At 47.7% G+C, this 136,831-nt stretch overlaps 5 protein-coding genes across 17 annotated transcripts; 2 read left to right on the top strand and 3 right to left on the bottom strand.

Moving 5' to 3' along the window:
• Positions 1–3,073: 3,073 nt before the first annotated feature.
• On the top strand, positions 3,074–12,127 carry AP3M2 (adaptor related protein complex 3 subunit mu 2). The gene is made up of 8 exons (XM_074808273.1): positions 3,074–3,627; positions 5,835–6,006; positions 6,537–6,674; positions 7,198–7,283; positions 7,807–7,940; positions 8,840–9,047; positions 9,876–10,020; positions 10,447–12,127. Exons 1-8 carry the CDS (start codon positions 3,115–3,117, stop codon positions 10,545–10,547), a joined length of 1,497 nt encoding a protein of 498 aa, XP_074664374.1. The 5' UTR covers positions 3,074–3,114; the 3' UTR covers positions 10,548–12,127.
• A 1,614-nt stretch (positions 12,128–13,741) lies between these two features.
• Positions 13,742–30,008, bottom strand: PLAT (plasminogen activator, tissue type). Of its 2 annotated transcripts, XM_074808271.1 has the most exons (14): positions 28,315–30,008; positions 23,473–23,574; positions 22,428–22,467; positions 21,896–22,027; positions 21,379–21,492; positions 20,839–21,013; positions 20,224–20,315; positions 19,790–19,964; positions 19,367–19,452; positions 18,776–18,971; positions 18,149–18,285; positions 17,920–18,060; positions 16,308–16,456; positions 13,742–15,462 (listed from the first exon to the last, which is right to left on the bottom strand). In XM_074808271.1, exons 2-14 carry the CDS (start codon positions 23,551–23,553, stop codon positions 15,304–15,306), a joined length of 1,677 nt encoding a protein of 558 aa, XP_074664372.1. In that variant the 5' UTR covers positions 23,554–23,574; positions 28,315–30,008; the 3' UTR covers positions 13,742–15,303. The 2 variants fall into 2 exon arrangements, with proteins under 2 accessions (XP_074664372.1, XP_074664373.1); XM_074808272.1 differs by lacking the exon at positions 22,428–22,467.
• Positions 30,009–30,096: 88 nt separating this feature from the next.
• On the top strand, positions 30,097–52,468 carry IKBKB (inhibitor of nuclear factor kappa B kinase subunit beta). Of its 3 annotated transcripts, none has more exons than XR_012621069.1 (22): positions 30,097–30,347; positions 30,426–30,520; positions 31,235–31,352; positions 32,089–32,158; positions 34,891–34,979; positions 35,436–35,525; positions 35,923–36,047; positions 36,385–36,492; positions 36,714–36,843; positions 37,304–37,498; positions 37,734–37,848; positions 38,176–38,299; positions 38,559–38,710; positions 38,826–38,887; positions 39,850–39,959; positions 40,221–40,270; positions 40,822–40,921; positions 41,122–41,269; positions 41,473–41,600; positions 42,342–42,432; positions 43,018–43,261; positions 52,264–52,468. XR_012621069.1 is itself a non-coding variant. In XM_074808270.1 (21 exons), exons 1-21 carry the CDS (start codon positions 30,243–30,245, stop codon positions 43,084–43,086), a joined length of 2,274 nt encoding a protein of 757 aa, XP_074664371.1. In that variant the 5' UTR covers positions 30,097–30,242; the 3' UTR covers positions 43,087–43,629. The 3 variants fall into 3 exon arrangements, 1 of the variants encoding a protein (XP_074664371.1); XR_012621068.1 differs by lacking the exon at positions 52,264–52,468 and adding an exon at positions 48,449–48,651; XM_074808270.1 differs by lacking the exon at positions 52,264–52,468 and having other exon boundaries at positions 43,018–43,629.
• Positions 43,836–57,427, bottom strand: VDAC3 (voltage dependent anion channel 3). 3 transcript variants are annotated; one of them, XM_074808281.1, is made up of 9 exons: positions 57,293–57,427; positions 54,771–54,842; positions 53,594–53,643; positions 49,502–49,654; positions 48,325–48,377; positions 46,732–46,959; positions 45,673–45,823; positions 44,538–44,595; positions 43,836–44,334 (listed from the first exon to the last, which is right to left on the bottom strand). In XM_074808281.1, the coding sequence occupies exons 1-9, from the start codon at positions 57,357–57,359 to the stop codon at positions 44,243–44,245; spliced, it is 924 nt and encodes a 307-aa protein (XP_074664382.1). In that variant the 5' UTR covers positions 57,360–57,427; the 3' UTR covers positions 43,836–44,242. The 3 variants fall into 3 exon arrangements, with proteins under 3 accessions (XP_074664382.1, XP_074664384.1, XP_074664383.1); XM_074808283.1 differs by lacking the exons at positions 53,594–53,643; positions 54,771–54,842; positions 57,293–57,427 and adding an exon at positions 50,166–50,227 and having other exon boundaries at positions 49,502–49,658; XM_074808282.1 differs by lacking the exons at positions 48,325–48,377; positions 49,502–49,654; positions 53,594–53,643; positions 54,771–54,842; positions 57,293–57,427 and adding an exon at positions 47,907–48,014.
• Positions 57,428–57,822: 395 nt separating this feature from the next.
• On the bottom strand, positions 57,823–73,810 carry POLB (DNA polymerase beta). Of its 8 annotated transcripts, none has more exons than XR_012621071.1 (16): positions 73,675–73,810; positions 73,533–73,590; positions 73,362–73,428; positions 72,786–72,860; positions 72,222–72,280; positions 70,717–70,766; positions 70,230–70,281; positions 68,674–68,728; positions 68,518–68,590; positions 67,963–68,033; positions 66,793–66,879; positions 64,672–64,736; positions 64,001–64,140; positions 63,271–63,377; positions 61,706–61,783; positions 57,823–58,181 (listed from the first exon to the last, which is right to left on the bottom strand). XR_012621071.1 is itself a non-coding variant. In XM_074808280.1 (15 exons), the coding sequence occupies exons 1-14, from the start codon at positions 73,733–73,735 to the stop codon at positions 63,283–63,285; spliced, it is 1,008 nt and encodes a 335-aa protein (XP_074664381.1). In that variant the 5' UTR covers positions 73,736–73,810; the 3' UTR covers positions 57,823–58,181; positions 63,271–63,282. The 8 variants fall into 8 exon arrangements, 6 of the variants coding, with proteins under 6 accessions (XP_074664381.1, XP_074664380.1, XP_074664379.1 ...); XR_012621070.1 differs by lacking the exon at positions 57,823–58,181 and adding an exon at positions 58,323–60,496; XM_074808280.1 differs by lacking the exon at positions 61,706–61,783.
• Positions 73,811–136,831: the final 63,021 nt, after the last annotated feature.

A 136,831-nucleotide genomic window follows, 5' to 3' on the forward strand; every position in this document is an offset into this window, starting at 1 on the left:
AATGGCTGTGTACTGCATGCAATTCTCTAACCTTTTCTAACCTCTGTCTCAGTTTACTAATTGTGTGTACACATTATAAAGTAGGCATTTTTCACCATTGCCTTATAGGAAAACTGATGTATAAAGTTTCATGTGAGTTTGCCTTTTTTTTAAAAAAAAAATCTTAAGAAACATTGTGGAGACAGAGTTGATAAATTTGTGATGTTTTCTGAATGGTTTTGTTTAGCCCTTGTCTTGAGATGAGAAATTTTTCTTTTGCGCAAGAGGAACTCTTCTGATGTTTTAACAGAGTAAGTTTTTCGGTACAAAAGTTAAATGTTCTCAATGAATTACTTATTACATTACACCAATGGAGTTTGAGATGCTGTTCTGCAAGGTACTGTACAAACAGTTCTGTTTCTGCCATGTAGACCATGGAGGTCTGGCCTTGTCTGAGTTGGATTCTCCCTACAAATTAATCTCTTCTCCCACCTGCTCCTGAGTCTTCAAAATTTGGCTGGTTCTATGCTGCGTGGCTTCCAGTGCCTTAAATTATAAGGCTATGGTGCTATATTCAGAAGAGCTAATGGAGATATAAATGTAATTTCCAGATAAGAAAGTAAAGCAAGACTAAGAGGATTCAGTACATAACAGTGAAAGCCAATTGTGTTCCTACAACACAAAGTATCAGTCTGTAGGCTCTATTCTGTTTCAAAATTGGCAGTGGGTTATTATTAGCATTCTTGCAAAATTAATTGTTTTGGTTGATTATTGTAAATTTAAAAATGGCCTATTTTCTTCTACTCTCTTTTTCATTTTCACAGCACAGGCTAACAGTTAAATCAGAATTCCTGCATATGGCAAAATACAGATGGTAAGGAATTGTTTTATCATAAATGCAGCGCACGGTTTGGCAACACCCATTTTGTAGCACTGCTCTTTGACTGTGCTTAGGTTTCTCTGGGGGTGCATGTACTGTAACTGATGTATAGTACCCTTCAGTGAGCAGTTTTCAAGCTGTCACTAAATTAACCAGCAAAATGAAGTTCTGTTCTAGCAGCATCTTCTGTCTTGGTTCCCCTTTTAGGTTCCAGTTTATATAAGCTCCCGAGCCACTGTGGAGGCTGACTTTCAGAACAAAACATGATCTTTGTGGTAACAGTTTGGAAGCAGCCAGGTAGCATTTCTGCAGCAGTAAAGAGTGGTGTAACAGCAAATTGTTCTCTGCAGGTGCCAGCAAGACACTTTAATAAACCTGTCTGATTTTAAAGCAGAAATGTATTTCCGCTTTTTCCTCGACAACCTTTTCCTTTGGTGTGCAGAAATAATTAATTACCCTGTTGTTGCTTTTGTATTGGCACTGGTGGTTTTGATGGCTAAAGAAACTGAAATAACTAGGAGAAATACGGAAGTGACAACATCATGAACTGTGTAAAGTACTAACAATTTTGATGATGGGTGCAAGCAGTCAGAGGGAAATGGCACTTTTTAAACAATGTATGATACAGTCAAAACTGAATTGCATTTCATGACACAAAAAAGAAGTGTCTGTATTGAAAAGACATATCCCATGAATGTTGATCTTCCAGGTTAAAATCAGAAAGGTTTGAGTTTCTCGGAGAACCAAATGTATAAAGGCTTTTTGTTGTTGGTCAGTTTAACTATGTGCTGCTGCTTTCTGTCTAATACCTGTATGACTCCCATTAATACAGCCTCCAAGAGCCTTGCAGACTGATACAATAATCTTTACAATACCTTTGTGTTAAAAGTAAAGTGATTATATTAAAATAATAAATAATTATTTTAAATTTAGAACTGCTGTAATTAAATGACAAATTATTACCCCATTGTTGCTCTCAAATGTGCAATTCATTATGGTAATTTGAATTAGACATTTAAAAAACATTGTTTGATGTTTAAGAATGCATTTGATACAAATCATGACCATAAAAGAAAAACTAATATATAGGTCATTTCTCCTTCCTTATTTTCTGCTATAGCAAAAAGTTAATCTAGTGCATGTTGATTTATCTAATGCTTTAAATAAGGATGTATGCATAAATAAGGATGTACTGCATACAGTAGTACTAAAAGATAATGTCAGGGTAAATAAACTGACCTCCGCCCCATTTCTTGGGAATAATATCTACAACGTACCCATAGAAAATAAGATCTAATATACATTTGAACTGGGCAGTTTTTTGCATTCTGACATAATCAGTCCATTCAGCTTACTCATCGTCCAGAGTTAGTGATACCACTGCCTAAAAGATTTGCCTGCAGTCATGAAGCGTAGTCAGGTGTGAAGACTCAGACCTGAGTCTTTCAGTGCTTGTGCAGCAACCAGTAGGCAGTCGCCTTCCTTCCCATGTAATAAAGGTCATATGCTTAGACAGCTTGTTTAATGGCATGTAAAGGACTTCTTTTCATTGTTTGTTCCCAGCAGAGTAGTAAAACTGGAAAATTATTCTGCCTGACTCAGAAGTCCAGATATCTGCTATATGAACGTGAAACACCTGTTCTGATTATGCAAAGGAGTCACTTGGCATGGAGTTTAGATACATTTTGCATGACAATTGTCATTTTCCTGCCAGCTGGATTGTGCTTTCAGCAGTGTTATTACTCTGTAGTGAGCAAACCAGCAAAATAATACATTGGAAAACATCCGACTGGCTGCTCCTCACTATAGCAACGGGGTTACTTAACACATTTTATAGACTATACCAAGAGGTCTACCCTCAAAAAGGGTACCCTTGGGGAAAAAAAAAAAAAAAAATAGAAGCAGGCATCGTTTTTAAGGCCTCAGGCTCTGTTCTCTCCAGTGTGGAGCACAGTTCTGAGCACCACGTCGGGAAAGCCTGGGCGAGCACCTTAGAGAGGGGAGAACGGGCCGTGCAGCAGCAGCCTCCACGTGCGAGGCGCCTGGACCGCGGGCTCCCGCGCGCAGCCGGCGGAGGGGAGCGGGGAAGGGGCCCCCCGCCGGGCTGCGCCCCCCGCGCGCGCTCCGCAGCCGCCCGCCCCTTCCGGGGCCCTCCGCGGGTGGGGCGTTGCCGGGCGCGTTCCCTGGTCTGGCCGGAGCCTGGGCAGGCCGCTGCGCCAGTGGAAGCTGCGCGTAGCGTGGCGTCCTGCGGCGTCATGGCCCGCACGCCTCTCCTCGGCCTATCGGCCGTGGCCGTTAGCGGGTCACCCAATCAGAGTGCCCGCTGCCAAGCCCCGCGGGGGTCAGGGGGCGTTTCTCGCGTGCCAATCCGCGCGCCTGGGGGCGTGGTTTGTGGCCGCAGGGACGCGGGCGCGAGCGGTTGGGTCCTGCGGGGCGGCGGAGGGGCTCGGACGCGGTGCCGGCCGGTGCGGTCCTGGGGCTCGCCCGCCGCAGCCATGATCCACAGCCTGTTCCTCATCAACGCCTCGGGGGACATCTTCCTGGAGAAGCACTGGAAGAGCGTCGTCAGCCGCTCCGTCTGTGACTACTTCTTCGAGGCGCAGGAGAGGGCCTCGGAGGCGGAGAACGTGCCGCCGGTGATCCCCACGCCGCACCACTACCTCCTCAGCGTCTACCGCCACAAGATTTTCTTCGTGGCCGTTATCCAGAGCGAGGTGCCGCCTCTCTTCGTCATCGAGTTCCTTCACCGCGTCGTCGATACCTTCCAGGTACAGCTCGCGCGGCGCGGGACGGCTCTGGGAGCTGCCGTGTGCCGAGGAGCTTGGAAGGAACCCGGGGCACTGCCGTGTCGTGAGGGAGAACGGGTGCGGGGGGGAGAAAAGGGAGACCTTCGAGTTAGCAGCAATTAGTTTTCTCTTTTTCCTATCTGTTAATTCTTACCCTGCACCTACGGGGATCTGGAGTAGGTCTCGAGGGCTTGCGGTGATTAGGAATGTGTTGCCTGGGATGACGATGGGTTCAAGATCGGCCTGTGCTCACAGGAAAGACCCTTCAGCAATCGAGATGCACGTTTATGTTTTGTAGCCTTGTCTGTTCAAGGAGCTGTGAACTAAGACCAAACCGTTCTCACAGGGAGTTTTTGCGATTCATAGCCGTGTGCTTTAGTCAATTAGTGACAGCCTACCTATAGGTTTACATCTAGTGAAATTCCTTGGGAGCGTGTTTGCTTCCTAAAGGAGAGTCACAGGAGATGCCCCAGTTCCCTCTATGCTATGGCTGACATGACTGCCACTCGGTTTAGGGAAATAGTGAAGGTGTCTGTCTCAGCCTGACAGCAACAGGATCGTGTAGTGTCAGGATTTGAAATGTCTTGTGACGAGCATCCTACCAGAATACAGGAAATGTGGATGCTTGGTCAAGCAAGTATCATGTGAGCTTTTGCTTCCAGGTGCCAATCAGAATGTGAGTGTAGGCTGTTATGTTTCACTGAGTTCAGGGAGGGGATTGGCTGTTCAGGCCAAAAATGTACTATGTCAGCCGCCTAGGTCTTGTTTTTTCTGAGGGGACAAGGCGTGAGTGTGTTTTAACTGGTTTGGCCACATGTTAAAATCTGGTATATCTGAAAAAGAAATAGTGCTTGTAGTGTAGGCCTAGGAATTCTCTAGCATCACAGTTCATGTATACTCATGCTTTATGCAGAATGCCTGATCTCTTTAATTGCTGTAAGTAACTAGAAGCTCAGGTTTGTGTCTGTGTGTGCTCGCTCTCCAGAAAGATGCACGAAGTTATCATAGAATAAAACTCTGTAAATTATGTGTTCAATTTTCAAAATTGCTGAATTATTGAGACTGCTTCCTATAACATATGCTGAATCTTGAAAGATCTTAGTTTTCTATACCTACGTTGTGTTACAGGTTTACAATTTGATTTGGTATATATTTACTGCAAACTTTAATATTGCTCATTATTGATTTGGAGTAGGAGCTGAAGAAACAGTAGAAGAATCAAGCTGGGGAATAAACTGGTCTGTGGATCTTTTATGATTCATGTTCTAACGTTCTGCTTTATACACCTCTTAAATATGAGGAAGGAGGATTTTGTTACATGGATAGAATTATTTTTCAGACTTCTGGGTTTTGTTACATGGATAGAATTATTTTTCAGACTTTTCAGAGTACCGAACTTCTGTTATTAGTCTAATACATCTTAGGATGTGTAAGCAGTCTGTACACCCCAAGTGGTATCAGAATGAAAAAAACCACAGGTAGTGTGTTAGACAGACTTCAGAAGTGGTCTGCTATAAAGCAAACCTGGACTTATGCAGAATATGCAGAGAGTTTGAAGCCATGCTTCCCCTATATTCCACATCAAAATAAATTCTAAAAAAACATTTACAGAACTGAAGTTAATAATTTTATTATTTTCTATATGTATGCAAGTATTATAATGAAAGTAAATTAAAAGCTTTGATGAGGAGACGTTGAATTCCTTAAACAGCAGTGCTGCACAGTTAAAATATTGAGAGTACTGTAGGTAAAGAGTAGGACAGCTGAGGAAGGATGTATAATACTGGGATCTAGCGAAAGGTATCACTGCACACAAGTCAGTAGTGGCCCCTGGTAGTAGGTTTTTTTAATTAATATTGCTGCTTAATCGGTTGCAATTGAGCCACTTCCAAGTGCTAATTAAAAAAATCTCTTGGCTATCAAAGGGAATCTTGTTATATAGAAAGGAAATAAGAGCATATGATGATGTGGTGATTTGCCAGCTTGTTGGGGCAGTGGCAGAGGTATGCTCAGAGTTGTGCATGTTTGTTGGAGTGGTCAGGCTGTTTGTTGTGCTTGTACTGAGGTTCAGTGTTGTTTCACCTCCTCCAAGAAGAGGCTTAATTTATTTCTGTGTGGGAGGACACTGAGCTGAATGATCGCTAACACTTTCTTTCACAGATTGTTGAGTAATTATTTCTTTTGCACAGGATTATTTTGGTGTCTGTTCAGAGGTGATGATCAAGGACAATGTTGTGGTGGTTTATGAGGTGCTGGAGGAGATGCTGGACAATGGCTTTCCATTGGCAACAGAGTCTAATATTCTTAAGGAACTGATAAAACCTCCCACTATCCTGCGAACAGTTGTCAACACCATCACAGGTACAGGGAAATAAAAAGTAGTTTAGCTGGGGAGGCCATGTGACAATATTCCTGCATAAGTAAATGAGGACATGGGTGAAGAAAATTTGTGTTGTCCCATACCATTCTAGACCCCAGCAGAAGTGTATTTAGGGAGTCCTGTGTTAGTTATTTGCTTTGAGATTCCTTCCAGTTCCAGTACCAGCTGCGCTTTTTTTTTTTAACCAAAACAGTCAGATTACATTTCCAGTTACAGCTGTGACATGACTTCCTGGACGAGTTAGTTTGGTGTGGGTTTTTTGTTGGGGTGGTTTTTTGTTTTGTTTTTTAGTTACACTTCCCTATGCCTTATTGTGGTATGTTTTAGAGTAGGATATGAGAGAGATGTAAATTGTAGAATACAGACAGTGAGTCTGGAAGAGTAATTGCTCTCCTACAAAGAGGAGATACACATTCTCAGGGATTAATTACCATTATGTTATATGAGGCCAAGGACTTTCTGGAGCACTGTCTAACTTTTTTGGTTGTTGTGATTGCCTTTCTTTTTCCAGGAAGCACTAATGTGGGTGACCAGCTTCCTACCGGACAGCTATCAGTGGTGCCTTGGAGACGTACTGGTGTAAAATATACCAACAATGAGGCGTATTTTGATGTGATTGAGGAGATAGATGCAATCATTGACAAATCAGGTATGGAAGTTGCTTCTGGTTAAGGTGAGGGTAACTTGTCCTGATAGTGCCTGAAGAGAGATTTAGGTTTTCAAAGAGGAGCTCCCTCATCTAAGTGTGGGAGCTCTATTCTTACTCTGGAATGTTGCCATCCTGTAAGTGCTATCGCTCAGTTTTAGAGAGGTACCAAGGTTTTCACTTGTCCTTGCTTCTGAGGTCTTGTAAGCAATTCTGTATTGGGAAGATAGAAGGTGAGTGAAAATTGTGCATAGCACTATCTCCTTAGGTTTTGTGTATCTTAGTCTTGTAAGAGTTGGGAGCTATTGTCATTGGTCATTAAAATGGACATTGCTGGTGTCAGTGGTTCTTATTTGTATGCATCTTCTCTAGAAGTTGTTGAGAATGAGAAAAATGTTGAGGGGGCAACATAGTGAGCCATGACATTTCATAAAGATAATAAATTTCCTTCCTCCCCATTGATAGTTTTTCCACACTGGGATTTTTTTGATCAGGTTCACATAACCTCCTGTGTTTATTTTTGCAGGTTCCACGATTACTGCTGAAATCCAAGGGGTGATTGATGCTTGTGTCAAGCTGACTGGGATGCCAGACCTTACCCTCTCCTTTATGGTAAAGCTCAAGGATTATCTTTACTTAAGTATCTTTACTTCAGCCCTGCAACTAGGATCTCAGTCTCACGCTGATGGATTAGAGTAGATCAGAATCTGGATATGCCAAACAAAAAGGGAAAGAATTGACAATGGAAACTCATAGTGAACTTCAGCAACTTTGAGCCTAAAGGTTTTATTTTCAGATTCTTTGTTAAAAGTACCGTTAGTGTGTGCTGTGACCAAGTTTCTGAGATACAGTGGTGCTTTAGGCAGATGTCCTAAAGGGCCGTCTTTTTTGTGAGTATCCATCAATGTAATTATTTGACACGATTAGATTTTCTAAAATAGGGTAGAGGTTATTGAGTACTGCTATCGCACAGATGTAACAACATCAAAGAGCTTAACATGTCTGAATGTAGATACCTTCAAGTGGGCAGAGTGTATCGAATGTTAAGCCCTTCATGGGTAGAAGATTGAGAAGAAGAAGAGGTTATTTTAAGTAGTACTGCCTTCACTAACCTTGTGACTTTCTTTTATTTCAGAACCCTCGGTTATTGGATGATGTCAGCTTTCATCCATGTGTGCGTTTTAAGCGCTGGGAGTCAGAAAGAATACTCTCCTTCATTCCACCTGATGGAAATTTTCGCTTGCTCTCCTACCATGTCAGTGCTCAGAAGTAGGTGATGAATGTAGTGCTGTTACAAATGTAGTGCTGAATTACAAAATTTGGACCTTCCTGGCTAGTAGGGAAGGAAAAAAAAAGGGAATTGCTTTTAAAAGATCAGGTGGCATGTTATGCCAAAAGAAGTAGAGATGCATGATGACTTGCACTCTTCCTTTTTTTTAAAACACATGTTTTCTCCTTATTTGGAGCAGTGATTCTGTCATTTCTTTTTGGTCAGCAGCATTTTTCGAAGACCAGTAGCAGATGAATAAACTAGAGAGGGAAAGAATTAGGCAGTATGGAGTAATCAAGCTGTTGATTTCCTGTATTTATAAAAAACTTCTAGAATAAAGCAACATAGCTTGATAACCTTGTTGGTTTTTTGACATTTTTCTTAATAGAACTACAAGTTCTTGTCCACTGCTTGTGCTCTTTTCTAGAATCAGGTTACCAACTACTAATTGGGGTTACAGATGTTAAAGCATTTTGTTAGACTTTGTCAGCCTTATCTCAGGTAGGTGAAAAGGAGTGGGAAATCCAACCAAAAGCACAAGCGTGAAGTTCAAGTGCCACTGCACTGCCTGGAACTATTTGCCAGCTTGGTTGTGAAATGCAAGTACATTCCTCATCCTTTGCTCAAGTCTTCTGTTATACTGGATGTAATTACCTGTCCTGTAGAGAGGTAGAAAACTAGGATACAGCAAGCTTGATTAATAAAAGAAGTGTAATTAAGACTTGAGAACAGGATTCTGACTTTGCTCTTAAATCAAACAAGTGAGTGTAGGATTTCCTTCTCTTTTAAGGAGATTGGTTTCCAGTGTTCTCAGTATAGAAGGCAAGAACCGCATCAGGAAAAGCAAAGATGAAGGCAAGAGATTGACAAGGACTTTCTGTTCATGTCTTCATTCTAGCCTTGTGGCAATTCCTGTCTACGTTAAACACAACATCAGTTTCCGTGATAGCAGCTCACTGGGACGTTTTGAGATCACAGTGGGGCCGAAGCAGACTATGGGGAAGACTGTAGAGGGAGTGATGGTCACTAGTCAGATGCCAAAAGGTGTCTTAAATATGACCCTCACACCCTCTCAGGGAACACATATCTTCGATCCAGTTACAAAGGTGAGAGGAAAGAGAGAAATCAAAAATTTTTTTTTTTTTTCCTTTCAGCAAATGAAGTTGAGCTGTTCATGCTTATGTGACCATTTCCTTGACCAGTTTTTTTCTGAAGGCAGTATCTTTTCTTGGAGTGAGAACTTTTTCTGGACTGTTGCATCCTAGTTGTCTTAATCTTCACAACAAATAGCTCAGTGTCTGAGTAGATTGTAGTTCTAGTTGCTTGGTGTGTGCAGAAAATCCAAGAACTGGTATTGTGTGATGAGGTGTTAGTCTGGTGGATGCTTTACAGACTTCTGCATATCTAGTTGTCATGCCTAGTACCGCACATTAGACTTGGTCCTTTGCATGCACTGAGGATTTGCGTTGGTTAGTGGGTTTTGGTTTTATTTGGGGGGTTCTGGTTTTGTTGTTCGATTCCTTCTCCCCCACCCCAAGTTTTTTTGTTTTTTTTTTTTTTTTAATTGTAAACTTAAATTTGATGGTTTACCCACAGTAGAGCCTCAAGCAACGCTGCTTCGGGCATTTGGAAAGGAGGCAATTCTGCATTATTTTTGTCACTGTTACACATAAGAAATGGGGCCTGCAGCACAAGTAGTGGAAATACCATTCATGGTAGGCTTTTGGGGACTTCAGGGAAAGAGAGAGGGAGAACAGAGGTCCGAGGCAGCTGCTTCTTAAGCCCGTGCTGTGTCTGTCCAATATGAGAGGCAAGATACTGAGACAAAGACCTTTTCTGTAAAGAAACATAAAAAGCTGTCATTGGAAGGGGACTCTTCTTTAGAGGGTGTTACAGCATTTCTGTTTCACTGCTGCATTTTCTGTTTCTTAAAGCTGCTGTCATGGGATGTGGGGAAAATAAACCCCCAGAAGCTGCCAAGCCTGAAGGGGAGCATGACCCTGCAAGCTGGGACATCAAAACCAGATGAAAACCCCACCATTAACCTGCAGTTTAAAATTCAGCAGCTGGCTATATCTGGTAAGTGACTATCAGGTAAAGAAGCTGAATATGCTTTGCTGTGTCAGTGCTCACTCTGCATGTAGCTGAAGTGGCTCTGCAGGCCTTCTGAATTTTACATTCTATCTGAAACATGTTCTTAAGTAAAAAAAAATTGTGTGCTTTGACTACAGATATGTGGATTTGTTCTCTCTCATGCTCTGTGAAACAGCCTATCTACATTTCCTTGCATGTTGTGCTTACAGACTTAAAGAATTTTAGGGTATAGATGTGTTTGTAAAGAATGATTCTGACAAATACCAGTTGTCAGTTTTTCTCCATTCTTACTGCTTGCTAAAACTTTCCCTATACTTTCTGCACTTCTGGGATGATCTTCTGTTTTTTTATCCTTAAGGCCCATCTGTTTGTGAGAACAGTCAGTCTTATGCTGTGTTTGTTTGCCTTTAGGACTGAAGGTGAATCGCTTGGACATGTATGGGGAGAAGTACAAGCCCTTCAAGGGGATAAAATACATGACTAAGGCTGGCAAGTTCCAAGTCCGAACCTAGAGGATCCTCATAGTGAGGAAGAGCACTTTCCTGTTTCTTCTGTCCCTGGCTGTTGGATGCAGCCTCTTACCCCATCCATCTGTTTAGGATTGCTCCCTTGCCTGTAGTAGCATGAGCAGGAGAGCCAGTGCTTAGGGTGCTGGGGAGCAGGGAAAAGTAAGGTTGACCTGAAACCATCTCATCCCTAGCTGAGTCTGAAGTATTTGGAACAATGGCAGGTGGGAGAGGAGTTCAGGTCCCTTGGGATTAGTGAGTAAGCTGTGTAAGCTTGTATCACCTTCATTTTGCTGTGTTAAAGGAAATTCTAGGGATTTATTGCCTTTTCTAACTCCTCTTCCTTATATTTCAGTTGACTTGTATCCCTTTGTAGATGATACAAAGCTGAATTTCCACAAACTTCGACTCCAGTGTGATGGTCTGGCTTCTGCCCTTCTCCATCACTGGGCGTTAGGGTGGAGAGCTGTATAGTTCTTGGCAGCAGAGAGATCATCTAGCCATTCTGCCTCCAAGGGACTGGAAGAAGTGGAAAGGTAGATTGTGCCACCCAGAAGGGGAAGTTAAGAACCCTGAGATTGGGGACAGTGCCACAGAGGGAGGAAGGGAAGAAACGGATGCCTTTCATAAGCCGTCTTGGTCATCAGGTATCTTGAGTCTCTGGAGACAGACTAGAAACCCATCCAAATCTTAGTATGGGATCCTATGAAGGGCTGACTGTAACATATGTGATCTTGTAACTGATGGGTGGTGACATCTGAATGTAATTCTGCTTCTCTTCTTATTTTGTCAGTAGTTGAAGGTAGAGAATCTCCTAGCTTCTTTGGGGAGTCGGGGAAGAGACAGAGGCAGGTTTTTTTTTGTGGAGACATAGCACTCTGATGGAAACTGAAGCTGTGGCTAAATGAAGATGATTGCTATGCTACTAACTTGTTGGAACCTCCTTTTGTCTCTGCCTGCCTATTACAAATGAAGGTGATACTGCTGTTCTCCTGCTCACTGATGTCTTTCTTTGAGATAATTGTGTGCTGGTACCTTTATAGTGTTTCTGGCTGTCCTACCTCATTCCAATTCCTGTACCAATCAGCTGCTGTGCAGATGGATTCAAGCCTACACTGAATTTTTCACTGAGACCATCTCTTCTGCAGGATCTGTTGCTGCATCTGCCCATTCCAGTCTGTGCTGCATCTCTCTGTACAGCATAAATATGAAATGAGAGGCATTTGCACTGTTCTGTATTGTCTGTAATATGCTCTTTGGCCAGTAGATGCCAATGTCTTTCTCTGTGGTAGCAGAACTTGTTCCTAAGCTGCTGTACCTGTGACTACAGCATCGGTCAGGTGGCTGCGGAGTCCAGCATGTACAGTTCATGCTTGTGAACAGAACAAGTTGACCCTAAGCGAAGGATAACATACTTTCTGGTTTGCATGTGATGGATACTTGCAGTGGATGAGTGGCATCTTGCATGTGGAATTGCAAGTTCCAGTGCGACTGATGAATGCCATAGCAGGTGGCCTTACTGCTGAGCGTGTTCAGTGCAAATATAACCTTCGGCAAGGGCATCAATAAAATTCATTTTTACATGTCGTCTGTGTCATTTCACAGTGGTTTGTGTGGGCTTTACGTGAAATACAGTTGGTATTTGAGAAGGAAGGTAAATTATGCCAGTTGGATTGTGGATGCCTTAGGGACATAAATGTCTTTATGCAATTGGGATTGTAAGCTTGGGACTAAGTCACTGTCTAAAAAGCTAATTAATTACTTTCTTGGTAATTTTTCTTAGTGTTTCCTAAAAGGAGTGCTGAGCTCTTTCTAGAACCTCAGTGAAACTCTCTAGGAATGCAACTGAACCATTTTTGTTTACTAGGTAGGGTTTTGGTAGCAGGCTAAGGGCTGTGCTGTAATTATGAAGACAATTAAATAACTTTTCACCATCCAGCTCCTCAAGTACTGATAGTGTCCTTTGGCTTTGTACCTTTGTTTTTTAAAGTATCTTTTCTTTCCTGCTAAAGTGATTCACGTTACTCGAGATCTTCAAAGGCTTCTTATATTCATAAGGGTGTCTGGCCCTTAGAACAAGCTTTCTATAGTCTGAGATGGCTGCAAGTTCCTATGGAATGAAGGATGAAGCAGGGCAGAAGGGGGAAGCAGGAAAACAACGTCCGTGAGATAACTTGGTAGATGAGGATATAAGGAGTTTTTGGGGAGAGTGTGAGGTGTAGCTGTGTACTTCAGTTACAATAAATGCTGATGTTGACTCAGGTTCTGAAAGAACTTGAATATGACAATATCAACTGCAAAGTGAGAAGAAAAGTGAGGCAGGCAGGTAGCAGTCATTATTGTCTTAGACCTTGTCTCAAGATGGTGCTGTGCTACTGTGTGCTGGGAGAGGACAAGTAGGGGAAAAAACAGGATATGAAGAGGAAAAGCAGATGTAGAGATGGAAACCATCCCGGGGATTTTTATCAGGGAGGGATGTAATGGGTAAACAAGACAGAGAAATGCAGTTAAATGCACTGAGCTAGGTGGCAGCAACTTCTGAGACATGAAACACAAGAAGTTAAAGCAAGGCTGGAGAACATAAGTTCTGGTCACTAGACTGGGATTTGATAAATCTCCCAGATTAAGCATCTATTACAAAATTAGGGATAAAGAAGCATTTAGAAAAACTTGGAAGTGATTCTGGACCCTTCTTCAAGTCAGTTTCAGAGAAGATGTCACAGAAGACAGCCCAGGATGGAAGGAAGCAACCAGCTGCAGAAATGGCAGCTAAGGCTTGTGTGGCTCTCTTGTCACCTTAGATACATCATGTAAGGGTATTTTCAAGGAGCTGGAAACGGCTGTGATGTAAAACTGTTCTCTGCAACTTACATTTTTGTAGGATGCATTTTTCTAAAAGATCAGAATCAGGTGTGGTTCAGTTACATTTTACTGGCAGCTGTTAGATCACGTCAAGTGCAAATAATGTATTTAATAGACTGAACTGTGGAACAAAAATTTCATTCCTGAGGATGCTTACCTGTGTTACTCATTGGAACAGTTTTGGGTGTTTTCTAGGCTGCAAATATTTGGCAGTCTTGTGAATGTCAGGATAGTGAGGCACAGGAGCACTTGGATATGGGTTTAGGGGAGAGGAATGGAAATTAACTTGTCTTTTTCTCAAGGTTAATACTTCATAAAATACAATTAACAACAAAAAATCACACCAAAAAATTGAACTCTCTTTTAATAAACATCTTGGGGTTTTTTCCCCTTCCATGGGTTGGAATATGGGACTCATTGCCGAAGCTAACTGGACTTAACACTACCATTTCTCTGAGGACATTAGAGATCTCCTTGAGGTCAGTTTTGAAGCTGGTAGCTAGAAAGACATGGACCGTCTGTAAAGTTGCCATTTACAAAACCCATCTGAGAAAGTAATGGGCATCCTTACCAAATCTCTCTTCTGTACTTACTTATTGTATAAACTTCTCTATTTGACTAGAGGCTGTGCTAGTAGATCATCAGAGAGCTCCTTACAACTGTGAGAGTAAACATTTTGAGTTACAATGTTTTGAATTTCCCAAATAAAACAGACTAGTTTTCTAGCTACAATGCCTGATAGATACTAAAGCTAAACTCCTTTTGTAGCCTCAATATAATTTACATTTTTTCTGTGAAACAGTAGTCACACCTGCTCTCTCTTGCTTTATAAAACAGTTGGACAAGAGAGAATCTCTCAAAGAGACTTAACTCTTAGGACGTGCATAGATACCGCTCAGTGTCACATGGCAACTGCAATGCAAGTAAGTAATGCTTGACTACTGAGATTCTAGTTCACGATGATGTGGTTATAGCTGTCCTGCCTTCTGTCAAAGGACAAATGTAGCCTTGTGACAATTGACTTGATCTTTACTTGTGCATGTAAATCTAGTAGGCACCTAAAACTGTTACCATTGCGCTTGTTCTTTCTTCTGCCCTGCTGCACTAAAGAGAGAGCTTTTGCTTTCATATCAAATGATAATGCATAGAAATTTAATAGACAAAAAGTAATGTGTTGATTCTGTGGCAGATACGGCTGGTGTTAAGATTTTCAACTATTCCATATTTATTTAAATATTTAAGTTCCTACCAGGAGGAGAAGTAAGTGGAAGAATAGAATGTCGTAACCAGCATGCCATCCTGGATTTGCTCAGAGAGTTTAAGCTCAGACTCTGTTAATGAATCAGTTCCAAACTGAAAAAGCAAGTACTATATTGATACAGAAATAAGCAGCCCATGCCTACAGCTTTGCTCTTTCTATTGGAGTCAAGGTGAACCAGCTTAAATAACCAAGGTAAAATGGTATAAGGACAGAGATTAAGCCTAATGGGAACGTCTTCTAAATTTACAGCCAAAGAAGGAGGGAGATGAAGTTTTCAGGAAATTAAATCTGTCCCTTCTGCCTTCAGTTCATGCCCATTCCTAAAACAGCACAGCTGTTCATGGGATGCATGATGTTCTCTCAGTTTATTCTTTTGGGCCAAAGTTTATTTTTAATTGTACTCAAGTGATTTGATGCAAGAAGAAGGCTTGGTGATGTGGGGGAAAAGGAGTGTTACCTTCTGATAACCTGTAATAAGGAGAGTAATTTGTGAATGTACCCTTCCCACACGTTGCAGTGTGTTTTCCTCCTGTACTGTAAGCCTCTGGACAAACAGGAAGCCCTGTCAGCATCCTTAAAGCACCCAGAAGAAAGCTGCAAAGGCATGGCCACAAATTGTGGATAGTTCATTTTTCTTTCTCAGGATGTCGTGTTGTCCTGAATCCAGTCAAGATAACGATTCACATTTGTATAAACGCCAGGGATGTCTTTGCGGCCACAGCCTACTCCCCAGCTGATGATTCCAATTAGATACATACGATCATCCTTCATGCAGACCAGGGGCCCTCCAGAGTCACCCTACAGAGAAGCAGCAGGTTAGTAACAATCTCCTTGGTTGGTTGGTTGGTTGGTTTTGTGTGTTTTTTTCCCCCCACTGGCTTTAGTGGTGCATTAGTGTCTACGGAAATATCCTATGTAGTATGCTTACAAATCAAGAACTCTTAGTAACGGTGCTTTCACATAAGCCACTTCTGTGTTCCAGAATCCCTCGATGTTCCTCTTGGAGAGGCCCAAAAAAATCTAACGCTAAAGTGTTCTAACTTTGTATGGCGCTCATTTATGAAATGTAGGTGAAATGTTGATAAGAACAAAAAGAGGAATGCTCTTATCCAAGCTCTAAAGACCCAGGGTGATTTATACTGCTGTGTGTAACAGTAAAGCAAAATTATTAGAGCTGTTCAAATGGAAAGATGTGGATTGAATGTGTGCCCTCTTCATGCTACAGATGCTTGTTCTCCACCATCTTTTGGCCTTAATTCTTTTCTCCACTTTTCAGTAGAGCGGCACCCCCTTCCTCTTACAGAACCTCCTGCGAGTGTTTTGCATGCTCACATAAGAGAAAATATTAGGAAATGCTGCAGAGGTGGGGTTTCCTGCTCAGTTTTGTGGTATTTCCTGTATTTGGGATTTTCAGTCTGTATTGTTGTAGTTTGCTTAGTTAAGTGTGGCCTGCTTTCCCAGCTATGAGGGCCAGGGGAAGAAAAAAGGAGGAGCCAGCAGTTCTGTTCAACAGAAGTCTACTAGAACTTCCACGCAGCCAAATGCAGAACTTCTTTAAAGTATTTTCTGAAGCTTTTTGTTTGGTTAGCTCAGACTATCAAGGACAGACCTAAAAGGAAAAGAGGAACAGACTTGGGGTTTACCTTGCAGGCATCATCAAGGTGCCTTGTGTCTCCTGCACATAACATATTGTTTGTAACTGTCCGGTTGTCTAGATGCTGTGTTGTGCACCGACTGGCTGGAAACAGTCTGACGTGGCCTTCCTTCAGGTGCTCTGAATAGAATGGAGAGACTGGAAGAAAAATTACTATATAAATACGTTATATGTCATATGTGTATATATGTTTTTTTAAAAAAATTGCAGTTCAGTTTCTGTAGTTTAGGGGAGAGTAAACAGAAGTAACTGGGGGTGGGGGGGGTGGCTAAACTAATATTTCCTTGCCAAAGGGTCTTTTTTTTAATTCTTGGGGCTTTTGCTTTGTTAGTGAGAAGAGCTCACGTCTAGTTGAGAGAGACTATTGCTTCTTTAACAAGCTAAATGCTAAAGAGGTTTTTGTAGGCCCCAAATTAAGGACTGCTGGGTTTCTTGGATGGATGAGTTGTCTTTGCACAGTTACATCAATCAAAATGAAGTCACAGGAAGTGCCTATGAAAATCACAAACTCTATGAAACAGGATCTTTTTTAGTATTAGACTTGACGCTAACAAAAATCAGATCCCTTGTTGTACACAATACTAAGTAACTGGATAGGAATGTACATTTGTGTTATGTTGGAATGGAAGGGATTTTTTTGTTTGTTTTGGGTGTTGGTTTTATTCTCCTGCATAGCTGCAACTGCACAAAGCTGAAAGTTGGCAGGATTTTTGTTTTTCAGTCTAGTTTTGAATTATAGTTGCAGCATACTTTCCCTCTCAGAGAGTTTATCCTGTACTCCCTGTAAGCAGTGATGAGGACTCGCTTTAAAAGCACTCTAAAAACACTTTATGCCACACTTATATGTTAAATCTTCAAGTCTGTTCCAAAACCCCCATAAGTTCAAATCATGATTAGGTCTTGTTATGATGGATGCTTCACAGTCTCTGTCTCAAAGAGTTTACAAGTTAGAGAATAAGAAGAAATTAGTAGAAAGTGTGAGTAAAATAAGAGCTGGGGTTTTTTGTTTGTTTTAAATATAGGTCAGCCTGTGTATACCTTTTGGACAGGTTTTATTCCTGTTTATTGTAGCTCACGCTAAAAACATTTAGGCAGCCTTTTAATATGTATCTGGGATTGTTATTTCTTTAGCTTTTTTTTTTTCCTAATCACTGCACAGCCAATGTGTTTTTTAGAATAATGTAACTAGCTGCAACTGTATAGTATATTAAATCTTGACAGAAATGGATTTCTGTCAGAATGATGATATCTAAATGTACTCAGTACAACAGAAATGTGGCAGCCCTGATTACAAACTTTCTGTCTTTCCTGCCTTATCCATTGTGCTATTTTTTGCATTTCTGCTGTTGGAGAGTATCAAGGAATACTCTACTAGCCCATGCAGCTGACAGAACTCAGATGAATGAAATAACTTACAGCAAAACTTGATTTTGTGTATCTCCCACTTACACATACGTTTTGTAGTGCTGATATAAGCCCATATAATAATTCATGAGGTTACACATTAAGCGATCCTAAAGGCTTGAATTCTTTGAGGGCAGGGGACCCAAACTTTGGACATAGTATCTTCTACTTACGTGTAGACACATATCTCTACTTACATTCTTCACTTTTGCCATAACCAGAGATCTCACATTCAGTCCAGTCAGGCAGCTGCAGTTCTGGTGTTGGGAGGCAGGCAGCACGGACAGTGTCTGTTTCAATAGCACAGTCTTCTGCATCTGAGTTCAACTGCAACAGAGCTGAAGAGGGAAAAAAATCCCCACTTCATTAATCACAAACTCGAGCCAACCGTGAACTTTCCAGTCACAAGGTCAGAAATGTTCTTACCAATATCATTGTTGAAATTTTCTGAGTCAAATCTTTGATGCACAGTGTAATTCTTCACTCGAAATGTTTGTTCATTTTCCTCGGGAGTTGCACGGGAAGTCCTACCCAGCACAATCTTCAGCTGATTTGTACTAAAGCTGAAGAACAAGAGTCTGTCTTACTTCCTGTGTTAACTGGATTGGATCCCTTCCCTTGAAGATGTGCTGTTAGAGCTTCTGCTTTTCTTATCTTAGCACTATTACTACTTCATTACCCAGGCAGTTTGACCTCAAGTGTCCTATTTGCCTTTGGTTTTGTGCTAATTGCTTACAGCCATCATGGCAAAGCTCCTCTGCCAGCCTCTTGCTGTTCTTAAGTTTCAGATGGCTCTGCATGTGTATTGACAACTTTGTTCTTCAGCTATTTCATATTCTGCTGTGGTACCTCAATGCCATGCTGCTAGTTCACCCAATAAAAGCCTGTCTGTGATGCTCAGCACAATTAACTCAATAATCTTTGGTGTAGTGTAGAATGACTTCTGGGATAAAGAGCTTTTTTCCAAGTCTTTTACCATTTCAGTAAGGCTATACTGGATGCTTCCATTTTTCAGATTGATTTCCCCCAGGGAGTACTGAATCCTCAACTTACCCTTCCTCAAAACAGTGAGCAGCTGACAAAACCCAGCAGGAACTGATCAGAATTCCTCCACAGAGGAAGTGCTCTCCTGGTGCTCGTCGATACTTCACAAAGATGGCAGCTTGCCATGGGTGAGCTGCAATGTCTGCATAGGAGCCACCTTTAATCCTGTACTGGCGTACTCTTTGCTGCCGTAAGCCACAGGTGGCTGTGGATGACAAACCCAGAAATAAACTTTTTGTTCAGGCACTCTTACTTTGAGTTTGGGTTAAGAGCCTGTTAGTCGTCAGTATGTGTTGAGGCAGCCTGGCATGAAATGTTTAGTACCTGACTCATTCCTGTTTCCTAGGAAACTTGTATTCTGATTTGAAAAATACAGTAAGGAAACCCTGCCTTTTCTGTGCTCCATTTCTGCAGTCTTCCCTTCTGGCCGAGAAAAGGGCATTTCTCTGAGAACGGAGCCACAGAACCTTTTTCTACTCCAAAAAGCTGCTTCCCCCCTAGTTCTTATTTTACTGTAAGAGGCTTGAGTTTAATACAAATGACATGCAGAAGAGTAATGCCTCAAAGGAAGAGAAGAATCAGGAGTGCTATGATCCTTACAGCAAGTAGGTACATTGCAGTACTCCCATGTGAGCTGATTTCCTTTCAGTACATGGCACCAGGGCTTGCTGTCATTGTCAGGATTCCTGCAACACAGGAAAGAGAAACGCTATTTGTATTATCAGTTCTGCAGGGAGTTTGGGGAGACCTAAAGGTGGCAGATTGACCTGAGTGTACTTTTCTTGATTTTTCTAGAGATACAGAGGGCCCTAGGGGAACATGGAATTTGCATTTATGGAGTCTGATGTAAGAGAAGCATAGATAGATTAGGTGGAATAAAATGACTACTGTCTGTGAGCTTCATTCCCAGCAGTAATGTATTTCCTGTGCTTTAATAATCCACGTAAAAGACTAGAGCCCTGCCTCAAGAGTACCACAAGGACGTTTGGTGGGATTTTTAAAATTCTGTAACTGACTACATACCGGCAGAAATTGTGACTACCAAGGCCCAGCTGGTAAGCATCTCTTCTCCAAGCGGTATATAACTTGTTGACAAGGATTCGAGAATTCCACCTCAAACAGGTAGCTCCAGAACTGGTAACACTGTGGCTGCCTCGGTAATCTGTGCCTCTTCCAGATTTGCAGTTCATGTTCCCAACTTCAATAAAAAAAGCTGCATGTTAACCAATGTATGTGAACCTGTCAGCTGTTCCTAACTGTGATTTCTGTCAAGGCATCTGTATATTAGCTATACTTATCTTGGTCTCTCGGTGTCATAAATATGAAAAGCTTAAACATGATTTAACATAAGTCTCAACTTTTCAGGCTGCAAAAATAGCACAAGCCAACAGACAACCTGTATATATGCAGTGAATCATGGAAGCTCTGAAGTCCATTCCCCGTCCCACTGCATGTACCTTTTGAACAGGAGGGCACGCTGCAGTGTTCCCAGATGTACTTTCCCCCTTTATAGATATAGCACCAAGGTCTGGAATCCTCATCTGGGTTTCTGAAAGAGTTATGATATTATGCATTATTATAAAGCTATTCTTATTAGTCCCATGTCTGCCATCTAGTTTGGTAACTTAATACTGCTCTGCAGTGAAGATGTGGACTGAACCATCAGAAGTCACTTGGATTCCTACATGGAGGTGAGGATGAGACAGCCAGTAGCTAGTAGGAGCGGACAGCTTGTTTGTGCAGTTTAGTTCATGTGCAGGAGCACTGTATTTTTAGAGTTGAGCAGGATCTGGAGCTGCAGGAAACTGGCTTACAAAGGGAGTTTTAGGCACTGAGAAGGGAAAGACTATGGGGTTAGAGATGTATGCATTTTGTAATCTGTCATAAGCATCCAGTCTAGATAGATCCGAAGTTCAGAAATGTCTATAGAAGTTGCAATTGCTGCTCATGGGCTGTGCTGTATTTGTACCTGTGCAGAACGTTCTCTGCTTGGTATTAGGCTTTCCTTTGCTCCAAGCTCTTAGAATGGGCTGATTCCTGTAGCTCTGACCTGTGTGCCATCAGCCCCTCACCTGCAATAGTTGTGATTGCCCAATCCCAGCTCGGCAGCATCCTCTCTTTGGCCGCTGTATGTCCGGTCCATCAAGCCATTGCTATTCCAATTTAAACATTCGGTTCCGCTCTCGGTCATGCTCCATGTACCCCTGTATGTTACTCCACTGTCTTTGTAGCACTTAATTTCAGTATCTGAACAAAAGGGAACAAAATGTTACTATAAGGACAGCATCCCAAACTCTGCTTCCCCAGTCTCTGTTCCGTTTAAACTTGGCTCCCAGATGTCTTATCTAGTAAGTTGGTGAAAATGCCTTGCCAGGCAGACTGTAAGTATACACAAAGGTCTTCAGCTCCAAAATTTAGAGTTTTATTAAGAGACACTGAGAACAGCCCAGGTGGCCTTCTTAAAAGTTCTTGGTAGTATTAGCTTTAGAATAAAAAGAGGCAACTTAACAGAGAGCCTAGTATACAGTAGCAGCTTCTGGGTACCTTGTCTTTCTGCACTGCATAGCTAAAACCAGTAGCATTGTTCACAGTAACTGACATGGTATACTTGCCTATTTCACACTGCTTCCCAGAGAAACCTTGGTGGCACTGGCAGATGAAGAGCTGTGGGGAATAATATGCCTGTGAACACTGGCCCCCATTGTAGCATTTATTTCTATTGCAAGCTGTGGAATAAGCAAAAGCCAGGAAATACCGTTAGATTTCACAGAAGTAAGAAGCTGGCAATGTATACCCATCTTTCCTCTTCTGTCAGTCTCCTTTAGCCTGTTCTGTTTTTCCCTGGCTACGTGTTATTGTCATGTGCTTACAGTCTTTTTGTGTAGTGCTTACATTCTTCCTTTGCTTCATTCTCTCCACGTATGCTATTAGGAGCCTTCCCTCAGCCCCTTGCGCACTCCTGCTTAGTCCTGCCTGAGTCGGTATATATTAGTATTTTCATTTGTATTCTAAGCCAAGTTTTCTGTGTGATAACGCCTTCCCTGACAATGGAGTTCTTCTGTAGCATGATTAGATGGACAGTCTCTCATTCCCCCACCATTTCCTTCTCTTTTTTTTCTTCATACTCACCTCTGACAGGCACAGTGTGGCAGCGACTCCGACCACTGTCGCACCTACAGTATTCTATTCTGCTCCCTGAGAGCCTTAGCCAGGTTCCCCTGTGCTGGTAAATTTCTCCAGATGAATTGTCTGTGCAAATGGCTGTAATTGGAGAAAGGAAATCCTCTTTTAGAGATTCAGGGAAAAGACCTGGCTGAGCTGAGCAAAAGAACTCCCTTTTTCCAGGAGAAAAGTATCTGTGAAAAGGCTGCCCTTTTTCCTTCTCAGATCACAATTGTCCCATCTCTCTCACTGCTGTGTTGCTGGATGTACTGTTCCACTATTGAACAGCCTCTTTTTCTTTGAAGAAGAGCAGAGGGAGGGGAAAACTTTGTTCTTTGAGTTGTGGGTGGTATTAATGGTTTGGTGTTTAGCCTTCTGAATCTCTCATCCAGATAACCATGACAAACAGCTCTCAGGCTCCATTCCCTCAGTATCATCTGCTTTCCCCTCCTGTGTTCATAAAGCTCCAGGTAACACTGTTGTAGTTTGCCTGGCTTACCTCTAGATCTGGCTCCCCGTTTGAAACGCATGCGTAAGCCCTGCAAGCAAAGAAGGTTAATACTGTGAGTAACTGCGCTCTCAAGAAAACTGAGAGGACAAGTGCCTCCAAAGACCCAGCCCTCTTCTTGAGGAAATCAGGGGAGCTTCTGAGAAACTGTCTGCCCTCCTTATCGGACAGTACAATGAAAAGTGCCTCTAGTGCCTCAGCATGGGTACTGAGAATTGTAAATCACTGAGTTGCCACAGATTACCGGGTGATTGGTTGTCATCTGAGTGACTTGAATTTGGGATGTGCTGTATTGACATTGTGCGTGAAGTGATTATGTGTGTGCTCTTGAGGCATTGCAAGTGCTAACTAAAGCTTGTCAGCTTTCTGCTATTTGAAGGAGATTCAAGCAAATAATTTCCAAAGAAGTAAATGTGAACGAGCAGTTATTTTTGCTCATTGACATGCAGTTTCCCCATAAACCTTTGTAGCTTGACTGTTTTGCGAGATGTGTCTCCTGCAGCCAATTAAATATTTTGGATAGAGTTTTAAGGAGGAAACCAATTTAGAAAGCTTCTTTGATCAGGCCACAAGACAGAAAATAACATAAAAAGAAAGAAGAAGGCTGGGATAGCAGTTTTCTGAGAAACTAAACATTTTAGAATTGTGTAGGGGTTACTCAAGCTGTGCAATGTGAGGCTTAAAGTGAGGGGCCATGGCAACCATCAACGTCCAGTTGTAGGTGAGAGTAATGATGAAGGTAATGACAATAGAAAGAAAATTAAAGGGTGGTCACAATGGAACTCTAACAGTGAAAGGTGACAGTGAACAGATAGACCAACAAGATTTGGAGAAGACTTGCTTACTGAAATGAAAACCAGCCAGGATAACACATTACTAGAAATCTCAGCTTGTAAGGTTTTTCTTCCTCTGGTTTCTAGTCATATAACCAGATTCTCTTTCTGTCTGATGCAGACAGTTGGAGTCGATGGGAAGGAAGAGCTGCTGAAAATGCGGGAGGATGGTAAGAGCATTATTTGATGCATTAGCCTTTTACCTGGCATTGAACAGTCATGACTGCTCCCACCAGCAGGAGGAGACATGGGAGTTTGCCTTCTGTTCTGAGTATTTTCCACATCACCTCCAAATCTCAAGTTATCTATAGAGGCAAAAGAAAAAATAACAAAGAACAAAGGCATTTTACAGTGTGAATGGAGTTCAAGGTTGTGAGTTTAAATAAAAGTTTTAAATTATGAAAATTCTTTTTATGTTAAAACACACTTTGTAGTTCTTAGCCATCTGGCCTAGCTGTCTTGGTGTCCCTGGACAGGGGAAACTGCCAGGCTGGATCCAGATGTGCTTTCACTTGATAAACTCAGAAAGCCAACAAGCCAAAGCACACCCATTTAGGTCTGGAAGAAACTCAGAGTGTTTCCTGGGGAATAACACTGGTAGAAGTAAATTCCAAGTCCTTTTTTCCAGGGTTGCTGGAAACCAACAGTATCACGTGTCATTATTAGAGAGATGGACTTGTCTAATGAGGGAGTGCAATGCTGAATGGAAAGCATTAATTGAGATTCAGGTCACTGAGGCCTATGTAAGAGATCTCTTGCGGGGGCAAAAAATCTGCTGAAGGGTCAGTCTGTGATAATAATGGTTAAAGAGGATTTGCAAGATATGCCACCATCTCATGCTCTGGTTTCCCCTCCCCCAGTTTGTTTCCTGACAAAGGAGGAAAAATTATTTCTTTCACCAAAGCAGAGTACCTTGTGTGAGCGCTGACTGGTTTAGGACAGCCGCTGGGCGGAGAGAAAATTCTGAGCAGCCAGGGGCGTGCTCATAACACAGCGTAGTCTTGGGCATATACAAATTTTTACTGCTGAAATTAAGTAACACGGGTTTTTTCCCTTGCTGTACTAAGCGCCATTTCTAATCTCATCCTCATAGCAGAAAAACAGACTGAATGTGACAGACAAAGGCAGTGAAGGGCTTTCTGAGGTGGTCTGTTGCCTACAAAGGCAATGCGCTTTGCTTGTGGGTTTCTGGCTCCTCTGTTAATCCCTGTAGAAAAAAATCCCCGAGAAGATGTATTTTGCCCATTCCTTTATCCTGGTGACATTGTAGTAACTGTAAAAGATCAGGCAAATGTATGTATGTAAAAGAACTCCAGTAAAGCCTGACCTTAGCAGCATGTGTGGTAGCTAGCAAAGTTCTATTTTATGTTTAGAAATGCTGCTGAACTTGAGGACTTCAAATGAGGATTTATTGGTACATCAACAGGACTCTCTGTTGGGGCGGGGGGGGGGAGGGGGCAGGGGAGGCTGTTGTTAATGGCAAAATTTAACTCAGTGGGATGGATACAAATGGTTATACAGTGTCAGAAGTTTAGAAATGTAGTGCCTATGGGACTGCTTGGAAACAGGGCATTAAATAGCAAGGTCCAAAACATCTATTAAAAACTGGGAAGGTATTACTGATTTTCATAGTTGAGTAATAGCTTTTGAGGACCAGAGTTGTCATTATTATGTGATCTGAACTCTTACAATAAGGCAAATAACTTTTCATAGGTTTTCTGACTTGAACCCATATTTTCCTTCCTAAAACTAATAGTTACTCCTGCATGCAGTAATAGTAGCTCTTCTTTACAATGAAAGGAGGCATAAGTAATCACCAGTGTGAACAGATTTAGCTTGAACCTCTGTACTAACCAGGACTGCTATAGCAGTCAGTCTAGATGGCTGAGATGATGAATCACAAGTGTGATGTAGATGGGAGCCCCCCCTGCTTGGAACAAGTCCATAACCAGAGGTCCACTTTCCCTCTTCCTTTAAAAATATAATGCCTCCTATACAAATCAAGAGCTGGGAGTGAGGTAGAGTAGCAGGCAAGAAGATACAATTTCATTCCCAATCTCTAGGACTGCTCTGCAGTTCCAAATGCTTGAAATAATATTCAGGGGCTGTCTCCCACACTATCAGCTTTTTATCATCTACATTATATGATCCCTGAGCAAGTCAAAAGCTAACCCCCAATTATTTGAGAAAACTACTACTTCCAGAAATTAGGAGCTCAGACTCTGTTTATATAAAACCAGAGAAGGCAGCTGGACAACAGCTAGTGAAATTGGGAGTATGACAGGTGAATGAGTCATAAATTGGGATTCAAGGCTAAAAAGGGGAAGAGAGTTTGTGTGGGTTTTATTGTGTTTTGTTTGGTTTTGTTTCAGTTTTTTTTTTTTAAAGATCTGTTCAAAGAAAAAGCAAAAGGTACAAATACTCCAGTCTCTCAAGCAGAACTGGGAGTACAGCAGGATAGTTTAGGCTGTGGTTTCTCATTGTTAGACCGCACAAAGAGGAAAGTTAAGTTGCAAGTCAGGCTGAAAAGATTCACAGGAACAGCTTCTGAGAACATTAGTTACTCCAGTCTTGTATTTAGGTCACATTTGATGATGAGATCCTTGTAATTCAGAGCACCTCTTGGGGATTTGTACTAGTATGCAGATTTTGTAGTATTCTTTCAAGCCCTTTCTTACCTCTTAGGAAGCATTTTGCATTGTATAGCAAGCCTTTTTAAAAGCCGTAAGAGTGATTTCTAAATAGGCATTGACTTCAATTGAATCTGAACTAAATCAGCAGTGTTCCCAAAGCTGAAGTGGATGAGCTGAACTGCTACCTGGAGTCGTTTGGTTGCCACTGTAATCCTATGCTGTTATCCTTACTCCCTGCAGCTGTAGCTCATTATTGGAGCCATGCAGGCTTGTGTTCTGAATCCCACAGCAGCAAGGTTTTAACTTGCTAATTGTTAGTATCACTGGTAATCTTTGTTGCTGTCTGCAGAGAAGGCTTGAAGGTCTTACTAATGGCTTTAAGAAATGAGATTCTGTGAGTTAAGACCTTGTTAAGGAAAGGTTCAATCAGTGAAACTACTTATCTGAGTTGAGCTGCTTTGTTAAGAATTTCTCTCTAGGAAGTACTGTAAAGAATTGTTGAGACCTCATTTCTGAGGTACCTGCTAAGATGCCCCAAAACCAGGGCAACACTGGTGAAATCTGAAACTTTTTTTTGTGGGAGAACAGAGTGGCAAAGCTGGCCTAACATCTTGGAGGAAGTCCTAGCTGCCTGAAACCAGTGGTAAACCATAGCTAGTTTTCAGGGAGCAGTGGGAAACATCTTTTAAATTAGGGGGGGGGGAGCGGGGGGGGAAGGCATTTTGGTCTTGGCGACTGACATGAAAGGACTCCCTATTTAAAGAGCATCTGCATGGTTTAATTAAGTTTATGGTTATAATCAAGTTTATTCCATATAGTCTGCTATACAAGCAGATTCTAATCTTACACAGCACATGCTTATACTGCAGAAAGTGACAGTCTCCCTAAAGTTGTCTTGCATTGGATGACACATCCTTTCTTCCACCTACTTCTCTGCCCCTGTCCAGGCTAGCTTATCTTATAATGCTGCAGCCCTTCCCCCCTCTTTTCCCTCTCTCCATGGGGGGGATGCCTGTCCATCCATTGGTGGCTACTGTCCCACTATGCATGGAAAACTGGTAACAGATGTTGCCAGATGTTTATACCGGGAAAGGTACAGCTTAGGTCAGTCAGTTGGAATGTTACAAATGATAAGCCCTATCGAACTGAAACCATATGGCTGTTTGAAAAATACCATGTTTACAAGACTCCAAGCAGAAACCTGCAAGCAACGTGCTTTCTGGTAGGGCTCTCCTAAACGGTTTGTGCCTTCTGCTCTCACCCTTTGCTGCTTCTCTGATCAGAAATACTCCAGCAATAAGCCTAGATGTGGTGTTCTGACATTTTGATTCTACACTTTCAGGTACATTAGCACATAAGATATACAATGCCCTAAATTTATCTCTCTTTGCTGAAGCATCATCATCAGGAATACTTTAAATCCCACATATTAATTTATTATTAATAACAGCTCTTCTAAGCAGTAGAAGTGTGAGTATTATCTTACCAATGTGGAATAAGACCTAAAAACTGGATTTATCTTATCAAGGTTGAACAAAAAGTCATTCACAGAAATTTAAAGTAGCCCCCCCCCCCCATGCCTCCCAATAACCTAGTATGTCCATTCCAGAATAGTTTGATTCTGACTCTATAGTACTAATAGTTTTCTTGCTGAATGGCTATCTTGCTAGTTCAAGCGAAAGACTGCAGATCTTTGCTGCCTTTTCCTGCCTTCTGTATTGCTTTTCTAAACTGAGCAGATGAATATCAGACTATTTCTCCTTAAAGTATAACAGCAGACAGACCTCTGCTTTTGGGGAAAAGAATTAAAAAAAAAAAAAAAAGTAAGATTCTGTAGTCCTCGAAGGCATTGGAGGAAATGGGTATTTCAAACTCTGGCTTCGTTTTGGGAAATCATTCTCAATATTTCCTGTGGTTTTGGCCGCATTTGAAAAGAAGCATGTTTAGGGAGAACTGAAGAAGACCCGCCCTCCTCCTCTTTGTCCCTCCATTATCCTGGTTGGGAGCCTGGGGTGAAAGGCATAGTCCGATCTCCTCCGAGGAAAACGATAAATTGTCCTTTCACAGCTAGCTCTCTGGGTCTCTCCTTACCATCAAGATAGTTGTCGAGATTGTCCTTTGTTTTAAGTTACTTTGCTAAGGTTCTTTGTGCAGGAGACTCCTCCCTGCTAACTGGTCAGAGCCTGAGGCTGTCAGCCCTTTCCCTGGAATAGCTGAGGCTTTCTTGAAACAACTAAAAGGTAGCTGTACCCAGCATTATGCATCTCTTCAAAAGCTGAAAGGCAATAGCTCGGTTAGTTAACTACCACGGTGCTTCAGTGGGATTTATTAAATAATAATATTTAATGACAATACTACTGCTGTTGAAAACGGAAAACGCACTTTTTGAAACAGGTGCAGAGTAGTACCTACCTTTTTGCTTTTTCTCGTCTGTATTCTGCTGATGATTTCCTTTCTAGACCAGTCTGGTTTTGTGCTTTCTGCGTCTCTGCTCTGATCTCTCTGAACAGCTCCTCTCCTACTTAAAACTCCACTCGAGGGGTGGAGACTCCAGAGGGCAGTAGGGCGTCCTTTCCCCCACCCCCACCCTTCCAGAGGATCTGGGGATGATCCAGGACAGGGTGGTTTGTGTCCAGAGTATTAGGGAGTGAGTCTGTGCAGGACAGGAGGAGAGCTTGCTTGCTGAAGTGAGTGGGGCATGCTAGATTTTACAGCCAGTTTGGTTTGTTCTTTCTCTCTTCCAGTCAGCAGATTCAGTCTTCAAAACAATCTTTTGCCACTGAATACCTTAAGCTCCAGTGACAGTGAGAATAGTATGTATCCCTTATGATGAACTGTCACATCATGCTTCTAGGAATGTGAGGGGGTGTATTGCACAAGTGTATTATTTCTAACATGACCAGAGGTCTGCAATCTGTAGACTTAGTCCTGCTGCTGAGAAGCGCCTAGTACTGAGAAACGCCTGGCAGAGAGACCCTGATCTGTCTGTGGAGCAAAGCATGCCATGAACAGTGCCACTGGGAAAAGAAAGGGTTGGAGCAGCTCTCAAGTTAAGTGGGGACAATGAGCAAAACTTCTAAGGATCCTTACATAGAAATAAGGAATAGCATGTTGAGGACTAAAGAGTTAAATGTTTGCTGATGCTGTCCATCCTGGAAAATGAAGATCTATTCACCAGGGTGTGTTCACAAAGTACTAGGTTATCAAAAGTGTGGCAGACAAATCTGAAAGATTGGTTTTAGAGCTGAACTTAGGTCTAGGTTATGAAAATTGTCGGTGATGCAACTGTTACAGTAATGGATGTGCCCTAACTTTTAGGAACTGATTCACTAGAAATCAGGTTCCTGATACAATTTAGTATAAGCACAGACGCAAGAAACGGTGTGTGAGGGACCTCCATCTTCAGGCTAGCTCTTCTCTCTGTGGAAATCTTTGTCGAGATTATCACGTTTTTCTCTGAGAGTCTCAGTGCTGGTGATAACATTACTGCCATAAATGTGATTGAAGGGCAGCTGCGTTGACTGTTTCCAGAAGGGACTCCCAGTTGTTGAGAAAAAGATGACTGGACACTGTTGAGCGAGCAGGGGCTAATTTACATTATTTTTAAACCTAACAGTTATTTGCTACCGGACTTCTAGTTTAAAGATGCTAACAAAGTAATGGCTGTGGGGGAAGATTTCAGAAGTTACTATTTCCTGGCTTTTCACAGCTTTCTAGCTGTCTAGATAGTGTGGTGTGGGTGCCAGCTGTAGTGCTTAACATACTTTAGGAAAGCCAGCAATAACAGTGTCTCCTCCCTCAAGCAACATCTACTGGCTTACCTCTAAGCTGATCCCGTCTCAGGACGGCGTTTTGGCAGCACTGTTTAATGTCAGCGATGAAGCGTGCCGTCATGCCCTCCTGCGGCTGGCCCGGACGCCTCCGTGCCTGGGGACCCCAGCGGGCGCCTGGCCCTCGCTGTGCTGTCCTGCGCCTCAGCCAGCCCCAGGACAGCGATGTCCAAACCCGGTGTAAGTGCTTTGGCCCGGGGGGTGAGGTGCGAACCGGGATCAAGAGTACATTTCAGTACGTCTAGCGGGCTTTAAAGACGCCGTGGGAAGGAGACGGCAGCTCTGCTGTTGCCCTGCAGCAGCCCACGAGCCCCGCTCGCCCGCTGCCCCGGGACGGGCGCTGCCCCGCGGCGGAGCAGCCCTGGCGACAGGGCCGGCAGCTCGCGCCGCTGCGGCCCGCCCGGGCAGCGCGGCCCCTTTAAGGGCGGGCGGGCGCCCGCGCCGGAGCCGGAGCCGGAAACGTCGTCAGGCGCGGCCCAGACCGTGGAGCCGGAGCGCCGCGGCCCCGCCATGAGCCGGCCGCCGGCCCTGCAGGCGCAGACCTGCGGCCCCTGGGAGATGAAGGAGCGCCTCGGCACTGGCGGCTTCGGCAACGTCATCCGCTGGCACAACAAGGTAGGCGGCGGCCGCCCCCCGGCCCGGCCCGGCCCAGCCCGGGGCCCGCGCTCAGCCCAGCCCGCGCTGTGTCCGCAGGAGACCGGCGAGCAGGTGGCCATCAAGCAGTGCCGGCAGGAGCTGAGCCCGCGCAACCGCGACCGCTGGGCGCTGGAGATACAGATCATGAAGAGGTGAGGCCGGGCCGGGCGGAGCCCGGGGCCTGCTCGCGGCGGGGGCGGCCTTCGAGCGCAGACCCAGCGGCTGCGCCGAGGTGGATGATGGCGGAGGCCGTCGCCGCTTGCCGCCTCTTCCGGGAGGGTGCCTGACCCGCCACGGGGGCGGGCGGGTGGAAGCACACGCCAAAGAAAACCTGGCGTGGTGTTTCGTCAGAGCCCCGGGTCTCGGACTTCATTTTTTCGGTGCTTCTGCTACTGCCTTCAGCGTTACCACAGTTGTGCTACAGAGCTGTTCTTTTTGCCTGGCTTAACGTCCGTGCTGGGTTGTCCTTCGGGGCGTTGGATTGATGTTGTAGGATGCAATGGGCCGATGGCAGTTTGGGTCTTTTCTGGAGGGTGGCAACAGACTGCGTCATGCTGCTTCGCAAGGGATGTGCCTGTAGCTCCTCGGCAGATCTGTTGCGCGTGTGCGTTGAAGGAATGGACTGACTGCCTGTGAAATGCAAGGAGTTGGGATGAATCTAGGTCCGTGAAGGATGGATGAGATGAGTTTACAAGATGGATGACCTTTCGAATTCACTAGTTAAGTTTTTCTAGAAGGATTAATGCCCTTGTAGGACTTTGTGTGATGACCATGAGCATGTGAAACTGCTGTTGCAGAACAGTCGTCTTTCAGGTGTTACCCTGGTTCTGCTCATCATGTGTACTTGCCTCATTTCCGCTCCTCAGACTCAACCATCCCAACGTGGTGGCTGCCCGTGACGTCCCTGAAGGGATGCAGAAGCTTGCACCAAATGACTTGCCATTGCTGGCCATGGAGTACTGCCAAGGCGGAGACCTCCGCAAGGTGAGGTCTGTGGGATAGTGACCAAGGGCTGGATCGGCTTCTCAGCTGATCTGAGGGTTTCTATTGAAGTTTACCTGTAAAATCTCTGTTTTCGCATCCTGATGCTTCCTAATTCTTGTCATGGCACCAACAGTTTTTGGTGGGTTAGTCCTTAATGTTACATTCAGCTTTTGAAGACTTAAGTGTTTTCTGAAACTTTTCGTATTTGTTTGGCTGCAAGTGACACTGGAGGAGTTTGCATGTAGAGGGTGAGGGATGTGCAACAGGATGTGAGTATGGCCAAGACCATCGTAGGGCAGGGTACATCTGTGGGCTATACCCTTCCTGAAAGTGTTGAACTCCTGTCTGTCATAGGAAAAAATAACACATGTTAATTCTAATCTTACTGTTTTTCTAACCTTTGCTATAATCTGCCCATAGATAAAATCCAGAGTTTAGAGCTGAGATTTGAGCTGATGCTGCCAGTCACAGGCTATGAAGGATGGAGCAAGTAGAAGGAAGAGAATGGGGGTGACACTGATTTCTTTCACCCACTCTTTTCTCCTCCCATGCAGTTAGACCAAGGCCTGAAGCTGTAGTTGTTGCTACCAGAGGTCATGATCCCATAGAGTTTTGTCCCTCTAGAGAATTTTGTTGCTGTTACTGGAACTTCTTGCATCCGTGAGAGTTTGTGGGATTGTGAGCCCCACTCAGGATACAGGAGGGAAAGACTATATTCTGTTTTATTTTCTTGCAGTACCTGAATCAGCTGGAGAATTGCTGTGGCTTGCGGGAAGAAGCTATTCTCATCTTGTTATCTGATATTGGTAAGCGCTATCAGTATCTTCAGTTGTCTGAACTGTGGAACCCCTTTCAGTGCTGAACCCACTTATAAGGATATACAGCAGTCATCTTAATGACTCCATCTTAGACTGACCTTTGAAGAGTGTACTTGTTTCCTGCCCTGCTCTCCCTGTGGGAGAGCCAACCTTTGATTTTTTGTTCTTGAAAATGTGGAGACGGATTTTTCTTGCCCAGCAAAAATGCCACTTAAGATTTCCCGGAAAGTTCTGGATAGCTGAACGCTTGCCAAGTGACTCTGGTTTATGTTGCCCATCAGTCTTCGCCCTCAGCTTAACAGCTTCAGAGTGTGTGTGATCAGTGGGTTTCCTTTAGCCTTTGGGCAACCACTATGTGGAATTTCAGACGGTTCTGGTGCGAAGATTGCCAAGTGCTGTCTAGAAACTTCTGGGTTAGAGTTTTTCGGTCAAGCTATGTTGTGATCTTACTGAGTTGCAGCTGAGGAAGTCCATTTGGGGCATACGTACGCTTAGAAAGTGAGCTTGTGGCAAGAGAATAAACGTGCATTTGTCATTACTGCAGGTGTATCTCCTGTCCTTTGTGTTCCCAGAGCATTTGTATTCTGCTGCCTCATCCTTATATTCCTTAGTGACCGGGAAATGATACCAAGTGCTGGCCAGAGACAATGGCAGATCATGTTTAGAGTGAGGCTTGTGTTCACATGCTTGTGCATGTCTGGGAAGAGGGACAGACCCAAATTTTCAATTGTATGATCTGAACTGTAGCTGATAAGAAATATTTTCAACTATTGATGTCACTTGTCCTCTGGATCATTTACGGTGCATGCATAGTTGGTCTTTCTAGGGTTATATTGTTGATAACTCCTGAAAGTCTGGCTGGATTGTTTTGCACTGAACAAGAGAGCTCGCTCTGGGAATGCAGCACTGTCAGAAGGGACACAAAGTCTCAGAAAGCAGAAAAGTGAATTCCTTTGGCTCAGGCCTGAATCATGGCCAAAAAGCACAAACTGGAAACTGCTGCCAAGTTTTGTTTTTCCTAGCATCATGATTTTTCTTTTTATCCACAGGAGGGGAGATATAGTAAGGTATTACATTGAGCAAGTGTGAGAAAATAGAGGGCATTTATTCTGCCTTTATGTATTCTTAAGATGAGATTTTTTGTCTTTCTAGTATAGATGGAATTCATTAGTCTGCCAGTTGTGGGGTCTTGATGGTTCTGAGCAGAGAAAGTATGTCTCTTAGAAATTTCCTATGAAGAATTTTGCAGGTGAAATGGGGAGAACAACACCTTGTGGACAAGACAGAACAAAGTGATGGGCAGAGCAGCTTTTGGATTCTAGGTTAGGAAGGTTGAAGAAACAGATAGGTAAAGAAAAGCTGAGTATAGCCACTCAATCGCCCAGCCAGGATGTTAGCACCGATGACTTATTCTGTAGGCAACTAGGAGAAGTTTCTGGATTGGTAGCTCTCATCCTTATGGGAGATTTCAACTTCCCAGACATCAGCTGGCTGTATCACACTGCTGTGACGAGCATGTCTTGGAAATTCTCGAAGTTTGTGGGAGATAACTTCCTGTTACAAGTACTCAGCCAACTAGGAAAGGTGCCCTCCTAGACGTGCTGTTTGTGAATAGAGAAGGACTTGTGGGAGATGTGATGGTAGGTGGCTGTCTTGGCCACAGTGATCACGCAATGGTTGAGTTTAAAATTTTCAGTGTAATAAGGAAAAAGGACAGCAGGGTTACCACCCTGGACTTCAAGAGAGCAAACTTCAAGCTATTCAGGGAGCTATTTAGCAGAGTACCCTGGGAATCTGCTTTTGAGAGCTTGGGAGTCAATGAGTGCTGGTCAGTTTTTAAGAACCACCTTTTAGAAGCATAGGAGCAGGCAGTTCCAGTGTGTCGTGAGTCAAGCAAGCAGGGCAGAAGACCAGATTAGCTGAACAGGGAACTCCTCATGGAGCTCAAGAGGAAAAAGCAATAGTATGATCTCTGGAAGCAAGGTCAGGCTTTGCAGGAAGATTACAGAGCTGTGGTTCATATATTCAGGGAGAAGACATGAAAGGTCAAAGCTCAATTAGAGTTGAAACTGGCCACTGTTGTGTCAGACAACAAGAAGGGCTTTTTAAAGTTCGTTCATAGCAAGAGGAGGTCTAGAGAAAGCACTGGCCATATACTTGTTGAAGGTGGTCACCTGACTAATAGGGATGAAGAAGAAGTGAAGGCATTCAATGCTTCTTTTGCCTCTGTCTTTAATAATACTTACAGACATTGGGCTGTGCCCGGTCCCCTGGGTTGGAGGACCACGAGTGCGGAAATATTGACTTTCTGTTTGTGGACACTGAAATTGTAATGGGCCAGCTGTATCAGCTGAATGTTCAGAAGTCCATGGGGCCTGATGGGATTCACCCCAGAGTACTGGAAGGAGCTGGTGGATGTTATGGCAGGACCCCTCTTGATCATCTACCAAAGGTCTTGGGAGTCTGAGGAGGTCCCTGCTGACTGGAAGCTAGGGAATGTTATTCCAATTTATGGGAAGGGTGTGAGGGAAGATCAGAGAGAAAACTCTGTTTCCAAAAGTGTTTGATGCTGACTTTTGCACTTGGTGTTTCATTTTGTGTTCGATTGTACAAGATTTGACCAAAAAGCCCTGCTTATACTAGGTGGAAATGAATCCTTGCTGAGCATATGCTAGGTACTGTTAGTTACACTCTTACAAGTGGCTTTTTCTGTGTCTCAGCTTCTGCTCTCAGGTACCTTCATGAGAACAGGATCATCCACAGAGACTTGAAACCAGAGAACATTGTGCTGCAGCAAGGAGAGCAAAGGGTAAGCCGGAACCAGGTGTGTCTGCCTGTGCAGACAACATGCATGTGCTTCATGCAGTTATAGTGGTCTCTCTGCAAGAACACTCAACCCAGGATGACAGCTAGCTCAGATCTGTGTGTCAGATGAACAGTGTTCTGCATGCAGCTGAGGTGAAAGGTCATATTAGACTTCTGGTAACACCTGACAATTTGACTTTCAACTCCTAAGGGAATAACCAGACTGTACTGGTTGATCAGTGATCTGATTAGCAGTAGTGTCTCCAGCTCTGTGTGTATCAAGCTAATGACAACTTTACATTGTGATTTTTAGGAATCTACAGGAGCCTCCCATTTCTGCTTCCATCTCTTTGTTGGCACCTTTCCTGCATACCTTTGAAGAGCTGAACCTTTTCTTTCTCTGCTGTATGGTGTGCTCTTAACAGGACTTCTCTCTAATGTTCTTTGTTGTGTGTTTCAGTTAATACACAAAATCATTGACCTTGGTTACGCTAAGGAGTTGGATCAGGGTAGCCTGTGCACATCCTTTGTTGGGACTCTACAGTACTTGGTAAGGAAGGAATTCAGCTAGAAGAGCAGCTACCCCTTTGCCGTAGGATAGAGTTAACTGTTATTAGGCTTTGGGCTGGGATGAAGTACTTTTCCCCGGTATGGGGTGTGTTTGGGGTGCTGCAGCTAGCAAAGGTGTCTTTTTTTTTTTTTCTTTTTTTTTTCTTTTTTTCCCTGACACTGGGTTTTCACAGTGTCTGCTAGCTATGTCTGCTATACGTAAGAGGCAGGAGTGCCAATAACTTCTGCTGTTCACTCTGAGGGGATCTCAAAGCTCATGAGAGGCAGAGCATGCAGCACCATCTCTAATCTGTTGTACAAATGTCAGTGAGCTCTTAAGGGATAGAGAGCGCTAAGAGATGGGTGGCTTTGTCTCACATGTGTGTAAACTGTCTCAGGCTCCAGAGCTGCTGGAACAGCAGAAGTATACGGTGACAGTGGATTACTGGAGCTTTGGCACACTGGCCTTTGAGTGCATTACAGGCTTCCGACCATTCCTGCCCAACTGGCAGCCAGTGCAATGGTGAGTGAGCTGGGGCCAGGTGATAAGAAGGGTGCACACAATGCAACTGTCCTGTTTACAGGCAGTAGAAGTGTGGTCTCTTGATTCTTAGGGGTAATATCCCTATGTTCCTTGTCCTATGGAGACTGAATCCCTTCACAGGAGTCTGACCTACCCGAGCAAGTTCAGCATTCCTGATACTTGCGCTTTGGGATCAGGACTGACTCCTGCAGGGCATGTAGCAGAAACCAAAGTGGCATCTATTGCAGCCATCAAGAGTAGCTTTAAGAGCCTACTAACATGCAGGCTGGGAAAGGCAGGTGGTTATTTCACCATTGTACTTGCTTGAATTCATTAGGCATACAAAAGTGCGACAGAAGAGTGAGCTGGATATTGTCGTTTCAGAAGACTTATGTGGAGAAGTCAAATTTTCTAGCAGTTTACCCTGCCCAAACAATCTAAACAGGTGAGGACTAGAAATCTATTATGCCATGCTGGGATAAACTGTTTCTTCTGCAAAAGGACCAGGTTTGTATTATATGCCTTACTGTGTTACTCTGTGAATAAATTGAGTGCATGACACAAACAGTGCTTGTGTCCCTTGTAAGTCCTTCTGCAGAGTCCAGGCCGTATGGTGACTGCAAATGCACTTTTACCTTTTGTGATCTCCTTGTTTTGGTCCTTCAGTGTTTTGGCTGGGAGGCTGGAGAAATGGCTGCAACTCATGTTAATGTGGCACCCACGGCAGAGAGGTACAGATCCTACATATGGACCCAATGGGTGTTTCAAAGCTTTGGATGACATTTTGAACTTGAAGGTGAGAAATGGGTCTGTATTACCCTGAAAAGTTTTCCAGAGAGCAGTTGCTTGTAACCCATGAGAGAAGCTTGAGTCATAGACCTAGGAGGAGGAGCAGCACAGAATCTCATTTATCTGTCTCTTGACAGCTAGTGACAGGTGCTTTCCTCTTGCTTATTTGAGGCAGGTACTCCCTGAGCTTGTTGGGAGTAGCAAATAGCTTCTGTGTGCGCTGGGTTCCATATTCTGGTAGAGGATTCTGCAGCTGAAGCTGTTTAATTGCCATGTAGCTTCTCTTCCAGTTGATGGAGGATAAGAGCTTTGGTGTAATGTTATGAAGTAGCTGTGAAGTGACTTCTGGAGCCCTGCAAGTGCTTTGAATGGTTTATCGGTGGCCAGCGTCTCAGTCCTGGGAATCTCTGCTCAAACATGACTAATATATCTTCAGCCCCTCTCACGTCACACTACTCTTCTTGTAGTTGCTTCATGTTTTGAACATGGTTACGGGAACTGTACACACCTACCCTGTGACAGAGGAGGAGACTCTGCAGACTGTGAAGGCCAGGATCCAGTCAGATACGGGAATCCCAGAACAGGACCAGGAACTACTGCAGGAAGCTGGACTTGCGTTGTTTTCTCAGAAGTTGGCCACTAAACATATAGCTGATAGCAAGGTGAGTCTGGATGCTCCCTTGCTGTTGAGTGAATCAGCAGGCACTGCTCTCACTCAGGGAGTGCAGCCTGGCAGGCTTTTGTCACAGTAACCACACACACCTAATAGCCCTTGCAGAAGAGGCACTCTGTTGCCTTTGGTGTTCGGTCTTTGGCTGAGGAGGAACATTCTGTTCGTGGTGTTACTGAGGCTTGCTTTTTCTGAGAGAACCTGTTTGGGTCTTTTGTCTTCTGCAGGTGAATGATACTGCTGCTGCAGACACAGATCTCCTCTTCCTCTTCGATAACCAGAAAGTTGCTTATGAGGCTCAGGTTGCCTTGCGTCCTCATCCGGAAAGTGTTGACTGCATCCGTAAGGACTTTCTCTAGCGTGAATATGAGAGGTTGTCTGCATTGAGAGGGCTGCCTGTGTTCTGTGATCTGTATTGTGTGCAAAGAGTAGAGAGAGCTTTTTCATGTTGGGACTGAAGAAGCAGTAAAATGGACCAGCAAAATAACCGAGGAAAGGAAGTGATTTTGTTATACTGGGGAAGCTGCGTAGGGGTAGCCAACTATAGGCTTTGCAAGAGGTAACACGCCCCTCAAAGGAGTGATGTTTTGGTGTGTTTTGTCATGTGATAACTATACTTCTAGGCTTCATGCTAATACACATGTTTCTCCCTCTCCCCTCTGTTTCCAGTTCAGGATCCAAAGAAGAATCTCCACTTTTTCCAGTTGCGGAAAGTGTGGGGTCAGATCTGGCACACGATTCGGATGCTGAAAGAGGACTGTAACCGGCTTCAGCAGGGGCAGCGAGCAGCCATGTACGGTGGCAGTTTCTCTAGAATACTTATCTCTGCCTTTGTTCCCTGGTGAAAGGGAAAGGACAGGAATGGGACCATGTTGGAATGGGGAAGCCCACAAGTGGAGGCATTAACGATTAACGAAAAGCTGAGAGTTCCATCCTCTGACACAACTGCTTTTGTGCTCACTGCTACACTCTGAAGTATCTACTTTTGATAAAAGTGGAAGTCTGCGTTTTTAGTTTGGGAGGGTAATAGGACCTTCTTTTTGTCCATGCAGGATGAATCTGTTGCGTTACAATAGCACCCTCTCAAAGATGAAGAATTCTATGGCCTCCCTTTCCCAGCAGCTGAAGGCAAAGCTGGACTTCTTTAAAACAAGCATCCAAATTGATCTGGAGAAGTATAAAGAGCAGATTGAATTTGGAATTAGTGAGTATGGCATGGGGCAAGCAGAGGTCTTTTTGTGCCTCTTATGCCCACAAAGTATCTTACCTTTTCCTGTATGAACCTGAGAAAAGCACTCACTCTTCTTTTGTTCCTGTAGCTTCTGAGAAGCTGCTGTTTGCCTGGAGAGAGATGGAGCAAGCTGTGGAACTTTGTGGGCGGGTATGTTTCTAAATCTAACTGGTTATCCTAAAGATACTCTTCATTGTCCTCCCTTTAAAATAGAAACTTCCTGTGTCTGGGCTGATTCCAGCTGTCACATTGCCTTGGTTTGGGTGGCACCATTTTTGCCAGTACTTCATGAAGCTCACTGTGTAAGGTGTTAGGGGAAAAAGGGAGATCTTGGGGAATGCAAGAGGAGATTTTTGCAGTGGTTGCACTCAGATGTCCTGCTAACTCAATCCTGGAGCCAGGATAGCTGAAAAGAGGATATGGAACACAGGTTAAACTGAATGGGAAAACGAACAATTAGATGATCAAACAAGAATTTTAGGCAACAGTTTTGAACTTTGAAAAGACAACAATTTCCCGATCTTAGTAAACACTCTTCACCTGCTCCCAGTAAGGCATTTGGCCTTTTGACAGTGTAACCCCTGTAGGGCCCAGGACCATCGCTTCCAGATGAGCAAAAGGTGACTAGTCGATACTGTATTCTCTTCCAACACTTGGTCCTCCTCTACTGGGAGGAGGCAGAGGGCAGAATGACTGTCTAACAAGCGGCAGCTTCTGCATGTGAATGAGTTCAAGTGAAAAGCAGAATTTGGGGTGCTAGGAGTGGATGTAGTTGTGTGCTGAGGGAAAAGGGGAAAAGTGGTGATGAATAGGGAATAGCCAAGGAAAAGGAAGCCTGATGGCCTGGGAACCAGCAGTACATTTGCTACAAAGTCTGAGCCTTCAGTGGCTCTTTGTTGCAGGCTGAATTTTTTTATCAAAAAATTCTTGGAAGTTGTTTTATCCCAGAGCAGTAAGCTTATTTCCTTGCATTGAAACTACTCATATTCTCATTTGTCTTTGTCCAAGGCTGCTGTTTGCATCTTGCTGACGTGTTTAGAAATGTGAGGTGTGAGTGGTAGTAACTCGTAGTATGAGACTGTCCCAATGCTTATGTTCTGCCCTGCTTTCAGGAGGATGATGTGGATCAGCTAGTGAAGAGGATGATGGCCCTGCAGACAGACATTGTGGATCTGCAGAGAAGCCCGCTAGGTCGTAAACAAGGAGGAACACTGGAGGATTTGTGAGTTGAACTACCCTGCACTTTATATGCAGGAGTATTGCTAGCTAAGCTTATTCATTGCAGGACAACGAAAGTGCTATGTCTTCAGCCCAAATTATGTGGGACTGGGAAGACGTTGACACTAAAAGACAGCTTTTGACTCCTAATCTGTGATTGGTCTGAAATGACAGACTGGTATATAAAAGATCTGAGTTCTTGAACTACTTGTTTGTAATTTAGGTTCTAGAGAAGTCCTTTGTGTTCTGTGCCTTTTTCTTCTAGAGAAGAACAAGCCAGAGAGCTGTACCGGAGATTGAGAGAGAAGCCAAGAGGTAAAAGACGCTTTAGCTCAAGGTCATCTTGCTTTGTGTGGATAGTAACTTTGCAGATGCAGTAATGAGCACTGGGAAAACTTTCTCTGCATTCTAGGCCTGCCCATATGCTAGCTGCACATGGACTCTACTGGACTCGCCTGTTTTTGGAGAGGGGAGTCAGGGAGTCAGTTTTAAACTAGGCTAGCCTTGCTTGCTTGGAGCTTTCTGAGCTCTTCTTGAAACTCCTCTGGAGCTCTTTTCAGAGCAAGCTGTTGCTTCAAGCCTATGGTGCTGTTTCTGTGTAGGAAGAATGAAAGATGTAGCTGCTCCTTTGAGCAGCCATACAGCCCCAAGGCATTAGACCCACCTTACCAACTCTGCTTTCCAATTCTCATAATTTTGAAGAAGGGCGCTAAAATCCAGTGCAATTCATCCCACTCAAACTTGTGTGCCCTGGACTTTGGATGTTTTGGGATTAAAGAAGCAGCAGTGGAAACAAGCCACTAAGAATCTTCTCACTCTGTCCTATAAGCCTACCTTTCTGTGTAATACTCTCACTCTCATTCCAGATCAGAGGACAAGCGGCGACAGCCAAGAAATAGTACGACTGCTCCTACAGGCAATCCAGACCTTTGAAAAAAAAGTCCGAGTCATTTATGCTCAGCTCAGGTGAGCTTTGTAAAGTCAGCTTTTACTGAGGGTTCAGAAGAAGCATTTTGTCTTTCAGCAAGAGGTTTTGTTCTAGAGATTTAAAACCCAGTGAGCACAGATAATGAGATCTTAGTGTTATAAGAAATAGGAAACTTGAGAAATGTTCCTCTACTGCAGTCGCCCATGTGTGATCTGATTATTATTTTTTTTTTTAATAGTAAAACTGTAGTTTGTAAGCAGAAGGCACTGGAATTGTTCCCCAGAGTGGAGAAAGTGATGAATCTGATGAACGAAGATGAGGAAACAGTTGTTAGGCTTCAGGAGAAACGACAGAAAGAACTGTGGAACTTGCTGAAAATTGCTTGTGTAAGTGATATAAAAACTCCAGTTTAACCTGAAAATATTGTTTGTAGCACAGGTTACTGACAGAATAGTAAATTTAGTCTGTCCTATGATTCTCTGTCATTTTGAATTGGTATTAAAGCCAAGTTCACCAGGCTGACTCATACTCCTGACTGCTGGAAATTAGTGGAAATAATTGCAGTCTGCATCTTCTGTGTTTTCCTCAGAGTAAAGTACGCGGTCCTGTTACTGGCAGTCCAGAGAGCATGAACACATCACGTCTTGGTAGCCCTGGCCAGCTACTGCTGCAGGTCCCTTCTGGAACCTACAATTTATCAGAATCAGTCAGGAAAAGGTGAGGCAAACTCTGGAGTTCTGTAGCTGCTCATGCCAGCACTACAAAGCTGGGACTCCTGCTTTGTGCAGTAATGACACACAGGCTTTCTCACACTCTACACTTTGTGTGTTCAGCTTCCGTTGTCCGCAGTCTTTTCTACCTTAGTAGCTGGACTTCCTAGGGCTTGTGAACCTTCCTTCTGAAAAACTGGGAATAATGTATAGCTTTACTTCCCCCTGTCTCAGTAACAAAGAGTTTATTTTATCTGGCACGGTTGGGCTTACTTGAAGTACACTGCCAGCAGGAATTGTTGGAGCACTGTCATGTAAGGTGATAGCAGCTGAGCTGTATCATAAAGGAGAGACTGCTTAAGCAAGCACATGTAGTTTTGGCTTGCTTAAATGAACTGGGTCACCAGTTGGAATGACAGACCTTGGTTTGTTTATTTATATGTTGCTTATTCCTTCAGTTTATAGGCTGTTCTGGAACCTCTTCTCTAACAACAGTGACTCCACATAGTAAGAACCCAGCTCCCAACTTGGAACATGCTTCCTTTACCCTGTCCCAGTAAATCTGGGGATGTCACCGATTTTTCCCAGTTGCAGTAGGAATTACTAGCTTATGACTTAACTGGCAAAGGTTTAATATTCCTCAGTGCTCTGCAGCATACCTGCCAGAAATGCTTCTTAAAGGTAGAGGCAGCATTTCTTTCAACAAAACTGCCATGGAAAATAATTGTGTAATAATTGTCCCTTTCAGTGAGGAGCTACTGCTGGAATCACAGAAACTCTGTAGCCAACTAGAAAATGTGATGCGTGACACAATGAAGGATCAGGAGCAGAGCTTCATGGTAACATATTTGATACTCTTATATAAAGGGGCTGGGGAAGCGCATGGCTTCAAACTTCTGCTTGTGTAACTTTGCCACCAATAAGTAATATGGCTAATAGAAATCTGCGTATTACTCTTGGACAAGGAGAGAGTAGGAGTTGTGGGAGATAGAAAGCACCCACTCCCCTCCTTGGAACTGCTGACTGACATATTCCCTGCTTGCCAAGAACAGGAGCCATGTGCTGGGGACTGAAGTTGTGCTAAACAATAAAGGATGGGGGAAGGCGCTTGGCTGCTGTACAAAAATGCTGCAAAATTGCATGGTTAAAATTGGGATGGTCTTGTGGTGGCAATACAAGGGTGGACAGGGATGCTTATTTAATGATGCAGAACACGGGGAAAAAAAAAAAAAGTAAAATATTAGAGAAAATAAGTAGCTTAAGGGCTTCCTTTACAGCAGTCGCATGGTTCATGACAAAACTGTAGTGACCAACTTGTTCACAGTAAAATCTTCAAATCTTTTAAATTGCTTCCTCTTTATTGTGGAGAAATCTCAACTGTAAGCTAGTGTTGAACTTTGTAGTTCTAACTGTTTATGCTTTAGGCTCTAGATTGGAGCTGGCTGCAGCTTCAGGTAGAAGAAACAAACAGTCCAGAACAAACCCAGATGTAAAATTCACTTCGGTTGCCTCTGAAGACATACCACTTCATGAAGCCAACTGTGAAAAGCTGCTGCCTCTGACAAGGGAAGTTCAAGTGCTGCCGCCTCCTATCACCTACTGCTTATGTGATACACATGGCCTAGCTTTTAGTATCCACCTCTCGGACACTTTTTTCACAAAGACACGGTAGGAAATGCCTGTTGTAACTGCTTGGAAAGAGTTCTTAATCATGCCATAAGACAGCAGCTATTCTCTGTCCTGATGTATCTTCCCTTAAGCATCACATGTGGTGGTTTTGCTGCATTTTAGGCTTTCTAACGAACAATGGACAACGCAGGCAATCAGCTTGCACAGTCACTAGTAGATGTCACCTTCCTAATATACTTGAACTGTGAACTTAATTTCTTAACTTTGCCGATTTGCACTTTTTTCCTTAAGTGTAACGGTTGTACTTACCTAATAATTGTTTCCTATATGGGAACGAAATTATCTAAAACATGTAAACTTTTGGTTTGCTCTTTTTGATACCCTCAATAACATTTTACTGAAAAAGCTGCTTTTGCTGTGCAGGTCTCTAAAACATGAGAGGTGTAAGAATATTATAGAGACCACAGAGGAGGAAATCTTCAGTGTACGCATACACTTTAACAAAGCATTTACGGATTATTAATTAACCGTGCTTAAAGTTGCGCCAAAAAAAGCACATCTGGATGGAGCATAGCTTTTCTGAGCCTTACTGAGAAGACAAGACACATCAACATTGTGTTCCAACTGTGACCAATTTATTTCATTCTGATGTAAACCCAGATTTCCACTACAGCACACAGACCGCCTTTTATAAAAGGTTGTGGAGTACAGGACATGCAGGATGCAATACAATAATGGGGAGAAGTGGGATCATCTTCTGTTTGTAGGAACAGATTTTAAAATAGGGGAAACTGAAGTGAAATGTGGCACAAACATCACAGCTTCCATGCATGCCTTCAAGTATCTTCCTTTGATGTGCTGGCACTCTCTGAACTTCAGTATTGGGTTAAAATTATTCTTTGGAGGAGTAGAAAGTTCACACTTCTTGAATTTTCAGAGTAAGATTAAGGCCGAAACACACTGGGTACACTTTTTCCTTTGTCTTCCAGAGCACCACCTGTTGTTTTACTTAAAGCTGCATTAAGCTTCCAGCTCAAATCCCAGCCCAACTTTGTGACCTCCAGCACTGAAATTCTTGCCATCAATCAAGCCTGAGAGCGTCAGCTTTACACCTAGGAAAGGAAGTAATGAGACCCTTCATACACTGATATCCCTGTATGCCCTCCCTCAAGTACTTGAGCCTCACTACTCTTAGTTGCTACAGGAACTTCTGTACATACACTTTACTTTGATGAGCTTACATAAGATTTCTAGGTATCTGTTCTAGAGATGACAGTAAAATACCCATACTGTACTACCAATTAGACTTACATACCAGGTCGGAGAGCATGAGTGTAACCAATTCCAATCAGGCTGGCATTATTCACTTTAGCCTACAGGAAAAAAGAAATCACAGTACTTAGACGCTGTGTATAAATATTCAGACAGAATTGTCCCAGTGCCCTGAGAAGGTGGCTTATGCATTAACTTTCAACTACTTGCAGACTAACCCCTAGCAGAGGTGTATTCCAGTCTTTTCCTTTCCTCCTCAGGAGTTTCCAGCTTAAGCTGTAACAAGCTTAAGTAACAGTTCCAATCTTTCCCTCAAATTGTGACCCAATATGCCTACATAAAATGCCACCCTGTCCTTCACTGCTTCCAGTATTGTCTGTTTATAACCTTTAAAGGGCTAGTTACTGCAGTCCCTTAGTAGCCAGTGAAGTCTCTCTTGTTCACAGATCCCTGTTCACAAATTGCTTAGTAGTGAGATTTTTTTTTTTTTAATGAGCACTGAATATATGAATATGCAAACCCATTTTTGCATTACTAAGTTTTGAGCTGTTTACAACAGTATTTCCTATCTTTAACTTTGGCTGAACTGACCTGGAACTAATTCTTGTGAAGCGTAACAAGTCAGTTCTTAGTGTCAGAATGCACACAGTTACTTTTATTCACTGTCACTTCCCCATGGACATGTTTTGTCTCCTGAACCTCTCTCTCTCTCACTATTTAAACCACCTTCTTTTTTGGCCCTAACATTTCTGCAAGAATTTGCAAGTGTCAGTAGCAACACTTACCTGAGGACCTCAGCTGACTTTCAAGGGTTACCTGATTGTTAGAAGGCTTTAAGCTCAGCTGAACTTCTGTCATTTTACTATAGTACAGTTTTACATTGTGCATCAGGTGACAATTGCATCCCCTCATTACCTTTCAAAAACACATTTTCATAGGCTCCAAGCATGCTAGTCAGACTAGTGACTATTTCACCACAGTGCTTCAGATTTTTTTTTAAAATAGTTTCACAAATATGATGACCTGTGAGATCCCAATTTAGATTTGAACCACAACAGAAGCCACAGTTTGCCACTTACCATGCTTTCTCAGTACCTATTTAAAGCAACAACTTCATACCACAAATTTTCAGTATTTAAGGGAGCTTGAAATACTTGTTCCTGTCACAAAATTCTTACCACAATGGAAGTCTTCTCATCCAGCTGGTACTTAGCAGCAATGCCAAAACGTGTGTTGTTACTGCCAGCAGTCCATGCAAGATTGACTGATGTCTCAACCTTATTATTAACCTTCTGATAAATAGACCCACCAAACTCCGTGCCATCATTCCTGTTTGTAACAGATGAAAGTGTGTCAAGCCTTGCTTTGTTCAGTAAATAGTAACTCTTTAGATTAACCCTTCTGCACAATCATTTAATCATTATCTCTTAAAATGAACCAAGAACTCCAGTACTTCCCTGTGGACCCATGTTCATCTACTTCCTAGCTGGAGGTGACAGACTCCTGTTCATGTTTTTAATGCAAAACACACATTTTGCTTGCAGAATAGAACAAGATGTTCCAACAGCTAAGGCCTACGATTTGAGATTCTGACAAAAAAAAAAAAAAATCCAGATAAAAGTTGCTTGCTTGTCTTAAGAAAGCAAGCCTGCGATAATGCATAAAGGGACAAATCCAGAAGAGACTTAAAAGTCAGTTATGGGAATGATGAGGCTGAAAAGAATGTTACTGCATTGCAGTTGTGTAAATACGCCATCTTCAAAGACTCTCAGAGCATCTGAATGCCAAGACTAGAGCTGCACTGCAATGACAGCTGAAAACACTCAAGCACAAGGCAACAGACACCTCTTCACCTCTGGCATTTCTGAGCCAGAAGCTTTCTGTCTGGTGGGGAAGGTACAGCAGCTTCATCAAAGGTTCTTTAACTTCTATTTTGGTGCTAGATAGAAGTTTACAGATTTTCATTCCAACTTAACATTATAAAGTGCCTTTACGCCACCGTCATACATACACAAAAACCAAAATTACCCTGAAACAAGACCTCAAAAGACAGCCAGGAGGTGGAAAGTTGCCTCTGCTCTAGTTGTACTGAAGGTGAAAACTCCAAATATAAAGTATTTTGAAACAAATCGGCATCCCCTTCCATCCACCCACCTTTTACCGAACTCCTTTAATGCTCACTATTCATCTAGTTTGGCTCCTCTGATAATGTTTTTTGAGGCTCAAATAACACTTACACATTAGTGTGCAGCTGAAAGTCTCCTGCCTTATATCCGAGAGCAAAGTTATTTTGTGAAAGCTTAGACTTGGCTGTATCAAAAGCCATCTGGTAGCCAGCAAGCCAGCCTTCATAGCCCAACACTGCCCAGCCATAGATGGTTGGTCCAGAGAGATCAACGTCTATGTTGCAGCCTAGATTTACATATTCTCTTTTGTAGGAGGTCTTCAACTTTCCACTCTTTTTCCTGCAGAGAGAAACATGCCATTTTATCCCTGGTAGTATACAAGTATGTATTATATGTAGTTTCATTCATGCATGTATGTTTCTTAAGGCCAGTTAATTAAATGAGTGTAACGCCTACTCAAAACTTAACATTAACAGCTGCTGAAGAGGGCATGGGATAAGGGTACTATTGCTATTATATATATTTACGTGGTGCCACTTTTTCCTCCACCATCTCAAACTCCTTAAAATCCACAAGAAGCAAGACAAAAGCATTTCTGCTTAATGCTCTGAAAACTATCAGGTTTCAAATTTTGTTCTCCACAAGTGAGTACAACACGTTACAGCATCATCCGTTTCTTTCAGGAGCATCCCTGACATCCTGCACCGATAGCTGGCCTTTCTGTCCTTCAGCGACATTTTGTCTGCTCGGTTCTCTCCACCATTCATTCACATGCAGTGCTTGCTTTTCTTCCTCCTTCACTGCTGGATACCAGTCTCTATCGAAAACGAATTTCCTCATCCTCCAGACATCATCCACTTAGCCTTTTACTTGTCCCTCCGGAGAATTCTCTTCCTCTCTCTCCACTGCATCTTTGTGCTCATTTTGATATAAAATCAAACTTAATATCACTGAGACAAAATTTTACCACCTCCTTAATGCTCTCTCCAGTCTCTGTTCTCTCCCTGAAGACACAGCAGCCAGGGCTGCGATCTCATTTTTTACTTAGCTTCTAATTCCTTACATCCAAGAAGTATTTCAAACTCTGATTTTTCTGAGAGGCTCTCCCCAACAATAAACAAATACCAGTAATTATTTACAAAGCAGTCTCAAGCTTTGTGCATTATCCAAATCTAAACACCCCTCCTGTGCTCTGCTGCCTACCAAAAATAAATACATGATAATCGAAAAAGACAAAGAAGTGCTATTCCACTTCTTGTCATAGTACCTATGCAATAGGTACCTACCTCCTCATTCAGCTGTGCATTGACATCTGCCCAAAAGCATCAGGAAAAAAAGGTAATTTTGCTTTGTGTTCTTAAGACACTGTGTTGACAGCAGTAGGACTGTCAACACCATGACAAAGATGGCACAAGTTAAGTGGTCCATGTAAGACCTAGATGTTTAAGGGGAGAGTTACAAACATATAATACCTACTGCAAAACAACACATTTGCCAGTGGCCAAGAAGCTGAGGAATCACTTTTAGCAGACCTTGTCCTTCTGAGCCCGGTATTATCCATTGCCTTCAAAACATTCTACAGTGTCTGCAGAATAGCCTATGGTAAATTTTAAGCATTTACACAGTGACCAGAATAAGCATTTCTAATTAAAAGTCATGGGAAACTCTAGCACTCCTTAGATAAAGGTAACAGAAAATATTTACCCTGTGTTTGGTACGAATGTAGTGTCAAGAGCCACCTTCAATCCTTCTGCCAACTGCAAATAAAAACAGACACATCTGCTCAGAACTCCGCTGAAATGTAATTTGTTATATTCCACTACTATAGCTCTACTTCCTGCCGAAAGAGAAGACAAAACACAACCAAAACGCCTCCCACATGTTTTACAACGAAATCTGAAGATGCTGCATGATGACCGATTAAAATTTGGACTTTTTCTCCCCACGATGAGGCCCTGTAACAATGCATGCTTTGTAGATGTGTTATACAAGAAAATTGAGAAATGATGTTAAAGAAAGAAAACCATTCAGTTAAGTGTTTGCTTACTCCCTATAGTTCCAACAATGCATATGGTAGCTCAAGAATCTCTCTCAGAATCTACGGGTACTCTTTTAAGACATAGTACTACTTCACAGACCAAGCCATGAACCTGCCTCAGCTTTCCCACCCTTGTTTTGAGCTGGACATCATTTTCCATTTTAAAGCAGAGGTAAATGTGCAAAACTAACTACAAAAATTGATGGCCATACATGGCAGATGGCACAAGCAGAATTTTTACTACCTTTGGCACCATTATCTTACACTTCAGGCATTAAGTGAAAAGCGTAAAGCTACTTTGAAAAAGAAACAAGTGTTCTGAGAGTGCTGTATGCTAGAGCAACCCTTTGTGTAAGCAGCGCCAAGGCACAAACGCTAATATTTCTTTCAACCTTACAAAAGATATTCAATCTCAAGGCAGACAAACTTAAGTCCTTATGTATTAGGGCATTTAAAACTATGAGACCCCTCTTTTGTTTTCCCTGCATGACTGCAGCAGTGACAGTTCTGCACAGCTAGAATATATCTTTAACCAAACCTCCTATTTGGAGTGGATAATAGCGATATTCAACCAGCTAGCTACTTTCACATGCCCATAACCTCAGTAACTCTGTACCTGTGGATCATTATGTAGCAGCACATTGCTGTGGGAATGCTTGCACTCCCCACCCCCAAAATTCATGATGCTCTCACTCAGCCTGTGCGTTCTGCAAATATACAGAACTTCTTTCTTTTTAGTACCTCAGATAGTTTTGTGCAACTTTCACTCTTCAATGTTTTCTGCTCAAGTGAATACTGTCTCATACCAGCTGCAGAAACATTTTCAGGGTATCTACTTCTTACCTGATCCTCCATGGAAACTTCTGTTCCCAATGTGTTGTCTGTGTTCCACTTCTGGGTGAATGTAAGTCCATAGTCTTTGATCTTATACTTGGTCTCTAGACTGCCTGAAGCCTTGCCCGTGTCTGTGTTGGAAGAACCAGTTGCAGCAAATTCCTGCCAAGAGCATAATAGGAGTTTCAGCACTCTGGTATTTAATCACATTCAGTTTTTCCACTTGTCAAGTGCCAGCAGTCACACTTGCTACCCTTAGGCCTTTTAACAGAACCCTCAAAGTCCTCTTCTTCTTCCATATCTCCACCAAAAATAATTATTTTTGCATCACAAAATGCTATTTCTTTTGGTATCTCTGTTCCAGATATTTCTTTTATTGAGGTGTGTTCATAGAGCCCTGGAACTTGCTTAGGTTGGAAAAAGCACTATTACACAAAGACCTGACATCTTCACTTACTTTTCATCTGCGTCATGATTTGATTACCTGCTTCCTCCCTCTAATTTTTACAGCACTGTTTTCCTAACTTATACACCAACCTCCCCTGCATCAAAAAAAACCTTTTTCTGACATCTTTTTTCCAGCCCAAAGTGGCAATTATTATTTCAACATTCCCCAACTTGCTCTGTACCTTCACATGGATCCATACCCAGATACAAAAAGATACTCATTTGGGATACAAAGCTGCTCATATCCTTGGATTTTTCCTTGCAATCTCCTCTAGTTCCCTTTATCATCTTACCAGTACCGTCCCAATTGTGCATGAAATAGCACCCATTATAGTCCTTCTGGAAAACCACTCTCCCTTAAGAAAAGCAATCCTACATGCTGCTAGATGAATAGCAAAAAAACCAAATGACTGATTTTTCTCTCATTTCTCCAAACACTTCACGTGTTTCTTCCTTTTTGTTCTTTTTTTCCACCTTTCAGCAGTGAAAACGTCTTCTGGAAAATGGTCATTGATGCTTTTCACACCTACAACTGTACCCTAACATTGTTGTTCCCTCTACCCTTTATGCTGTTGTCACTTAAGACTCTTCATATATCATGTTGATGACTTCAGTGTACCTTCTCCCTCAACCTAACTTCTCTGTCATTACTTCAGCCAGCAACTACACTTTAGAAGCTAGGTCACCCCTCTGTAAGGTACCTTAAAATTGCAGACCTTTCCTCCTTCACGGTATCAGAAAATAACCTGACCCCAGCGGCACCTTGACATCTCTCCATCAAGCTGGTCCTTCACTGACTAGTTTAATTGAACCAACAACTTTGAATTTTGTATAATATATATTTTGTAACATGCTGTTCTATGCTGTTTGGCCAGTCCCCCACACATCAGAGCTTCCTGTTATTCAGGGGACTTGAAGTCTCAATAAACATCTCTCCTCCTGGAATAACGCAGAGGTAGCCTACTCAGAGTTTCATGCACACACTATAAAGCAATGAGTAGACATATTTTCACAGTGTTAAGCTCAAGGTGTACGAGCTAGGTTTTAAGAAGGATCTGAGAACTGATCTCATTCGTTGTCCTCATCTCTCAAATATTTTCCTTGAAGAAAGATAATTAATCTGCCATTACATTTCCAAGTTACACCTCTTCTGGAATTTAAATATTGAGAGATACAGTGCCTAAGAGATGGCAGTATCCATTGCCAACACATCCAAGCTTTGGAACCCTGACTTTTCAGATCCATCTCATTCCAGGACAGTATTCCTGGAATTAAATTACTTTCAGAATTCTGGACTCTGCAGAGTGTACAAAGACTGTCTTTAAGTGGTTTTGAAGTACCAGGGAAATACAGCCAGGTAACACTCCTTACACACCAGGGTGAGGGGTGGGGGGGGTGGGGGGGAAGAGAAAAGAAAAAAAAAAAGACACTTACTCAAGCTAATGCACTACTACAACAGCACAGCAGTTTTATAACACAGCTAGCCAGTTAACAAAAATACATGACGCAAGTCAGGACGCATGTCTGTCCTTTAAGACATAATTGCTACACGCTGCTCTAATGTCACTTCCACAAATTCAGCATAAAGACATCTTAAACCTGCATCAGAATTCAGAAGTAACTGTCTTCTGATCTTAGGTCAGGTAAGTGATTAAAAAGGCTTGATTTGTTTCTCAGACCGAGCAGAGGAAAGATTGTAAAATGTTTTTCTCACAGCCAAAGGGAAAAAACCCTGTGCTGTCATATGATCAAAAGCCAAAGGATTTTGCCAGGTGTCAGAACTGGATCTCCTTCTAGAAGCAGAAGGCACGCAGTCAGCATCTGCTGCCATCAATCTAACTAAACTAGAGAAGTCTAATCAAATCAGCTTGTGTAGAAGCATTTCTTGGAATTTTTTGTAGCTGAAAAATCATACTCATTCTGGCTCCCTGTCACACTCCAGTCTGAATCAGCAGTCAAGCTCAGCTTCTCATTGACCTTCTAGTTCACAGTGGCTGGCACCTTCAGGCATGCCATGCACTTAGTAGGCCAAACCACCTGCAATCTACGAAACCATTATAATCAATAGACACTACCATTGTTGTTTTCTAAGTCCACAGGAAATACACCCAAAACATTTCTGTACAATAACAATCAGATGTACTATTAGTACCCAAGTACAAATTAGATCTCTCACTTTGTTCCTAACCCTGTCTCCATCCCCAAAACCCCATTCTGGTGCAGCAGAATGCTCGTTAGAAACACTAGCAAGCACAAAATCTGAAGCAAAAGCCAACTGTATCAATACCATATCTATCTCATTTTCCCTCCTGCTGTTTTTACAGTGTTCTGACTGTAGACTGTTGGACAAAGATTGCAAATGGCTTTACACACATGGATCATACAGCAGATCAAGAGCTATGGACACAGTCAAACTTCATGATGTGGAAGATAACATGACTAAAAACAATGGAACAGTTTATGAACCACAGTATGCACCACAGAAAACCTTGCTAGACAAAGCAATAAAGAGACAACGTGCCAAAACAATCACTGTTCTTACCAGCTGGATAAACATCCAACACGAAAGTTGCATGGAAAAGGAAAAGGCCATTTTAGAACTTAATACAGTTGCTCACGTTCCATCGCATTCAGAATAATTAACCATTAGCATCTTATCCGAGAATCAAAACTTCCAGTGAGGAAAACTGTGCATATCATGAGATGTCAGTAACTAGTGGCAGTCATAGTACAGAAACAACACAGGTCCTCGTGCCTACCTGTTCCTGGTGCACAATGCAAGTAATCCATCAAAAGCTCAATTGAGATAGTAATACAAAAGGAATGACTGACTTACACTATTTGCATGATAAGAATGCAAGAGAAAGAGGGAGCTAAGGCAAATACAGTTATGAAGTAGGCTGAAAAGCAGCACAGCTTATCAACCAGAACAGCCTCAAGTGGTAGCACACACAGAACTGAGACTCAGTGTAAGACTAAGCTTAGCTAGTAAACAATATATGCCTGTGGTGAGAGACCAAAATTATGAAATCCATTCCTGGTTTTGCCAGCCTTCCTGTGAAATCATGAGGAAGCTCCACTTCTCCATCATTAAAGTGGGGATCATAGTATTTTCTAGTTAACTGAAGTGCTAAAGCTTAATTAATGTCTATAAAATGCCCTCAAATTGTACATAAAGGGTACTGCAGGAGGACTACTTAGTTTTAATTAAGTCTTGCACTGTAAGCACGGTGGACGTTGCGTGAAAATGAAGTTAAACTGGCTCTTATTTGCCCCTTGGCCTTTTGGATAAAAAGTCAGTCTGGACTCAAAATCCTATAAAAACCAACAACAGCAGAGAAATTCAACTTCATTCATAAGCAGAAATGAGAGCTATATAGGGTGAAAAAACTCTTCATGTTTGGGATGTGGCAAAGGGAACGGGGAGGAAAGCCACACGTCCCTGACAAAATGTGTGAAAATTCTAGCACACCGCAGGAAAAGAAATACCGCTACATCAGTTCCACACCATTGAAGAAATACCTCAGTCAGGTATAGGTTTTAAAATGAGAACTGACAGAAGCAACACCTGCTAGCAAGTTGTTACCACCAACCAGTTCAGGAATTTGTCCTTCCATTGCAATGCTGGTGATGCTCAAAGCCCCCAGTACTTACCACCCCACTGGAAGACTTGGTCTTCAACTCTAACTTGACCATTCCAAATCCTGAAAATAGAAGTACATAGCATCTGTTTCACTGCAATATACAAGCAAGGCTTATTTCCAACACACCCAAAGTACAGCAGGTAGGGTACACCGACCTGAAACAGCCTACGTTCATGTTTCAACAGTTGCGGGTCTTACTGAGGAACGACTGAAGGAATTTTGACAATTCAAAGTGGTGGCCTCATAATTTAATGTCCTAACAGACACCCATCATCAAGTATCTCCACCTTCTGTAGCTACCTGCAGTCTAGGACCAATCAATACAGTTACCATTTCTTCAGATTTACTCAATTTACTTTTATATTTCTGATTGCAGGGCAGAAATTTTTATCTTCCCCTTCTCTGAGAAAAATATGTTTCAACATACTTTGACCAGTGCTGTATACAAAGATACCATTGCTTTCTTCCTTTTCTTTCTAATCTGCTACGAATCTAAGGAAATACCTGGCCCACGCACAGAGCAGTAAAGTCTGAAACAATTGACACTAAAGCGGGGAACTTGAGTTGAATTTTAGCAAAGCCTGAACTCCAGGGTGGCAGAGACCAGACCAGAGCGCTTTTTAATTTTATGAAGCATATGGATTTGGAATACAAATGCAATCTTTATTACACATGCACAAAACCAGATTAAAAACGTCAACACTTTTAGTACTGCTCCCAGAAAAGGGACTAATATCAGAATTTCTCCATTTAAATTCCTTGAAGAGGAATGCAAATATTGTGAAATTATTTCCACTATAGCTATGACAATAGGCTATTCCGCTTAACATAAACATCATTCTACCTCAGGAACCTGTTTGTTGCCACATATGGTCTCCTATGGCAATCTGTGTGAGTTTGATTTAATGCCTCTAAATATGAAAATTGGAAGGTAAAAAATGCAGCATTCTTCAGAGACTGTTCTGAAGTGCATCTTAGGGTCGAACTCATAACTTTCCCCTCTTAACTTTGCCTACTGCAGCATTTTCATGACACATGTCTAAATTCCAAATTCAGAAGGGGCCAGATGATCCAGGCCTCTGCTGAATTCCTAGCACAAGGTATTTAGGGGATCTCTGGCATATTAATGTTTTTATTGTCATTTTTCAAGGTGCCCAATAAAAAATATGAAAGGTCACGTTACTTACCATATCCCTTGTTGAATACATCCCTGGCAGACTTTCCCAAGTCACTGTATGATGGTGGGAAAGCCATTGGATCTGAAACACATTGGAAGCTGTAAGAATCTTAGGTTTAACAGCTTGAAATCTAAACTATATCCGAAGTTTTACATTTACAAATGCCTATGACTCGTACCCTCTGCGTACTTCACCAATATGAGCTGCAAGACTTCTGAAAGTCACTCTTGCGTCATCATTGCTTTGCCAAAACCAAACGAACTTAATTTCAAAGAAGTTATGAAAGCCAATCCATTATTTGTAATTGCTAAACCCCAGGAGCAGTATTACACTCAACTACATATGCACGCCTCACATTCTTAGATTGCTAAAAGAGCTCACGGGAGCCTTATCACTGTTCCGATGGAGGGAAAAGTTATAATCAGCGAATCATTAAATTGATGAAAGAGAAACAGAATGTGCACTTTTATGACAGCACAGTTCAAATTATTATAATAGTTTTAGCAACACAGCTGTGGAACAGAGCATATCTTTCTTTTAAAACGTTTTTTTCACACAAATCTCTCAATTCAGCAATTTCAACTCACATTTAAATTTGGGTTCTGGGGTTTCTCGGTTTGGGGTTCTTTTTGGTTGGTTGGGTTTGGGGGTTTTTTAGTGTTTCATTCTGGTTTTTTTAATAGGTTTGTCAGAATAGTTCAACCCCCTGATTTCAAAAGCTTAGTAACTCAAGTTTTTGGAGCAAGGCTGATGCTTGGATATTTTAATGTATAACACATGCAGATTTTTTTAAAAAAATGCTCTTTAGTCACATCCGGCTTCCAGGGGACTGTCCAGCTCTTGAAAGCATGACAGGAACACTCCATAGTTGTACGTATTTGTAGCTGACCTCCAAACCACATAACCTATTTTCAATTACAAGTTTGACAATCATCAGTGGTGAGCCACAACACATTTTGGGAGTTGGGACTGAACTACTAAAGAGTTTTGAAGACATCAGTCTACTCTTAACTTTCAAATTACATGGAGATGTTACATCAAACAGCAAGAGCTTAGATAACAATCCCCTCCTTTCTGAAAACATGCCACACCCTACCTCTTTCATGCTTTGCCAGCTGTCTCTCAAATCTTCCTAACTCCCTGCACAGAGGGGCACGTGCTTTAGAAAGAAAAATGACAATGGAGTTGACCACCAAGTACTTGTGAGGCTCTCCACACCAGCTTCACTGAAAACACTTCAAGTAAAGGTAGACTTTACCACCCCGTTCAGCACTTTCTCAACCTAAATCTCATCCTCTGGGCTGACACCCTGTTCTGTTTACACTTCATTTTCATAATGCTATTGAGACATCTTGAATACTGTGACCCTCCTAACGCATCTCCCCTCTTTACACTATACAGCTGTATTTTCCATATTGTATGTGTTTTAACGTGTATGTTAAATACCATGACAGTATTTAAACAGTATTCTAAAAAAAAAAAGAAAAAAGATTCTTCAGGTTAGCTCATGCTGAAATACATAAATTCTTTGCTAATAACAAGCAGCTCTACTCGCAAGCCAGAACCATTTAGAGGAACTGAGCTCACAGTTCCACAACTATTAATACTAAATCTGAATGGGTTTCCACCAACCAGATGCAATAACAACAGCCAACAAAACATAATGTAAAGCCAGACGTGTAGAACTAAGCCACAGTACTCATTTTAAGCGCTTTGTTTTTAAACAAAGCCTCCTTAATCTTGGGCTTTGATTTTCCCTCCTACAACAATAAAATTAGTACAGCCACCGCAGGAGAAAATACATCAAGGAATAAAAGGTTGGGAGCAACTGATGCTTAACGTTGTCATCTTCAGCTACTGCACACCGGAAGCCATCGCCTGTATAAGAACTGCAAAAGGTAACACCAGGTGGAAAATTTCAACGAAGAAATAAACACGAGGATACCCACGTCGGTCTGTGACGTAACCGCGAACAAACCACCACCACCACCGCGCCCAAGAACGATGAGAACCGCCGCTTCCAGGTATCAGCGTCCTCGCACCGACGGGCTCCGCGTCCCGCCCCTGCGCGGCAGCACGAGCGCGCTCACGGGCCGCTGCTGACGCGCGTTACGCAACGGATAACGGCGCGTGGCCCGTCGCCGCCTCCTCTCCCCAGCGAGACGGCGGCGCCGCGGAAGCGCTCGGCCGCTGCCGGCCCCAGAAGTTCGCGCTTCCCGGCCGCGAAACGCGGAGCGCGGGCAGGACGCCCGGCCGCCGAGCGAGAGCCGGCCCGCGCCCCGGCGCCACCGCAAGCCCGCGGCCGCGTCTCCGGGCCCGAGGACGCGGAAGCGCCGACCGGAGCGAGCGCCCGGCGCCGCCTCGGGGCCCCGGCCCAGCCCCGTCACGGCAAGGTGACTCGAGGGACGCCCGCCTGGGCCCCGCCGGGGGCCGGAGGACGCCACCAGGCCCTTCCCGGACGGCACCGCGGAGCCCCGGAGGGGCCAGTCCCCGCGCCCCGCCGCCGCCGCCACCCCGGGCCCCGCCGCTACCTGCGGCCGCGCTGCCTCCGCGGAGAGGTCTCGGCGCCCCCACCCCGCATGCGCCGCCGCCGCGCATGCGCCCCGGCACGCTGCCGCCGCTCCCGCCCCTCCGTGAGGGCTGGCGGGCGCCGCCCCGCGCGCGGCCCTTTGCTGCAGCTGCCGTCTCTCGCGGGAGCAGCCGACGCCCGCTCGAGGGAGGAGGCAGATCACCGCACCTGGTACCAACCCGCCCCGGGCCTCACGTCCACGGAGCAGCACGTCAGCTCCACTTCACCGGCCCTGTCAGGGAGTCGGTGCGACACTCCAGCAGGTGCTACGGCTCCTCTCAACCCCTTCAGCTACCGTAACAACCACCTCTGCACTCACTGCCGGGCCGGTTTTGAACTACTGACAAACCCCTCAGTAAGGGCCACTACAGCCCTGAGGCAAAGGCAGAAGAAGGGCACGGCCGATCGTGAAGTGAGACCTTGCACCCAGGACAAGAGCAGTGATGGAACAGTGCAGCCACTATTGCTGACAAACACCATGCGCAGAAGGTTATGTATGTACAAACAGTAGTTTACTACATGTCCATTTACACAGACTCCCCATGATAAGCACAAGGTCTGCAGCTGTTGCCTCCTGTGAGTACCAGACAGCTTGCAGTGCAGGTCTGCAGGAGGAGGGGAGAAAGAACTGTAACACAAAGCAGCCCAGGCCAGTTAACAGGGGCGGGGGGCAGGGAGAGAGAGAGAAGGGAGAAAAAAAAAGACACATTGTCTATTTATATAGTTCAAGGAAAACAAACACTCTGAACAAGCCAATTTACTTCCACCTAGGAGAATTCAGTGTTACAGAGCAACTGCAAGGTCAGCAAATTCTGCTTCAAGTCCCAAGACAAAGTAGTCGTCTGGGCTACCTGTTGAGGATCACGGAGAATGCATCAGGACAATGCTGTGTGCTGCCTATGAAACATTTGCAAACATGGTTAAGCTTGTGTTACTGTTTTTCAATGTTCTTAAAATTACAGCTAAAAACCCCAAACAGGATTACACATTCATGATGGAATTCTCACTTTCTTTATTCCCACTGATTATTGAAGAGAACATTGAATACATCAGCTATATGTATTTTTACTATGAGGCATCAGAAGACTTCACATAGCAACAAGCTAACTTCTAGTCACCTTACATACCACTGCATGCATTAGGGCTGGGGAACATTCCCAGAAAAGAATTGAACTCCCAATAGGAAAACCAGAAGAAAATAAAGGTATAAGCAAGAGTATCAGTCTATAATCTCCATTACTAAGACTGATCAACACTAATTATATAAGAATAAGTAAAAATGTAGCTGTTCTATAGGCAGATAAAAATAAGAACCAGTATTACATCCATCTTTGTTTTATCTATCTTTGTTTTACAATTCAAGTCAGGTTAAGTAGTCTGACAATATAGATGCAAACTCCCCTCTGCCCCCATAAAGGCGGATAGAGGAGCTAATCACTAACAAATCAGGAAAAGTGTTATATAATTAGCAACAGTCAATTTGACTATGTATAAAATAGTCTTGCCTTTTCAAGGTTGCAATCCTGTAACACATTTGTCTTATATTCCTATGAGGTATTCAGATACATTAGCAGCAATATATTCCATGCTGATGCTCTATAATATGTTGAAGTTAATAGTTTACTACTTAAAACTAGTTAAGTTAACCAACAGAATCCCTGTCCCAGATACAACTAGTAATACAATTTTGATGGGACCTCCTCTCACATCCAAAATAGTTATTACCTTTCACAATGATTGAAGAGGAGCTATAAAAATCAGAGCTGACAGGTTTGCATACAAAAAAGGGCAGATTGACTCTATAGGAGTGGTAGAAACGCATCAATTAATCAGACCTGTCTTCTAGGTAACGGCAAATTGAACAAAATATAGAACACTGCAACTGACAGATACAGATAGCAGCTGAAAATGGTATTCTTGAGGAGTACTCCAGGACATTGCCAACTTTTTCATTCTGGTGTCTACACATACATAAGATACAAAGAACTAGAAACAGATCAGAAGAAAGATCTAGCAGACTAATTAATACGCAGTTCTGAGCAGGCAGACGCCTACATCAGTTCAAAATTTCAATCTCTTTACCAGAAGGCTGATTAACCAAGAGAAGAGGTGCAGTCTCTTCAGAAGCAGAGTTTTTGCTGCTAGATTAAACAGCTGTCTGTTAAAAGCCTACATTAGACAATTTTATATATTATTTAATTTGGGTGGTTGGGTTTTTTTAATTTGGGTTGTTGGGGTTTTTTGGTTATTTTCATTTTTTAAAAAAGACACTAAAAACCAGAGACTTTACTTATTCTTCGTCACTCGACATTTTTGGATCAAGGCTTGATGTCAAAAGGGAAAAAAAAAAAAAAAAAAAAAAGAGAGTAACATTTATGTAAAAAATAGGGTCTGTGACCTTCATGAAGAATGGATCTTTCTGTCTTGAAAAACATATGCGGGTATAAATCTCTGAATGTTTAATAATATCAGAAGAAAGATAGGTTGATTTTTCTCTCAGAAGTATCAGGACAAATGCACCACAAGATGAAGTAGCAACACTATTCAGAGACTGCACAGTCTCTCATTAGAATTCTCACCCCCTTTCTCTACTCTCTAGGGAAACTCAGTGCCATTTCTCCTCTTCCTTCCACAGCATCTCTGACACACATGGCTATTTGCTCTCAGCTGCCTCCTCTGACACTAAATTAGTATCAGAGGTACACCCACAGTGCTGATCTGTATTGGTGTTTCCTTTACTTTTTAAGTAAACCAAGGTGCATCCTGGCAAAAGCCTATGTCTACAAACATAACCTCCACCTTGTGTCACACGCAATGACAACATTCTTTTCTTTTAGACTCAGTTATGAGGAATGGGATAACTGCACAATTCTTGTAACAGTAATCTAGTTAATGTGCATAGCGATGTTCTTAGATTAAAAGAAACAGACCGCTTTCTGCTATTGCCATCTTTGGGCAATACAAAGCTCTCGGGAGCGCCTGACAATTGCAAACAGTCATCTGCATTGCCATACCATTCATAAAACCCATTACACTAAGAGCTACGCGCATAAAATATGAACTGCAAGCACTCATGCACCTGCTTACCCAACCGGGGAAATGGATACACAGAAAAACTATTCTGGAGGACTTTTCCAAGAAGCTCTCCAAAATATGCAACTGGACTCTAATCAAAGACACAAAGAGCAAAGACAGAGGCAACTGTATAAGAACAATCTCTACACAGGCACACATCCTTGTGGTTTTAAAAGCCACAACAGCAGATTTTGCAGCCAGTTTCATGTAGACAAACTCTATAGGGAAGACATCAGTAGATACGTTATTTAGTAAAAAAAAGCACACCGCTTTTAAAACAGCAGCCTCTACAGCAGAGCTAGGGTGGAGGAGGCATAAAATAACCCTTTTATGTACATCAAGAGTTTCCACATCTACAAAATCTCTGCATACCTCACCAAACCTGTAATAAATACTTAAGCAGTAAACAAGTGTTAGTTTCCAGGTAAGAAACATCCACAAAGGAGATACAAATTTGTTCAGAATTGGCAAGGGAGAGCTCTGGTCTAAAAGAAATCACACTTCAGCTTGTACGATGGTGTAATGTTCTGTGTTCCTTACATGGGAAAACGTGGAAACCTTAGGATTTGCTCTGGATCTCTTAAATCATTTCAGGAGGACATGCAAGGCTGAATAAAAGGAGAAAGCCAGAATGAGGCTGGGGAATAAGATCACTAGTCCACGGCCAGGGCATGCTGAACATTGATTTGTCACAGGGAGAGCAGCTAGGAGGAATCTGCGGACAAGATAGAGAGTGGCTGAAGAAAGGACAGAAGGGCAGATCACATGCTGCTTGTAGGTCGAGAGGGAGAAAGCTGCCTTTGCACCACAGGCTGTGCTCCTGGGCTTCACTGTGCACATAATTTCCAGACCAAAATCTGCAAGCCAGTTAGTTCTCAGTGACACTGTTCAACATCCGGAACTTTTTCAGCACTGTGACTGTGGCTTCAGTTAGTCTTGTCAAACGCTAGTCAGTACAGTGGCACAATTATCGCACCTGAGCACCTGCCAAAGACTAAGAGAGATTAGTAACGCAAAGCAGTATAAAGGGACATGCATTCGAATCTAGAGTTATTTGTGCACTGTGTGACAAACTCAGGTCTCCTCTTCCATGAACTAACAGCAGCGACTAAGGAAACAGCAGCCTACAACACATAAGTACCTAAACACCTTACATTTATTTCAGTCCATAACCCTGAATGATAAGCAAGTGTGTCCCATAGGCTGACCCAGCGCTAGGAGATTCCTTTCCCTTCTCCCTAGGCAAGCAAGTTAAGAGGAGATTAGTTTCTTTAAAAGCTCAAAAGAATAAGTCATGTACCCCATTTCCTGTTCTCATTTGCTCCAGTTACTGCAGAGCTTGAATATAACATCCTTGTCCAATTCTGAACTTGAAGTCCTATGGAAAATCATTAGTTATGTTTGGCTCGTCTGTCACACTCATTCTTCTACGGTCACAGAAAAGTGTAGTATTTCAATAGCACCAGCAATGACGACTTTGCATTCTGTAACTATGTGCCAAGCTGCAACCTCAGCACTGGAATTTAACGCATTTCTGCCTTTCACATTTCTCGCTAGTCTTAGGTGTTCCAATGATATATTTTGAAGCAAAAAATACCGGAGTAGTTCACTATGCAACTAAGCACATGGGCAGTCTTTTTTTTGGCCTGATTTTCATGTTCTGGAAAACCTGCCTCAACATGTTTGCAGGCTAGTGGGGAATCATAATACATTGTTTTGTGTAACCAGTATTAAAAGTTTTTTTTACACTTTCATCTACTCTGTGAGGGTGGGAAATAGATTTTTAGGTGCTTTTTTCCCCACATGCACACCCCCCACCCCCCCCACCCCCGCTTCAATTATACATTTGAAGAGAGACACATAAACATACAGAGTCTGAGATCTAAGTGCCATAAGAGTAATCTTATAATAACTATGGGACTTCAGTACTGTAAGAATAATGCTCTCCTAATACAATTCTTCTAGTCTCCCAATATATACGAAACAAACTGGTCTCATATGAAGTTTCAGAACTATTTCAAGTTTTCTTAATTGTGCAGTGCCAGTACTAATTCACTGCCATGGCCAAATCTGATCTATCGTTGTTTATGAAGTGTCTGCTGCTACACACTGATGCTGTAGATTATATACTCAAGCAATTGATGTCAGCAGCTTTTATTAGCAAAACATTCATTTGAGCATTCCAAGATACTCTACAGACATAATTACTCAAGCTGCATTTTTTTTTTTTTTAAATCATACATATTGCTTAATGAGATAATTTGCAGTGACTATGGGCTACTAAAATTATTAGGAATAAACCTAATAGCTTGATCACCACAGGTATTATCAAATCAAAGTACGCAGCCTTTTATAAAGGGCTAATATTTGTTTGTAAGACTTTCCAGTGACACCAAAAAACACCATTAATTCTGATTGACAGCCACCACCTTCAAACCAAGCCACAAGAAATTTAATAAGGTGAAACATTTTGACTTTACGTCAGAACTTTCTACTCCTCAGGGGTTAAACAGAAACCTGTGATTTATTGTCTGATAAGTTTTTTTACTAAATCCCAAAGAAAAAGACAATATGTATTCTCTAAGGGGTCCAACTGCCACACCACCTTCCCCACAGGTTTTCTAGTATTGCAGCCCATTCAGTTAAACACAGTAAGTGTTTTAATCAGCTTTAAGGAAGGGGGAGGGGAGAGAGAGATCAAAATGAGATCTTACATGACTTCATCTTCACTACACATTCTGCGCTAGTCCCATGGACTTGCTTTAAACATCAGTAATGTACGCTTTTTGCAATAACATCCAAAGAAAGAATATGCACTTTGTATGTTTATAAGAAGCTATGAAAACATCTCTCTAGGTTACAAACCTAGACAAGCAGTTATTCACTCCGATCCTTCGGCTCTCGGTATTTCCACTGGATATAGTCAAAGATGTCTTTTTCACATTCTACTGGTAAGGCCTCCCCAGCAACTCCTGCAAGCAAATTACAGATACTATTTGAAAGGTGGAAGGTCTGTACAATCCTGAAATGCCTAACGCATTGCAAGATTAAGACAAAACTGATGTAAGTAAAACAGACAAACCAAGACAAAACACCCCCCACAGACCTTTTCATACAGTGTTTAGGTACTGATTCTCATTAGCATCAAAGGAAATAAGGTAATTAATTAACTTTAGGCCCAAGTGGTTATACAGTTAGACATATTTATAGTCATATATACGTATGCATAAAGATAGATATAGTCAGCCCCCCTCCAAAACAAAACAAATGAAGGACATGACACATCTCGTTAAAAGAGTGGGAAACCACATATGTGCCGTGCATGACACTGAGAAAACAATCTTTAGGTCAGTAAGACTTTAAGTCGATTAGGTGGCCCAAAGAGGTAACTTCGTGCCACAGCGCTGCCTATACATAGTAGACTGCCTCTTCCTGCTATAACGGTGTCCAAAACAAGAAAGGACACTGAAAAATTTCATCAACTACAGTATTTATCAGAAGTATTTCCAGTACTCCAAGAAACCAATTTAAGGAGGAGAGGATCACACAAAGCATGTAACTAGAAAGAATACTCTGTGCAAAGGCCCAGACTGACCAGTGACACCCAAGGGACGGATTGTATACTCATTGATCGTGAAGCCCATTTCCAGAGCATGTGTTCTCATGTTCTTATTGAATATATCACTCCCTGTGAAATACAGCACACCACAGTAATACTGATCTTTGGGGATAAGCCTAGAATAAAAGTGGAAGAAAAGTATAGATTTAGCATAAGGATATAACAAATAAAGTTACAAGCCATCTGTAATTCAGCCATTCAGACACTGTTCTAGGTGCACACATTCTGCACCTCTGCACATTTGATTCTCCCACAAGTCAGATGCAAGAATGAAATGAATTGCGTATCAAAGAAAGGTTCAGCACATCTACCCTGACCCAGAAGTTACTTGTGTTCAGTCACTACACGATTATGGTGCTTGCACTCCTGCCAAGAATTAACGTACAAAGCAGTACGATAAAGTAGGTCACAATTCTGAAAGTGGATTCAAAGTCATGATTTAAAATACAGCATTCTCGCTAATAACCTCTCATAGATACTGGCAGTTGTACAGTGGCTTCCATACTGCAAAGGAATTAGAAACCTAGTAAATGCCATGTTCTGAACGTGGAAGTAGAGATCTGAATGCAGAACGTGATGCAAATGTCTACTATGTAGCAGAGAGCTAAAGTAAGGGTTGGGGGGGGGGAGGTGTTGGGTGTGTGTACCGGATATCAATTCTCCTATGTGGATAGGCTGTTCCATCTTCTTTATTTGGCAGCTGACAGACACCCTGTGAGGAAGTAAGGAAAGCAAGAAATTAAAAATGAAATTAAACAGATTTGAGATCAATCTTTACCTCCCCACCCCTAAACAATCCTCAGTCATCCTGGAGAGCAAAGTTAAATTCCTGCTGAACTGATTAAATATTTTACTAGAACAGACAGATGTCATAATACCGTGAATCACTATTTTACACTGCTAAGATGTAGCATACACATTTTACGCTAGCTCATTTTACACTAGCATTGTGCACTAGCTCAATGTAGCATATAATTGCTTCTTAACTTTTTATTACAGCAGGAAGGATCACAGGACTTCTCATTTCCCACTCCTCTGCCCTAATTATTATCGGGCTCTTCAATATGCACAAACATCAGCAGGTTATGGAAAATGCAGACAAAGCTCAAGCTAATAGAAATTAAAAAAAGTTTTTTCTTGAGAAATCCTCTGCCGCTTTTAATTTCAAACTGCTTCGTAATCTTCACACAATTCCCCTACCAGCCCTTTCCTTTTTTTCCTAGTCTATGACCTTAAATGACAATGTAGTAGGGGGGCAGGGATATGAAGTGTAAGGAATGATGAGAAATGTTTACATACTAAACCATTTCACTAACTGCAGCTTCATGCTGAGACTTCTCCTTCTATTCTTAGCTTTGTTTTGAAAGCTTAACATCGCTTACACTTTTAAAGTTATGTTGTCCATCTCCTGACTGAGACTTGCTTTTCTCAGATTCTCAGCTGCAGTCGTGTTTCACTTTTTACAACATTCCTTCCTTAATTTCCACTTTGAAGACAGAAGCTATTCCACAGCTATTTAACACTGACAGGATTACACAGAGCAAACGATCAAGCTAAAATGAGCCTGTCGAACTGTGAGTGCAAACTGGGAATGCGGTGTCTCTGCTTTTGGCTCACAGATGTACAATTAGCTTTCAACCCATACGGTATTTGCACTTAAACCATTTGGCAAGGATGAGAGTGACTTTCACTTATTCCTCCTAAAGATAAAGCTAAAAAACTGCCATCAAGTTTCTGTCTCAGAAAGCAACACAAACCAAACTGAAGACAAATTCTGAGAGTTCTTTTAGCTCTTATTTTAAGCAAAACCAAACCAAAACAACAAAGGAAGTGCTCCAACAGCCCCCTTTCATCTTGGGAAAGCAAGCATCTTTAACTGTAGTATTATATATTTAAGTATTTATGACTTCCAAAAGATTAGCTGTATCTTGATTCTTGAATAGGAATTCGTAAGTCACAGACCTTTGGTGAACCCTCGTGCAGGACCTCCGAGCTTCCAAGGAATTCCATAAGGTCAGTCAGAGTGACTGACAGGAACTAACCAGTCCTCATTTCCACTCAGTATTGCTTATGACTCTAAACTTCTGTTACAATTAACTTTTAACCAGCCTGTAAGACCAGGATGCCTGAGGCCTGTAAAGAAATCTAAGTGAAGCAAGGTAACACCCAATCCACACGTTTAAGAAAAAGTTCTCCTGTGGGCAGGGGACCTAACAAAATGAAGATTCCTGCAATTCATTAATTTCTTCAGGTATCCCACATATTCCCTATTACAACCTGAGTCTAGCAGCTTATCCGTTAAATCTGCTCTGCAACAAAATTGACAAAAAAAAGGAGACAAAAGTGTATTATGTATTAGACAAAACAAGCTAAACATAGGCCCGAGATCAAAGATACATTTCCAAGATCTTGAGGACAGAGTTACAAAAGCGGTCAGTGGTGCAACTGAAGAAGTGAGGTGGTGCTAAGGTTCTGGGGAAACATCAAGCACAACAGACACCCAATTGGCACTGTGTGATGAAGTTTATGTCAGTGGGGTTCAGCACTAATCTAAACACTTGAAGATTTTCTAATACTGAAATCTTACCATGAGAGATTCACTAAGAGTCAACTACAGAAGGTTTTTATGGGGGGGGAGGAAATAAAAAAAAAAATAATTAAAAAACATCACAACTCCAGCAGTCCAAACAGCGTATCTTGTATACATTCTAGCTTCTGTCAGGAAAGGTAAACCTCATCAACATCCCTCACCACCAAAGAAGCCTTACCATGAATTTGGTGTCACCTTTAGACAGCATATCAGTGATAAAGTGGACTTTTTCCAGTTGTTCTACAACTTGACGCAGAAGTTTTGACTAGGAACAGCGACAACATAGAAGAAATTATTTCACAAATAACAAGAATATCTTACTCATTTACCAAACAGTGGCCCATATAAGTACGGGACATCATTATAATTATATGTACATTAAATCTGAACCAGAGGGGAAAAAAGATAACAATAAAATTATAGTTGTAAAACGCAAAAAAAAATTTCCACCAAAATCCCCATGTCAGAGTGACAAAACTCGTTTCTTGGCTTGAGTTTTCAACTTTTAAGCAATAAATCTATAGAAGCAACACAAGAAATACAAACTGCCATTAAGACTTCTCCAGAATTAGTCCCTGTCCTGGTTTAGCCAGGATAGGGTTAAGTTTCCCCAGCAGTGAGGGGGAAGCTCTAGCCGCGTTATTCATATATCATGCTGACCGTCACATCCTGGCTCGAGTGCGGGAAGAATCGGTGATCGCGTGGGTTGGCACAGCCGGTTCTCTCACTGCTGTATCGGTATATACTTTGCTCTGTTTATTGTTATCACTGTTATTCTTATTGTTATTGTTTGTTGTGTTGCTGTTGCTCTGTTGTATTAAACCTTTCCTTATCTCAGTCTCAGGGCTTTGTATTTCACTCTCTTTGTGGGGGAGGGGCAGCGGCCGCGTGGTCTCAGACCCCGGCAGCGGCTAAACCACCACAGTCCCAAAAGATTATAAGGGCAGGAGGACATCTGCTTCTCGTCCAAAAGATTAAAGCTAGATAAAGAGATACTTACTCTACCTTTAATCCCTGCTTTATGCAGCTACCTATTACAGTTCTACATTGTAAAAGCACATGAATATGAGAGGGTGGGGGAAGTATGCATGTGAAGAGGAGGGACAGAAGGATAAGAGTAAATGTACTGAATAGGTCTGCAAGAAGAACACAACATAATACATGGACCTCAGAAGTGATGATAGCTCCTCAAAATAAACATGGTGATCCAATAGAAGAGTTTACTACTACAGTAACAGAAAGATGCAAGAAGCTGCAACACAAGTCTGAGACTACGTATCTGCAGAATTTAAACATACCCTTGTGGAAGTAATGCACAGTACCGACCCACAGGAGCAGAGAAACACACCTGTTTGGATGACTCAGATGTGAAACTTGGATGGGTTAGGAGAACATCCATATCGCCACTTGACTCTGCGCCTAGGCAAGTAAGAAGCAAAGGAAAAACCCTCTGCATGTGACAAAGTACACTAACATTGGTGAAATTCCATCTAACCTGTTCCTATAAACATGTTTGTCTGGTAGAAAACAGTCACTATTCAAGGTATTTGCAAAAAAAAGCTATCTTAAAAGAGAACCTTGCTCTTCCATCAAAAAGTTTATATCCCTGCATATTGCAGAATTTCAAGAATTTCTTGCCATACTCTGTGGCAATGAAGCACAAATGTTAATGTAAAAACAAAGCAAACAACTTGCACGTTACAATATACTACTCTTCATGGGAGCGGGGTGGAGAAGCAAGGATTTACGTGGGAGTTTCATCACTGAACTAACCAGTCAAGACAATACTAACAGGAAAAAGCCAGGTTCCAGCGTAGACTTCCTCTCTAGAGGAACAACATATGTAATAACAAGTCTTGCTTATTAGCCCAAAATAAACATAACGAGATCACAGAGTACCAACCTCGTCTAAAACTGCCACAAACTGTAGCAATATAGTTCGGGTCCAGCTTCTTTACCTCTTTCAGCACAATTTCCTATGTAAAAAGGAAAGATGCATGTTTAGAGGTGTGCCTCATTGGCCATCAGTGCCTCACATCCTGTATAAAGACATTCTTACCTGCATTTGCAGCATTTCTTCCCTTGGGATTCTTTTCTCAAAATCCTCAAAGTACCTGCATATATAAAAATAAAAGTGAAAGACTGGCAAGGGTAGCATCTTAAAATTTTAGTCAATTAAACGTGTACCAGAGGAAAGAATACAACCTACATTACTGTCACATCACAAAAAGCTCCCTGTTCTCACCAAACATCTTAGAAAACATCTTGCCAAGCAATAGTAAAAACTCACAACTGCAAGTTTGACAATGCTTAGAAGATGGTTTTGTTGCATATTATTTCCACTGTGTACGAAGAGCTGCCACAAGGTGGGAGTAATATTACCATATAACCATTTGGTTGAAATTTACACAGCCCTCTGAAAACACAAAAGGTTTGTCGCAAAACTCAGTCCAGCAAACAGGAGGAACAGGTCCCTCACCCATGATCAGAAGTGATCTATGCTGGAAAGAGCTAAATGGAAGCTCACAAGTCAAATACAGCTCCTAATATCTTTTCATGGAGCTGTAAAAGACAGACTGCCAGCACGTTGCTTGACTGTGGAGAAAAAGAGGTCAGGTGAAACGATGACGCACCTGACCAGCAGGCACATTTTTCACCCCTCCAGCACCAGAACCATTGCCAGCAGGCACTAGCAGCCATACTGCAGCCCCTGAGCCACATGTTCCCAGACACCCACTCCCTAACCACCCCAATCCCAAGCTCTGCAGACAGAGCTTCTGAAACTAGGGACAAAAAGACCACCACAGAGCACTGAAACCATTCCTTCAGCTCAGCACTTACTGGAGGTTCTGAAACATATGGGCACAAAGCTGGAAGCAGACTCAAGGGCAATGTGTGCACTAGCAACACGAATAGGTCAGCTGAGTTTTCTTATACTCACTTAACAGTGAAAGGTTTTCCCTTGAACGCTCACACATATAAAGGCAGGGATGCACAGGGGATACAGGGCTCAGATGAGCAGTGGGAAGGTGACAATCACTGCATAACCTTTCTCACTCACTGGCAAGCAGTTTGTCCAGATTGCGTATTTCCACATCCCTGCCACTGATGTGGAAACACTATTGCTGGCCGCACACAGAACCAATTCATATATAGACCTTTATTTGGTTCACCTGCAGCTTCTTGAAAACTTGGCTATAGTTCACTCAGAACTAGCACACTGGAACAGCCACTCAGCCAGCAGCATTCAAGCTGGTAAGTACTGAGGGACAGACACACATTCTGCACGGCATTCTCAAGTTCAGACATACAAACATCTTACCTTGCTCACAGCACATAACAAAAAATAGCCTGGGCAACTTTTATGCAGATTCCCAAGAAACATCACTGCAACCTTGCTAAGTGATATTCCGTGAGCTAACTGAAAAAGTAATTTGAAATTAATTTCCTTCTGGATGGAGCCTAAGCCTACTCAATTTTAACCCCAATGAAACAAAAGCTCTGATAACTGCTGAAAAGCACATAGAGCACACAGAGAGAACAGAACCTTACTTGACTTGTGTAACCTTACGTTACATCCTGGTGTCTGAAGCACTTGCACCCAAGAAAGCTTACTTTAACCCAATTTGCTGGTGATGGGTCAACTTGTGCTCATTTTTTCTTAGATCTAGAAGAAGTAAGGAAAATAAAAAAGTTACTTGAGGACTAAAACTCTTACAGAAAGTTTCCACCAATGCAAAGATGATGCACACAAAGAATATGTAACAAGAAAACAGCAACCTCAAATACAAAGGAAGAGATTTTAAACTGACTACTCAATAGCTGATAGGACAAGTACAAATGCATAGAGCACTTCCTGATAAAGACTTCAACAGACCATTCACCTCAAAGCCAAAATCCTTGTTATTTTCCATGTAATCTGTAAGCACTTTACTTTGGATATGTATGTAAGGCCTTTAGCCTGTGCACTAACTTTGGCATCTTACACACTTTCCTTAAAGCCTAGGGCATATCTGCTATCACAGTACCACTGCGGAACGGGCAGCTTGACAGAAAAAAAGCACTACTGCAGCATGACCCGAGGATCCAAAGTTACACTTACCTTCTAAAGTCTTAATTCCTTCCTCGACAAACTTCCTAGCAGCAGCAGGACTGCAAAGAGACAAGGCAAGCTGCCATCAGGAACAGCAAGAATCTTACAACACTGCAAAGGACATTAGAATTCACTACAACTGCTTAGCTTCTTCAAGGCCAGGACTGAAGTCACTTCTGATGCTTACCCTCTTTTCAGCATACACATTTTCAGTTCGTACTTTTGATCAGCAGAGATGGCTATCCAAGGCTTGGCCTGAACATTTTTTAGCACTGATATAACTATACAGAAATATATAATTGTAAAAAATAAAATCTCACCAAATAGGTAGTATTGATTTAGACAATAATACTGAATGTGTGATAAGAACCACAAGCAGTCTCAGAACTGGGTTAAGGCAACGGCAACACAAAAGTGTCTTTAGACTAGTACTTCAAAAAACCCAAGGAGGCTCCAGTCTGCAACCTACAGTACAGTAAAGCAGTCACAGCTCCAGTTTTGCTGGAGAGTTTGCCTTAAGCACAACACTCAAGTGAATGGCCAAACGTTTTTCCCCTTTAAGGGTTTTTCATTGATCTGCGTGACTCACTGGGGAAGAACAATGCTTCAACTGTGAGACAGGCATGCAGGTAATGTTCTGCCCAGATACCTATCCAATATCTCAAAATGCTGAGAACCATCAGCCTGGAAGGGTAGTCCTTTCCTGGGGAGCTACTCTCCATCTGTTCTGGAATCCCATGGTTACAGCTCCACCACCCTTAAAGACTTTGAATCCACTTCCTCAACAAAATTCTTACATTACAATAGAATTGTCAGATCTTGACTTGCCATTTACTTCCTTTCTTACCCTTCCCTGCATCTCTTGCTGGATTCCAGACCAAGAGAGGCAACTCCCATTGTCCTGAGGCAGGATAGCACCCAACCTTCTCCTTCTGCATCCCACCCCTATTTCTCAAAACCATTCTCAAATCCCAGTAAAACCTCAAACTTTGAGCACATTTTCCTTCAGAATTACTTGAGAACAATCGCATTCCCTACCCTCAACCACAAGGGTTTCAAACATTTCACAAGAGCCCTGGTGATTTTTTTGAGTTTTGTTTGGTGTGGTTTTGTTGCCCATTTCAGGGCTCTACTTCTCCTTTTACAAACACATGACAGAGCACCACTGTCACTGGGCCCAACTTCCCACCAAAAGTCCCAAAGGGACTTCTCACTTTCACTCTTCTCAGTCTTTCACGATTCCATTCTTGACAAGCTCCTCTCCTTCCACTCTCAGTTTGCACACAGGAGCTTCCCACTTCCACTCCTCTACCGCAAAGTCTGTAACTGACAATTCTATCTATACCCTTTCTTCTCAGTCAGTTGTGCCACCACAACTATGGTGTCTCAGCACGGTCACTACAGCATCAGCTCAAACTCATTCTCTTCATTATTTGCAATCACCCAAATTTTGTTCATAGCTCCACCAAATAAACTGAAGGAAAAAAACCCCAAAGCCAACAAACAAACTTTACCCAATGCCAGTAACCCGTGTCAAGAGATTGATAGATGCGCTTGTATCATCTTGTCGAATCTGCAAAAACAAACCAACACAAACCAAACCCTTCTTTACTCCATTTGCCATAAATAAAGAAGTCTTGAGAAGATAAAACAGCTTAGTCAGACTCTGCTTTGGAGACTCACTGTAAATCAGTGCAAGGCAGTACCAAGTGTAGTACTGTGTATCACAATAATGCCATATGTACTAAGCCTGAAAACTGCATAACTACTCACGCTAAGGTGAACAGCATGGTTAAACACAAAACTCCACTGCCTTCCAGAGTCAGAATTCCACTTCTCATAGACGTTCACATGCTGATCATATAACCTAACATATTTTCACAGACAGTTTTGATGTTTTGCCTGAGCTTCTCGTTCCCTGTTTTCTACTCACCATAGACTCCGTCTCCACCATTTTTAAGCCTGACATCAGTCTGTCCAGGGACAACAACAGAAATTACACAAAGCAAGCAGGCTACTCTTCAAGTTATAAACAAAATCAGCTATTGAGAAATAGAGCACAAGGGGACAAAACCGACCTTTTCCAGTTTGCGTAGTTTTCCAGTGGATAAGAACTCATCTATCTTCTCAGCTATTTTAGCACCTACTCCATCCTAAACATTGGGGGGGAACAGGGACAGAAGACAAGTTAACTTCAAGATCACTTAAGGCCATTATATCTAGAAAAAAAAAGGAAAGGTCTCAGAAGTTAGTCATAAAAGAACTATGAGGTCACCAAGACCACAATAAAATATTGGACCATAAGGGAGCACAAGAATTCAATGGTACAACACAAACAGCGTAAACACTGTAATTCAAGGGCTGTATTAAAAGTTCCCCTAAAGCAGTAATTTTGAACAAGGCTTTATTACTGCTCAAGTTCTCCAAATTTAGGGAAGCAGTACCAGAGCAAAGGTGAAACCTACCACAACAGAATCCTTTTACAGCTGGAGTCCCCAGGTTCAGCTATGGAACCCCAAGAGCAGACATGTCACGGCCCCATCCCTAAGAGGAGCTAGGCCAAGCGTGCTCAGCCCCGCGCTGCCTGGGAGCCCCCCATGGCGCTCCCACTAACCCCCAGCCCTCCCACCGGCAACACCGGCACCGGCGCCTACCAGCTTCTTGGCTTCAGCCCCGCTCCGTATCTTGCTAGGGTACCGGGAGATCACCGAGGCTGCCTTCCTGCGGAACAGCGCGGTCAGCGCCCAGCGGCGGAAGGCGCTGCTCGCCCGGCGGCGGGCTGGGCCCTTAGATGGGGGCGCCGACGGGGAAGGGGAAGGCGGTACCTGTACGCGTTGTACTTGTGGATGGCCCGGTTCACGTTGCGCTCGTAGTTGGCCAGTTCTGCGGGGAGGGCCCGGTGAGAGCGGCCGGGCCGATCCGGCCCCACCGACCCACAAAGACAGAGAGACAAACAAACAGACCTACCGGTAAGAAAGTCGGTGATGCCCTCGTTGGGGCTCTCCTGTGGAGCCTTCCGCTTGCTCATGGCCGCAGCACCGGCACCGCAGCGGAGCCTTGGTCGGAGACGGAGAAGAACTTCTTCCGGTAGTGACGTCACAAACCGCGGCCGGCGCCTGCAGCACGCATGCGCACCTGCAGAAACACGCATGCGGCTGGCACCGCCCCCTCGCCCAGTACGCATGCGCGGCTCCTGCCTCCGACCCGCCACTGCGCATGCGCAGCCCCCGACTCCGCGGAGGGGGGGGTCCTATGGGCGCGCTGCGCATGCGCAGTGATGGCCCCGGGACTGGAGGACTGGCAGCCCATAGAGCGCGAGTTCGGAGGATTGAGGGGCACTTTAGGCGGTTAATAACAGTGCTGGTCGCTATAGTTACCGCAGAGGGCAGGGGGGAGCGTGGGCCGGGCTGGAAAAGCCCCGGGGGCGGGCAGTGAGGCTGCGGGCAGCGGCCCCTCCCTGTCCGGGGGCGGTGCCGGAGGAGGAGCCGGTGCCAGCAGAGGGAGCAGCAGAGAGAAGGGGAGCGGGGCCGCGCTGTTGGTCGCCTGGCGGCTGCCGGGGAAAGCCGCGACGGGGGGTCCGCGCGGTGCGGCGGGACCGGGGGCAAAAACCGCTCTCGGGCGCGCGCGGCACGGCACAGTCCTCGCTACCGGCGCGGCCCCGCGGCGCAGCATGAGGGGCGGTTTTGTGGCGGTTTTGTTCGGTTTCCCGCGGCCTGCCCGCGGCTCCCTGAGGACCAGTGTGCCTGTGCCCCAGGAGTGCGCATGCGAGGTGGGAGGTGGCTGGTGGGGCTCCGGCCGCGTGCGATCTATGGCAATAATGGTCAGTACTGCTTCTTTCCCTCTTCCAGAGGCCGTGCTGAGGCTGCGCTTGTCTGTTCCTGCCCTGGGGATGCCGTTGACTGCGCCCACCTTGGGCTTGCGTGGGGTGTCTCTGCCTGGCCTTGCGCTTCTCACGGCATGGGGGCAAAAAGGGACAGGCGGAGCCCTTCCCGGCTGCAGACAGTGGACAGGAGCTGCTGCGGCTGAAGCTGGAGAGGCTAGAGAAAGGGAAAGATGGAGAAAATCAAGGCCATCTGGGCAGCACCCGCCTCCCAGTGCAGGAAGAGAGAGCCTGCCTCTCTGGATGAGGAAGGAGCCCTCTTCACAGTCCACAGAGGGCAAGACCGCCAGCGTGCACCCAGGGTCTGCGTGCGTCACCCCAAGTGCGGTACGGCCGGCCGTGTAGTGCGCGAGCGAGGCAGCGTGTGTCAGAAGCCTGGTCTTGTAAGATCTGAGAGACACCCGCGTATTCTTTTAGGGGGAGGACTGGAGCTACAGAAGAAGAAGGGAGGAGAAAAGGAGAAAGAAGGGTCGGAAGTGGTAAATTTCCCTGGCAGCACTGAGAGCGAGAGCTGTGGTGAGTTCTGGGACCACAGGGTCCTGTTGCCCCTCGAGTGCATGTGGGCCCTCCCCTGTTGCCCTCTCTATCCCACACTGATGTGATTTTTTTTTTTTTTTTTTTTGGCTTCCCTTTACCTCTGCTCTCCTCTCTCTTCTGTCCTGCTCCCTCTTCCTCTTTCTCTTTCTCTCTCTTCTTCTAGCTCTGCCTTTTTCTCTCCATGATATTGTCCTGCTCCCTCTCCTTCTTTTTTTTTCATTCTCTGTCTCGCTCCTGCAGCCTAGCGCTGATTTTTTCCTTTTCCAGTTCTTCGTCCTGATTGCCATCGATCCCTTTTCTCCCACAACTTCTCTGGCCTGTTCCCACTCATTCTTTTCCTCTCTGTGCCTGTACGTGCCGCTATGTGTCCCTGACTGCCTATTGCCCTCCCCCCTTCTCCCCCTCTCTCTATCTCTTTGTCTTGCTCACTGACGCCCACCCCCCTCATTCTGTATCTCCCTGTCCTCCACCCTCTTCTCTTCACCTCACCCTCTCTTGGACCCTTTGTGCTGCTCCCTGCCTCAGCTATTGATTGCTTCGTGTGTCCTATGTGTCCCTGTCTTTTCTCATGCTCCACCTCTCTGTTACTCTCTCTGTTGCTCTTGTTGGTTCTAGGCCACCATCCTGCTCTGTGTCCCTCTCCCTTCCGCAGTCGTCTCCTGCTCTCTGGCTCCCTGTCCCTCACCTCTCTTCTAGATGCCTCTGTCCTGCCTCCTCTCTTTCCTGATTCCTCTGGCCTGCTACCCATCGCTGGCTTGGCGTTCTTTCTCCATCTCTCTGCCTTGGTCCTGTCCCTCTCCTCATCTCTCAGTTGCTTCTGTTTCTTTCTCCATCTCTGCCTCACTGCCTGTCCCTTTTCTTCTCTCTGTCCTCCATCCTCTCCCTAACTTTTTGCCATTGTTTCTTGCTATATCCCCCTGCCCAGCTCAGTGTCCCGTTATTTCTTGTGTTGTGCTCCCTGGCTTTTTTCAAATCCTGCAGCCCATGGTTTTAATCTCTCCCTCTAGTTGTCCTGATCTCTGTGTGTTTTTCTTTCTCTTATTTCCTCAACCACTCCAGCTTGTTCTGTACCTTTGTATCACTCTCACTCCTCAGTCCATTTCTGTCTTGATCCATCTGTTCTGATCCTCACTTATCAGTTTCTCTCTCTTTACTCTGTCCTACTCCTGCACGTAGCGCGTGATCAAGTGAGGTTCCATGTCTAGCAGGCCTCATCTCATAAGAGCTGTGAGATGCCTACATATTCTGTTAAGTGGAGGACAGCCAGGCAACTGGAGCTACAGAAGAGGAAGGGAGAAGACAAAGAGAAGGAAGAGTCTGACCTGTCAAATTTTCCTGGCAACACTGAGAACTGCGGTAAGTCCCGAGCGCTTGGGGCCCTGTCATCCCTCTTGTGTCCCTCCCTGTCTTTCTCCTAGACTCCTCTCTTTCTGATGCTGCTCAGCTTTTTTTGCTCACCTGTATCTTCCTTCTCCATCTTGCTTGGAGCAGCTCCCTGTCCCCATCTTGTAGGTCCTCCCTCTCTCTGTCCTGTACCCTGCCACTATTGTTGCCTTTCTCCATCTCTGTCCAGCTCCCTGTCCCTATTGATTAATTCCTCCCTCTTCTTCCTGCACCTGCTGCTATTTCCTCTGATCTCCATCTCTCTCTGTCCGGCTCCCTGTCCCCAGTTTTTCATTCCTACCTCCGCCCCTCATAGCCTGTCTGGCCTTTTTCCTCGGTGTCTTTCTCTCTGGCCAGCTTCCTTCTGCTATTTTTTATTTCCTCCCTATCCATCTTGTTGCCCATCGCTCTTTTGTCTTCTCTCTCCATGTCTCTCTGTCTTCCAGTCACTGTTCTTTAATTCCTCCCTCTTCCGTGTAGCTTGCTGCTATTTTTTTTCCCATTCTCCATCATGCTCTGTCTGGTGTCCTGTCCGTATTTATCAATTCCTCCCTCTCTGCCTTGCGGTCTGTCTCTTTTCCCCATTTAATTTTTGCCTCTCTCTCTGTCTGGCTCCTTGTCCCTGGTTTTTGGATTCCTTCCTCTGTGCCCCATACCCCGTGTGGTCTTTTCTCTTTTGTGGTCGGTTTCTGGCTGGCGCTCTGTTACTATTCAGTAATTCCTCTCTTGACGCCTTGTAGTCTGTTGCTTTTGTCCTTTCTCCATCTCACTGTCTCTGTTTCCCCTGTGTTAGAATTCCCCCCCTCTTCTTTCTGTATGCATTGGTATTAGTTTTTGCCTCCAGGTCTCTTTTTTACTGTCTCTCTGTCCCTGTTTCCTAATTCTTCCTTCTCTGCCCTGTAACATGTAGCTCTGTGGTTTGTTTTGTGTTCCTCCCCTGCCCTTTCCCTCCATTGTTTGCTGTCCTGACTCCCCATCCCTGTTGCTTTTTCCTCCCTCTGTGCCCTGTTCTTTGTAGCTTTTTTTGTCTTTCGCCATCTCTCCTGGTCTAGCTCCCTGCCCCTATTCTTTTTTCCTCCATGTCTGTTGTGCTGCCTATCCCAGGTTTTTTTCTGCATCTCTATGCTGCTCCTCATCCTTCTTTGTTGGTCTCTGTCCTGCTCCTTCTTCCTCTTTCTGCTGCCTCTTTGCTTCTCTCCCTGCTGCTTCTTTCTCCATATCTGTGTCAGGCTCCCTGTCCCCATCTTCTCACCGCCCTGTTCCTCGCCTCTTGTTTCCTTGCTACCCTCATACTGGCCAGCCGGCTGCCCCTTTTCTCCTGTCTTCTAGTGTCCTGCACCCTGCTCCTCATTTTTGACAGTCTCCAGCTCTGCCCAGCAGCCCGTTGCTCCAGGAGCTGACTGACTGACTGACTGTTCCCTGCTGGCCTGAGGAGCATGGCTCTGGGAACAAGTGCCCAGGTGTGCCAGGGTCAGGGGGAGCATTAGGGGCCCTGAGCCCCGGAGCAGTCTCGCTACTTGCACTTGATATGTGTGTGACTGAATAAACATATGCTGTCTGCTGGGTGCCATTTGTGCTTTTGAGAAGTGGAGGCCGGGAAAAATTGGAGGCCGAAGCATGGTGGGAGGCCAGAGGGAATTAGAGGCCAGGAAAAACTTGGAGGCCAAAAAGGGGTGGGAGGCCAAAAAAGGGTGGGAGGCTGGAGAGAAGTAGAGGCCAGAAAAAATTGGAGGCCAAAAAGGCGTGGGAGGCCCAAAAATGGTGGGAGGCCAAAAAAGGGTGGGAGGCTGGAGAGAAGTAGAGGCCAGAAAAAATTGGAGGCTGAAAAGAAGTGGGAGGCCAAAAAGTAGTGGAAGACCGGTGAATAGTAGAGGCCAGAGAAAATCAGAAGTCGAAAAGGGGTGGGAGGCCAAAAAGGGGTGGGAGACCGGTGAATAGTAGAGGCCAGAAAAAATTGGAAGCCGAAAAGGGGTGGGAGGCCAAAATGAGTGGGAGGCCAAAAAGGGGTGGGAGGCTGGAGAGAAGTAGAGGCCAGAAAATAATGGAGGCCGAAATGTAGTGGGACGCCAAAAAGGAGTGGGAGACCGGTGAATAGTAGAGGCCAGAAAAAATCAGAAGTCGAAAAGGGGTGGGAGGGTAAAAAGGGGTGGGAGGCCAAAAAAGGGTGGGAGGCTGGAGAGAAGTAGAGGCCAGAAAATATTGGAGGCCAAAAAGGCGTGGGAGGCCCAAAAATGGTGGGAGGCTGGAGAGAAGTAGAGGCTAGAAAATATTGGAGGCCGAAAAGGGGTGGGAGGGCAAAAAAGGGTGCGAGGCTGGAGAGAAGTAGAGGCCAGAAAAAATTGGAGGCCAAAATGTAGTGGGACGCCAAAAAGGAGTGGGAGACCGGTGAATAGTAGAGGCCAGAAAAAAATCAGAAGTCGAAAAGGGGTGGGAGGGCAAAAAAGGGTGGGAGGCTGGAGAGAAGTAGAGGCCAGAAACAATTGGAGGCCAAAAAGGCGTGGGAGGCCCAAAAATGGTGGGAGGCTGGAGAGAAGTAGAGACCAGAAAATATGGGAGGTCGAAAAGTTGTGGGAGGCCAAAAAATGGTGGGAGGCTGGAGAGAAGTAGAGGCCATAAAAAATTGGAGGCCAAAAAGGAGTGGGAGGCCAAAAAGGTGTGGGAAACCGGTGAATAGTAGAGGCCAGAGAAAATCAGAAGTCGAAAACGGGTGGGAGGGCAAAAAGGTGGTAGCCTGGAGAGAAATAGGGGCCAGAAAAAATTGGACGCCCAAAACGGGTGGGAGGCCAAAAAGGGGTGGGAGGCCAAAAAAGGGTGGGAGGCTGGAAAGAAGTACAGGCCAGAAAAATAATTGGAGGCCAAAAGTGAGTGGGGGGCAAAAACGTGTGGGAGGCCAGAAAGGGGTGGGAGGCCGCTGAACAGTAGAGGCCAGAAAAAATTGGAAGCCGAAATTGGGTGGGAGGCCAAAAAAGGGTGGGAGGCTGGAGAGAAGTAGAGGCCAGAAAAAATTGGAGGCTGAAAAGAAGTGGGAGGCCAAAAAGTAGTGGAAGACCGGTGAATAGTAGAGGCCAGAGAAAATCAGAAGTCGAAAAGGGGTGGGAGGCCAAAAAGGGGTGGGAGACCGGTGAATAGTAGAGGCCAGAAAAAATTGGAAGCCGAAAAGGGGTGGGAGGCCAAAATGAGTGGGAGGCCAAAAAGGGGTGGGAGGCTGGAGAGAAGTAGAGGCCAGAAAATATTGGAGGCCGAAAAGTAGTGGGAGGCCAAAAAGGAGTAGGATACCGGTGAATAGTAGAGGCCAGAAAAAATCAGAAGTCGAAAAGGGGTGCGAGGGTAAAAAGGGGTGGGAGGCCAAAAAAGGGTGGGAGGCTGGAGAGAAGTAGAGGCCAGAAAATATTGGAGGCCAAAAAGGCGTGGGAGGCCCAAAAATGGTGGGAGGCTGGAGAGAAGTAGAGGCTAGAAAATATTGGAGGCCGAAAAGGGGTGGGAGGCCAAAAAAGGGTGGGAGGCTGGAGAGAAGTAGAGGCCAGAAAAAATTGGAGGTCGAAAAGAAGTGGTAGGCCAAAAAGGAGTGGGAGACCGGTGAATAGTGGAGGCCAGAAAAAATCAGAAGTCGAAAAGGGGTGCGAGGGTAAAAAGGAGTGGGAGGCCAAAAAATGGTGGGAGGCTGGAGAGAAGTAGAGGCCAGAAAATAATGGAGGTCGAAACGGGGTGGGAGGTCCAAAAATGGTGGGAGGCTGGAGAGAAGTAGAGGCCAGAAAAAATTGGAGGCCGAAAAGAAGTGGGAGGCTAAAAAGGGATGGGAGACCGATCAATAGTAGAGGCCAGAAAAAATCAGAAGTCGAAAAGGGGTGGGAGGGTAAAAAGGGGTGGGAGGGCAAAAAAGGGTGGGAGGCTGGAGAGAAGTAGAGGCCAGAAAATATTGGAGGCCAAAAAGGCGTGGGAGGCCCAAAAATGGTGGGAGGCTGGAGAGAAGTAGAGGCCAGAAAAAATTGGAGGCCGAAATGTAGTGGGACGCCAAAAAGGAGTGGGAGACCGGTGAATAGTAGAGGCCAGAAAAAATCAGAAGTCGAAAAGGGGTGGGAGGGCAAAAAAGGGTGGGAGGCTGGAGAGAAGTAGAGGCTAGAAAATATAGGAGGCCGAAAAGGGGTGGGAGGCCAAAAAAGGGTGGGAGGCTGGAGAGAGGTAGAGGCCAGAAAAGATTGGAGGCCGAAATGTAGTGGGACGCCAAAAAGGAGTGGGAGACCGGTGAATAGTAGAGGCCAGAAAAAATCAGAAGTCGAAAAGGGGTGGGAGGGCAAAAAAGGGTGGGAGGCTGGAGAGAAGTAGAGGCCAGAAAAAATTGGAGGCCGAAAAGGGGTGGGAGGCCAAAAAACGCTGGGATGCTGGAGAGAAATAGAGGCCAGAAAATATGGGAGGTCGAAAAGTTGTGGGAGGCCAAAAAATGGTCTGAGGCTGGAGAGAAGTAGAGGCCATAAAAAATTGGAGGCCAAAAAGGAGTGGGAGGCCAAAAAGGTGTGGGAAACCGGTGAATAGTAGAGGCCAGAAAAAATTAGCTGCCGAAAAGGGGTGGGAGTCCAAAAACAGGTGGGAGGCCAAAACAGGGTGGGAGGCTGGAGAGGAGTAGAGGCCAGAAAAAATCAGAAGTCGAAAACGGGTGGGAGGGCAAAAAGGTGGTAGCCTGGAGAGAAATAGGGGCCAGAAAAAATTGGACGCCCAAAACGGGTGGGAGGCCAAGAAGGGGTGGGAGGCCAAAAAAGGATGGGAGGCTGGAAAGAAGTAGAGGCCAGAAAAATAATTGGAGGCCAAAAGTGAGTGGGGGGCAAAAACGTGTGGGAGGCCAGAAAGGGGTGGGAGGCCGGTGAACAGTAGAGGCCAGAAAAAATTGGAAGCCGAAATTGGGTGGGAGGCCAAAAAAGGGTGGGAGGCTGGAGAGAAGTAGAGGCCAGAAAAAATTGGAGGCCGAAAAGGAGTGGGAGGCCAAAAAGGAGTGGGAGACCGGTGAATAGTAGAGGCCAGAAAAAATTAACAGATGAAAAGGGATGGGAGGCTGAAAAGGGGTGGGAGGCCAAAAAGGGTGGGAGGCTGGAGAGAAGTAGAGGCCAGAAAAAATTGGAGGCCGAAAAGAAGTGGGAGGCCAAAAAGGGATGGGAGACCGATGAATAGTAGAGGCCAGAAAAAATCAGAAGTCGAAAAGGGGTGGGGGGGTAAAAAGGGGTGGGAGGCCAAAAAGGGGTGGGAGGCTGGAGAGAAGTAGAGGCCAGAAAAAATTGGAGGCCGAAAAGGAGTGGGAGGCCAAAAAGGAGTGGGAGACCGGTGAATAGTAGAGGCCAGAAAAAATTAACAGATGAAAAGGGATGGGAGGCTGAAAAGGGGTGGGAGGCCAAAAAGGGTGGGAGGCTGGAGAGAAGTAGAGGCCAGAAAAAATTGGAGGCCGAAAAGAAGTGGGAGGCCAAAAAGGGATGGGAGACCGATGAATAGTGGAGGCCAGAAAAAATCAGAAGTCGAAAAGGGGTGCGAGGGTAAAAAGGAGTGGGAGGCCAAAAAATGGTGGGAGGCTGGAGAGAAGTAGAGGCCAGAAAATAATGGAGGTCGAAACGGGGTGGGAGGTCCAAAAATGGTGGGAGGCTGGAGAGAAGTAGAGGCCAGAAAAAATTGGAGGCCGAAAAGAAGTGGGAGGCTAAAAAGGGATGGGAGACCGATCAATAGTAGAGGCCAGAAAAAATCAGAAGTCGAAAAGGGGTGGGAGGGTAAAAAGGGGTGGGAGGGCAAAAAAGGGTGGGAGGCTGGAGAGAAGTAGAGGCCAGAAAATATTGGAGGCCAAAAAGGCGTGGGAGGCCCAAAAATGGTGGGAGGCTGGAGAGAAGTAGAGGCCAGAAAAAATTGGAGGCCGAAATGTAGTGGGACGCCAAAAAGGAGTGGGAGACCGGTGAATAGTAGAGGCCAGAAAAAATCAGAAGTCGAAAAGGGGTGGGAGGGCAAAAAAGGGTGGGAGGCTGGAGAGAAGTAGAGGCTAGAAAATATAGGAGGCCGAAAAGGGGTGGGAGGCCAAAAAAGGGTGGGAGGCTGGAGAGAGGTAGAGGCCAGAAAAGATTGGAGGCCGAAATGTAGTGGGACGCCAAAAAGGAGTGGGAGACCGGTGAATAGTAGAGGCCAGAAAAAATCAGAAGTCGAAAAGGGGTGGGAGGGCAAAAAAGGGTGGGAGGCTGGAGAGAAGTAGAGGCCAGAAAAAATTGGAGGCCGAAAAGGGGTGGGAGGCCAAAAAACGCTGGGATGCTGGAGAGAAATAGAGGCCAGAAAATATGGGAGGTCGAAAAGTTGTGGGAGGCCAAAAAATGGTCTGAGGCTGGAGAGAAGTAGAGGCCATAAAAAATTGGAGGCCAAAAAGGAGTGGGAGGCCAAAAAGGTGTGGGAAACCGGTGAATAGTAGAGGCCAGAAAAAATTAGCTGCCGAAAAGGGGTGGGAGTCCAAAAACAGGTGGGAGGCCAAAACAGGGTGGGAGGCTGGAGAGGAGTAGAGGCCAGAAAAAATCAGAAGTCGAAAACGGGTGGGAGGGCAAAAAGGTGGTAGCCTGGAGAGAAATAGGGGCCAGAAAAAATTGGACGCCCAAAACGGGTGGGAGGCCAAGAAGGGGTGGGAGGCCAAAAAAGGATGGGAGGCTGGAAAGAAGTAGAGGCCAGAAAAATAATTGGAGGCCAAAAGTGAGTGGGGGGCAAAAACGTGTGGGAGGCCAGAAAGGGGTGGGAGGCCGGTGAACAGTAGAGGCCAGAAAAAATTGGAAGCCGAAATTGGGTGGGAGGCCAAAAAAGGGTGGGAGGCTGGAGAGAAGTAGAGGCCAGAAAAAATTGGAGGCCGAAAAGGAGTGGGAGGCCAAAAAGGAGTGGGAGACCGGTGAATAGTAGAGGCCAGAAAAAATTAACAGATGAAAAGGGATGGGAGGCTGAAAAGGGGTGGGAGGCCAAAAAGGGTGGGAGGCTGGAGAGAAGTAGAGGCCAGAAAAAATTGGAGGCCGAAAAGAAGTGGGAGGCCAAAAAGGGATGGGAGACCGATGAATAGTAGAGGCCAGAAAAAATCAGAAGTCGAAAAGGGGTGGGGGGGTAAAAAGGGGTGGGAGGCCAAAAAGGGGTGGGAGGCTGGAGAGAAGTAGAGGCCAGAAAAAATTGGAGGACAAAAATGAGTGGGAGGCCAAAAAGGAGTGGGAGACCGGTAAATAGTAGAGGCCAGAAAAAATCAGAAGTCGAAAAGGGGTGCGAGGCTAAAAAGGGGTGGGAGGCCACAAAAGGGTGGGAGGCTGGAGAGAAGTAGAGGCCAGAAAAAATTGGAGGTCGAAAAGAAGTGGTAGGCCAAAAAGGAGTGGGAGACCGGTGAATAGTGGAGGCCAGAAAAAATCAGAAGTCGAAAAGGGGTGCAAGGGTAAAAAGGAGTGGGAGGCTGGAGAGAAGTAGAGGCCAGAAAAAATTGGAGGCCAAAATGTAGTGGGACGCCAAAAAGGAGTGGGAGACCGGTGAATAGTAGAGGCCAGAAAAAATCAGAAGTCGAAAAGGGCTGGGAGGGTAAAAAGGGGTGGGAGGCCAAAAAAGGGTGGGAGGCTGGAGAGAAGTAGAGGCCAGAAAATATTGGAGGCCAAAAAGGCGTGGGAGGCCCAAAAATGGTGGGAGGCTGGAGAGAAGTAGAGGCTAGAAAATATTGGAGGCCGAAAAGGGGTGGGAGGGCAAAAAAGGGTGCGAGGCTGGAGAGAAGTAGAGGCCAGAAAAAATTGGAGGCCAAAATGTAGTGGGACGCCAAAAAGGAGTGGGAGACCGGTGAATAGTAGAGGCCAGAAAAAATCAGAAGTCGAAAAGGGGTGGGAGGGCAAAAAAGGGTGGGAGGCTGGAGAGAAGTAGAGGCCAGAAACAATTGGAGGCCAAAAAGGCGTGGGAGGCCCAAAAATGGTGGGAGGCTGGAGAGAAGTAGAGACCAGAAAATATGGGAGGTCGAAAAGTTGTGGGAGGCCAAAAAATGGTGGGAGGCTGGAGAGAAGTAGAGGCCATAAAAAATTGGAGGCCAAAAAGGAGTGGGAGGCCAAAAAGGTGTGGGAAACCGGTGAATAGTAGAGGCCAGAGAAAATCAGAAGTCGAAAACGGGTGGGAGGGCAAAAAGGTGGTAGCCTGGAGAGAAATAGGGGCCAGAAAAAATTGGACGCCCAAAACGGGTGGGAGGCCAAAAAGGGGTGGGAGGCCAAAAAAGGGTGGGAGGCTGGAAAGAAGTACAGGCCAGAAAAATAATTGGAGGCCAAAAGTGAGTGGGGGGCAAAAACGTGTGGGAGGCCAGAAAGGGGTGGGAGGCCGCTGAACAGTAGAGGCCAGAAAAAATTGGAAGCCGAAATTGGGTGGGAGGCCAAAAAAGGGTGGGAGGCTGGAGAGAAGTAGAGGCCAGAAAAAATTGGAGGCTGAAAAGAAGTGGGAGGCCAAAAAGTAGTGGAAGACCGGTGAATAGTAGAGGCCAGAGAAAATCAGAAGTCGAAAAGGGGTGGGAGGCCAAAAAGGGGTGGGAGACCGGTGAATAGTAGAGGCCAGAAAAAATTGGAAGCCGAAAAGGGGTGGGAGGCCAAAATGAGTGGGAGGCCAAAAAGGGGTGGGAGGCTGGAGAGAAGTAGAGGCCAGAAAATATTGGAGGCCGAAAAGTAGTGGGAGGCCAAAAAGGAGTAGGATACCGGTGAATAGTAGAGGCCAGAAAAAATCAGAAGTCGAAAAGGGGTGCGAGGGTAAAAAGGGGTGGGAGGCCAAAAAAGGGTGGGAGGCTGGAGAGAAGTAGAGGCCAGAAAATATTGGAGGCCAAAAAGGAGTGGGAGGCCCAAAAATGGTGGGAGGCTGGAGAGAAGTAGAGGCTAGAAAATATTGGAGGCCGAAAAGGGGTGGGAGGCCAAAAAAGGGTGGGAGGCTGGAGAGAAGTAGAGGCCAGAAAAAATTGGAGGTCGAAAAGAAGTGGTAGGCCAAAAAGGAGTGGGAGACCGGTGAATAGTGGAGGCCAGAAAAAATCAGAAGTCGAAAAGGGGTGCGAGGGTAAAAAGGAGTGGGAGGCCAAAAAATGGTGGGAGGCTGGAGAGAAGTAGAGGCCAGAAAATAATGGAGGTCGAAACGGGGTGGGAGGTCCAAAAATGGTGGGAGGCTGGAGAGAAGTAGAGGCCAGAAAAAATTGGAGGCCGAAAAGAAGTGGGAGGCTAAAAAGGGATGGGAGACCGATCAATAGTAGAGGCCAGAAAAAATCAGAAGTCGAAAAGGGGTGGGAGGGTAAAAAGGGGTGGGAGGGCAAAAAAGGGTGGGAGGCTGGAGAGAAGTAGAGGCCAGAAAATATTGGAGGCCAAAAAGGCGTGGGAGGCCCAAAAATGGTGGGAGGCTGGAGAGAAGTAGAGGCCAGAAAAAATTGGAGGCCGAAATGTAGTGGGACGCCAAAAAGGAGTGGGAGACCGGTGAATAGTAGAGGCCAGAAAAAATCAGAAGTCGAAAAGGGGTGGGAGGGCAAAAAAGGGTGGGAGGCTGGAGAGAAGTAGAGGCTAGAAAATATAGGAGGCCGAAAAGGGGTGGGAGGCCAAAAAAGGGTGGGAGGCTGGAGAGAGGTAGAGGCCAGAAAAGATTGGAGGCCGAAATGTAGTGGGACGCCAAAAAGGAGTGGGAGACCGGTGAATAGTAGAGGCCAGAAAAAATCAGAAGTCGAAAAGGGGTGGGAGGGCAAAAAAGGGTGGGAGGCTGGAGAGAAGTAGAGGCCAGAAAAAATTGGAGGCCGAAAAGGGGTGGGAGGCCAAAAAACGCTGGGATGCTGGAGAGAAATAGAGGCCAGAAAATATGGGAGGTCGAAAAGTTGTGGGAGGCCAAAAAATGGTCTGAGGCTGGAGAGAAGTAGAGGCCATAAAAAATTGGAGGCCAAAAAGGAGTGGGAGGCCAAAAAGGTGTGGGAAACCGGTGAATAGTAGAGGCCAGAAAAAATTAGCTGCCGAAAAGGGGTGGGAGTCCAAAAACAGGTGGGAGGCCAAAACAGGGTGGGAGGCTGGAGAGGAGTAGAGGCCAGAAAAAATCAGAAGTCGAAAACGGGTGGGAGGGCAAAAAGGTGGTAGCCTGGAGAGAAATAGGGGCCAGAAAAAATTGGACGCCCAAAACGGGTGGGAGGCCAAGAAGGGGTGGGAGGCCAAAAAAGGATGGGAGGCTGGAAAGAAGTAGAGGCCAGAAAAATAATTGGAGGCCAAAAGTGAGTGGGGGGCAAAAACGTGTGGGAGGCCAGAAAGGGGTGGGAGGCCGGTGAACAGTAGAGGCCAGAAAAAATTGGAAGCCGAAATTGGGTGGGAGGCCAAAAAAGGGTGGGAGGCTGGAGAGAAGTAGAGGCCAGAAAATAATGGAGGTCGAAACGGGGTGGGAGGTCCAAAAATGGTGGGAGGCTGGAGAGAAGTAGAGGCCAGAAAAAATTGGAGGCCGAAAAGAAGTGGGAGGCTAAAAAGGGATGGGAGACCGATCAATAGTAGAGGCCAGAAAAAATCAGAAGTCGAAAAGGGGTGGGAGGGTAAAAAGGGGTGGGAGGGCAAAAAAGGGTGGGAGGCTGGAGAGAAGTAGAGGCCAGAAAATATTGGAGGCCAAAAAGGCGTGGGAGGCCCAAAAATGGTGGGAGGCTGGAGAGAAGTAGAGGCCAGAAAAAATTGGAGGCCGAAATGTAGTGGGACGCCAAAAAGGAGTGGGAGACCGGTGAATAGTAGAGGCCAGAAAAAATCAGAAGTCGAAAAGGGGTGGGAGGGCAAAAAAGGGTGGGAGGCTGGAGAGAAGTAGAGGCTAGAAAATATAGGAGGCCGAAAAGGGGTGGGAGGCCAAAAAAGGGTGGGAGGCTGGAGAGAGGTAGAGGCCAGAAAAGATTGGAGGCCGAAATGTAGTGGGACGCCAAAAAGGAGTGGGAGACCGGTGAATAGTAGAGGCCAGAAAAAATCAGAAGTCGAAAAGGGGTGGGAGGGCAAAAAAGGGTGGGAGGCTGGAGAGAAGTAGAGGCCAGAAAAAATTGGAGGCCGAAAAGGGGTGGGAGGCCAAAAAACGCTGGGATGCTGGAGAGAAATAGAGGCCAGAAAATATGGGAGGTCGAAAAGTTGTGGGAGGCCAAAAAATGGTCTGAGGCTGGAGAGAAGTAGAGGCCATAAAAAATTGGAGGCCAAAAAGGAGTGGGAGGCCAAAAAGGTGTGGGAAACCGGTGAATAGTAGAGGCCAGAAAAAATTAGCTGCCGAAAAGGGGTGGGAGTCCAAAAACAGGTGGGAGGCCAAAACAGGGTGGGAGGCTGGAGAGGAGTAGAGGCCAGAAAAAATCAGAAGTCGAAAACGGGTGGGAGGGCAAAAAGGTGGTAGCCTGGAGAGAAATAGGGGCCAGAAAAAATTGGACGCCCAAAACGGGTGGGAGGCCAAGAAGGGGTGGGAGGCCAAAAAAGGATGGGAGGCTGGAAAGAAGTAGAGGCCAGAAAAATAATTGGAGGCCAAAAGTGAGTGGGGGGCAAAAACGTGTGGGAGGCCAGAAAGGGGTGGGAGGCCGGTGAACAGTAGAGGCCAGAAAAAATTGGAAGCCGAAATTGGGTGGGAGGCCAAAAAAGGGTGGGAGGCTGGAGAGAAGTAGAGGCCAGAAAAAATTGGAGGCCGAAAAGGAGTGGGAGGCCAAAAAGGAGTGGGAGACCGGTGAATAGTAGAGGCCAGAAAAAATTAACAGATGAAAAGGGATGGGAGGCTGAAAAGGGGTGGGAGGCCAAAAAGGGTGGGAGGCTGGAGAGAAGTAGAGGCCAGAAAAAATTGGAGGCCGAAAAGAAGTGGGAGGCCAAAAAGGGATGGGAGACCGATGAATAGTAGAGGCCAGAAAAAATCAGAAGTCGAAAAGGGGTGGGGGGGTAAAAAGGGGTGGGAGGCCAAAAAGGGGTGGGAGGCTGGAGAGAAGTAGAGGCCAGAAAAAATTGGAGGACAAAAATGAGTGGGAGGCCAAAAAGGAGTGGGAGACCGGTAAGTAGTAGAGGCCAGAAAAAATCAGAAGTCGAAAAGGGGTGCGAGGCTAAAAAGGGGTGGGAGGCCACAAAAGGGTGGGAGGCTGGAGAGAAGTAGAGGCCAGAAAAAATTGGAGGCCGAAAAGAAGTGGGAGGCCAAAAAGGGATGGGAGACCGATGAATAGTAGAGGCCAGAAAAAATCAGAAGTCGAAAAGGGGTGGGGGGGTAAAAAGGGGTGGGAGGCCAAAAAGGGGTGGGAGGCTGGAGAGAAGTAGAGGCCAGAAAAAATTGGAGGACAAAAATGAGTGGGAGGCCAAAAAGGAGTGGGAGACCGGTAAGTAGTAGAGGCCAGAAAAAATCAGAAGTCGAAAAGGGGTGCGAGGCTAAAAAGGGGTGGGAGGCCACAAAAGGGTGGGAGGCTGGAGAGAAGTAGAGGCCAGAAAAAATTGGAGGTCGAAAAGAAGTGGTAGGCCAAAAAGGAGTGGGAGACCGGTGAATAGTGGAGGCCAGAAAAAATCAGAAGTCGAAAAGGGGTGCAAGGGTAAAAAGGAGTGGGAGGCTGGAGAGAAGTAGAGGCCAGAAAAAATTGGAGGCCAAAATGTAGTGGGACGCCAAAAAGGAGTGGGAGACCGGTGAATAGTAGAGGCCAGAAAAAATCAGAAGTCGAAAAGGGCTGGGAGGGTAAAAAGGGGTGGGAGGCCAAAAAAGGGTGGGAGGCTGGAGAGAAGTAGAGGCCAGAAAATATTGGAGGCCAAAAAGGCGTGGGAGGCCCAAAAATGGTGGGAGGCTGGAGAGAAGTAGAGGCTAGAAAATATTGGAGGCCGAAAAGGGGTGGGAGGGCAAAAAAGGGTGCGAGGCTGGAGAGAAGTAGAGGCCAGAAAAAATTGGAGGCCAAAATGTAGTGGGACGCCAAAAAGGAGTGGGAGACCGGTGAATAGTAGAGGCCAGAAAAAATCAGAAGTCGAAAAGGGGTGGGAGGGCAAAAAAGGGTGGGAGGCTGGAGAGAAGTAGAGGCCAGAAACAATTGGAGGCCAAAAAGGCGTGGGAGGCCCAAAAATGGTGGGAGGCTGGAGAGAAGTAGAGACCAGAAAATATGGGAGGTCGAAAAGTTGTGGGAGGCCAAAAAATGGTGGGAGGCTGGAGAGAAGTAGAGGCCATAAAAAATTGGAGGCCAAAAAGGAGTGGGAGGCCAAAAAGGTGTGGGAAACCGGTGAATAGTAGAGGCCAGAGAAAATCAGAAGTCGAAAACGGGTGGGAGGGCAAAAAGGTGGTAGCCTGGAGAGAAATAGGGGCCAGAAAAAATTGGACGCCCAAAACGGGTGGGAGGCCAAAAAGGGGTGGGAGGCCAAAAAAGGGTGGGAGGCTGGAAAGAAGTACAGGCCAGAAAAATAATTGGAGGCCAAAAGTGAGTGGGGGGCAAAAACGTGTGGGAGGCCAGAAAGGGGTGGGAGGCCGCTGAACAGTAGAGGCCAGAAAAAATTGGAAGCCGAAATTGGGTGGGAGGCCAAAAAAGGGTGGGAGGCTGGAGAGAAGTAGAGGCCAGAAAAAATTGGAGGCTGAAAAGAAGTGGGAGGCCAAAAAGTAGTGGAAGACCGGTGAATAGTAGAGGCCAGAGAAAATCAGAAGTCGAAAAGGGGTGGGAGGCCAAAAAGGGGTGGGAGACCGGTGAATAGTAGAGGCCAGAAAAAATTGGAAGCCGAAAAGGGGTGGGAGGCCAAAATGAGTGGGAGGCCAAAAAGGGGTGGGAGGCTGGAGAGAAGTAGAGGCCAGAAAATATTGGAGGCCGAAAAGTAGTGGGAGGCCAAAAAGGAGTAGGATACCGGTGAATAGTAGAGGCCAGAAAAAATCAGAAGTCGAAAAGGGGTGCGAGGGTAAAAAGGGGTGGGAGGCCAAAAAAGGGTGGGAGGCTGGAGAGAAGTAGAGGCCAGAAAATATTGGAGGCCAAAAAGGCGTGGGAGGCCCAAAAATGGTGGGAGGCTGGAGAGAAGTAGAGGCTAGAAAATATTGGAGGCCGAAAAGGGGTGGGAGGGCAAAAAAGGGTGGGAGGCTGGAGAGAAGTAGAGGCCAGAAAAAATTGGAGGTCGAAAAGAAGTGGTAGGCCAAAAAGGAGTGGGAGACCGGTGAATAGTGGAGGCCAGAAAAAATCAGAAGTCGAAAAGGGGTGCGAGGGTAAAAAGGAGTGGGAGGCCAAAAAATGGTGGGAGGCTGGAGAGAAGTAGAGGCCAGAAAATAATGGAGGTCGAAACGGGGTGGGAGGTCCAAAAATGGTGGGAGGCTGGAGAGAAGTAGAGGCCAGAAAAAATTGGAGGCCGAAAAGAAGTGGGAGGCTAAAAAGGGATGGGAGACCGATCAATAGTAGAGGCCAGAAAAAATCAGAAGTCGAAAAGGGGTGGGAGGGTAAAAAGGGGTGGGAGGCCAAAAAAGGGTGGGAGGCTGGAGAGAAGTAGAGGCCAGAAAATATTGGAGGCCAAAAAGGCGTGGGAGGCCCAAAAATGGTGGGAGGCTGGAGAGAAGTAGAGGCCAGAAAAAATTGGAGGCCGAAATGTAGTGGGACGCCAAAAAGGAGTGGGAGACCGGTGAATAGTAGAGGCCAGAAAAAATCAGAAGTCGAAAAGGGGTGGGAGGGCAAAAAAGGGTGGGAGGCTGGAGAGAAGTAGAGGCTAGAAAATATAGGAGGCCGAAAAGGGGTGGGAGGCCAAAAAAGGGTGGGAGGCTGGAGAGAGGTAGAGGCCAGAAAAGATTGGAGGCCGAAATGTAGTGGGACGCCAAAAAGGAGTGGGAGACCGGTGAATAGTAGAGGCCAGAAAAAATTAGCTGCCGAAAAGGGGTGGGAGTCCAAAAACAGGTGGGAGGCCAAAACAGGGTGGGAGGCTGGAGAGGAGTAGAGGCCAGAAAAAATCAGAAGTCGAAAACGGGTGGGAGGGCAAAAAGGTGGTAGCCTGGAGAGAAATAGGGGCCAGAAAAAATTGGACGCCCAAAACGGGTGGGAGGCCAAGAAGGGGTGGGAGGCCAAAAAAGGATGGGAGGCTGGAAAGAAGTAGAGGCCAGAAAAATAATTGGAGGCCAAAAGTGAGTGGGGGGCAAAAACGTGTGGGAGGCCAGAAAGGGGTGGGAGGCCGGTGAACAGTAGAGGCCAGAAAAAATTGGAAGCCGAAATTGGGTGGGAGGCCAAAAAAGGGTGGGAGGCTGGAGAGAAGTAGAGGCCAGAAAAAATTGGAGGCTGAAAAGAAGTGGGAGGCCAAAAAGTAGTGGAAGACCGGTGAATAGTAGAGGCCAGAGAAAATCAGAAGTCGAAAAGGGGTGGGAGGCCAAAAAGGGGTGGGAGACCGGTGAATAGTAGAGGCCAGAAAAAATTGGAAGCCGAAAAGGGGTGGGAGGCCAAAATGAGTGGGAGGCCAAAAAGGGGTGGGAGGCTGGAGAGAAGTAGAGGCCAGAAAATATTGGAGGCCGAAAAGTAGTGGGAGGCCAAAAAGGAGTAGGATACCGGTGAATAGTAGAGGCCAGAAAAAATCAGAAGTCGAAAAGGGGTGCGAGGGTAAAAAGGGGTGGGAGGCCAAAAAAGGGTGGGAGGCTGGAGAGAAGTAGAGGCCAGAAAATATTGGAGGCCAAAAAGGCGTGGGAGGCCCAAAAATGGTGGGAGGCTGGAGAGAAGTAGAGGCTAGAAAATATTGGAGGCCGAAAAGGGGTGGGAGGGCAAAAAAGGGTGGGAGGCTGGAGAGAAGTAGAGGCCAGAAAAAATTGGAGGTCGAAAAGAAGTGGTAGGCCAAAAAGGAGTGGGAGACCGGTGAATAGTGGAGGCCAGAAAAAATCAGAAGTCGAAAAGGGGTGCGAGGGTAAAAAGGAGTGGGAGGCCAAAAAATGGTGGGAGGCTGGAGAGAAGTAGAGGCCAGAAAATAATGGAGGTCGAAACGGGGTGGGAGGTCCAAAAATGGTGGGAGGCTGGAGAGAAGTAGAGGCCAGAAAAAATTGGAGGCCGAAAAGAAGTGGGAGGCTAAAAAGGGATGGGAGACCGATCAATAGTAGAGGCCAGAAAAAATCAGAAGTCGAAAAGGGGTGGGAGGGTAAAAAATGGTGGGAGGCTGGAGAGAAGTAGAGGCCATAAAAAATTGGAGGCCAAAAAGGAGTGGGAGGCCAAAAAGGTGTGGGAAACCGGTGAATAGTAGAGGCCAGAGAAAATCAGAAGTCGAAAACGGGTGGGAGGGCAAAAAGGTGGTAGCCTGGAGAGAAATAGGGGCCAGAAAAAATTGGACGCCCAAAACGGGTGGGAGGCCAAGAAGGGGTGGGAGGCCAAAAAAGGATGGGAGGCTGGAAAGAAGTAGAGGCCAGAAAAATAATTGGAGGCCAAAAGTGAGTGGGGGGCAAAAACGTGTGGGAGGCCAGAAAGGGGTGGGAGGCCGCTGAACAGTAGAGGCCAGAAAAAATTGGAAGCCGAAATTGGGTGGGAGGCCAAAAAAGGGTGGGAGGCTGGAGAGAAGTAGAGGCCAGAAAAAATTGGAGGCTGAAAAGAAGTGGGAGGCCAAAAAGTAGTGGAAGACCGGTGAATAGTAGAGGCCAGAGAAAATCAGAAGTCGAAAAGGGGTGGGAGGCCAAAAAGGGGTGGGAGACCGGTGAATAGTAGAGGCCAGAAAAAATTGGAAGCTGAAAAGGGGTGGGAGGCCAAAATGAGTGGGAGGCCAAAAAGGGGTGGGAGGCTGGAGAGAAGTAGAGGCCAGAAAATATTGGAGGCCGAAAAGTAGTGGGAGGCCAAAAAGGAGTAGGATACCGGTGAATAGTAGAGGCCAGAAAAAATCAGAAGTCGAAAAGGGGTGCGAGGGTAAAAAGGGGTGGGAGGCCAAAAAAGGGTGGGAGGCTGGAGAGAAGTAGAGGCTAGAAAATATTGGAGGCCGAAAAGGGGTGGGAGGGCAAAAAAGGGTGGGAGGCTGGAGAGAAGTAGAGGCCAGAAAAAATTGGAGGTCGAAAAGAAGTGGTAGGCCAAAAAGGAGTGGGAGACCGGTGAATAGTGGAGGCCAGAAAAAATTAACAGATGAAAAGGGATGGGAGGCTGAAAAGGGGTGGGAGGCCAAAAAGGGTGGGAGGCTGGAGAGAAGTAGAGGCCAGAAAAAATTGGAGGCCGAAAAGAAGTGGGAGGCCAAAAAGGGATGGGAGACCGATGAATAGTAGAGGCCAGAAAAAATCAGAAGTCGAAAAGGGGTGGGGGGGTAAAAAGGGGTGGGAGGCCAAAAAGGGGTGGGAGGCTGGAGAGAAGTAGAGGCCAGAAAAAATTGGAGGACAAAAATGAGTGGGAGGCCAAAAAGGAGTGGGAGACCGGTAAGTAGTAGAGGCCAGAAAAAATCAGAAGTCGAAAAGGGGTGCGAGGCTAAAAAGGGGTGGGAGGCCACAAAAGGGTGGGAGGCTGGAGAGAAGTAGAGGCCAGAAAAAATTGGAGGTCGAAAAGAAGTGGTAGGCCAAAAAGGAGTGGGAGACCGGTGAATAGTGGAGGCCAGAAAAAATCAGAAGTCGAAAAGGGGTGCAAGGGTAAAAAGGAGTGGGAGGCTGGAGAGAAGTAGAGGCCAGAAAAAATTGGAGGCCAAAATGTAGTGGGACGCCAAAAAGGAGTGGGAGACCGGTGAATAGTAGAGGCCAGAAAAAATCAGAAGTCGAAAAGGGCTGGGAGGGTAAAAAGGGGTGGGAGGCCAAAAAAGGGTGGGAGGCTGGAGAGAAGTAGAGGCCAGAAAATATTGGAGGCCAAAAAGGCGTGGGAGGCCCAAAAATGGTGGGAGGCTGGAGAGAAGTAGAGGCTAGAAAATATTGGAGGCCGAAAAGGGGTGGGAGGGCAAAAAAGGGTGCGAGGCTGGAGAGAAGTAGAGGCCAGAAAAAATTGGAGGCCAAAATGTAGTGGGACGCCAAAAAGGAGTGGGAGACCGGTGAATAGTAGAGGCCAGAAAAAATCAGAAGTCGAAAAGGGGTGGGAGGGCAAAAAAGGGTGGGAGGCTGGAGAGAAGTAGAGGCCAGAAACAATTGGAGGCCAAAAAGGCGTGGGAGGCCCAAAAATGGTGGGAGGCTGGAGAGAAGTAGAGACCAGAAAATATGGGAGGTCGAAAAGTTGTGGGAGGCCAAAAAATGGTGGGAGGCTGGAGAGAAGTAGAGGCCATAAAAAATTGGAGGCCAAAAAGGAGTGGGAGGCCAAAAAGGTGTGGGAAACCGGTGAATAGTAGAGGCCAGAGAAAATCAGAAGTCGAAAACGGGTGGGAGGGCAAAAAGGTGGTAGCCTGGAGAGAAATAGGGGCCAGAAAAAATTGGACGCCCAAAACGGGTGGGAGGCCAAAAAGGGGTGGGAGGCCAAAAAAGGGTGGGAGGCTGGAAAGAAGTACAGGCCAGAAAAATAATTGGAGGCCAAAAGTGAGTGGGGGGCAAAAACGTGTGGGAGGCCAGAAAGGGGTGGGAGGCCGCTGAACAGTAGAGGCCAGAAAAAATTGGAAGCCGAAATTGGGTGGGAGGCCAAAAAAGGGTGGGAGGCTGGAGAGAAGTAGAGGCCAGAAAAAATTGGAGGCTGAAAAGAAGTGGGAGGCCAAAAAGTAGTGGAAGACCGGTGAATAGTAGAGGCCAGAGAAAATCAGAAGTCGAAAAGGGGTGGGAGGCCAAAAAGGGGTGGGAGACCGGTGAATAGTAGAGGCCAGAAAAAATTGGAAGCCGAAAAGGGGTGGGAGGCCAAAATGAGTGGGAGGCCAAAAAGGGGTGGGAGGCTGGAGAGAAGTAGAGGCCAGAAAATATTGGAGGCCGAAAAGTAGTGGGAGGCCAAAAAGGAGTAGGATACCGGTGAATAGTAGAGGCCAGAAAAAATCAGAAGTCGAAAAGGGGTGCGAGGGTAAAAAGGGGTGGGAGGCCAAAAAAGGGTGGGAGGCTGGAGAGAAGTAGAGGCCAGAAAATATTGGAGGCCAAAAAGGCGTGGGAGGCCCAAAAATGGTGGGAGGCTGGAGAGAAGTAGAGGCTAGAAAATATTGGAGGCCGAAAAGGGGTGGGAGGGCAAAAAAGGGTGGGAGGCTGGAGAGAAGTAGAGGCCAGAAAAAATTGGAGGTCGAAAAGAAGTGGTAGGCCAAAAAGGAGTGGGAGACCGGTGAATAGTGGAGGCCAGAAAAAATCAGAAGTCGAAAAGGGGTGCGAGGGTAAAAAGGAGTGGGAGGCCAAAAAATGGTGGGAGGCTGGAGAGAAGTAGAGGCCAGAAAATAATGGAGGTCGAAACGGGGTGGGAGGTCCAAAAATGGTGGGAGGCTGGAGAGAAGTAGAGGCCAGAAAAAATTGGAGGCCGAAAAGAAGTGGGAGGCTAAAAAGGGATGGGAGACCGATCAATAGTAGAGGCCAGAAAAAATCAGAAGTCGAAAAGGGGTGGGAGGGTAAAAAGGGGTGGGAGGGCAAAAAAGGGTGGGAGGCTGGAGAGAAGTAGAGGCCAGAAAATATTGGAGGCCAAAAAGGCGTGGGAGGCCCAAAAATGGTGGGAGGCTGGAGAGAAGTAGAGGCCAGAAAAAATTGGAGGCCGAAATGTAGTGGGACGCCAAAAAGGAGTGGGAGACCGGTAAATAGTAGAGGCCAGAAAAAATCAGAAGTCGAAAAGGGGTGCGAGGCTAAAAAGGGGTGGGAGGCCACAAAAGGGTGGGAGGCTGGAGAGAAGTAGAGGCCAGAAAAAATTGGAGGTCGAAAAGAAGTGGTAGGCCAAAAAGGAGTGGGAGACCGGTGAATAGTGGAGGCCAGAAAAAATCAGAAGTCGAAAAGGGGTGCAAGGGTAAAAAGGAGTGGGAGGCTGGAGAGAAGTAGAGGCCAGAAAAAATTGGAGGCCAAAATGTAGTGGGACGCCAAAAAGGAGTGGGAGACCGGTGAATAGTAGAGGCCAGAAAAAATCAGAAGTCGAAAAGGGCTGGGAGGGTAAAAAGGGGTGGGAGGCCAAAAAAGGGTGGGAGGCTGGAGAGAAGTAGAGGCCAGAAAATATTGGAGGCCAAAAAGGCGTGGGAGGCCCAAAAATGGTGGGAGGCTGGAGAGAAGTAGAGGCTAGAAAATATTGGAGGCCGAAAAGGGGTGGGAGGCCAAAAAAGGGTGGGAGGCTGGAGAGAAGTAGAGGCCAGAAAATATTGGAGGCCAAAAAGGCGTGGGAGGCCCAAAAATGGTGGGAGGCTGGAGAGAAGTAGAGGCTAGAAAATATTGGAGGCCGAAAAGGGGTGGGAGGGCAAAAAAGGGTGGGAGGCTGGAGAGAAGTAGAGGCCAGAAAAAATTGGAGGTCGAAAAGAAGTGGTAGGCCAAAAAGGAGTGGGAGACCGGTGAATAGTGGAGGCCAGAAAAAATCAGAAGTCGAAAAGGGGTGCGAGGGTAAAAAGGAGTGGGAGGCCAAAAAATGGTGGGAGGCTGGAGAGAAGTAGAGGCCAGAAAATAATGGAGGTCGAAACGGGGTGGGAGGTCCAAAAATGGTGGGAGGCTGGAGAGAAGTAGAGGCCAGAAAAAATTGGAGGCCGAAAAGAAGTGGGAGGCTAAAAAGGGATGGGAGACCGATCAATAGTAGAGGCCAGAAAAAATCAGAAGTCGAAAAGGGGTGGGAGGGTAAAAAGGGGTGGGAGGGCAATAAAGGGTGGGAGGCTGGAGAGAAGTAGAGGCCAGAAAATATTGGAGGCCAAAAAGGCGTGGGAGGCCCAAAAATGGTGGGAGGCTGGAGAGAAGTAGAGGCCAGAAAAAATTGGAGGCCGAAATGTAGTGGGACGCCAAAAAGGAGTGGGAGACCGGTGAATAGTAGAGGCCAGAAAAAATCAGAAGTCGAAAAGGGGTGGGAGGGCAAAAAAGGGTGGGAGGCTGGAGAGAAGTAGAGGCTAGAAAATATAGGAGGCCGAAAAGGGGTGGGAGGCCAAAAAAGGGTGGGAGGCTGGAGAGAGGTAGAGGCCAGAAAAGATTGGAGGCCGAAATGTAGTGGGACGCCAAAAAGGAGTGGGAGACCGGTGAATAGTAGAGGCCAGAAAAAATTAGCTGCCGAAAAGGGGTGGGAGTCCAAAAACAGGTGGGAGGCCAAAACAGGGTGGGAGGCTGGAGAGGAGTAGAGGCCAGAAAAAATCAGAAGTCGAAAACGGGTGGGAGGGCAAAAAGGTGGTAGCCTGGAGAGAAATAGGGGCCAGAAAAAATTGGACGCCCAAAACGGGTGGGAGGCCAAGAAGGGGTGGGAGGCCAAAAAAGGATGGGAGGCTGGAAAGAAGTAGAGGCCAGAAAAATAATTGGAGGCCAAAAGTGAGTGGGGGGCAAAAACGTGTGGGAGGCCAGAAAGGGGTGGGAGGCCGGTGAACAGTAGAGGCCAGAAAAAATTGGAAGCCGAAATTGGGTGGGAGGCCAAAAAAGGGTGGGAGGCTGGAGAGAAGTAGAGGCCAGAAAAAATTGGAGGCTGAAAAGAAGTGGGAGGCCAAAAAGTAGTGGAAGACCGGTGAATAGTAGAGGCCAGAGAAAATCAGAAGTCGAAAAGGGGTGGGAGGCCAAAAAGGGGTGGGAGACCGGTGAATAGTAGAGGCCAGAAAAAATTGGAAGCCGAAAAGGGGTGGGAGGCCAAAATGAGTGGGAGGCCAAAAAGGGGTGGGAGGCTGGAGAGAAGTAGAGGCCAGAAAATATTGGAGGCCGAAAAGTAGTGGGAGGCCAAAAAGGAGTAGGATACCGGTGAATAGTAGAGGCCAGAAAAAATCAGAAGTCGAAAAGGGGTGCGAGGGTAAAAAGGGGTGGGAGGCCAAAAAAGGGTGGGAGGCTGGAGAGAAGTAGAGGCCAGAAAATATTGGAGGCCAAAAAGGCGTGGGAGGCCCAAAAATGGTGGGAGGCTGGAGAGAAGTAGAGGCTAGAAAATATTGGAGGCCGAAAAGGGGTGGGAGGGCAAAAAAGGGTGGGAGGCTGGAGAGAAGTAGAGGCCAGAAAAAATTGGAGGTCGAAAAGAAGTGGTAGGCCAAAAAGGAGTGGGAGACCGGTGAATAGTGGAGGCCAGAAAAAATCAGAAGTCGAAAAGGGGTGCGAGGGTAAAAAGGAGTGGGAGGCCAAAAAATGGTGGGAGGCTGGAGAGAAGTAGAGGCCAGAAAATAATGGAGGTCGAAACGGGGTGGGAGGTCCAAAAATGGTGGGAGGCTGGAGAGAAGTAGAGGCCAGAAAAAATTGGAGGCCGAAAAGAAGTGGGAGGCTAAAAAGGGATGGGAGACCGATCAATAGTAGAGGCCAGAAAAAATCAGAAGTCGAAAAGGGGTGGGAGGGTAAAAAATGGTGGGAGGCTGGAGAGAAGTAGAGGCCATAAAAAATTGGAGGCCAAAAAGGAGTGGGAGGCCAAAAAGGTGTGGGAAACCGGTGAATAGTAGAGGCCAGAGAAAATCAGAAGTCGAAAACGGGTGGGAGGGCAAAAAGGTGGTAGCCTGGAGAGAAATAGGGGCCAGAAAAAATTGGACGCCCAAAACGGGTGGGAGGCCAAGAAGGGGTGGGAGGCCAAAAAAGGATGGGAGGCTGGAAAGAAGTAGAGGCCAGAAAAATAATTGGAGGCCAAAAGTGAGTGGGGGGCAAAAACGTGTGGGAGGCCAGAAAGGGGTGGGAGGCCGCTGAACAGTAGAGGCCAGAAAAAATTGGAAGCCGAAATTGGGTGGGAGGCCAAAAAAGGGTGGGAGGCTGGAGAGAAGTAGAGGCCAGAAAAAATTGGAGGCTGAAAAGAAGTGGGAGGCCAAAAAGTAGTGGAAGACCGGTGAATAGTAGAGGCCAGAGAAAATCAGAAGTCGAAAAGGGGTGGGAGGCCAAAAAGGGGTGGGAGACCGGTGAATAGTAGAGGCCAGAAAAAATTGGAAGCCGAAAAGGGGTGGGAGGCCAAAATGAGTGGGAGGCCAAAAAGGGGTGGGAGGCTGGAGAGAAGTAGAGGCCAGAAAATATTGGAGGCCGAAAAGTAGTGGGAGGCCAAAAAGGAGTAGGATACCGGTGAATAGTAGAGGCCAGAAAAAATCAGAAGTCGAAAAGGGGTGCGAGGGTAAAAAGGGGTGGGAGGCCAAAAAAGGGTGGGAGGCTGGAGAGAAGTAGAGGCTAGAAAATATTGGAGGCCGAAAAGGGGTGGGAGGGCAAAAAAGGGTGGGAGGCTGGAGAGAAGTAGAGGCCAGAAAAAATTGGAGGTCGAAAAGAAGTGGTAGGCCAAAAAGGAGTGGGAGACCGGTGAATAGTGGAGGCCAGAAAAAATCAGAAGTCGAAAAGGGGTGCGAGGGTAAAAAGGAGTGGGAGGCCAAAAAATGGTGGGAGGCTGGAGAGAAGTAGAGGCCAGAAAATAATGGAGGTCGAAACGGGGTGGGAGGTCCAAAAATGGTGGGAGGCTGGAGAGAAGTAGAGGCCAGAAAAAATTGGAGGCCGAAAAGAAGTGGGAGGCTAAAAAGGGATGGGAGACCGATCAATAGTAGAGGCCAGAAAAAATCAGAAGTCGAAAAGGGGTGGGAGGGTAAAAAGGGGTGGGAGGGCAAAAAAGGGTGGGAGGCTGGAGAGAAGTAGAGGCCAGAAAATATTGGAGGCCAAAAAGGCGTGGGAGGCCCAAAAATGGTGGGAGGCTGGAGAGAAGTAGAGGCCAGAAAAAATTGGAGGCCGAAATGTAGTGGGACGCCAAAAAGGAGTGGGAGACCGGTGAATAGTAGAGGCCAGAAAAAATCAGAAGTCGAAAAGGGGTGGGAGGGCAAAAAAGGGTGGGAGGCTGGAGAGAAGTAGAGGCTAGAAAATATAGGAGGCCGAAAAGGGGTGGGAGGCCAAAAAAGGGTGGGAGGCTGGAGAGAGGTAGAGGCCAGAAAAGATTGGAGGCCGAAATGTAGTGGGACGCCAAAAAGGAGTGGGAGACCGGTGAATAGTAGAGGCCAGAAAAAATTAGCTGCCGAAAAGGGGTGGGAGTCCAAAAACAGGTGGGAGGCCAAAACAGGGTGGGAGGCTGGAGAGAAGTAGAGGCTAGAAAATATAGGAGGCCGAAAAGGGGTGGGAGGCCAAAAAAGGGTGGGAGGCTGGAGAGAGGTAGAGGCCAGAAAAGATTGGAGGCCGAAATGTAGTGGGACGCCAAAAAGGAGTGGGAGACCGGTGAATAGTAGAGGCCAGAAAAAATTAGCTGCCGAAAAGGGGTGGGAGTCCAAAAACAGGTGGGAGGCCAAAACAGGGTGGGAGGCTGGAGAGGAGTAGAGGCCAGAAAAAATCAGAAGTCGAAAACGGGTGGGAGGGCAAAAAGGTGGTAGCCTGGAGAGAAATAGGGGCCAGAAAAAATTGGACGCCCAAAACGGGTGGGAGGCCAAGAAGGGGTGGGAGGCCAAAAAAGGATGGGAGGCTGGAAAGAAGTAGAGGCCAGAAAAATAATTGGAGGCCAAAAGTGAGTGGGGGGCAAAAACGTGTGGGAGGCCAGAAAGGGGTGGGAGGCCGGTGAACAGTAGAGGCCAGAAAAAATTGGAAGCCGAAATTGGGTGGGAGGCCAAAAAAGGGTGGGAGGCTGGAGAGAAGTAGAGGCCAGAAAAAATTGGAGGCTGAAAAGAAGTGGGAGGCCAAAAAGTAGTGGAAGACCGGTGAATAGTAGAGGCCAGAGAAAATCAGAAGTCGAAAAGGGGTGGGAGGCCAAAAAGGGGTGGGAGACCGGTGAATAGTAGAGGCCAGAAAAAATTGGAAGCCGAAAAGGGGTGGGAGGCCAAAATGAGTGGGAGGCCAAAAAGGGGTGGGAGGCTGGAGAGAAGTAGAGGCCAGAAAATATTGGAGGCCGAAAAGTAGTGGGAGGCCAAAAAGGAGTAGGATACCGGTGAATAGTAGAGGCCAGAAAAAATCAGAAGTCGAAAAGGGGTGCGAGGGTAAAAAGGGGTGGGAGGCCAAAAAAGGGTGGGAGGCTGGAGAGAAGTAGAGGCCAGAAAATATTGGAGGCCAAAAAGGCGTGGGAGGCCCAAAAATGGTGGGAGGCTGGAGAGAAGTAGAGGCTAGAAAATATTGGAGGCCGAAAAGGGGTGGGAGGGCAAAAAAGGGTGGGAGGCTGGAGAGAAGTAGAGGCCAGAAAAAATTGGAGGTCGAAAAGAAGTGGTAGGCCAAAAAGGAGTGGGAGACCGGTGAATAGTGGAGGCCAGAAAAAATCAGAAGTCGAAAAGGGGTGCGAGGGTAAAAAGGAGTGGGAGGCCAAAAAATGGTGGGAGGCTGGAGAGAAGTAGAGGCCAGAAAATAATGGAGGTCGAAACGGGGTGGGAGGTCCAAAAATGGTGGGAGGCTGGAGAGAAGTAGAGGCCAGAAAAAATTGGAGGCCGAAAAGAAGTGGGAGGCTAAAAAGGGATGGGAGACCGATCAATAGTAGAGGCCAGAAAAAATCAGAAGTCGAAAAGGGGTGGGAGGGTAAAAAATGGTGGGAGGCTGGAGAGAAGTAGAGGCCATAAAAAATTGGAGGCCAAAAAGGAGTGGGAGGCCAAAAAGGTGTGGGAAACCGGTGAATAGTAGAGGCCAGAGAAAATCAGAAGTCGAAAACGGGTGGGAGGGCAAAAAGGTGGTAGCCTGGAGAGAAATAGGGGCCAGAAAAAATTGGACGCCCAAAACGGGTGGGAGGCCAAGAAGGGGTGGGAGGCCAAAAAAGGATGGGAGGCTGGAAAGAAGTAGAGGCCAGAAAAATAATTGGAGGCCAAAAGTGAGTGGGGGGCAAAAACGTGTGGGAGGCCAGAAAGGGGTGGGAGGCCGCTGAACAGTAGAGGCCAGAAAAAATTGGAAGCCGAAATTGGGTGGGAGGCCAAAAAAGGGTGGGAGGCTGGAGAGAAGTAGAGGCCAGAAAAAATTGGAGGCTGAAAAGAAGTGGGAGGCCAAAAAGTAGTGGAAGACCGGTGAATAGTAGAGGCCAGAGAAAATCAGAAGTCGAAAAGGGGTGGGAGGCCAAAAAGGGGTGGGAGACCGGTGAATAGTAGAGGCCAGAAAAAATTGGAAGCCGAAAAGGGGTGGGAGGCCAAAATGAGTGGGAGGCCAAAAAGGGGTGGGAGGCTGGAGAGAAGTAGAGGCCAGAAAATATTGGAGGCCGAAAAGTAGTGGGAGGCCAAAAAGGAGTAGGATACCGGTGAATAGTAGAGGCCAGAAAAAATCAGAAGTCGAAAAGGGGTGCGAGGGTAAAAAGGGGTGGGAGGCCAAAAAAGGGTGGGAGGCTGGAGAGAAGTAGAGGCTAGAAAATATTGGAGGCCGAAAAGGGGTGGGAGGGCAAAAAAGGGTGGGAGGCTGGAGAGAAGTAGAGGCCAGAAAAAATTGGAGGTCGAAAAGAAGTGGTAGGCCAAAAAGGAGTGGGAGACCGGTGAATAGTGGAGGCCAGAAAAAATCAGAAGTCGAAAAGGGGTGCGAGGGTAAAAAGGAGTGGGAGGCCAAAAAATGGTGGGAGGCTGGAGAGAAGTAGAGGCCAGAAAATAATGGAGGTCGAAACGGGGTGGGAGGTCCAAAAATGGTGGGAGGCTGGAGAGAAGTAGAGGCCAGAAAAAATTGGAGGCCGAAAAGAAGTGGGAGGCTAAAAAGGGATGGGAGACCGATCAATAGTAGAGGCCAGAAAAAATCAGAAGTCGAAAAGGGGTGGGAGGGTAAAAAGGGGTGGGAGGGCAAAAAAGGGTGGGAGGCTGGAGAGAAGTAGAGGCCAGAAAATATTGGAGGCCAAAAAGGCGTGGGAGGCCCAAAAATGGTGGGAGGCTGGAGAGAAGTAGAGGCCAGAAAAAATTGGAGGCCGAAATGTAGTGGGACGCCAAAAAGGAGTGGGAGACCGGTGAATAGTAGAGGCCAGAAAAAATCAGAAGTCGAAAAGGGGTGGGAGGGCAAAAAAGGGTGGGAGGCTGGAGAGAAGTAGAGGCTAGAAAATATAGGAGGCCGAAAAGGGGTGGGAGGCCAAAAAAGGGTGGGAGGCTGGAGAGAGGTAGAGGCCAGAAAAGATTGGAGGCCGAAATGTAGTGGGACGCCAAAAAGGAGTGGGAGACCGGTGAATAGTAGAGGCCAGAAAAAATCAGAAGTCGAAAAGGGGTGGGAGGGCAAAAAAGGGTGGGAGGCTGGAGAGAAGTAGAGGCCAGAAAAAATTGGAGGCCGAAAAGGGGTGGGAGGCCAAAAAACGCTGGGATGCTGGAGAGAAATAGAGGCCAGAAAATATGGGAGGTCGAAAAGTTGTGGGAGGCCAAAAAATGGTCTGAGGCTGGAGAGAAGTAGAGGCCATAAAAAATTGGAGGCCAAAAAGGAGTGGGAGGCCAAAAAGGTGTGGGAAACCGGTGAATAGTAGAGGCCAGAAAAAATTAGCTGCCGAAAAGGGGTGGGAGTCCAAAAACAGGTGGGAGGCCAAAACAGGGTGGGAGGCTGGAGAGGAGTAGAGGCCAGAAAAAATCAGAAGTCGAAAACGGGTGGGAGGGCAAAAAGGTGGTAGCCTGGAGAGAAATAGGGGCCAGAAAAAATTGGACGCCCAAAACGGGTGGGAGGCCAAGAAGGGGTGGGAGGCCAAAAAAGGATGGGAGGCTGGAAAGAAGTAGAGGCCAGAAAAATAATTGGAGGCCAAAAGTGAGTGGGGGGCAAAAACGTGTGGGAGGCCAGAAAGGGGTGGGAGGCCGGTGAACAGTAGAGGCCAGAAAAAATTGGAAGCCGAAATTGGGTGGGAGGCCAAAAAAGGGTGGGAGGCTGGAGAGAAGTAGAGGCCAGAAAAAATTGGAGGCTGAAAAGAAGTGGGAGGCCAAAAAGTAGTGGAAGACCGGTGAATAGTAGAGGCCAGAGAAAATCAGAAGTCGAAAAGGGGTGGGAGGCCAAAAAGGGGTGGGAGACCGGTGAATAGTAGAGGCCAGAAAAAATTGGAAGCCGAAAAGGGGTGGGAGGCCAAAATGAGTGGGAGGCCAAAAAGGGGTGGGAGGCTGGAGAGAAGTAGAGGCCAGAAAATATTGGAGGCCGAAAAGTAGTGGGAGGCCAAAAAGGAGTAGGATACCGGTGAATAGTAGAGGCCAGAAAAAATCAGAAGTCGAAAAGGGGTGCGAGGGTAAAAAGGGGTGGGAGGCCAAAAAAGGGTGGGAGGCTGGAGAGAAGTAGAGGCCAGAAAATATTGGAGGCCAAAAAGGCGTGGGAGGCCCAAAAATGGTGGGAGGCTGGAGAGAAGTAGAGGCTAGAAAATATTGGAGGCCGAAAAGGGGTGGGAGGGCAAAAAAGGGTGGGAGGCTGGAGAGAAGTAGAGGCCAGAAAAAATTGGAGGTCGAAAAGAAGTGGTAGGCCAAAAAGGAGTGGGAGACCGGTGAATAGTGGAGGCCAGAAAAAATCAGAAGTCGAAAAGGGGTGCGAGGGTAAAAAGGAGTGGGAGGCCAAAAAATGGTGGGAGGCTGGAGAGAAGTAGAGGCCAGAAAATAATGGAGGTCGAAACGGGGTGGGAGGTCCAAAAATGGTGGGAGGCTGGAGAGAAGTAGAGGCCAGAAAAAATTGGAGGCCGAAAAGAAGTGGGAGGCTAAAAAGGGATGGGAGACCGATCAATAGTAGAGGCCAGAAAAAATCAGAAGTCGAAAAGGGGTGGGAGGGTAAAAAATGGTGGGAGGCTGGAGAGAAGTAGAGGCCATAAAAAATTGGAGGCCAAAAAGGAGTGGGAGGCCAAAAAGGTGTGGGAAACCGGTGAATAGTAGAGGCCAGAGAAAATCAGAAGTCGAAAACGGGTGGGAGGGCAAAAAGGTGGTAGCCTGGAGAGAAATAGGGGCCAGAAAAAATTGGACGCCCAAAACGGGTGGGAGGCCAAGAAGGGGTGGGAGGCCAAAAAAGGATGGGAGGCTGGAAAGAAGTAGAGGCCAGAAAAATAATTGGAGGCCAAAAGTGAGTGGGGGGCAAAAACGTGTGGGAGGCCAGAAAGGGGTGGGAGGCCGCTGAACAGTAGAGGCCAGAAAAAATTGGAAGCCGAAATTGGGTGGGAGGCCAAAAAAGGGTGGGAGGCTGGAGAGAAGTAGAGGCCAGAAAAAATTGGAGGCTGAAAAGAAGTGGGAGGCCAAAAAGTAGTGGAAGACCGGTGAATAGTAGAGGCCAGAGAAAATCAGAAGTCGAAAAGGGGTGGGAGGCCAAAAAGGGGTGGGAGACCGGTGAATAGTAGAGGCCAGAAAAAATTGGAAGCCGAAAAGGGGTGGGAGGCCAAAATGAGTGGGAGGCCAAAAAGGGGTGGGAGGCTGGAGAGAAGTAGAGGCCAGAAAATATTGGAGGCCGAAAAGTAGTGGGAGGCCAAAAAGGAGTAGGATACCGGTGAATAGTAGAGGCCAGAAAAAATCAGAAGTCGAAAAGGGGTGCGAGGGTAAAAAGGGGTGGGAGGCCAAAAAAGGGTGGGAGGCTGGAGAGAAGTAGAGGCTAGAAAATATTGGAGGCCGAAAAGGGGTGGGAGGGCAAAAAAGGGTGGGAGGCTGGAGAGAAGTAGAGGCCAGAAAAAATTGGAGGTCGAAAAGAAGTGGTAGGCCAAAAAGGAGTGGGAGACCGGTGAATAGTGGAGGCCAGAAAAAATCAGAAGTCGAAAAGGGGTGCGAGGGTAAAAAGGAGTGGGAGGCCAAAAAATGGTGGGAGGCTGGAGAGAAGTAGAGGCCAGAAAATAATGGAGGTCGAAACGGGGTGGGAGGTCCAAAAATGGTGGGAGGCTGGAGAGAAGTAGAGGCCAGAAAAAATTGGAGGCCGAAAAGAAGTGGGAGGCTAAAAAGGGATGGGAGACCGATCAATAGTAGAGGCCAGAAAAAATCAGAAGTCGAAAAGGGGTGGGAGGGTAAAAAGGGGTGGGAGGGCAAAAAAGGGTGGGAGGCTGGAGAGAAGTAGAGGCCAGAAAATATTGGAGGCCAAAAAGGCGTGGGAGGCCCAAAAATGGTGGGAGGCTGGAGAGAAGTAGAGGCCAGAAAAAATTGGAGGCCGAAATGTAGTGGGACGCCAAAAAGGAGTGGGAGACCGGTGAATAGTAGAGGCCAGAAAAAATCAGAAGTCGAAAAGGGGTGGGAGGGCAAAAAAGGGTGGGAGGCTGGAGAGAAGTAGAGGCCAGAAAATATAGGAGGCCGAAAAGGGGTGGGAGGCCAAAAAAGGGTGGGAGGCTGGAGAGAGGTAGAGGCCAGAAAAGATTGGAGGCCGAAATGTAGTGGGACGCCAAAAAGGAGTGGGAGACCGGTGAATAGTAGAGGCCAGAAAAAATCAGAAGTCGAAAAGGGGTGGGAGGGCAAAAAAGGGTGGGAGGCTGGAGAGAAGTAGAGGCCAGAAAAAATTGGAGGCCGAAAAGGGGTGGGAGGCCAAAAAACGCTGGGATGCTGGAGAGAAATAGAGGCCAGAAAATATGGGAGGTCGAAAAGTTGTGGGAGGCCAAAAAATGGTCTGAGGCTGGAGAGAAGTAGAGGCCATAAAAAATTGGAGGCCAAAAAGGAGTGGGAGGCCAAAAAGGTGTGGGAAACCGGTGAATAGTAGAGGCCAGAAAAAATTAGCTGCCGAAAAGGGGTGGGAGTCCAAAAACAGGTGGGAGGCCAAAACAGGGTGGGAGGCTGGAGAGGAGTAGAGGCCAGAAAAAATCAGAAGTCGAAAACGGGTGGGAGGGCAAAAAGGTGGTAGCCTGGAGAGAAATAGGGGCCAGAAAAAATTGGACGCCCAAAACGGGTGGGAGGCCAAGAAGGGGTGGGAGGCCAAAAAAGGATGGGAGGCTGGAAAGAAGTAGAGGCCAGAAAAATAATTGGAGGCCAAAAGTGAGTGGGGGGCAAAAACGTGTGGGAGGCCAGAAAGGGGTGGGAGGCCGGTGAACAGTAGAGGCCAGAAAAAATTGGAAGCCGAAATTGGGTGGGAGGCCAAAAAAGGGTGGGAGGCTGGAGAGAAGTAGAGGCCAGAAAAAATTGGAGGCCGAAAAGGAGTGGGAGGCCAAAAAGGAGTGGGAGACCGGTGAATAGTAGAGGCCAGAAAAAATTAACAGATGAAAAGGGATGGGAGGCTGAAAAGGGGTGGGAGGCCAAAAAGGGTGGGAGGCTGGAGAGAAGTAGAGGCCAGAAAAAATTGGAGGCCGAAAAGAAGTGGGAGGCCAAAAAGGGATGGGAGACCGATGAATAGTAGAGGCCAGAAAAAATCAGAAGTCGAAAAGGGGTGGGGGGGTAAAAAGGGGTGGGAGGCCAAAAAGGGGTGGGAGGCTGGAGAGAAGTAGAGGCCAGAAAAAATTGGAGGACAAAAATGAGTGGGAGGCCAAAAAGGAGTGGGAGACCGGTAAGTAGTAGAGGCCAGAAAAAATCAGAAGTCGAAAAGGGGTGCGAGGCTAAAAAGGGGTGGGAGGCCACAAAAGGGTGGGAGGCTGGAGAGAAGTAGAGGCCAGAAAAAATTGGAGGTCGAAAAGAAGTGGTAGGCCAAAAAGGAGTGGGAGACCGGTGAATAGTGGAGGCCAGAAAAAATCAGAAGTCGAAAAGGGGTGCAAGGGTAAAAAGGAGTGGGAGGCTGGAGAGAAGTAGAGGCCAGAAAAAATTGGAGGCCAAAATGTAGTGGGACGCCAAAAAGGAGTGGGAGACCGGTGAATAGTAGAGGCCAGAAAAAATCAGAAGTCGAAAAGGGCTGGGAGGGTAAAAAGGGGTGGGAGGCCAAAAAAGGGTGGGAGGCTGGAGAGAAGTAGAGGCCAGAAAATATTGGAGGCCAAAAAGGCGTGGGAGGCCCAAAAATGGTGGGAGGCTGGAGAGAAGTAGAGGCTAGAAAATATTGGAGGCCGAAAAGGGGTGGGAGGGCAAAAAAGGGTGCGAGGCTGGAGAGAAGTAGAGGCCATAAAAAATTGGAGGCCAAAATGTAGTGGGACGCCAAAAAGGAGTGGGAGACCGGTGAATAGTAGAGGCCAGAAAAAATCAGAAGTCGAAAAGGGGTGGGAGGGCAAAAAAGGGTGGGAGGCTGGAGAGAAGTAGAGGCCAGAAACAATTGGAGGCCAAAAAGGCGTGGGAGGCCCAAAAATGGTGGGAGGCTGGAGAGAAGTAGAGACCAGAAAATATGGGAGGTCGAAAAGTTGTGGGAGGCCAAAAAATGGTGGGAGGCTGGAGAGAAGTAGAGGCCATAAAAAATTGGAGGCCAAAAAGGAGTGGGAGGCCAAAAAGGTGTGGGAAACCGGTGAATAGTAGAGGCCAGAGAAAATCAGAAGTCGAAAACGGGTGGGAGGGCAAAAAGGTGGTAGCCTGGAGAGAAATAGGGGCCAGAAAAAATTGGACGCCCAAAACGGGTGGGAGGCCAAAAAGGGGTGGGAGGCCAAAAAAGGGTGGGAGGCTGGAAAGAAGTACAGGCCAGAAAAATAATTGGAGGCCAAAAGTGAGTGGGGGGCAAAAACGTGTGGGAGGCCAGAAAGGGGTGGGAGGCCGCTGAACAGTAGAGGCCAGAAAAAATTGGAAGCCGAAATTGGGTGGGAGGCCAAAAAAGGGTGGGAGGCTGGAGAGAAGTAGAGGCCAGAAAAAATTGGAGGCTGAAAAGAAGTGGGAGGCCAAAAAGTAGTGGAAGACCGGTGAATAGTAGAGGCCAGAGAAAATCAGAAGTCGAAAAGGGGTGGGAGGCCAAAAAGGGGTGGGAGACCGGTGAATAGTAGAGGCCAGAAAAAATTGGAAGCCGAAAAGGGGTGGGAGGCCAAAATGAGTGGGAGGCCAAAAAGGGGTGGGAGGCTGGAGAGAAGTAGAGGCCAGAAAATATTGGAGGCCGAAAAGTAGTGGGAGGCCAAAAAGGAGTAGGATACCGGTGAATAGTAGAGGCCAGAAAAAATCAGAAGTCGAAAAGGGGTGCGAGGGTAAAAAGGGGTGGGAGGCCAAAAAAGGGTGGGAGGCTGGAGAGAAGTAGAGGCCAGAAAATATTGGAGGCCAAAAAGGCGTGGGAGGCCCAAAAATGGTGGGAGGCTGGAGAGAAGTAGAGGCTAGAAAATATTGGAGGCCGAAAAGGGGTGGGAGGGCAAAAAAGGGTGGGAGGCTGGAGAGAAGTAGAGGCCAGAAAAAATTGGAGGTCGAAAAGAAGTGGTAGGCCAAAAAGGAGTGGGAGACCGGTGAATAGTGGAGGCCAGAAAAAATCAGAAGTCGAAAAGGGGTGCGAGGGTAAAAAGGAGTGGGAGGCCAAAAAATGGTGGGAGGCTGGAGAGAAGTAGAGGCCAGAAAATAATGGAGGTCGAAACGGGGTGGGAGGTCCAAAAATGGTGGGAGGCTGGAGAGAAGTAGAGGCCAGAAAAAATTGGAGGCCGAAAAGAAGTGGGAGGCTAAAAAGGGATGGGAGACCGATCAATAGTAGAGGCCAGAAAAAATCAGAAGTCGAAAAGGGGTGGGAGGGTAAAAAGGGGTGGGAGGGCAAAAAAGGGTGGGAGGCTGGAGAGAAGTAGAGGCCAGAAAATATTGGAGGCCAAAAAGGCGTGGGAGGCCCAAAAATGGTGGGAGGCTGGAGAGAAGTAGAGGCCAGAAAAAATTGGAGGCCGAAATGTAGTGGGACGCCAAAAAGGAGTGGGAGACCGGTGAATAGTAGAGGCCAGAAAAAATCAGAAGTCGAAAAGGGGTGGGAGGGCAAAAAAGGGTGGGAGGCTGGAGAGAAGTAGAGGCTAGAAAATATAGGAGGCCGAAAAGGGGTGGGAGGCCAAAAAAGGGTGGGAGGCTGGAGAGAGGTAGAGGCCAGAAAAGATTGGAGGCCGAAATGTAGTGGGACGCCAAAAAGGAGTGGGAGACCGGTGAATAGTAGAGGCCAGAAAAAATCAGAAGTCGAAAAGGGGTGGGAGGGCAAAAAAGGGTGGGAGGCTGGAGAGAAGTAGAGGCCAGAAAAAATTGGAGGCCGAAAAGGGGTGGGAGGCCAAAAAACGCTGGGATGCTGGAGAGAAATAGAGGCCAGAAAATATGGGAGGTCGAAAAGTTGTGGGAGGCCAAAAAATGGTCTGAGGCTGGAGAGAAGTAGAGGCCATAAAAAATTGGAGGCCAAAAAGGAGTGGGAGGCCAAAAAGGTGTGGGAAACCGGTGAATAGTAGAGGCCAGAAAAAATTAGCTGCCGAAAAGGGGTGGGAGTCCAAAAACAGGTGGGAGGCCAAAACAGGGTGGGAGGCTGGAGAGGAGTAGAGGCCAGAAAAAATCAGAAGTCGAAAACGGGTGGGAGGGCAAAAAGGTGGTAGCCTGGAGAGAAATAGGGGCCAGAAAAAATTGGACGCCCAAAACGGGTGGGAGGCCAAGAAGGGGTGGGAGGCCAAAAAAGGATGGGAGGCTGGAAAGAAGTAGAGGCCAGAAAAATAATTGGAGGCCAAAAGTGAGTGGGGGGCAAAAACGTGTGGGAGGCCAGAAAGGGGTGGGAGGCCGGTGAACAGTAGAGGCCAGAAAAAATTGGAAGCCGAAATTGGGTGGGAGGCCAAAAAAGGGTGGGAGGCTGGAGAGAAGTAGAGGCCAGAAAAAATTGGAGGCCGAAAAGGAGTGGGAGGCCAAAAAGGAGTGGGAGACCGGTGAATAGTAGAGGCCAGAAAAAATTAACAGATGAAAAGGGATGGGAGGCTGAAAAGGGGTGGGAGGCCAAAAAGGGTGGGAGGCTGGAGAGAAGTAGAGGCCAGAAAAAATTGGAGGCCGAAAAGAAGTGGGAGGCCAAAAAGGGATGGGAGACCGATGAATAGTAGAGGCCAGAAAAAATCAGAAGTCGAAAAGGGGTGGGGGGGTAAAAAGGGGTGGGAGGCCAAAAAGGGGTGGGAGGCTGGAGAGAAGTAGAGGCCAGAAAAAATTGGAGGACAAAAATGAGTGGGAGGCCAAAAAGGAGTGGGAGACCGGTAAGTAGTAGAGGCCAGAAAAAATCAGAAGTCGAAAAGGGGTGCGAGGCTAAAAAGGGGTGGGAGGCCACAAAAGGGTGGGAGGCTGGAGAGAAGTAGAGGCCAGAAAAAATTGGAGGTCGAAAAGAAGTGGTAGGCCAAAAAGGAGTGGGAGACCGGTGAATAGTGGAGGCCAGAAAAAATCAGAAGTCGAAAAGGGGTGCAAGGGTAAAAAGGAGTGGGAGGCTGGAGAGAAGTAGAGGCCAGAAAAAATTGGAGGCCAAAATGTAGTGGGACGCCAAAAAGGAGTGGGAGACCGGTGAATAGTAGAGGCCAGAAAAAATCAGAAGTCGAAAAGGGCTGGGAGGGTAAAAAGGGGTGGGAGGCCAAAAAAGGGTGGGAGGCTGGAGAGAAGTAGAGGCCAGAAAATATTGGAGGCCAAAAAGGCGTGGGAGGCCCAAAAATGGTGGGAGGCTGGAGAGAAGTAGAGGCTAGAAAATATTGGAGGCCGAAAAGGGGTGGGAGGGCAAAAAAGGGTGCGAGGCTGGAGAGAAGTAGAGGCCAGAAAAAATTGGAGGCCAAAATGTAGTGGGACGCCAAAAAGGAGTGGGAGACCGGTGAATAGTAGAGGCCAGAAAAAATCAGAAGTCGAAAAGGGGTGGGAGGGCAAAAAAGGGTGGGAGGCTGGAGAGAAGTAGAGGCCAGAAACAATTGGAGGCCAAAAAGGCGTGGGAGGCCCAAAAATGGTGGGAGGCTGGAGAGAAGTAGAGACCAGAAAATATGGGAGGTCGAAAAGTTGTGGGAGGCCAAAAAATGGTGGGAGGCTGGAGAGAAGTAGAGGCCATAAAAAATTGGAGGCCAAAAAGGAGTGGGAGGCCAAAAAGGTGTGGGAAACCGGTGAATAGTAGAGGCCAGAGAAAATCAGAAGTCGAAAACGGGTGGGAGGGCAAAAAGGTGGTAGCCTGGAGAGAAATAGGGGCCAGAAAAAATTGGACGCCCAAAACGGGTGGGAGGCCAAAAAGGGGTGGGAGGCCAAAAAAGGGTGGGAGGCTGGAAAGAAGTACAGGCCAGAAAAATAATTGGAGGCCAAAAGTGAGTGGGGGGCAAAAACGTGTGGGAGGCCAGAAAGGGGTGGGAGGCCGCTGAACAGTAGAGGCCAGAAAAAATTGGAAGCCGAAATTGGGTGGGAGGCCAAAAAAGGGTGGGAGGCTGGAGAGAAGTAGAGGCCAGAAAAAATTGGAGGCTGAAAAGAAGTGGGAGGCCAAAAAGTAGTGGAAGACCGGTGAATAGTAGAGGCCAGAGAAAATCAGAAGTCGAAAAGGGGTGGGAGGCCAAAAAGGGGTGGGAGACCGGTGAATAGTAGAGGCCAGAAAAAATTGGAAGCCGAAAAGGGGTGGGAGGCCAAAATGAGTGGGAGGCCAAAAAGGGGTGGGAGGCTGGAGAGAAGTAGAGGCCAGAAAATATTGGAGGCCGAAAAGTAGTGGGAGGCCAAAAAGGAGTAGGATACCGGTGAATAGTAGAGGCCAGAAAAAATCAGAAGTCGAAAAGGGGTGCGAGGGTAAAAAGGGGTGGGAGGCCAAAAAAGGGTGGGAGGCTGGAGAGAAGTAGAGGCCAGAAAATATTGGAGGCCAAAAAGGCGTGGGAGGCCCAAAAATGGTGGGAGGCTGGAGAGAAGTAGAGGCTAGAAAATATTGGAGGCCGAAAAGGGGTGGGAGGGCAAAAAAGGGTGGGAGGCTGGAGAGAAGTAGAGGCCAGAAAAAATTGGAGGTCGAAAAGAAGTGGTAGGCCAAAAAGGAGTGGGAGACCGGTGAATAGTGGAGGCCAGAAAAAATCAGAAGTCGAAAAGGGGTGCGAGGGTAAAAAGGAGTGGGAGGCCAAAAAATGGTGGGAGGCTGGAGAGAAGTAGAGGCCAGAAAATAATGGAGGTCGAAACGGGGTGGGAGGTCCAAAAATGGTGGGAGGCTGGAGAGAAGTAGAGGCCAGAAAAAATTGGAGGCCGAAAAGAAGTGGGAGGCTAAAAAGGGATGGGAGACCGATCAATAGTAGAGGCCAGAAAAAATCAGAAGTCGAAAAGGGGTGGGAGGGTAAAAAGGGGTGGGAGGGCAAAAAAGGGTGGGAGGCTGGAGAGAAGTAGAGGCCAGAAAATATTGGAGGCCAAAAAGGCGTGGGAGGCCCAAAAATGGTGGGAGGCTGGAGAGAAGTAGAGGCCAGAAAAAATTGGAGGCCGAAATGTAGTGGGACGCCAAAAAGGAGTGGGAGACCGGTGAATAGTAGAGGCCAGAAAAAATCAGAAGTCGAAAAGGGGTGGGAGGGCAAAAAAGGGTGGGAGGCTGGAGAGAAGTAGAGGCTAGAAAATATAGGAGGCCGAAAAGGGGTGGGAGGCCAAAAAAGGGTGGGAGGCTGGAGAGAGGTAGAGGCCAGAAAAGATTGGAGGCCGAAATGTAGTGGGACGCCAAAAAGGAGTGGGAGACCGGTGAATAGTAGAGGCCAGAAAAAATCAGAAGTCGAAAAGGGGTGGGAGGGCAAAAAAGGGTGGGAGGCTGGAGAGAAGTAGAGGCCAGAAAAAATTGGAGGCCGAAAAGGGGTGGGAGGCCAAAAAACGCTGGGATGCTGGAGAGAAATAGAGGCCAGAAAATATGGGAGGTCGAAAAGTTGTGGGAGGCCAAAAAATGGTCTGAGGCTGGAGAGAAGTAGAGGCCATAAAAAATTGGAGGCCAAAAAGGAGTGGGAGGCCAAAAAGGTGTGGGAAACCGGTGAATAGTAGAGGCCAGAAAAAATTAGCTGCCGAAAAGGGGTGGGAGTCCAAAAACAGGTGGGAGGCCAAAACAGGGTGGGAGGCTGGAGAGGAGTAGAGGCCAGAAAAAATCAGAAGTCGAAAACGGGTGGGAGGGCAAAAAGGTGGTAGCCTGGAGAGAAATAGGGGCCAGAAAAAATTGGACGCCCAAAACGGGTGGGAGGCCAAGAAGGGGTGGGAGGCCAAAAAAGGATGGAAGGCTGGAAAGAAGTAGAGGCCAGAAAAATAATTGGAGGCCAAAAGTGAGTGGGGGGCAAAAACGTGTGGGAGGCCAGAAAGGGGTGGGAGGCCGGTGAACAGTAGAGGCCAGAAAAAATTGGAAGCCGAAATTGGGTGGGAGGCCAAAAAAGGGTGGGAGGCTGGAGAGAAGTAGAGGCCAGAAAAAATTGGAGGCCGAAAAGGAGTGGGAGGCCAAAAAGGAGTGGGAGACCGGTGAATAGTAGAGGCCAGAAAAAATTAACAGATGAAAAGGGATGGGAGGCTGAAAAGGGGTGGGAGGCCAAAAAGGGTGGGAGGCTGGAGAGAAGTAGAGGCCAGAAAAAATTGGAGGCCGAAAAGAAGTGGGAGGCCAAAAAGGGATGGGAGACCGATGAATAGTAGAGGCCAGAAAAAATCAGAAGTCGAAAAGGGGTGGGGGGGTAAAAAGGGGTGGGAGGCCAAAAAGGGGTGGGAGGCTGGAGAGAAGTAGAGGCCAGAAAAAATTGGAGGACAAAAATGAGTGGGAGGCCAAAAAGGAGTGGGAGACCGGTAAATAGTAGAGGCCAGAAAAAATCAGAAGTCGAAAAGGGGTGCGAGGCTAAAAAGGGGTGGGAGGCCACAAAAGGGTGGGAGGCTGGAGAGAAGTAGAGGCCAGAAAAAATTGGAGGTCGAAAAGAAGTGGTAGGCCAAAAAGGAGTGGGAGACCGGTGAATAGTGGAGGCCAGAAAAAATCAGAAGTCGAAAAGGGGTGCAAGGGTAAAAAGGAGTGGGAGGCTGGAGAGAAGTAGAGGCCAGAAAAAATTGGAGGCCAAAATGTAGTGGGACGCCAAAAAGGAGTGGGAGACCGGTGAATAGTAGAGGCCAGAAAAAATCAGAAGTCGAAAAGGGCTGGGAGGGTAAAAAGGGGTGGGAGGCCAAAAAAGGGTGGGAGGCTGGAGAGAAGTAGAGGCCAGAAAATATTGGAGGCCAAAAAGGCGTGGGAGGCCCAAAAATGGTGGGAGGCTGGAGAGAAGTAGAGGCTAGAAAATATTGGAGGCCGAAAAGGGGTGGGAGGCCAAAAAAGGGTGGGAGGCTGGAGAGAAGTAGAGGCCAGAAAATATTGGAGGCCAAAAAGGCGTGGGAGGCCCAAAAATGGTGGGAGGCTGGAGAGAAGTAGAGGCTAGAAAATATTGGAGGCCGAAAAGGGGTGGGAGGCCAAAAAAGGGTGGGAGGCTGGAGAGAAGTAGAGGCCAGAAAAAATTGGAGGTCGAAAAGAAGTGGTAGGCCAAAAAGGAGTGGGAGACCGGTGAATAGTGGAGGCCAGAAAAAATCAGAAGTCGAAAAGGTGTGCGAGGGTAAAAAGGAGTGGGAGGCCAAAAAATGGTGGGAGGCTGGAGAGAAGTAGAGGCCAGAAAATAATGGAGGTCGAAACGGGGTGGGAGGTCCAAAAATGGTGGGAGGCTGGAGAGAAGTAGAGGCCAGAAAAAATTGGAGGCCGAAATGTAGTGGGACGCCAAAAAGGAGTGGGAGACCGGTGAATAGTAGAGGCCAGAAAAAATCAGAAGTCGAAAAGGGGTGGGAGGGTAAAAAGGGGTGGGAGGCCAAAAAAGGGTGGGAGGCTGGAGAGAAGTAGAGGCCAGAAAATATTGGAGGCCAAAAAGGCGTGGGAGGCCCAAAAATGGTGGGAGGCTGGAGAGAAGTAGAGGCCAGAAAAAATTGGAGGCCGAAATGTAGTGGGACGCCAAAAAGGAGTGGGAGACCGGTGAATAGTAGAGGCCAGAAAAAATCAGAAGTCGAAAAGGGGTGGGAGGGCAAAAAAGGGTGGGAGGCTGGAGAGAAGTAGAGGCTAGAAAATATAGGAGGCCGAAAAGGGGTGGGAGGCCAAAAAAGGGTGGGAGGCTGGAGAGAGGTAGAGGCCAGAAAAGATTGGAGGCCGAAATGTAGTGGGACGCCAAAAAGGAGTGGGAGACCGGTGAATAGTAGAGGCCAGAAAAAATCAGAAGTCGAAAAGGGGTGGGAGGGCAAAAAAGGGTGGGAGGCTGGAGAGAAGTAGAGGCTAGAAAATATAGGAGGCCGAAAAGGGGTGGGAGGCCAAAAAAGGGTGGGAGGCTGGAGAGAGGTAGAGGCCAGAAAAGATTGGAGGCCGAAATGTAGTGGGACGCCAAAAAGGAGTGGGAGACCGGTGAATAGTAGAGGCCAGAAAAAATCAGAAGTCGAAAAGGGGTGGGAGGGCAAAAAAGGGTGGGAGGCTGGAGAGAAGTAGAGGCCAGAAAAAATTGGAGGCCGAAAAGGGGTGGGAGGCCAAAAAACGCTGGGATGCTGGAGAGAAATAGAGGCCAGAAAATATGGGAGGTCGAAAAGTTGTGGGAGGCCAAAAAATGGTCTGAGGCTGGAGAGAAGTAGAGGCCATAAAAAATTGGAGGCCAAAAAGGAGTGGGAGGCCAAAAAGGTGTGGGAAACCGGTGAATAGTAGAGGCCAGAAAAAATTAGCTGCCGAAAAGGGGTGGGAGTCCAAAAACAGGTGGGAGGCCAAAACAGGGTGGGAGGCTGGAGAGGAGTAGAGGCCAGAAAAAATCAGAAGTCGAAAACGGGTGGGAGGGCAAAAAGGTGGTAGCCTGGAGAGAAATAGGGGCCAGAAAAAATTGGACGCCCAAAACGGGTGGGAGGCCAAGAAGGGGTGGGAGGCCAAAAAAGGATGGAAGGCTGGAAAGAAGTAGAGGCCAGAAAAATAATTGGAGGCCAAAAGTGAGTGGGGGGCAAAAACGTGTGGGAGGCCAGAAAGGGGTGGGAGGCCGGTGAACAGTAGAGGCCAGAAAAAATTGGAAGCCGAAATTGGGTGGGAGGCCAAAAAAGGGTGGGAGGCTGGAGAGAAGTAGAGGCCAGAAAAAATTGGAGGCCGAAAAGGAGTGGGAGGCCAAAAAGGAGTGGGAGACCGGTGAATAGTAGAGGCCAGAAAAAATTAACAGATGAAAAGGGATGGGAGGCTGAAAAGGGGTGGGAGGCCAAAAAGGGTGGGAGGCTGGAGAGAAGTAGAGGCCAGAAAAAATTGGAGGCCGAAAAGAAGTGGGAGGCCAAAAAGGGATGGGAGACCGATGAATAGTAGAGGCCAGAAAAAATCAGAAGTCGAAAAGGGGTGGGGGGGTAAAAAGGGGTGGGAGGCCAAAAAGGGGTGGGAGGCTGGAGAGAAGTAGAGGCCAGAAAAAATTGGAGGACAAAAATGAGTGGGAGGCCAAAAAGGAGTGGGAGACCGGTAAATAGTAGAGGCCAGAAAAAATCAGAAGTCGAAAAGGGGTGCGAGGCTAAAAAGGGGTGGGAGGCCACAAAAGGGTGGGAGGCTGGAGAGAAGTAGAGGCCAGAAAAAATTGGAGGTCGAAAAGAAGTGGTAGGCCAAAAAGGAGTGGGAGACCGGTGAATAGTGGAGGCCAGAAAAAATCAGAAGTCGAAAAGGGGTGCAAGGGTAAAAAGGAGTGGGAGGCTGGAGAGAAGTAGAGGCCAGAAAAAATTGGAGGCCAAAATGTAGTGGGACGCCAAAAAGGAGTGGGAGACCGGTGAATAGTAGAGGCCAGAAAAAATCAGAAGTCGAAAAGGGCTGGGAGGGTAAAAAGGGGTGGGAGGCCAAAAAAGGGTGGGAGGCTGGAGAGAAGTAGAGGCCAGAAAATATTGGAGGCCAAAAAGGCGTGGGAGGCCCAAAAATGGTGGGAGGCTGGAGAGAAGTAGAGGCTAGAAAATATTGGAGGCCGAAAAGGGGTGGGAGGCCAAAAAAGGGTGGGAGGCTGGAGAGAAGTAGAGGCCAGAAAATATTGGAGGCCAAAAAGGCGTGGGAGGCCCAAAAATGGTGGGAGGCTGGAGAGAAGTAGAGGCTAGAAAATATTGGAGGCCGAAAAGGGGTGGGAGGCCAAAAAAGGGTGGGAGGCTGGAGAGAAGTAGAGGCCAGAAAAAATTGGAGGTCGAAAAGAAGTGGTAGGCCAAAAAGGAGTGGGAGACCGGTGAATAGTGGAGGCCAGAAAAAATCAGAAGTCGAAAAGGTGTGCGAGGGTAAAAAGGAGTGGGAGGCCAAAAAATGGTGGGAGGCTGGAGAGAAGTAGAGGCCAGAAAATAATGGAGGTCGAAACGGGGTGGGAGGTCCAAAAATGGTGGGAGGCTGGAGAGAAGTAGAGGCCAGAAAAAATTGGAGGCCGAAATGTATTGGGACGCCAAAAAGGAGTGGGAGACCGGTGAATAGTAGAGGCCAGAAAAAATCAGAAGTCGAAAAGGGGTGGGAGGGTAAAAAGGGGTGGGAGGCCAAAAAAGGGTGGGAGGCTGGAGAGAAGTAGAGGCCAGAAAATATTGGAGGCCAAAAAGGCGTGGGAGGCCCAAAAATGGTGGGAGGCTGGAGAGAAGTAGAGGCCAGAAAAAATTGGAGGCCGAAATGTAGTGGGACGCCAAAAAGGAGTGGGAGACCGGTGAATAGTAGAGGCCAGAAAAAATCAGAAGTCGAAAAGGGGTGGGAGGGCAAAAAAGGGTGGGAGGCTGGAGAGAAGTAGAGGCTAGAAAATATAGGAGGCCGAAAAGGGGTGGGAGGCCAAAAAAGGGTGGGAGGCTGGAGAGAGGTAGAGGCCAGAAAAGATTGGAGGCCGAAATGTAGTGGGACGCCAAAAAGGAGTGGGAGACCGGTGAATAGTAGAGGCCAGAAAAAATCAGAAGTCGAAAAGGGGTGGGAGGGCAAAAAAGGGTGGGAGGCTGGAGAGAAGTAGAGGCCAGAAAAAATTGGAGGCCGAAAAGGGGTGGGAGGCCAAAAAACGCTGGGATGCTGGAGAGAAATAGAGGCCAGAAAATATGGGAGGTCGAAAAGTTGTGGGAGGCCAAAAAATGGTCTGAGGCTGGAGAGAAGTAGAGGCCATAAAAAATTGGAGGCCAAAAAGGAGTGGGAGGCCAAAAAGGTGTGGGAAACCGGTGAATAGTAGAGGCCAGAAAAAATTAGCTGCCGAAAAGGGGTGGGAGTCCAAAAACAGGTGGGAGGCCAAAACAGGGTGGGAGGCTGGAGAGGAGTAGAGGCCAGAAAAAATCAGAAGTCGAAAACGGGTGGGAGGGCAAAAAGGTGGTAGCCTGGAGAGAAATAGGGGCCAGAAAAAATTGGACGCCCAAAACGGGTGGGAGGCCAAGAAGGGGTGGGAGGCCAAAAAAGGATGGGAGGCTGGAAAGAAGTAGAGGCCAGAAAAATAATTGGAGGCCAAAAGTGAGTGGGGGGCAAAAACGTGTGGGAGGCCAGAAAGGGGTGGGAGGCCGGTGAACAGTAGAGGCCAGAAAAAATTGGAAGCCGAAATTGGGTGGGAGGCCAAAAAAGGGTGGGAGGCTGGAGAGAAGTAGAGGCCAGAAAAAATTGGAGGCCGAAAAGGAGTGGGAGGCCAAAAAGGAGTGGGAGACCGGTGAATAGTAGAGGCCAGAAAAAATTAACAGATGAAAAGGGATGGGAGGCTGAAAAGGGGTGGGAGGCCAAAAAGGGTGGGAGGCTGGAGAGAAGTAGAGGCCAGAAAAAATTGGAGGCCGAAAAGAAGTGGGAGGCCAAAAAGGGATGGGAGACCGATGAATAGTAGAGGCCAGAAAAAATCAGAAGTCGAAAAGGGGTGGGGGGGTAAAAAGGGGTGGGAGGCCAAAAAGGGGTGGGAGGCTGGAGAGAAGTAGAGGCCAGAAAAAATTGGAGGACAAAAATGAGTGGGAGGCCAAAAAGGAGTGGGAGACCGGTAAGTAGTAGAGGCCAGAAAAAATCAGAAGTCGAAAAGGGGTGCGAGGCTAAAAAGGGGTGGGAGGCCACAAAAGGGTGGGAGGCTGGAGAGAAGTAGAGGCCAGAAAAAATTGGAGGTCGAAAAGAAGTGGTAGGCCAAAAAGGAGTGGGAGACCGGTGAATAGTGGAGGCCAGAAAAAATCAGAAGTCGAAAAGGGGTGCAAGGGTAAAAAGGAGTGGGAGGCTGGAGAGAAGTAGAGGCCAGAAAAAATTGGAGGCCGAAATGTAGTGGGACGCCAAAAAGGAGTGGGAGACCGGTGAATAGTAGAGGCCAGAAAAAATCAGAAGTCGAAAAGGGGTGGGAGGGTAAAAAGGGGTGGGAGGCCAAAAAAGGGTGGGAGGCTGGAGAGAAGTAGAGGCCAGAAAAAATTGGAGGCCGAAATGTAGTGGGATGCCGAAAAGGAGTGGGAGACCGGTGAATAGTAGAGGCCAGAAAAAATCAGAAGTCGAAAAGGGGTGGGAGGGCAAAAAAGGGTGGGAGGCTGGAGAGAAGTAGAGGCCAGAAAATATTGGAGGCCAAAAAGGCGTGGGAGGCCCAAAAATGGTGGGAGGCTGGAGAGAAGTAGAGGCTAGAAAATATTGGAGGCCGAAAAGGGATGGGAGGCCAAAAAAGGGTGGGAGGCTGGAGAGAAGTAGAGGCCAGAAAGAATTGGAGGCCGAAATGTAGTGGGACGCCAAAAAGGAGTGGGAGACCAGTGAATAGTAGAGGCCAGAAAAAATCAGAAGTCGAAGAGGGGTGGGAGGGTAAAAAGGGGTGGGAGGGCAAAAAAGGGTGGGAGGCTGGAGAGAAGTAGAGGCCAGAAAAAATTGGAGGCCGAAAAGAAGTGGGAGGCCAAAAAGGGGTGGGAGGCTGGAGAGAAGTAGAGGCTAGAAAATATTGGCAGCCGAAAATGGGTGGGAGGCCAAAAAAGTGTGGGAGGCTGTAGGGAAGTAGAGGCCAGAAAAAATTGAAGGCCGAAAAGAGGTGGGAGGCTGAAAAGGGGTGGGAGGCCAAAAAGGAGTGGGAGGCTGGAGAGAAGTAGAGGCCAGAAAAAATTGGAGGCCGAAAAGGAGTGGGAGGCCAAAAAGGAGTTGGAAACCAGTGAATAGTAGAGGCCAGAGAAAATTGGAAGCCGAAAAGTGGTGGGAGGCCAAAAAGGAGTGGGAGGCTGGAGAGAAATAGAGAGCAAGAAAAATTGGACGCCCAAAACCGGTGGGAGGCCATAAAGGGATGGGATGCGAAAAAGGGGTGGGAGGCTGGTGAGAAATCGAGACCAGAAAAAATTGGAGGGCAAAAATGAGTGAGAGTCCGAAAAGGGGTTGCACCCGCCGGGAGTCACTGTTTCCACCCGGACCCTATTCGGGATTGCATCTGTTCCGGGTCACTGTTTCCACCCGAACCCTATTCGCGGTTGCACCTGCCGCGGGTCACTGTTTCCACCCGGACCCTAGTCGAGGTTGCACCTGTCGCGGGTCACAGTTTCCAGCCGGACCCTATTCGGGGTTGCACCTGCCGCGGGTCACTGTTTCCACCCGGACCCTATTCGCGGTTGCACCTGCCGCGGGTCACTGTTTCCACCCGGACCCTAGTCGAGGTTGCACCTGCCGCGGGTCACTGTTTCCACCCGGACCGTATTCGCGGTTGCACCTGCCGCGGGTCACTGTTTCCACCCGGACCCTAGTCGAGGTTGCACCTGTCGCGGGTCACAGTTTCCACCCGGACCCTATTCGGGGTTGCACCTGCCGCGGGTCACTGTTTCCACCCGGACCCTCTTCGGGGTTGCACCTGCCGCGGGTCACTGTTTCCACCCGGACCCTATTCGCGGTTGCACCTGCCGCGGGTCACTGTTTCCACCCGGACCCTAGTCGAGGTTGCACCTGCCGCGGGTCACAGTTTCCAGCCGGACCCTATTCGGGGTTGCACCTGTCCCGGGTCACTGTTTCCACCTGGACCCTATTCGGGGTTGCACCTGCCGCGGGTCACTGTTTCCACCCGGACCCTCTTCGGGGTTGCACCTGCCGCGGGTCACTGTTTCCACCCGGACCCTATTCGCGGTTGCACCTGCCGCGGGTCACTGTTTCCACCCGGACCCTAGTCGAGGTTGCACCTGCCGCGGGTCACAGTTTCCAGCCGGACCCTATTCGGGGTTGCACCTGTCCCGGGTCACTGTTTCCACCTGGACCCTATTGGAGGGTGCACCTGCCGCGGGTCACAGTTTCCAGCCGGACCCTATTCGGGGTTGCACCTGCCGCGGGTCACTGTTTCCACCCGGACCGTATTCGCCGGTGCACCTGCCGCGGGTCACTGTTTCCACCCGGACCCTATTCGGGGTTGCACCTGCCGCGGGTCACAGTTTCCAGCCGGACCCTAGTCGGGGTTGCACCTGCCGCGGGTCACTGTTTCCACCCGGACCCTAGTCGAGGTTGCACCTGCCGCGGGTCACTGTTTCCACCCGGACCCTAGTCGCGGTTGCACCTGCCGTGGGTCACTGTTTCCACCCGGACCCTATTCGGGGTTGCACCTGCCGCGGGTCACAGTTTCCAGCCGGACCCTATTCGGGGTTGCACCTGCCGCGGGTCACTGTTTCCACCCGGACCGTATTCGCCGGTGCACCTGCCGCGGGTCACTGTTTCCACCCGGACCCTATTCGGGGTTGCACCTGCCGCGGGTCACTGTTTCCACCCGGACCCTATTCGGGGTTGCACCTGTCCCGGGTCACTGTTTCCACCCGGACCCTAGTCGAGGTTGCACCCGCCACGGGTCACAGTTTCCACCCGGACCCTAGTCGGGGTTGCACCTGCCGCGGGTCACTGTTTCCACCCGGACCCTAGTCGAGGTTGCACCTGCCGCGGGTCACTGTTTCCACCCGGACCCTATTCGAGGTTGCACCTGCCGCGGGTCACTGTTTCCACCCGGACCCTATTCGGGGTTGCACCTGCCGCGGGTCACAGTTTCCAGCCGGACCCTATTCGGGGTTGCACCTGCCGCGGGTCACTGTTTCCACCCGGACCGTATTCGCCGGTGCACCTGCCGCGGGTCACTGTTTCCACCCGGACCCTAGTCGAGGTTGCACCTGCCGCGGGTCACAGTTTCCAGCCGGACCCTATTCGGGGTTGCACCTGCCGCGGGTCACTGTTTCCACCCGGACCCTATTCGGGGTTGCACCTGCCGCGGGTCACTGTTTCCACCCGGACCCTAGTCGAGGTTGCACCTGCCGCGGGTCACAGTTTCCAGCCGGACCCTATTCGGGGTTGCACCTGTCCCGGGTCACTGTTTCCACCTGGACCCTATTGGAGGGTGCACCTGCCGCGGGTCACTGTTTCCACCCGGACCCTATTCGGGGTTGCACCTGCCGCGGGTCACTGTTTCCACCCGGACCCTAGTCGAGGTTGCACCTGCCGCGGGTCACTGTTTCCACCCGGACCGTATTCGCGGTTGCACCTGCCGCGGGTCACTGTTTCCACCCGGAGCTTCTTCGGGGTTGCACCTGCCGCGGGTCACTGTTTCCACCCGGACCCTATTCGGGGTTGCACCTGCCGCGGGTCACTGTTTCCACCCGGACCCTATTCGGGGTTGCACCTGCCGCGGGTCACTGTTTCCACCCGGACCCTAGTCGAGGTTGCACCCGCCGCGGGTCACTGTTTCCACCCGGACCCTATTCGGGGTTGCACCTGCCGCGGGTCACTGTTTCCACCCGGACCCTAGTCGAGGTTGCACCTGCCGCGGGTCACTGTTTCCACCCGGACCCTAGTCGAGGTTGCACCTGCCGCGGGTCACAGTTTCCAGCCGGACCCTATTCGGGGTTGCACCTGCCGCGGGTCACAGTTTCCAGCCGGACCCTATTCGGGGTTGCACCTGTCCCGGGTCACTGTTTCCACCTGGACCCTATTGGAGGGTGCACCTGCCGCGGGTCACAGTTTCCAGCCGGACCCTATTCGGGGTTGCACCTGCCGCGGGTCACAGTTTCCAGCCGGACCCTATTCGCGGTTGCACCTGCCGCGGGTCACTGTTTCCACCCGGACCCTATTCGGGGTTGCACCTGCCGCGGGTCACTGTTTCCACCCGGACCCTATTCGGGGTTGCACCTGCCGCGGGTCACTGTTTCCACCCGGACCCTAGTCGAGGTTGCACCTGCCGCGGGTCACAGTTTCCAGCCGGACCCTATTCGGGGTTGCACCTGTCCCGGGTCACTGTTTCCACCTGGACCCTATTGGAGGGTGCACCTGCCGCGGGTCACTGTTTCCACCCGGACCCTATTCGCGGTTGCACCTGCCGCGGGTCACTGTTTCCACCCGGACCCTAGTCGAGGTTGCACCTGCCGCGGGTCATTGTTTCCACCCGGACACTATTCGCGGTTGCACCTGCCGCGGGTCACTGTTTCCACCCGGACCGTATTCGCCGGTGCACCTGCCGCGGGTCACTGTTTCCACCCGGAGCCTATTCGGGGTTGCACCTGCCGCGGGTCACAGTTTCCAGCCGGACCCTATTCGGGGTTGCACCTGCCGCGGGTCACTGTTTCCACCCGGAGCCTATTCGGGGTTGCACCTGCCGCGGGTCACTGTTTCCACCCGGAGCCTATTCGGGGTTGCACCTGCCGCGGGTCACTGTTTCCACCCGGACCCTATTCGGGGTTGCACCTGCCGCGGGTCACTGTTTCCACCCGGACCCTATTCGCGGTTGCACCTGCCGCGGGTCAGTGTTTCCACACAGACCGCACTCCAGGTTGCGCCTCCTCCTGCACACTTTTTCCACACCGATTCTATTCCAGTTTAAAACCCACATTACACGTTACAGCTTAGTAACACCTTCCAATTACAACTGTAGGTTACAGCTTACACTGACACCTTAGGGTTACAGTTACACTGTACACGTTAGGGTTACAGGTTAGAGTTAGGGGGTGGAGTCAGGGGTGGTCTTAGGATTAGGGGGTGGACTCGGGGGTGGGTGTAGTGTTAGGGGGTAGACAGGGGTGGGCTTAGAGTTAGGGAGTGGACTCGGGGGTGAGCTCTAGGGTTCGGGGGTGGACTCGGGGATGGGCTTAGTGTTAGGAGGTGGACTTGGGGGTGGGCTTAGAGTTAGGGGGTGGACTCAGGGGTGGGCTTAGATTTAGGGGATGGACTCAGGGGTGGGTTTAGAGTTAGGGGGTGGACTCGGGGGTGGACTTAGTGTTAGGTGGTTGACTCAGGGGTGGGCCTAGAGTTAGGGCGTGGAGTCAGGGATGGGCTTAGGGTTAGGAGGTGGACTCGGGGGTGGGCTTAGGGTTAGGGGGTGGACTCGGGGGTGGGCTTAGTGTTAGGGGGTGGAGTTAGGGGTGGTCTTAGAAGTACGGGGTGGACTCAGGGGTAGGTTTATGGTTAGGGGGTGAACTCAGGAGTGGGCTTAGACTTAGAGGTTGGGCTCAGGGGTGGGTTAGGGTTAGGAGGTAGACTTGGGGGTGGGCTTAGGGTTAGGGGGTGGAGTCGGGGGTGGGGTTAGGGTTAGGGGGTGGACTCAGGGGTGGGTTTAGAGTTAGGGGGTGGAGTCGGGGATGGGTTTAGTGTTAGGAGGTGGACTCGGGGGTGGGTTTAGAGTTAGGGGGTGGACTCGGGGGTGGGTTTAGAGTTAGGGGGTGGACTCGGGGGTGGGCTTAGGGTTAGGGGGTGGAGTCAGGGGTGGGCTTAGAGGTAGGGGGTGGACTCAGGGGTGGGCTTAGAGTTAGGGGGTGGAGTCGGGGGCGGGCTCTAGGGTTAGGGTGTGGAGTCAGGGGCGGGATCTAGGGTTAAGGGGCAGAATTGGGGGTGGACTCTAGGGTTAGGGGTTAGGGGTTGGGGTTAGGGATTAGGGTCAGGGTCAGGGGTTAGGATTAGGGGTTGGGGGTGAGGGTTTAGGGTGATGGTGAGGGGTTAGGGGTTAGGGTGAGGGAGAAGGTGAGGGGTTAGGGTTTAAAAAAATAAAATTGGAGGCCAAAATGGGGTGGGAGGCCCAAAAGGGGTGGGAGACCAGAAAAAATTGGAGGCCGAAATGGGGTGGGAGGCTGGATGGAAGTAGATGCCATTAAAAGTGGAGGTTGAAAAGGGGTGGGAGGCCAAAACAGGGTGGGAGAATGGAGGGATGTAGAGGCCTCCCACCCCGTATCGGTCTCCCACCATGATTCAGTTTGAAATTTCTTCTGGCCTCTACTTCTCTCCAGCTTCCCACCCCTTTTCGCCCTCCCACCCCATTTCCACCTCCACTTTTTCTGGCCTCTACTTCCCTCTGGACTCCACCCCATTTTGGCCTCACAGCATGATTTTGCATCCACCTTTCATGGCCTCTACTTCCTTCTGGCCTCCCACTATATTTTGGCCTTCCGCCCTGTTTCAGCATCCACTATTTTATGGCCTCTACTTTGCTCTAGCTCCCACCCTGTTTGGGCCTCCCACCATGGTTCTGCCTCTAATTTTTTCTGCCCTCTACTTCTGTCTGGCCACCCACCCCATTTCGGCCTCCCACCCCGTTTCGGCCTCCACCTTTCCCGGCGTCTACTTCCCTCCATCCTCCCACCCCGTTTCGGTCTCTCACTCCTTTTTGGCTTCCAAATTTTTCTGGCCTCTATTTCCCTTCCAGCCTTCCGTTTTGGCCTCCCGCAGCTTTTCCGCCCCCTCCTTTATTCAGGCTTTTATGTGCTCTTTGCACTTCCGACACTTTGTCGCCCACCGAGCCCTTTTTGTTTCTCTCACCCCTTTTGGCACTCCACAGTTTTCTGCCCTGTACTTGCCCTTCAGCCTGTCACCTATTTTCGGTCTCCACTCTTTTCTGCCCTCCGTGTCCCCCCAGGACTCCTGGCATCAAAGGCCAAGGGTTCAACGGTAACCGGGCTCAAACATCTGGAGAGGCCCCGCCACGGCCGAATCCAGAGAGTCCCCAGAAAGGGAAAGAAGAAGAATATCACGGCCATCTCGGCAGCACCCGCCTCCCACCACAGGAAGAGAGACCTCGCTCTGCGGACGAGGAAGGAGCCCTCTTCACAGTCCGCAGCGGGCCAGAGCGCCAGCGAGCGCCGCAGGGTCCGCGCGCGTCACCCAGAGCGCGGCACGGCCACGCGGCACACGAGGGAGCGCGGCTACGCGTACGGGAAGCCGCGTCTTCCCTTCGGGGCCCCGTCGCCGCTCTCACGCGTTTCGGGCTCTCCCCCGGCCCCCTCTCTTTCCCACACCGCCGTGATTTTTTTGCTTCCCTTTACCTCCGCTCTCCTTCTTCTCTCCCGCTCCCTCTTATTCTGTCTTCTGCTAGCTCTCCCTTTTTCGTTTTCTCTAGACGCCTTTGTCCCGCTTCCTCTCCTTCCGTTTTTTCATCCTCCATCTCTCTCCCGTACCCCAGCACCGGTTTTTTCCTTTTCCGGTTCTTCGTCCCGTTCGGCATCGGCGTCTTTTCGCCCACGGCGTGTATTCGTTCGGCATCTTATCGTACGTCTGTTTTCGGTATCCGGTATCCCAAAGACGTGCGTCGTCAGCTTAGATCTCTTCTCGAGTTTTTCAGAGAAGAGGATCGCCTTCATCTATCGTCTAGGCATCTCCTATGGTTTTTTCTGTTAAGTTTGCTTTTTTTTTTTTTCGTTCTAGCAATTTAGGCATCAGGCCGCTTCATACGCTTTCTGATACATTTCAGGGAATTCCACGTTTTTTTGGTGTTTTCCGTGCTTCGGGACTCTTAAGGGAGTCAGTCGGAGAGACGGTCAAGGTCACTCCGAATCGTCGGCGACGCACAGTAAATAATTTATATCGGAACCGGTGATATTTCCGAGAAGGAATTCTTATAGGATCTAGTTCCGCTTCGTTCTTTAGCGCTCTCCGGGACACGGTTCCATTATCACAGAATCACAGAATCACAGAATCAACTAGGTCGGAAAGGACCTCGAAGATCATCCAGTCCAACCATTCACCTAACACCGCCAGTTCCCACGTACACCGTATCTCTCAGCGCTATGTCGACCCTACTCTTAAACACCTCCAGGGATGGGGACTCTACCGCCTCCCCGGGCAATCCATTCCCCTGCCTAATAACCCGTTCTGTAAAGAAATACTTCCTGACGTGTAGTCTGAACCTTCCGTGGCACAGCTGGAGGCCATTCCCTCTCGTCCTATCGCTTGTTATTTCATTAAAGAGACTCATCCCCAGCTCTCTGCAACCTCCTTTCAGGTAGCTATAGAGGGCCACGAGGTCTCCCCTCAGCCTCCTCTTCTCCAGACTAAACAACCCCAGTTCCCTCAGCCGCTCCCCGTACGACACGCGCTCCGGACCCTTCGCCGGCTTCGTCGCCCTTCTCTGGACACGCTCGAGTAATTCAATGTCCTTTTCGTAGCGAGGGGCCCAAAACCGAACACAGTCATCGAGGTACGGCCTTACCAGTGCCGAGTACAGGGGCAAGATCACTTCCCCGTCCCTGCCGGCCACGCTATTTCTGATACAGGCCAGGATGCCACGGGCCTTCTCGGCCACCCGGGCACAGTGCTGGTTCACGTTCAGCCGGCTGTCAATCGACACCCCCAGGTCCCTCTCTGACCGGCAGCTCTCCGGCCACTCCTCCCCAAGCCCGTAGCACCACCGGGGGGGCTTAGGCAGCACGCGCGGTCTCGCCGGAAAAGACGAGTCAGCCCGCAGCATTTCGGTTTTCACGTAGGAAACTACAGCGCCTCGTTTCGGATAACGATATTATTATCGCATTTAGCCGACTACTTCCCCACGTAGCTTAGCACGATATCCGTCCTTTTCTATCTATACCCCAGAAAAACTAGGTTTCATTCCCGTCCCGGTCACGTCACCGACACAATAGACTTAGCGAAAGAGCGGATATCGTCGTATCCGGTAAGGGTCGCTTTCTTCCTACGGCATTTTGCAGGTCACAAACTTAAGGCAGAGGAGAAAACTCCCAGCTGCTCCCACAGGTGCCTTTATGCCTTCTGGTGGTTCAGCCCTCCCCTTTCCCAGGTGATCGTGGTCAGGGTGGTGGGTGGGGCCTGGGGTATATGAGCCACAGCCTCTCATCAGGGAGCTCATTCTGCTCTCAGGCCTCTCTGAGGTCAGTGCTCTGGTGTTCTTCAGAGTCAGCGGCAGATTTTGAGCCGAGGAAGCTCTTCATTCTGCTCTCGGGCCTCTCTGAGGTCAGCGCTCTGGTGTTCTTCAGAGTCAGCGGCAGATTTTGAGCCGAGGAAGATCTTCATTGTGCTCTCGGGCCTCTCTGAGGTCAGCGCTCTGGTGTTCTTCAGAGTCAGCGGCAGATTTTGAGCCGAGGCAGCTCTTTGGGCAGGTGTGTTTTAATAATCACCGAAATAGAGGTACCTGAGACAAGAGTTTCAGCATCAGTCAAGGTTCAGCAGTGTGTATAGTAGGAAGTAAACAGGTACATAGCGGGTTTTTTTCAGGTAAGTAATTTTGTATCCGTGGGGCGGGTAAAACAGTTTAATAGCGTACACTTACATTTTTTCTTTTCATTCTAGATACATTGCATTTTCCTGACTTCATCGAAGACGGGACCTCGGTTTTTTCCCTAGCGTCGGCGTATACATCGTAAGGCGTCGATATCATCCACATAAACGGGACCAAAGGGGAGAGGACGGAGCGAGGGTCAGAGCGAGCATCTCGTAAGCATCCGTATACGGAGTTTTCGCCTTTCTCAGAAAAACGGCAGGGACGTTTTAGCATTCGTCAGGAAAGAGGCAGGGACGTAAGGCACGGAGTCTTTCGGGATCCGGGACGGCACATCGCGTTTCCCGATGGCCCGCAGAGCGCCGTATCGTCTCGCGGGCGCAGCGTAGGCAGCCTTTGGAATAGGATGAGCATTTGAGGCGAACCGGGGCAGCGGAGAGGAGGAGCACGGGCCCGGCGTTTTCCCCCGAGCACACATATAATATTCCGTCTTTTGAAATCACAGGCGCCGCAAGCGACGACGGCCACGGCGTCCGACACCGAAACCGGCACCGAGCGGGCGAGCCGACAGGGCCACGCTTTCGAGGAGGAGGGCGTCGCGGAAGAGGGCCGCGTCGGCCGACACGACGCCGACCGGTCGCTCGCTTCGCGGACGTTCGGCGGACGACGCGGAGGAACCCGGCGACTCGGGAGCGTCCCGGTCGGCCGACGCGGTCGTCGCGGAAGACGGTCCGGCCTCCGGCCCTCTCGAAGCTAAGTCGAGGGTCCAGGGCGGGAAGGGTCCGGGAGGAAGGGACAGGGTCGGGAATCGCAGGGAGGGCTTTTCGAGGTAGCGTAGGCGAGAGGACCGTCCGGGAGCGGCGCCCCACGCGCCCGTAAAGGGAGCGAGTTACTTTTCAGCGCCAGAGTACCGTGGTCAGGGCAGTTCCAGCCCGCGTCCGTGTCGTCGTGTACTTTGCGTGTTCTGCGTTCCATATCTTATACCGCGCCATCCTCAGGTCTAGACGTCTCTGTGGGTCTTTGCGATCGTCAGGCATCTCGATAGCCCTCCCGAGAGTCTCGAGTACGTCCCCTCGTCGGCACGGCACCCGTCGAGCCCTTCTCGTCTCGCAATTGTAACCGGAAGCGCGGATCCGTCCCGCGCGTGTCGCGTCGAGGACGTTCTCGAGCGGTCGTGTCTCGCAGGGGCGAGCTAGGCGGCGCCCCGGGCCGTGCTTTCGAGCGTCATTTTGGCACCCGGTAGTCTTCCGGGGTTTCGTCCCCACATCTTATGACTTAAAACCCGGCTTCTCACGCATCCGTCGTTCCGGTTTTGACGGTAACTTCGTCTCACGGGCCGCAGCGGTCGCCTCTCATTTCGGGGCCGCCATCGCGGCGCCGTAGGCCTTCTCCGCCGGCGGCATCTTCCCTACGGCCGTCGTTCTCGTCGCTCGCCGTCTTCTCGCGTCACTGGTGGCGTCCGCGTTTGGCGTCTGTCCGCGTCCGGGTCGGACCTGTCCCGCCCAGGGGTTTAGCCATAGTAAAGACGAGGGGAGCGCGTAGTAACGCATCCATCCGCCCGGACGCTTTTGGCGAAGACCACGCGGTCCATCTCCGGGCGAGTAGCCGTAGAGAGCCTCCACGGTTATTTTCCTCGCGTTCGGCAGGCATCGGAGGGCGGACTCCGGGTCGCAGGGAGCGGGCGATCGAGCGGGTCAAACGAGCCTTAGCTTGCACGTGAGGCTCGGTACTTAGGATTTTGGATATTGTAGCAGTAGTCAGAAGGGAGATGGAAAGGAAAGACAAACCTTTGGTCTCATAAAAGTCTAGGTTAACACCGAGATGCCTTTCCTTACAGGGTTCGGGTCGTTTAAGCGCAAAGCGAGAAGCCGCTTCACGACAGGCGACGGAAGAGGTCAGAGGATCCGCGGGACCGGCGGCTCCGAGGGGCTCACGCCATTCCGGTTTTATTTTCTAGGCACGAATCGACGCGTGAAGCGGGATACCCGCGCCCTCGGACTTCGGCGAGGCGAGCGATGACCGGCGTGCCCGAGCGGCAGTTCTTCAGGTGTCATAATAGTATTGTAGCTAAAATCATACCCCATTTGAATCGCACAGGCGGCGACCGGGCCTCGGCACGGCGGACCGAAGAATCCGTCTCCGAGCGGCCGAGGTAAACGAGCAGGGGAGAGGAAGCTCCGCGAGCGAGCCGAGGATCGGGGCGGCATCTCGCCGCGCGCTTTTACCTCTTTCTTTTGCAGGTGCCACGCTCCTTCCCGGAGCGTCGACGCCGCAGAGTCACGAGCGGTTTGAGAAAAGGCGAGAGAGTCGTTAAGCGGTCCGCCGGGACCCGAATCGCCGAGGATCACGCGGCCATACGAGCGACCGTTCGCCTTCGCTTTCGCGGGCGTCGCGAGGTCTCCGCTCGAGCGGCGGAGGCTTCGAGGCGAGTCGTCGGAAGAGAGGACCGGGAGGCCGGCTGCCGCCGAGCGGGCGATCGCTTACGAGTAGGACGGCGGCTGCGTTTCTCCAGTTTTTAGGCTTCCACGGGAGACGGGGGGGCACAACGTACGGTTATCGGGAGCCGCGCGGCCATTCCGAGGAGGGCATCGCCGCGGTAGCGGTCGATACGTGTTGGCGTGTCGGTCACCGGAGACGTTCTGCGTTACAGGTGATGAAGAGCAATGCGGTGACCGCAGGGAAACCCTGGTTAGATGACGTGCTCCCGATGAGGATGAGTTCTGGACCGTGCTCTCTGAAAGATAAGTCAAGGGGCCAAAGCAGCAGGTGGGGCGGGGCTAGAAGAGGGGGTAGGACATCGGGGTCGGCGGGAGGGCTCTTTAGGTTTTGTGAATTCTGGAGGCAGATAGCGGGCCTCGGGCCCGTGCGGGGCGGCGGCGCGTCTCTGGGCGGCGGCGGGCGGCGGCGCGTCTCTGGGCATCTCTGGGCGGCGTCGGGCGGCAGCGCGTCTCTGGGCGGCGTCGGGCGGCAGCGCGTCTCTGGGCGTCTCTGGGCGGCGTCGGGCGGCAGCGCGTCTCTGGGCGGCGTCGGGCGGCAGCGCGTCTCTGGGCGTCTCTGGGCGGCGTCGGGCGGCAGCGCGTCTCTCGGCGTCTCTGGCAGGCGTCGGGCGGCAGCGTGTTTGTGGGCGTCTCTGGCAGGCGTCGGGCGGCAGCGTGTTTGTGGGCGTCTCTGGGCGGCGTCGGGCGGCAGCGCGTCTCTGGGCGGCATCGGGCGGCAGCGCGTCTGTGGGCATTGTGTTTGGTTGTGTCTGATCTGAGTGTTACGCTGTCTGGCATTAAAGCAGCAAGAGCGGCGCATAGCTCTATATCTGTATTTCGTGACCTTGCGAAGCCAGCGTTCGCGTGAGCGGGAGTCGAGCAGATCTCAAGCAAATTGAGAGGTAACACGAGGGAAGCCTGTAAGTCAGCTTTTGCATTGTTCTTGCAGGCAACTTGCAACAAGACCGTAGAAACGGCGAGCGATACTTCTTGTGAGATATGTGCCCTGGCAAAGCAGCTCCGGGCCGAGCGGGCAGAGCCGTGCGGTACACCTAGCGGGCGTTCCTTAGTTATGTGACGTGTCGATGTTTGTCTCGGTCTTCACTGTCGAGGAGTCTCGGGCATACTCGCATCCCGCTCCGCGTGCAGCAGTCGTCCGTCTCATTCTGTACCACTAAGAAGCGTGACGTAGAAGGTCAACGTTCCCGATCTAGTTTAGTCTCGTAGGTGGAATCGGTAGGTCTTTCACGCAGCTCTCGCTCAGGCTTAACCGGCAGGCGTAGTCTCTGTGATGCTCTGTCTCGTGAGGTCTTCTGAAGGATTCTCCCCTGCGTCATGACAGTCTTTAGTCTTTCCTAGCATTTTGTCTCGGTCGGTCACCGGGATGTTATCGCCCATCTTTCATCCGGAGTTCCGGCCGTCTCGCACGGCAGGCCACGCCGGGGCACACGCGTCACATCGTCTCGGCGTCGTCGCGTGCGCCGTCGGGCCGCGTCTTTCGGTGCGGCGTTAACTCTACCCCGTGCGGCGCTCTCGCGTCCTCGGATCACGTTCGCGGAGCACGTAGATGCCCGCGTTAGCGGCGGAGCCGCTTTGCGCGTTTGTAGCCGTTCCGTACGGGGCGGAACGGTCCCAGGAGGGGACGCTAACGTGCCGGCGAGCGGGGTCTAGAGTTCCTTCTTTTGTCTTTTGCAGGTACCACGGGGCTACCAGCATTCCAGAAGCGAATCCTTCCGTGAAGTTTGCCAGAGCGTACGACAGGAAGAAAAGAAGGACCGGGAGCGATGCACAGAGGGAAACGTATTCCTCTTCTTCTGAGGACGAGGGCCCGCGGCACGGATCGAGCGGAGCGGCGGCGACGGCTCGAGGCGCACGATCGTGCGATTCTGGGCACGGTTACAGAATCGGGGCCATCCGCCACTCTGGCGGGTGACGGTCGGATAGAGTAGATGCGGAACGAGCGTTAGTTTTGGAAGGTGTTTATCATTGTACGTGAGGATGTTTTTCACTTCAGGGTATATTGATGTAGAAAGAGTTAAAGTGTCTTTTAAAAATAGTAAAGAAACTGTTGAGCAGGGGGATTTCTTAATCTCTTTGACCAGGTTTAAGTCACCTAGTCCCACCCGCTCCATCCGGCGACGTTCACAGCTGGCGTTCAGGGGGAGGTCGGGCTCGGGCCACGGCGTTAGCGGGCGGGGTGAATTTCGAGGCCTTCGGGAACCACGTTCCGAGGAGCCACGGGGCGAGGGCCGGCGGCGGCGATCGGGTAGCGGGACAGGTTTGCCGGGAGCAGGGGGCGGTTAGCACGGTAGCCGAGCGAGCGGGGTGCTTAGAATGTGTCTGCCTGTGCGTGACTGTTTAAATTAATGTTGTTTTTGTTGCAGGTGGAGTTGAGTTTTTTGAGTAGTTAGGCAAAAACAATAAAATAGAATAAAAAAACCCCAGCCGGGGGATTTTTTTCTTTTCCCCCCAGCTGGGTTTTTTTTTCCCCGGTCCCGGCCGGTCCGCGAGGCAAGAATCGTCGCCAAAGTTTGGGCGCGGAGCGACGCAGGGACGGGGTTTTCGCAGGCAGGGCGATCGGGGAGGCCCCGGGAACGGCGTTCCCGAGGAGCCACGGGGTGAGGTAGGGGGATGGGTTTGCTGAGAGCGGGGGGGGCGGTTAGCGGGGTAGCTGAACTAGCGGTGTGTTTGGAATGCGTGTGTGTGTGTGTGTGTGTGTGCATGGCTGTTTAATGTAATTTTTTTTCTTCTTGCAGGTGGAGTATAGTTAGGCAAAAAACCAATATAGAATAAAAAAACCCCAGCCGGGGGATTTTTTTTTTTCCCCCGGCTGGGTTTTTTTTTCCCCGGTCCCGGCCGGTCCGCGAGGCGACGATCGTCGCCAAAGTTTGGGCGCGGAGCGGCGCAGGGACGGGGTTTTCGCAGGCAGGGCCATCCGGGAGGCTCCCGGGAACGGCGTTCCCGAGGAGCCACGGGGTGAGGGCCGGTCGTGGCGGTGGGGTAGCGGGATGGGTTTGCTGAGAGCAGGGTGTGGTTAGCAGAGTAGCTGAATGAGAGGTGTGTTTGGAATGTGTGTGTGTGCATGGCTGTTTAATGTAATTTTTTTTTTCTTGCAGGTGGAGTATAGTTAGGCAAAAAACCAATATAGAATAAAAAAACCCCAGCTGGGGGATTTTTTTTTTTCCCCCAGCTGGGTTTTTTTTTCCCCGGTCCCGGCCGGTCCGCGAGGCGACGATCGTCGCCAAAGTTTGGGCGCGGAGCGGTGCAGGGACGGGGTTTTTGTAGGCAGGGCGATCGGGGAGGCCCCGGGAACGGCGTTCCCGAGGAGCCACGGGGTGAGGGCCGGTAATAGCAGTCGGGTAGGGGGATGGGTTTGCTGAGAGCGGGGGGGCGGTTAGCAGGGTAGCTGAACTAGCGGTGTGTTTGGAATGTGTGTGTGTGTGTGTTTGCATGGCTGTTTAATGTAGTTTTTTTTCTTCTTGCAGGTGGAGTATAGTTAGGCAAAAAACCAATATAGAATAAAAAAACCCCAGCCGGGGGATTTTTTTTTTCCCCCCGGCTGGGTTTTTTTTTCCCCGGTCCCGGCCGGTCCGCGAGGCGACGATCGTCGCCAAAGTTTGGGCGCGGAGCGGCGCAGGGACGGGGTTTTTGCAGGCAGGGCCATCCGGGAGGCTCCCGGGAACGACGTTCCCGAGGAGCCACGGGGTGAGGGCCGGTCGTGGCGGTGGGGTAGCGGGATGGGTTTGCTGAGAGCAGGGGGTGGTTAGCAGGGTAGCTGAATGAGAGGTGTGTTTGGAATGTGTGTGTGTATGGTTGTTTAATGTAATTTTTTTTCTTCTTGCAGGTGGTGTATAGTTAGGCAAAAAACCAATATAGAATAAAAAAACCCCAGCTGGGGGATTTTTTTTTTCCCTCCCGATCCCAGCTGGTCCGTGAGGTGAAGATTGTTGCCAAAGTTTGGGTGGGAATGGTCCAGGGATGGGGTTTTTGCAGGCAGGGCCATCCAGGAGGCCTCCGGGAACAGCATTCCTGGGGAGCCATGGTGAGAGGGCTGGATGTGGTGGTGGGATAGTGGGATGGGTTTTCTGAGAGTAGGGGGTGGTCATCGTGGTAGCTGAATGAGTGGGATGCTTAGAATGTGTCTGTGTGAGAATGACTGTGTAATGTAATGTGGGGTTTTTTGTTGCAGGTGGGGTAGAGTTTTTGGAGTAGTAAGGCAAGAAAACAATATGGAATAAAAAAATCCCAGTTGGGTTTCCCCCCCACCCCCCGTTGCTCCTTGCAGCGATGATCGTTGCCAAGGTTCAGGCACGGAGCGGTCCAGGGATGGGGTTTTCACAGGTGGGGTGATTTGGGAGGCTGATGGGAGTGGTGTTCTTGGTATCATGTATATCATAGTAGTCTCTGAACAGTTATCAATATATTTAGTAAAGATCTGATGGTAATATAGATGTGTAGAATGACCCTAAATGTCGGCAGGTGAAGCACCCCTTAGGGTTGTAGGGTTTATGAAGTCCATAAGCGTGTTTGTGTAATGTAGGTTCAATGAAGGTGTATTTGTTGTTTTTTTTAAGGTTTAATTAGTAAGTAAAAGGTGGTTTGTAATGTGGCTGTAGCAAAGGCATATTTGCCACGCTCGTAAGGTTTACTAAGGAAAGAAAGGTTTTGTGTGGCGTTGACTCCTCGAAGGGGTATTTGCTGTTGGTTGTTCTGTTATTAAGTAAGTAAAAGCTATTCTGTAATGTAGCATTAATAAAGGTGTGTATGTTGGGGTCGGCTCCTGTGTGATTTTTTTTGGGGGGGGGTAATAAAGGTGTGTATGTCAGGGTCGGCTCCCATGTGGTTTTTTTGGATGTCTGAATTTGTCTCTCTCCCTGCCTGACTTTGCCCCCCTTTGCATTAGCTGTTGTCTGACTTTGCTCCTCCGTCTCCGGCTTTGAGTCCGTCTTTGTCTCTTTGCCTTTGCCTTTGCCTGTGCGTTTTGGAGTCGGACGTTGCCTTTGACTGTGTGCATTTGACTTGGACTTTGTGTTGGAGTTTGACTGTGTGCATTGGACTTTGATTGTGTAGTAGATTGTGTGCTGGACTCTGAGTGAGTGTGTAGGACTTTGAGTGACTGTGTTGGACTTTGTCTTGGACTTTGAG

Source organism: Strix aluco, chromosome 28 (genome assembly GCF_031877795.1).
Source record: "Strix aluco isolate bStrAlu1 chromosome 28, bStrAlu1.hap1, whole genome shotgun sequence".
Lineage (NCBI taxonomy): Eukaryota > Metazoa > Chordata > Aves > Strigiformes > Strigidae > Strix > Strix aluco.

Excerpts from the sequence above, each read along its gene's own strand:
- AP3M2 (XM_074808273.1), top strand. The coding sequence starts at position 3,115 with ATGGCCCGCACGCCTCTCCTCGGCCTATCGGCCGTGGCCGTTAGCGGG. Across the intron at positions 6,675-7,197 it reads TGCAATCATTGACAAATCAG|GTTCCACGATTACTGCTGAA; the intron begins GTATGGAAGTTG and ends TTATTTTTGCAG. Across the intron at positions 9,048-9,875 it reads TCTTCGATCCAGTTACAAAG|CTGCTGTCATGGGATGTGGG; the intron begins GTGAGAGGAAAG and ends TGTTTCTTAAAG.
- PLAT (XM_074808271.1), bottom strand. The coding sequence starts at position 23,553 with ATGTGGAAAATACTCAGAACAGAAGGCAAACTCCCATGTCTCCTCCTG. Across the intron at positions 18,972-19,366 it reads CTGCAATGTACCTACTTGCT|CCACCTGTGGCTTACGGCAG; the intron begins GTAAGGATCATA and ends TGTCATCCACAG. Across the intron at positions 18,286-18,775 it reads GCTCACTGTTTTGAGGAAGG|CTTTAGTACAAATCAGCTGA; the intron begins GTAAGTTGAGGA and ends CTTGTTCTTCAG.
- IKBKB (XM_074808270.1), top strand. The coding sequence starts at position 30,243 with ATGAGCCGGCCGCCGGCCCTGCAGGCGCAGACCTGCGGCCCCTGGGAG. Across the intron at positions 30,348-30,425 it reads TCATCCGCTGGCACAACAAG|GAGACCGGCGAGCAGGTGGC; the intron begins GTAGGCGGCGGC and ends CTGTGTCCGCAG. Across the intron at positions 41,270-41,472 it reads ACTTGCTGAAAATTGCTTGT|AGTAAAGTACGCGGTCCTGT; the intron begins GTAAGTGATATA and ends TGTTTTCCTCAG.
- VDAC3 (XM_074808281.1), bottom strand. The coding sequence starts at position 57,359 with ATGCGCGGCGGCGGCGCATGCGGGGTGGGGGCGCCGAGACCTCTCCGC. Across the intron at positions 49,655-53,593 it reads CCAAGTCTTCCAGTGGGGTG|GAATTTGCTGCAACTGGTTC; the intron begins GTAAGTACTGGG and ends TGCTCTTGGCAG. Across the intron at positions 44,596-45,672 it reads ATGAGAAGACTTCCATTGTG|GCTAAAGTGAATAATGCCAG; the intron begins GTAAGAATTTTG and ends TTTTTCCTGTAG.
- POLB (XM_074808280.1), bottom strand. The coding sequence starts at position 73,735 with ATGAGCAAGCGGAAGGCTCCACAGGAGAGCCCCAACGAGGGCATCACC. Across the intron at positions 68,729-70,229 it reads CACCAGCAAATTGGGTTAAA|GTACTTTGAGGATTTTGAGA; the intron begins GTAAGCTTTCTT and ends TTATATATGCAG. Across the intron at positions 64,737-66,792 it reads AAGGTGACACCAAATTCATG|GGTGTCTGTCAGCTGCCAAA; the intron begins GTAAGGCTTCTT and ends ACTTCCTCACAG.